Source organism: Vulpes vulpes, chromosome 9 (assembly GCF_048418805.1).
Source record: "Vulpes vulpes isolate BD-2025 chromosome 9, VulVul3, whole genome shotgun sequence".
NCBI classification, from domain to species: Eukaryota; Metazoa; Chordata; class Mammalia; order Carnivora; family Canidae; genus Vulpes; species Vulpes vulpes.
This window is the reverse complement of record NC_132788.1, coordinates 34,496,834-34,641,012: the sequence shown is the minus strand read 5'-3', so window position 1 is coordinate 34,641,012 and position 144,179 is coordinate 34,496,834. Positions and strand designations below refer to the sequence as shown.

At 36.2% G+C, this 144,179-nt stretch overlaps 1 protein-coding gene across 19 annotated transcripts; it reads right to left on the bottom strand.

The window, feature by feature from the left end:
* Positions 1-38,305: 38,305 nt before the first annotated feature.
* ZMYM2 (zinc finger MYM-type containing 2) lies at positions 38,306-143,616 on the bottom strand. Of its 19 annotated transcripts, none has more exons than XM_072719788.1 (26): positions 143,444-143,614; positions 142,267-142,332; positions 112,880-113,381; positions 112,525-112,618; positions 106,765-107,050; positions 104,639-104,804; positions 103,643-103,855; positions 92,904-92,975; positions 88,926-89,076; positions 88,330-88,445; positions 85,531-85,647; positions 83,221-83,371; positions 80,621-80,793; positions 73,226-73,391; positions 72,664-72,698; positions 65,601-65,730; positions 64,742-64,857; positions 63,639-63,810; positions 62,060-62,185; positions 61,138-61,232; positions 59,683-59,851; positions 59,288-59,439; positions 42,017-42,131; positions 40,882-41,133; positions 40,489-40,609; positions 38,306-39,175 (listed from the first exon to the last, which is right to left on the bottom strand). In XM_072719788.1, the coding sequence occupies exons 3-26, from the start codon at positions 113,369-113,371 to the stop codon at positions 38,983-38,985; spliced, it is 3,873 nt and encodes a 1,290-aa protein (XP_072575889.1). In that variant the 5' UTR covers positions 113,372-113,381; positions 142,267-142,332; positions 143,444-143,614; the 3' UTR covers positions 38,306-38,982. The 19 variants fall into 19 exon arrangements, with proteins under 19 accessions (XP_072575889.1, XP_072575888.1, XP_072575887.1 ...); XM_072719787.1 differs by having other exon boundaries at positions 143,326-143,445; XM_072719786.1 differs by lacking the exon at positions 143,444-143,614 and adding an exon at positions 143,150-143,381.
* Positions 143,617-144,179: the final 563 nt, after the last annotated feature.

Sequence of the window (144,179 nt, the reverse complement as noted above, 5' to 3'; positions counted from 1 at the left end):
GATGGCAGTGAGGCCGAGGCTCGGCATTTTGCCAGTGTTGAAAATGTCAGAACTACTGTAGACAGACCTGGAACCCAGAGAGGAAATTGGTGAAGGAACTGAGTTGTTAGGCTGAAGAGGAAAAACTATGGCTCTTGTGTGTGCAATTGTATTTGCAGGGCTGGCCTAGAAGAGAAGACTTACCTATTTGACCCCAAACCGGGGAAAACTTCAGGGAGTCAGGAGGTCTTCATAACAGGCACCACTGTCCAAAGAGAAAACCACTTCAGCCGGGTTGGCAAGGTGTCTTCCCCACGGTGGCAGGGCCGCTCCGCCGGCCGCTGAGACTGCTCCACTCACTCGGCTCCCTCCATGGCCACAGCCTTCACCCCGCGCAGCCCCCCGAACTAACCCCCGCGTCGGTCAGTGGCCCCGCTCACCTCATTCAGCGCCCGGCGGCCCACTGGGCCCCAGGCCTGCCTGTCAGCCATCTCTCGGGGCCCGGAATCGTGGGCGCCTGATACTTTTTTTTTATGTAAATGGTCATTTATTTATTTATTTATTTATTTATTTTAATTTTTTTTAATTGGAGTTCAATTTGCCAACATATAACATAACACCCAGTGCTCATCCCGTCAAGTGCCCCCCTCAGTGCCCGTCACCCAGTCACCCCAACCCCCGCCCACCTCCCTTTCTACCACCCCTTGATCGTTTCCCAGAGTAAGGAGTCTCTCATGTTCTGTCACCCTCTCTGATCTTTCCCACTCATTTCCTCTCCTTTCCCCTTTATTCCCTTTCACTATTTTTTATATTCCCCAAATGAATGAGACCATATAATGTTTGTCCTTCTCTGATTGACTTATTTCACTCAGCATGATACCCTCCAGTTCCAACCACGTCGAAGCAAATGGTGGGTATTTGTCGTTTCTAATGGCTGAGTAATATTCCATTGTGTACATAGACCACATCTTCTTTATCCATTCATCTTTTGATGGACACCGAGGCTCCTTCCACAGTTTGCTATTGTGGACATTACTGCTATAAACACCGGGGTACGGGTATCCTGGCGTTTCATTGCATCTGTATCTTTGGGGTAAATCCCCAGCAGTGCAATTGCTGGGTCATAGGGCAGATCTATTTGTAACTCTTTGAGGAACCTCCACACAGTTTTCCAGAGCAGCTGCACCAGTTCACATTCCCACCAACAGTGCAGGAGGGTTCCCCTTTTCTCCACATCCTCTCCAACATTTGTGGTTTCCTGCCTTGTTAATTGTCCCCATTCTCACTGGTGTGAGGTGGTATCTCACTGTGGTTTTGATTTGTATTTCCCTGATGGAAAGTGATGCGGAGCATTTTCTCATGTGCATGTTGGCCATGTCCATGTCTTCCTCTGTAAAATTTCTGTTCCTGTCTTTTGCCCATTTCATGATTGGATTGTTTCTTTGCTGTTGATAAGTTCTTTATAGATCTTGGAGACTAGCCCTTTATCTGATAGGTCATTTGCAAATATCGTCTCCCATTCTGTAGGTTGTCTTTTAGTTTTGTTGATTGTTTCTTTTGCTGTGCAGAAGCTTCTTATCTTGATGAAGTCTCAATAATTCATTTTTGCTTTTGTTTCTCTTGCCTTCATGGATGTATCTTGCAAGAAGTTGCTGTGGCCAAGTTCAAAAAGGGTGTTGCCTGTGTTCTCCTCTAGGATTTTGATGGAATCTTGTCTCACATTTAGATCTTTCGTCCATTTTGAGTTTATCTTTGTGTATGGTGCAAGAGAATGGTCTAGTCTCATTCTTCTGCATGTGGATGTCCAATTTTCCCAGCACCATTTATTGAAGAGACTGTCTCTTTTCCAGTGGATAAAGACTGCTTTGTCCAATATTAGTTGACCATAAAGTTGAGGGTCAACTTCTGGATTCTCTATTCTGTTCCATTGATCTATGTGTCTGTTTTTGCGCCAGTACCACACTGTCTTGATGACCACAGCTTTGTAGCACAACCTGAAATCTGGCATTGTGATGCCCCCAGCTATGGTTTTCTTTTTTAATATTCCCCTGGCTATTCGGGAGTCTTTTCTGATTCCACACAAATCTTAAGATGATTTGTTTCAACTCTCTGAAGAAAGTCCATGGTATTTTGACTTTCAAATATTGCATTAGGGATATTAGGGATTACATTAAATGTGTAAATTGCCCTGGGTAACATTGACATTTTCACAATATTAATTCTGCCAATCCATGAGCATGGAATATTTTTCCATCTCTTTGTGTCTTCCTCAATTTCTTTCAGAAGTGTTCTATAGTTTTTAGGGTATAGATCCTTTATCTCTTTGGTTAGGTTTATTCCTAGGTATCTTATGCTTTCGGGTGCAATTGTAAATGGGATTGACTCCTTAATTTCTCTTTCTTCAGTCTCATTGTTAGTGTATAGAAATGCCTGATACTTGATGCCAGACACAGAGATGCTTTACCAAGTCCGAAGCCCTGATCTCCTTATTGAGGCCTTTACAGCCCAACATCCCTTGGGTATCTGTAACTTAAAGGTGACTTCTTGGGGATCCCTGGGTGGCGCAGCGGTTTGGCGCCTGCCTTTGTCCCAGGGCGCGATCCTGGACCCGGGATCGAATCCCATGTCGGGCTCTCGGTGCTTGGAGCCTGCTTCTCCCTCTGCCTGTGTCTCTGCCTCTCTCTCTCTGTGTGTGTGACTATCATAAACAAATAAAAATTAAAAAAATAAAAATAAAAAAATAAAGGTGACTTCTTTGTATTTGTCTCTATTTTCTATTTTTTCTCAGTTTACATTGCTTTCATGATTTTTAAAAGGCTCTTTTCATTTTTTAACATGAACTTCAACTCTCAGAGAAATCTTTTTTTTTTTTTAATTTTTATTTATTTATGATAGTCACAGAGAGAGAGAGGCAGAGACACAGGCAGAGGGAGAAGCAGGCCCCATGCACCGGGAGCCCGATGTGGGATTCGATCCCGGGTCTCCAGGACCGCGCCCTGGGCCAAAGGCAGGCGCCAAACCGCTGCGCCACCCAGGGATCCCTCAGAGAAATCTATTTTGAGGTCACATGTAAAAACAGAAAAACTAAACAAGGGGTAGTGGAAGGGGAGGTGGGCAGGGGGATGGGGTGACTGGGTGATGGGCACTGAAGGGGGCACTTGACCAAATGAGCACTGGGTGTTATATGCTGGCAAATCGAACTCCAATAAAAAAAATACATACATACATACATACATACATACATACATACATACATATATAATAAAAACAGAAAAACTCCGGGTGCCCAGGTGGCTCAGTGGTTGATCAAGTTGTGATCCCAGAGTCCTGGAATTGAGTTCTGCATCAGGTTCCTCTTGGGGAATCTGCTTCACCCTCTGCCTATGTCTCTGCCTCTCTCTGTGTGTCTCTCACGAATAAATAAATAAAATATTTTTTAAAAAGGTAAATGAAATAGGGCAGCCTGGGTGGCTTAGCGGTTTAGCGCTGCCTTCAGCCCAGGGCCTGATCCTGGAAATCCAGGATCGAGTCCCATGTTGGGCTCCCTGCATGGAGCCTGCTTCTCCTTCTGCCTGTGTCTCTGCCTCTCTCAGTGTGGTGTGTCTTATGAATAAATGAATAAAATCTTTTTAAAAAAGTAAATGAAATAAATAAAAACAGAAAAACCCAAATACTAGATATACATTTTATTTTTTTTAAAGTTTTTACTGGCTTTACTGGCTTTGTGCATGTGACACTTCAATAAAAGGTTTACTTTACAAAAAGGCAGAGATCACAACCTACAGGCTGAAGGGTCAAATCCATGCTGGGAGGGCTTGCTCTGGCCATCCTGAATCAGTGGCCAGTATTAAAATTTCAGATCTGGGGCAGGACAGCGCCTGTGCTCCACTCTGTCTGTCTGAATGATTCCTGCCTGATCCTTCCAGGTTTGGGTCTGCCCTTCCCTTGCAAGAGAGAAAGTCTGTGTCCAGGCAGCAGTGCTCCCCGAGGGAATGGGCTCTCCAGTTTGCTGACACCCTCTGGGCCACCAGGCCTCATGAGCTTTGTAGTTCGATGCCCTTTCTATCAGGCATTTACCTAGCTTTCTGGTGAAGTGCCCACACTTTGGTGACCAATGCCAAGCTCTACAACTGGGCTACCTACCCAGTTCAGAAGCCCCCTCTCCCTGAAAGCCCTGTCTAGCATTCAACCCTGCAACTGTCTGCTGAGAGAAGCGCTCTTCTAGAAGTCCCCACCTCAGCTCCTGGGAGCTGTACTTCTGCCCCTCAGGTTTGTAGGGCAAATCCAAGCAAGTCTGAATGAAATAGCATGGTTTATAAATGAAATATCTTAAAGAAAGACCAGAAGAAAATAACAATGATTGTTTCTGGCATTCCAGATCAATTTTATTTTCCTTTTCTGTAGTTTCTATAATAAATTAAATACTTTTGGGGAACCTGGGAGTCTCAGCAGTTGAGCATTTGCCTTTGGCTCAGGGTGTTAACCCCTGGGTCCTGGGATCAAGTCCCACATCAGGTTCCCTGGGGGGAGCCTGCTTCTCCCTCTGCCTGTATCTCTGCCTTTCTGTGTCTATCATGAAGAAATAAATAAAATCTTAAGAAAAATAAACTAAATACTTTTAATATCAGATATAAGAGAGCAGATACTAGTATAAACATTTGTAATACAAAATTCAGTGGCCAGGAGGGAGCATCCTGTAAGGAAAGGCGTGATTTTAATGCACGAATGTTGTGATGTCAGGGACAGTAACCTCTTCAAATCTCTGGGACCATCAAGTCATTATTATTATTAATCATTACAATAAACTAGTTCATATACTTTTATATAATTATAACTAATTATGGTATCCAACTATTATTTTTCCCTTTTCATGAGAAGTAGTTAGGTTAACAGAGTGAACCTCATCCATGGTTCTTAGGCAAGCCACCTACAGGGCTCCAGGCTCATTTCAAAAGAGCTGTGCTGCATATCCACATTATCATACAACTTCTCACATTGCAAAATTCCTGCTTATATTTTATTTGTTTAGAAAACATGCTTCCTTTCATATATTCATATATGTATGTATATGTGTATATATATATATATATATATATATATATATATAAGAATTTTCTAAACTCCTCCCCAAAGTCATACACTAATTATCAATCTCCAGGGGACCCCAAGGGACTAATAGAGTCAGAGTAGCCTCTTCCCACCACCTCCCACCTCACTTCCTCCCATCTTCTGAGAGAAACATTTGCTATGAAGCTCACTGAGTATCTGCCCCCGGCCTCTCACCTGCCTGGACCATCCCCCTCCACCCCCCACCCCCCCCACCCCCGGCCCCAAGGCCTTCCAAGAAGCTGTAGCAATACATTTACATAGTCAGATGTTTTGTAAAATTTGCAAAAGTATTTTTTTAAAGATTTTATTTATTTATTCATGAGAAACACAGAGAGGAGAGAGAGAGAGGCAGAGACACAGGCAGAGGGAGAAGCAGGCTCCATGCAGGGAGCCTGACATGGGACTCGATCCTGGGTTTCCAGGATCAGGCCCTGGGCTGAAGGCAGCACTAAACGGCTGAGCCACCTAAATGGCTGAGCCACCGGGGCTGCCCCTGCAAAAGTATTTAACCACAGTTGGCTCAACCCCCATTTCTCTTCCCACTCAGACTCCAAGCACACCTCTCTTCCTGGCATACAGAGTGCTGGAGGGCATTCTAAATAGGCAGTCCTCACTGAATTTATTTCTAAATATTTATTTTTTCATACCCAACTCCCTATTTGCACCTTCACAAATGCAAGTGGGTAGTCAGGAGAACCAACTCTGAAGGAGATCCATGCTGCAGTCCTGGCTCTGTGACCTTGGACAAGTGACTTAACATCCGGTGCCTTGCTCCTACATGTGAAATAGAAGTAACAATAGAACTCACTCCATAGGACTGTTGTAAAGACTCAGGGCAGTGGTAGTATTAGAATTAATAGTTTTATGTGAGGTCTCACTTGCAGCTTCTCTCTCTGTACAATGGTGATGAAACTCGCATGGTTCCTGTGAGATGATTCACACAAAGTGCCTGCTATTTCAATAAATGAAAGTTATTTATTGGGAAGTTTATAGCTAAGTATATAATTGTAAAGATAATTAATTTGGGGTGATTCTTTTAAACCTAAAAATGATCTATTATTTCCCCATTTTCAATTTGGATGCGATCAGTTCACATATTCTCTGAGTATCAGTCTCGCCACAATCCCTTGAAGGAAGGATCCCTGTTTCACTGAAGGAAGGGAAGCTTGGGAAGTTTAAATTACTTAGGCAATATTCCTGTCATAAAATAAAAGCAAAGCAAAATTTGGGTGGTCTGAAAAATATTCTTCCCACTGTCACCTGTATGTGTTTTCTGTTGCTACTGCAAAAAATTACCAGAAATTCAGTGTTTTAATTAAAACAACCTAAATCTATTATGGGTTCCAGATGTTAGAAGTCCAAAGTGAGTCTCCTGAGCCAGTATCAAGGTGCTGGCAGGACTGGTTCCTGGGGAACCAAGGGAGAGAATTTGTACCCTTACCCTTTCCAACTTCTTCAGCTGCTCACATTCTCTGACCTGTGACCCTTCCACCATCTTGAAAGTCAGCAGTTGTTGAGTCCATCTGAGACCAGATCACTTTGACCTTCTCTCCTGCCTCCTTCTTTTGCTTTTAAGAACCCTTGTGATTATAATGGGCTCATGAGATAACTTCCCTATCTTAAAGTCAGCTTCTTAGAAACCTTAATTGCATCAGCATCCTTAATTCTCCCTCTGCAATGTCACCTAACATACCCACAAGTTCTGGGGATTAGGAACTGAATATCTTTGGGGGAACATTTTTTACCTACCCCACCATCCAAAGAACCAAAGTAAATGCAGGCTCCAAGGGCGTACAAGGGTAGCTTAATTTCTGTAGGCCAAATACCATATAACTTCTCAGAAAGTTGGCTCTCTGTTTTATTGTATTTTGTTTTGCTTTGCTTCAGTCTGATTTTCTTTTATGTTCTGGATTATTTGTCATATAAGCCATCTCCACGTGTATGAAGTGTCATCATTATTAGTATAGATGTTGAACACCTTTTTAAAAAAATTCCAGTATAATTATACAGTGTTACATTAATTTCAGGTGTACAATATAGTGACTCAACAATTCTATACATTACTCAGTGCTCATCATAAGTGTGCACTTACTCCCTTTCTCCTATTTCCCCATTTCCCACCCGCTTCCCCTCTGCTAACCATCAGTTTGTTCTCCATATTAAGAGTCTATTTCTTGGTTTATCTCTCTCTCTTTTTTCCTTTGCTTGTGTGTTTTGTTTTTTAAATTCTACATATGAGTAAAATTATATTATATTTGCCTTTCTCAGACTAATTTCATTTAGCATTATACTCTCTAGATCCATCCATGCTGATGAAAATAGCAAGATTTCATTCTTTGTTATGACTAATATTCCATTGTGTGTGCATATATATATAATATGATATATATATATAGAAAATACTATATATGTGTGTGTATATACACACACCACTTCATCTTTATCCATTCGTCTATGATGGACACTTGGGCTACTTCCATAACTTGGCTATTGTAAATGATGCTGCAATAAACATAGGGGCACATACATCCTTTCAAATTAGTATTTTTGTATTCCTTGGGTAAATATGCAGGAGTGGAATTACTGAATCATGTGGTAATTTCTACTTTTAATTTTTTGAGGAAGCTCCATGCTGTTTTCCACAGTGGCTACACCAGTTTGCCTTTCCACCAACAGTGCACAAGCATTCTTTTTTTCTCTGCCAACACTTGTTGATTATTAATACTATGATAGGTCCCTTTTAATGAGTTCCCAATTCTGGGAGGAATTTTAACATCACTGAAAGCATTGTTAAGAAACTGATTCTTTAACTACAATAGCAAGATTACTATCAAATGTTGGCTGTGAGACCATATCTCTTATTACTGTTTTTATTAGACAGAAATGTGGCTGGTTTGGGTAAGACACAAAGCAGCTGACAAGAATACTAACATTTTGGAATTTATCCATTTGGCAAATCCAGCTAAGACTGAAAACAGTTGTTTCTTATTCATTTACATGCAAAACCTTATGAAATCTGTTTTTAAATGCCCTTTAAAAACTGTCGTGGATGCAGGGCGCCTGGGTGGCTCAGTCAGTTAAGCACCGACTCTTGATCTGGGTTCAGGTCTCAATCTTACAATCATGAGTTCAGCCCTCTGTTGGGCTCCATGCTATGCATGGAGCCTACTTTAAAAACAACAAGAAAAACCTGTCTTGGGAAGCATTGTCTAATAAAAAACTGGAGGATTTGGTGGCTTTCCTAGGGACAAACCTACCTGTTCACATTGAGACAGTGACCTCCAGAGTTTATGTTAATAATGAAAAACAAGCTCAACTCAGACATCCAGACATGTGTGTAAGTATAACATCAATGGATAGAAGACCAAAAACTAAGAATATGCCAAGTTTTAATATCAGCCCAACTTCCAACTTGCCATTAACCTCTAGAATGAGTCATTTAGGAGGTTAAGAGCTTTGAGCATTATAACCTAGAAGTGGATAGAAGACCCAGTGAAGATTGCTCCTCATTGTCCCTCTGTGCTTCAGATGGACTGGGATCATATCTGCCTGGACCTTGGTTTGGCACATAGTAAGCCCTTAATAGTGACCCAATGAGTGAATGACTAAATGAACGAAAACTTGGATTCTGCTTGACCTTCTAAACTTCATCTAAGAGACTATCAAAGAATATGGTATCAGAAAAGCTTATTCCCTTACCAGGGCTGAGAAATTCTTTTTATAAATTCAACTTTACTGAGATATAATTTGTGTTTGCCACATGTATGTGTATCACCATACTCAAAAACATTTCCATCAACCCAAAAGTTTCTCCTTGTGCTCTTTCTAGTCAATTCTTCTTCACTGCCAACTTCAGGCAATCACTGATCTGCATTTGACATCATAGGATAGTCTTTTCTATAATTTAATTCCAGAAGTGGAATTATACAGTGTGAACTCCATGAGTCTTTTTACACAATGTAATGTTTTCAAAATTCATCTCTGCTGTTGTAAGTTGCAATAGTTTGTTCCTTTTTATTGCTGATAATTCCATTATTTGTTCATTCACTTGTTAATGAACTTCTGGGTAGTGTGTTAGGGTTTTCCAGGGAGAGAGGGGATATGTGTGTGTGTGTGTGTGTGTGTGTGTGTGTGTGTGTGTGTGTGTGTTTAATATGAATTGCCTCACATGATTATAAAGTCTGACAAGTCCCAATCTGCAGTTAACAAGCTGGAGATCCCAGAGGGCCAAAGAGTCTACCAATTTAAATGCTGATCTCATTAAAAAAAAAAAAACCCTCATAGAGACACCCAGAATAATGTTTGACTGATATCTGGGCACACTGTGGCCAGGCAAGTTGATGTATAAAATTAACCATTACAAATGGTTAATTTTTTAACCCAGTTTGAACCAAGTTTGGAACAAACTTTTTAACCAAGTTTGTTCCCAAGTTTGGGAACACTTGCATACAAGTCCTTATGGAGACATATTTTTGGTTCTAAGAGTGCGATATAGCTGGGCTATATGGTGAGTGTACATTTAACTTTTTAAAGAAACTGTAAAGTGTTTGTCAAAGTTGTACAATTGTATATCTCCACCAACAGGGTAGGAGGGTTTTAGTTAGAGCTGCCTAATTCTTGGCAAATTAACATGGAAGATAAATATTTTTATTGATTACAGGAATCATGAATATATACAAATAGATCTCAGATTTTTCATATGCCTTTTAAATATCATTACTTAGTTGATTACATCTTTGGCAGTTAATTCAGTGGAAAAGGAAAATCCAGAGTTACCTTTTAGGAACCTGGGTGTGTCAGTCATTTATTTCCACAATATTGCTGCTTAACAAATAGTCATATACAAAAATAAACAATTGTTTTGTTTACAAGACTTCAAGGTTCACTTTATCTGCGTGTCTGTTCTTCCAGGACTGTGATCACTTGCAGGTTAGCCAGTGGGCCAGGCAGCTTTTCTATCTTAGCTGCAGCTGCTCAGAATGTTGACAGTTGCTGGCTGTCAGCTGACATGAGACATGGTCACTGGCAGAGACTTGGGTGGCTCTGCTGTGTTCTTTGTGCCCCATCTCCCAGCAGACCAACCAAGGCACGTCTTTAAGGGCATGTAAGGAGTAAAGGTGGGAATGGAGACACACAGCACTTTTCCAAGCCTCTGCTTGTGTCCCATCTGCTAACGTCCCATGGCCAAAGCAAGTCACACAGCCAAATTCAGAATCAAGAGGCTGGAAACCACATCCTCTCTTTAGTGAGAACCGAAGACTCATATGATAAAAAAAATATAGCTGCAGACAGGGTCATTAATGCAATCAGTCTTTCACACCCCATATGTCACATTTCCTACAATGATAGTGAAGAATCAAAGCCCTTCAAGAAAACAAAGTCATCAAGAGGCCAGGTATGACGATGCAGAAGGAGGCCTTCTTCCTGGGTCATTGATTTCAGCACAGCTGGTTGCTACAGGTACTAGATCAGCAATTCTGGAGCTCTAGCCTGCACTAGCTCCCTGGAGATGCTTCTTTTATTTCCCTCAGTATATACAAATACTGACAAATACAAATATTTGACATACAGAGAAGAGTATACATAAGCTCCATCTATCCAATGTAAAGAATAATAAAAGCTGAACATCCACCCTCCAGATTAAAAAATACAATATTACTAAAACCTATGAAGCTCTCACTTGCTTCTTTGTGATCTCAATGCCCCCCTCCCCACAAGAAGTAGCTTCTATCTTAAAATTTCATGTTAGTAATGCCTTTGCTTTTCTTCATGGTGTTACAACATCTGTATGTATCCCTTAACAATAAATATTGTTTAGTTTTCCTTTTATTTTGGGCTTTATGTAAATGGAATCAGTGTATATATATTTCTTTGAAATTTGCTGTTTGTTCCTTAAAACTATGTTTCTGAGATTTATCCATATTGTCCATTAAGATAGTTTGCTCTTTTTCATGGCTAAGTATTATACTGCTCTATCCACAGTAGTTAGACAATAACTACTGTTGGTGTGCATTCAGATTGTTTTTTGCTTTAGGCTAATTTAAGCAATGATGCTATGAACCTACTTGTACATTTCTCCTGAACTCCAGTACAAGAGTATGTCTAATTTATAAAACTAAGAGTAAAACTGCTTGGCATTTACATGTTCAATTTCATTAGGCAATACCAAATTGTTCTACAAAATAACACAAGCTACAAATAAACAGCTTTAGTATAAAGATTAAAAGCTAAGGAAATATGATGAAATAGCTATATGTCAATAGATTTAAGAAATTAAGTACACTAAAAAAATTCCTAGAAAAATAGATTACTAAAACTGATTCCAGAAGAAAAAGAACACCTGAATAGTCACTCCTGTAACTGTTAAAAACATTGAGCCAGTGCTTAAATATCTTACCACAAAGAAAACACTCATTTTCCAGTTAGTTTCATAAGATAGTTTCACAGGATAATTCTACCAAATGTTTGTGGAAGAGATTATTCTAACCCTATATTAACTTTTCATATTAATCATACTTATCATTTCTTTGCTAACCATTCTTTCTTGCATCTCAGAACTTTTCCTGCTTCCCGAAGGAAACATGGAAGTTCCTTTAGTGAAGACTTAATGCCAATAAACTGAGTTTTTATTTCTCTGAAATAGCTTCATTTTCCCCTTATAATTTAAAGACAGTTTCAATATATACAGAAATATAGGCTGATATTCCTTTTGAAAATGCCACTCCACTATCTTTTGACCTCCATTATTATGGTTAAGAGCTATGTGCTCAAATGAAAAAACAAACAAACAGAAGTTACATGCTCAATGTTAAGTAAAATTGTTATTCCTGTGAAGTTCTTCTTTCTTTATAACTGCTAAGAATTGTTTTCTCTTCCCAGTGCAGTTTCACACAGTAAAAGAAGAAAAGAAAAAGAAAAAGGAAAGGCCACTTTTTTGTGCTATACAGAATTTGTAAGAAAACTTCTTAGCTAATGTCTCCAAGAATCCCCTTGAATCCCACTCTGAAGAAACTGGATACTTTGGTAGGTAAGCAAGCACAAAACCATTCTCTAGTGTTTATATAGAGAAGTCATGGAAATTTTCCCATTATATGTATCTAAGAGGATGTGAATGCCACTTGAAGCAAATTGTAGTTTGGGGCAGTTAAGCACAGTATCGTTCTCTATTTTTGTAAGGAGGCTTTTAAGAATACCTCTTACTGAATGTATTTTTTTTAAATAGAGAATTTTCTCTTTTCTTTGGTATTCAGCATTTTTATTACAATGAATGGATTTCCCTTTGGGATTTCTGCTTCCTGAGTGTGAGAATTCCTGTCCTTTGTCGACTTTGGACAATTCTTAGCCATCATATCTTCAAACATTGCGTCTTCACCTTTGGAACTCCGATACATTTACATCAGACATTTTCTTTGTAACTCCTTGTCTTACTCTCATCTCTTTGTTTCTATCAATGGCTTTCTACATAGTTTCCTCTAGTTCATTTTTAGCTGTGCCTAATCTGCTATTTAACCTATCCACTGAGTTTTAGCTTCAATCATTATGATTTTCAGTCCTAAGAGTTGTTTTTTGATTTATTCTTTAGTCTTACAAGTCCGTCTTGATTGCCATATATTAATCTTCTCTTTAATTCTTTAAAATTCATTTTATGCTTTCATCTGATATTTCCAGTATCTTCTGTTTTCATGAGTCTGCTTCTGCAATTTAATTCTGCTGACTCTCACTCATCGTGTTTTGTACATTTAATGATATGTATTTGTGAGCTTTTGCTCTTTAGAACTTTTTCTGTTGGAATTCCTTGAGATCTAGTTTTGAGTTCTGGGGTTATGATTAACTCAGAAACACTTTTTTCTTTTTTTTCTTTTTTTTTGGCTTAGGTTTTCTCAAACCACACAAATAGTGTAAATTTTGACCACACAACATGTGAATGAGGATTTGTGGTTTGTATTTCTCAGAAAAGAATTTTTCTTGCCCTCATGAAGCAGCTTCATTCTAGTGAGGTGAGATAGATAATAAAAAATAAACATAAAAAATGAGAAAATGACAATGCTTAGAATCTAATAAGTGCATGCAAAGAAAAAGAAAAAGTAGAGCAGAGTAAAGGAACTGGAAGCCCAGTGGGGTGGGAAAGTTTTCAATACTTAATAGATTCAACAGGGTAGGCCTCATTGGAAAAGTGGCATTTGAGCAAAGCCTTAACTGAGCTGAGGAGTATCTGAGTGAAGAGTGAGTTTGCATGATCAAGGAAACACTGGAGGGGTCATGTGGCTTGAAAAACATGAGTGAGGGGACAGTGGTAGTTAATGAGGTTGGAGAGGTAAGACATTTAATAACAGCATTATAAAATCTTTATTTTGCTCTCAGTGAAATGAGGAACCATTTCAGGGTTTGGGGCAGAGAAGTCAAGTGATCTGACCTATAAAAGGGTCACTCTTTCTGCTGCGTTGAGAACAGACTTCTGGAATACAAGGCAGAAGCAGGAAGATTGGGTAACCTAGGCTAGACATGACAATGGCTCAGACCAGAGGCAACAGTTGAGGTGGTGTGAAGTGGTAAGATTCTAATATTAATTAAAGATAAAACCAATGGGGCACATGAATGCTTCAGTTGGTTAAGCTTCTGTCTTCGGTTCAGGTCATAGTCTCAGGGTCCTGGGATTGAACCTCGTGTTGGGCTCCCTGCTCATGGGGAGTCAGCTTCCCCCCTGCCTCTGCCACTCCCCTGCTTTGCCCTCTCTCTCTCTCTCTCATGCTTTGTCTCAAATAAATAAAATCCTCTTATTTATTTTTTTAAATCCTTTTAAAAATTAAGAAAAAAACATTATCATATCCTGTCAGATTCACTGTGCAAAATGGTGATAAAGAAAGGGGTTGAGGACTAATTTGAGCCTCCGTTTCCATGGCCTAGTGAGGAGCACTGAGGTTAAGGCTAAAGTCCATTCAAGGAGCCTAGTAGGTACGCAAAAGTTGGCACCCTGAAAGACTACACACTCAGCCTAAAAATTAGGGGAAAACAAAGAATTAGAAATCCCTTCTGTTTCCCAAGACCACAAGAAACTTTGCCTGATTTAATCCTCGGTGCTAACTGGACAAGGGCCACTGTGCCTCAGATGGCTGACAGCCATGGTTCTCAGGCAGATTTGTAGCCTGACTCCACACTACCAGTTTGACAAAACATCTTCACACAGAGTTGGGTTTAAGGTGTCTACAAACTGGCAAAAATGCCTCCAAATCCTTTCTAGAGGAATCTAGGTCCATCCTACATCTCAAAGAAACCCACAAATGATTTTCCAGTGAGTAGCTACTGGAGAAGTAATTTCTTTCCCTTTCATCAGCAAAATAATCCATTTTTAAATTTATCCTCACACAGCACACAGATAAAACTCATTATATGCCCAAAGAAATGTGGCTTGATGAGTGACAACAAACAGACACAGTAGATGGCAGAAATAGACCTACAAAGATTTCAGATTTTAGAATTAGCAAATGCAGGATATAAAATAACTATATTCACTATTTTAAAGAACTAAAAGACAAGATAAATATATGTGCAGAGAGTAAGAACTCATAAATAAGGACCGAACAGAAATTCTAGAAATTAAAAATATAATAATAATACTAATTGAAATTTAAAACTCAGTACACAGATTTAACACAGAGGTGAAGAAAGACTTGCGATTTGAACAATATGGATATAGGTGAAGAAATTATCCAGGACGCTACCTGGTGAGTCAAAGAAATGGGAAATATGAAAAAGAAAGTTCAGAGATAGGAAGAATAGGGAAGAGTTCATATATATCTAACCAATATACTAGAAGGAAAGGAAATCAAGAAGAAGCAAAGACAATATTTCAAAAGATTATATCTAAGAATTTTCCAGGATTAATCCAATCCATAGATTGGAAGATCCAATCCATAGATTCAAAATCCCAATAAATCTCAAGTCCAAAAGAAAAAAAAATCTCTGCATTATACTAAAAGTACATACACCAACGCATTTAGAAAAATATAAAAGACATTTAAAATCTCACTACCGGGATCCCTGGGTGGCGCAGCGGTTTGGAGCCTGCCTTTGGCCCAGGGCGCGATCCTGGAGGCCCGGGATCGAATCCCACGTCGGGCTCACGGTGCATGGAGCCTGTTTCTCCCTCTGCCTGTGTCTCTGCCTCTCTCTCTCTCTCTCTCTCTCTCTCTCTGTGACTATCATAAATTAATTAATTAATTAATTAAAAATAAATAAATAAAATCTCACTACCTAGAGAAAAACTTTGCTAACAGTTTTTTCTTTGAAGTACTTTCTAAATGTATACTTGTACAAAATTAGTATCATACTATACATTCATTGATGCTGTTTTCTTAACATATTATGAATATTTCCCTATGTTAGTACATTTTCTTCAGAATCCTAATTTTAAAGGCTCCATGTTATTCTGTCATATAAATGTATGACAATTTGTTTAAGCAGAATCTTATTGTTGGACATTTAAGTTATTTCCAATTTTTGATTATTTTAAATAATGTATAGTATATGTAAATATCTTCTACATTCCTATTTCTTTAGGACAAATTCCTAGAAGTGGAATTGCTGAGTTGATAAATACAAATTCATTATTACTTTTTGATTCAAAGAACACATCCAGATGGCCAACAGATACATGAAAAAATGCTCAACATCACTCATCGTCAGGAAAATGTGAATCAAAACTACAATTAAATATCACATCATACGTGTTAGAATGGTTGAAATAAAAAACACGAGAAACAACAGGTGTTGGCAAGACATGGAGAAAAAGAAGCCCTCATGCACTTTTGGTGGAAATGTAAACTGGGCAGCCACTCTGGAAAACAGTATAGAGTCTCCTCAAAAAGACTACCGTTCATTTCCGGGTTTCGGCACCAAAAAAGACTACCCTATGATCCAGTAATCACATTACTGTGTATTTCCCCAAGAAATACAAAAACACTAATTCAAAGGGATACATGCACCCTGATGTTTATTGTAGCATTATTTACAAGAGCCAAATTATGGGAAGCAACTGAATGTCCATCAATAAATGAATAAAGAAGAGGTGGTATGTGTATATAATGGGATATTATCAGCCATAAAAAGAATGAAATCTTGCCATTTGCAATAACATGGACGAATCTAGAGAGTATAATGCTAAGAGAAATAAGTCAGAGAAAAACAACTACCATATGATTTCACTCATGTGGAATTTAAGAAACAAAACAAATAAGCAAAGGGAAAAAAGAGAAACAATCCAAGAAACAGACTCTTAACTATAGAGAACAAACCAATGCTTACCAAAGGAGAGGTGGAGGTAGAAGATGGCTGAAATAGGGGATGGGGATTAAAGAGTACACTTATCATGATGAAAAAAAAATAATGCTCATACAATAAAATGATTAAAATTATAATATGTGCTCATAAAATATTACTTGCTTAAAATATTTTTAAAAGACTTTTTTTTTTTTTAATTTATTTATGATAGTCACAGAGAGAGAGAGAGAGAGGCAGAGACACAGGCAGAGGGAGAGGCAGAGACATAGGCAGAGGGAGAAGCAGGCTCCATGCACCGGGAGCCCGACGTGGGATTCGATCCCGGGTCTCCAGGATCACGCCCTGGGCCAAAGGCAGGCGCCAAACCACTGCGCCACCCAGGGATCCCTTAAAAGACTTTTTGATTCATATTGTCAAACTGCTTCCCAAAAAGAATGTGCTGAATTATTTCCTTGTCAGCAGCCTAAGAGCACACATGTCTCACCACATGTAAGGGCCTTTCCCCTCACTTTCCTCAAGTAAATTCAAAATAGCTCTGTGAACTTACTCCCCAAATGTTAACTGGCTTTCATTTACGTATCCAAAAACAGAAGCCCCTGATACTTATAAATTAGTGAAAGTATCATTTCACATGACTGGTAAGAACTAAAGTAACCGAAGTCCCCAAGAACACAAAAATATGAACATTTGAAAACATTTTCAGCTATTTTAAAACTTTGTTTCCCTGTTTTCCAAAGTGACTATTCATTTACTTGAACAAAACATTTTAAAATGCAGTTGTCATCTATTCTATGCCTCCAAGAGCTGGGCAGTTTGTTTTATAATAAATGGTGGCCTTAGTTCATACCATGTGATTGAAGGGCATTCAGCACACGTTGGAGCCTCTAATCACAGCCTATAATCTCGTTTTCACATTTCTCTCTGGTATATCCTACTTGACCCTGCTTATTGAAGCACTTTTATTGTGCTGGTTAAAAGGACAAGGGATTGAGCAGAAACAAAAGTGAGGTCTGAGAATTGTTTTTATGCCATGTGCCCAGTCCAGCTCTACTGCTAAATGAATAGAAACTATCTGGAATTCAGCCAAAGCTACTTGATGGAAAACTCTGACTTCCAAAAAGTATTCCTGGTTCTTTTTTAAAAGCATCACAATTTTCCCAGGATGAAAGAGAAAGGTTTGTGTGCTCACAATAAGAGCACAGCTAGCTAGGTAGCTGGCCATATAATCCAGATTTCGTCAAACTTTCTGTAAAGAGCTAAATAGTAAATATTTTAGATTTTGTGAGCCAGACAGTCTGTGATGCAACTAACTCAATTCTGCTACTGTTGCAAGAAAGCACCCCTAGATAATATGTGGCCTAATGGATATGGCTGTGCACCAATAAAACTTTACCCAACAGGGCCACAGCAATATTTGGTCTCCAGTGTAGTTTACAACCTAATAGTTGTCTCTAAGGTCCCTTCCAACTTTGAAATTCTTCAAATCTGTCACAAGGCTTGGACTTCTGGGGCATGTGGTGTTTTGGATTTAGGATGTCCAATATTGGCTGGTGTTTAGGATGAGGGTGGAGAGAAAGGAAGTTCTGCTAATCTCCAGACACAAATAGATTCAGCATATTGGCCAGTAAAACTACCAGTTGGAGGAGGCTAAATTTTTGACTCAGATGTTAACATTGAATCTTTTTTAACTCAATTCCTGTGAGATTTCTCCAATCACGGGTGAATCTTCCAGTTCTACAGTTGTACGGAATCCATTCCTAGCCTGTATTGTGATGAGAGGCAGCCACAGGAACCTTCAATTCTTTAGAGAACAGACACAAGACAAAACTGTGTAGACAGCTGAGAAATGGTGGACTGAAGTCCGCACCCCACCCCCTTGGATTCTTTTACAGGAAATATGAGTTCAGATGAATGATCCTCTGATATCCGCAGTGCCTACTTCCAGGAAAGCCTAAAAAAGGGAAACGGAGCTCTTTTTCTCCTCCTGCTTTTCACAGCAAAATTCTCTGAAGGCAGCAATGTTACTTTCTCAAGTTCCTAGTCTGTGTATTTAACTCAACATCTGTATTTGCCCCAGTGCTTCTGACATCCAGGCATCCCGGTCTTTTTTTAACCCCCACGCCTGCCCCATAGTAATGTATTCACTGACCATCAAGTTGCTGGTTGTGCCTTCTAGTCTCTTCTTTCTATTATCCTAAAATGTAGTCATTCCCCACATTTCTGTCTTTTGTTCTTTTCCCTGTAAAGTCTCCCTTTTGAGATCTCATTCATTTCTAGGTCTGTATTTCTTCGTGATCAATCTCAATTTCTTCCCACCTTTCCCTTAAGCTTCAGTATTCCAGCTGGATCCCAAACTCAATATATCCAAAGCTGGATTTAGGAACTCCTCAAACTGAGTACTCCTGCCCTGGGTCCTCTTTCAGTTTATGGCATCTCTCACCATCCCAAACTCAAAACCTCAGAATAATCATTTACTTCTCCCTCTTCTTCAATCCAAATTGTATCAATTCTTCTGTCCTGGTTCCTCTCTGCCTGGCAACCCTTACTTTCTATTTCCTGGCCTTTTAATTGTAGTCTCTGCCTGCAGACTGGCCCCTGTTCAGCCCATCTTGAGCAAAACTACTTAGATTAACATTTTAAAGCTCCCGTTTGAAGTCACTCACCTATTTAAAAACAATCTGTAGCTTCCCATTTAAATAAAGCCTTGAGACCCTCCATAATCCAACTCCACACTATTGTTGGCTTTTCCAGCACCATTGCCCCACATGAACTTCACATTTCAACGAGCTCATTATTCTTCTAACGATCCTTTCTTTAGTGACTGCTTTTGTTTATGTCTGATAATAAAATGTCTTCTGTCTTTCCCTATCTACTCCTCAGCTTCAATTTAAAATCCAATCCCTCCATGGTAGTTCCCCAATCACTGTAGCCCAAAACAGCTCCTTTATCCTCTCTCTATACACCATGATACTTAATTTGTATCTTTTTTTTTTTCTGAGTGAGAGAGAGAGCAAGGGGGGGAGGGGAGGAGAGGAGTTTGAAGTAAAAATGAGAGAGAGAATGCCAAGCAGGCTCTACACCCTGTGCAGAGCTCCACACAGGCTCCATCTCACAACCTGGGCCAAGATCAGGAGTCGGACACTTAACCAACTGCACCACCCAGGCACCCTTCATCCCATGTATCCTAAGTGGCATGTGAAATGATGCTTTTTTACTAAATCATAGGCTTCTGTTTTTGGATACGTAAATGAAAGCCAGTTAACATTTGGGGAGTAAGTTCACGGAACTATTTTGAATTTACTTGAGGAAAGTGAGGGGAAAAGTCCTCACATGTGGTGAGACGTGTGCTCTTAGGCTGCTGACAAGGAAATAATTCAGCACATTCTTTTTGGGAAGCAGTTTGACAATATGAATCAAAAAGTCTTTTAAAAATATTTTAAGCAAGTAATATTTTATGAGCACATATTAATTTTATAATTTTAATCATTTTATTGTATGAGCATTATTTTTTTTTCATCATGATAAGTGTACTCTTTAATCCCCATCCCCTATTTCACCCATCTTCTACCTCCATCTCTTTCCTCTGGTAAACATCGGTTTGTTCTTTATAGTTAAGAGTCTGTTTCTTGGTTTCTCTCTCTCTCTCTCTCTCTCTTTTTCCTCTGTTCATTTGTTTTGTTGCTTAGATTCCACACATGACTGAAATCATGATATTTGAGAAACATCATTATAGGACAGTGGGATACCTCTCCTGTAGATGATGAACTTGCTGAGGGCAGAAACTGACTGTCCTATAATGATGTTTCTCACACAAGGCCTTGCCCATTGTCTGTATCCAATTAATACTGATATAATAAATACGCATAAATGAAGGAGGGATATTGTTTTTACCATTCCTGTAGAAAAGGTCCACAAAGCTTTTTTTGTTTAGGGGTTGAGTTTTTTTGTATATTTTAAGCCCTTTCAAAGAATAGCACAACCATGAATTTCATTGATGGGACTTATAAATATAAAATTAATCTTAACAATAATGAGTAAAACAAGAATGGCAGCCCCTTCCCAATGACCTTATGCTTAAAAACATTTTTAAGGTTGTCATAGTAAACTATAGAAAAATACTGTATAATTAAAAATCCTCAAAGGAACTATATAAAAACACATGACATTTTAATGAAAAGATGGAATATAAACATAATTATATTTATATACAAGTAATATGAATATATGGATAAGGACAAGATGGGGGAAGTATTAATATACTAAGAAGATGAAATTTCAGATTTGTTATGCTAAAATTTTCCCCTTATGCTTACAATTTAATAGTCTTTACTGATCTTACAAAATTATCTGAGTCCCCAAATTAAAAAATCTAAGGCAGAATATTTCACCAAAAAGAATGAAAATTAAAAAATAAAAATAAAAATAAATTTAAAAAAAAAGAATGAAAATTGTTGGGATCCTGGGGTTGCTCAGTGGTTGAGTATCTGCCTTTGGTCCAGGGCATGATCCTGGAGTCCTGGGATCGAGTCCCACATCGGGCTCCCTGCATGGAGCCTGCTTCTCCCTCTGCCTGTGCCTCTGCCTCTCTCTCTGTGTGTCTCTCATGAATAAATAAATAAAATCTTTAAAAAAAAAAAAAGAATGAGAATTGTCCAGAAAGTTGTCATTTGAAAATCCTAACTCCAAAAAGTAGTCATTTTCTACTATCTCTGATACAAAAATTCTTCACTAGGGAACCCTGGGTGGCGCAGCGGTTTAGCGCCTGCCTTGGGCCCAGGGCTCGATCCTGGAGACCGGGGATCGAATCCCACGTCGGGCTCCCGGTGCATGGAGCCTGCTTCTCCCTCTGCCTGTGTCTCTGCCTCTCTCTCTCTCTCTCTCTGACTATCACAAATAAGTAAAAATTTAAAAAAAACAAAAATTCTTCAATATTTTTTTTTTTTTGCTTCATGTCCTTGATTGCCTGCAGCTCACTAGAACGTGTTTCCATCAGCCTTTCATTGTACAGTGTCAATACATGGCTGCAGTTCTCTGTTGTGTATTAACTGAAAGCTTGACCACATGACTGTCTCAGACATTTAATTCAATAGGATGGAGAAATTTCTGGTCAACATCATCAGACTAGGGAGTGAAAACAAGAAGAATGAGAATTTAAACAATAACCTCTTATTTCAGAAGGCTTGTTCTTTTGTAGAAAAGGCTTTGAGCTAAACCCACCAGTATCTTGAGGGTTTCTGCAAAGCTACCATAAAGCTGAGATTTCAGCTATAAAACAAACCCATCTCTTTTTTTGGTGATGCTCCTCCATGTCACTAGCTGGAATATCCCTCAAATAAAGCAATCCAACACAAACTGCTAAAAAGAAAAACTCTTTCCTTCCTGTACACATTAAGGGAAAAAATAGTTATAAATGATGTCTGATAAGTACATACCAGCCATTCAAAATGTGAGGATATGAGGCTGCTTGAATTACCCACCAACTTAAGTCCACACATACTATTTCCTTAACCAAAGGAACAAATTCAAGTATACCCAGCAGGGCTTGTGTGACAACAGATAGTACTTAAATATAGATCTTTTATCTTCAGGTTCAGAAAAAAAAGACATAGTTTTACTCTTGCTTTTCAACCAAAGAATTTTGTAAGCCTAGTCAACTTCCAATAATAATAATTAACAGTAATAATAATTGCTCTAAGTACTCACCATGTGGAAGACATATGGCCTGCTGCACAGCCAGTGTCACCAGTATCCTGGAAGCAAGAGGAAGGCCAGGCAACCAGTTGTCAGGATGTCAGTCTAACAAAGAGCATTCAAACGTGACCAGAAACATAACTATTACCTAAAACTGTGTTTGCTTCTTGGTGGGTGTCAGGCCAAAAGACACAACCAAGCCAAAGAATAGGAAAAGGAAGGGTTTTACTTGCAACAGGTAAAGGAGAGCACCAGGGATGTTCCTAAATCGGTGTCTCCTCAATCAATAAAACAGGGAGTTTTAGGCTAAGGGTGCATCAATATTCATGAAGGGACTTGTGCAGCGGGAATTCAGCAAGGAAGTGGGGGCACAAGTCACCTTCAGGTGAGAAAGTACAGGTCAAAGTCAAGAGGGCCAACGAGGTCAACATCAACTAGTCTTTGGCTCCAGTTGGTCCAGTATCTGCATGCTCAAAGGGGTTTAGATCCTCCAAAGATAACCCAAGAATGTGGGTGGAACCAATCTTCACACTTGAATCAGGACTGGCAGTTTTACCACTGATTGATTGCCCCTGATATCATCAGGTTCTCTCCTGGCTCGACAGTGGCTATTCTCAGATTCTCTCACAAGGTGCTAGGGAGCTCGAAAATGGCATTTCTTATGTCAAAGAAAAAGCTACGTCTCTTTCTTTTGGGGGGACTCCTAACTCTCTCTGCTTATGCGACCACACAGAGAAAAGTGGACTTTGCAGAACCCCCCTCAGCAAGAACAGCATGTGTGATGGGAAGATGTGCTTCGGCCAGCGGCCTGGGGAGAAAGTGAGATGCCCAGGGGCATATCCAAGCTATATGGGTTGGCCTCTCGATTGCCTCCCCTGGAGGGCACATCCAGGTGACCATATTTCCTCAAGTGAGGTGTGCACATTACAGGCCAGAGCAGACTTCTGGGAGGACCTTTAGGGAGAGGCTGAATCCTCCCTCCTGGCCTCCTTTTCACCCACCACCACTCCCAGGTCAGCATCTCTTAAAGTTGAACATGTTTAAAGAATAGTATTTTAAAGGGGGGCCAAATAATGAAGCCAACCAGCCACCAGCAAGACTGGAGCCAGCCCTGCTCCCTCTATTTCTTCAAGGGCTCCATTTCCCGTTTCCCAGGGCCAGGGAGCCCCACTCGCCAGGGCCATAGCCTGCTGTGCTGGTTATGTTGCGGGCAGAGGCCTGGCTGGGCTGCCTCCATCTCTTCCTCGGCTACAACTGCTGTCATCCATGGGAGCTCGAGCCTGAAACTGCCCACAGCCATGACTCCCTTTTCTTTTTTCTTTTTTTTTTTTTAATTTTTTTTTTAATTTTTATTTATTTATGATAGTCACAGAGAGAGAGAGAGAGAGAGAGAGAGGCAGAGACATAGGCAGAGGGAGAAGCAGGCTCCATGCACCGGGAGCCTGATGTGGGATTCAATCCCGGGTTTCCAGGATCGCGCCCTGGGCCAAAGGCAAGCGCCAAACCACTGCGCCACCCAGGGATCCCATGACTCCCTTTTCTTCACCCCCTGACACACATGCCCTCCAGCACCCATGTGACACTTCACTCCTCGTGGCGGAGTCTCTGCTGATAGGTTCAGTCTCCTCGGTGACACTGTGACTGTTTTAAAAACTTCCCGAGACATATTTGTCAGGTACCTCCAACAAGCCTCTAGCACGGTAATGAGCTTCAGAATAAGCATTTCACACAGAAATGCAATTTAGAGATCAGCTAATCCATGGTCATGACAGATATGGAAGCAGGAGTAAAGGAGAGCTCCTCAAAAGCTGCTGGGCAGTGTCAGGCATGATGTGCCCACTAGGCTACGTCACCCTTGTTGCCGTGACCCCAGGACAAAATCTCATTTGCCCTGGAAGACCCATTTTTAGCTCTCTGAAATGCTTTGCCTGGCCTCCTCTCACATCATGTCACAGGCTCTTTTTTCTCTTTATCTGTTCTTCTACATTGTGAGGAATATTTTGAGGAAATACTATTCATCTTTGTTTACCCAGTGCCTCTCAGGCCTGATACCATAGTAGGTCCATGAATACTTCTCGAATGAGGTAGGAACATCCCTTCAACAAGTCATGGAATGCCAAGTTGAAAGCTGCTTTTTTATATATATGCATGTTTTCCTTTGGAATGAAATAATGACTGAGATAAAAGCAGCAAGGTAATGGCCACTTAATGCATAAGACAAAGACAAGATAGATAACTTTGGCATGGTAAATAACAAAATTCCCCAAATATCTCCTTCCCAAGCGGATGTGTAATTATCTTCACGGAGATGTTTATATTTCAAGTCAACAGGCATGAATTAATGTTCTTTCTATCAGAGACTCATATCTTGAATGCATCAACTTTATTAAATTTAAATTTTCTTAATGTGATAAAATAGACATTACATAAAGTTTACTGTTTTAACCTTTTTTTATGTACAGTTCAATGGCATTAAGTACATTCACATAGATGTGGAACCATCACCACTATCCACTTCTAGAACTTTTTCATTTTTCCAAACTGAATCTCTGTACCCATTAGACAATAATCTCCTATTCCCCTCTCCTCCCAGCCCCTGCAACCACCATTCTACTGTCTCTATGAATTTGCCTATTCTAGGGACTCCATACAAGTGGAATCATATAATTGTCATCCTTCTGTGTCTGGCTTATTTCACTATAATGTTTTCAAGGTGCATCCATGTTATAGTGTCAGTTTTTTTTCTTTTCAGATTCTACATTTTGTTTATCTATTCATCTGTTGATAGACATTTGGGGAGGTTCCACCTTTTAACTACTGTGAATAAATTTAAAATGTTTAAGCAATATATTTAAATAATTTAAAAATAAAGCAGTACTAAAAGGCACATAATGAAAACTAGCAGTCTCCTGCTTGCTGACCTATTGCTCCCCAAAGGAAATAACTTTCATGTCACTTAGCTATTCTGGTCATTTCAACCATCTTTCTTTCTTTTTTTTTTTTAAGAGTTTATTTATTCATTCATGAGAGAGAGAGAGAGAGAGAGAGAGAGGCAGAGACACAGGCAGAGGGAGAAGCAGGCTCCATGCAGGGAGCCAATGTGGGACTCTATCTCAGGTATACAGGACTATGTCCTGGGCTGAAGGCGGCGCTAAATCGCTGAGCCAACCGGACTGCCCAGCCATCTTTCTAAATGTAGTGTATTTTCTTGAGTTTTTTTTTTTTTCTTGAGTTTTTAACGCTTTAATGTAATCTGCTGATTCCCCACCAAGGAGCTAGCTCTCCTACTACACATACCCTTCATGTATCCACAGAGCTATCTCCCCTCTACCAGAGTCCCAATACAACTACATCACACATTTTGATAAAATACATTTCAGTGTTTATTGTATTATGTGTGCAAATCAGGGTCCAGCCAGGAGACAGAAGCCATACCAGTAATATGAACAGAGAAAATTTAGCAGGAAGAATTATTAACTTAGCAATTAGGAAAATGCTTGAAAGAGAACCCTAAAGAATAAAGATATATCAGGTGCACAGAGAAACTAGTATCTCTAGGATGGACGAGAGTGCCCACAGAAGGGCCAGTTCAGAAGAGCCCTCTCCCTAAGGTGGAGAGGGTGTGGCTGTGCACAGAAGTGCGACCATGTGCCGAGGCTGGGCTGATACCCAGGTACCCACCACTAAGGTGTCAGGGAATCTCACTGGGAAGCTGCCCACTGAGAATCTGTTGGCAGCCTTAGCGTGAAAATGAGGAAACCAAAATTCAAGAAATGCCCCTTCCTCTTACAAGGTCCACCAGTGCCCTTTATTGGACAAGGTTTGATGTTGCAACATCGCCAAAGGAAATATTTATATAGAGTCCAGCTCCAATATCACAAAGTAGGGCAAAGAGGGGTGAATGTGGAGCAGACAGGTAATACCATGTTAATGAAACAGTGACCCTGAAACCCTCTTCACTACCCTTCATTGCCTCACATCTGGGTTGGTTCTCCTATTTCCTGGATCCATATCTTCCTCTCCATTTACAATCTCATTTTGGTGGAAGTGTCACTTCTTGACAAAGTTACCTAAGAGAGGTAAGCTTCCTGAGAATATGCATCCTGAAAATGTCCTTAATCTACCTGATAGTTTAGCCAGCTATAGAATTCTAAACTCATTTTTCCTCAGAATTTTAAAGGCATTGCACCATTATTTTTTAACTTCTAGCACTGCTGTTAAAAATCCTGATGACATTGATTCCTTATCTTTTGCATGTAATCTGTTTCTTGAATTTTTTTCTTCCTCCGTGGAAGCCTTTGGGATCTTTTCTTCCTATCCAGATTTTTGAAATTTCACAATGATGAGTCTTGGTCTGAGCCTGAATTATTCTGGGCACGCTGTGCCCTTTCAATCTGGGTAATCCTGTTCTCTGGATCTGGGAAATTTTCCCATATTACATCTCTGCCATTTACCACCCTGTACTTTCTCTGTTCTCTTTCTGGAACTTATAGTTGTTTGATGTTAGATCCCCTAGGCTGAATCTTTGGGAAGCTGCCCACTGAAGATGTGCTGACAGTCTTGCCCTAAAAACAAGAAAACCAAAGCCTGAAATCCAAGGGCAGCCCTCTTGCAATGTCCTCCAGCGCCCTCTACTGACAAGATTTGACGTTGTGACATTGGCAAAAGAAGTGTTTATGGAGTGGGGCTCCGGGATCACATAGCAGGACAAAGAGGGGTGGATATAGAACTGAGAGGCAATACATTTTCCTCTCTCATACTTTGCCCCTTTTCATCTTTTTTTCTCGGCTTTATGCAATTTTTCTCAACCTTGTTATCCAGTTTTTCTACTGAATTTTTTGTTTCTGCTATTGTATTTTTTTTTAATTTTCCAGTCTTTAATATTCCTTTTTCATAGCCTGATTGCTTCCTGTGTTTGTGTATTACTTCTTAAGTTTTTTGCCTTTTTTTTTTTTTTTTGGTTGGTTTGGTTTTGAGGGGTTTTTTTGCCTCTTACACTGTGGCTTTTTCTTCCACCTCCTTTTTTATTTTATTTTTATCTCCATCTTCCACTGAAGCTTACCTCAAATGTCTAGTCCATTTTTCTTAAAAGTACAAAACACCCGAAAGGGAGCTCTGTGGGTGTGGGTAAGTTTCCTGCCTGTTGGAGTTCACCCTAAGTTCACTGTGCAGATTGTGATGTCAGCAGCTGTAGGTATCTCTGTCTTTTGTCTTGGGCTAGTTGTTTCCCAAGAGGAATCCTCAGATCTTCTGCCAAATGGGCTAGAAGCCTGGCCTCAAGCATCCTGGGCACCAAGGGCCAGGACTTGTTCTTTTAATCCTCCTGTTTCCAGAAAAGCCTTTCACTCCTGCCTCAGTTGTGTCTGGTTCCTGAGTCCCCGGTCTTTCTGTCCCCTCTCCTCTAAACCTCCAGACTTCTACAGGTAGAGGAAAAGGCTGCATAGAATGGGGAGAGGGCTAAATGGCTTTTTAGACTTTTATTTATATTTTTAGTAATTTCTACACCCAACATGGGCTCAAACCCACAACCCCGAGATCAAGAGTTGCATGCTCTTCTGATGGACCCAGCCAAGCACCCCTCTTTTGCAGACTTTAAAACAATCTTCCATATCCTATCTTCAGAGCATCTGGTGCCCCCAATTCCTGAGACTTTTGGAGGTTCTGGAAATCACCAGCTTTTTGTTAACTTATCCTTCTGAAGACATATTCACTCACTCTCTAGACACTATAGTGTAGTGAATAAACTCACAGTGTCTGGAGCCATGATTGCTTATTGGTACCCTAGTTTCACCACTTACAAGCTGGTGAGCTTGGACAAGTTATTTAGCCTCTTTGTGCCTTAGTTTCTCCAACTGTAAAATGGGAATGATACAAGTACCATATTATAGCTTACAGCAAGGGTTAACACACTATAATCCACAAATGAAATCTGGCCCACAGCCTGTATTTGTATGGCCTGTGAGCTAAGATTGGTTTTACATTTTTAAAGGGTTACAAAAACCCCAACTCACAGAACATATGACAAACCTTGAGAGGAGCACAAAGCCCTTAGTTAACTATTTAAAAGTTTTCTGTCCTTACAGGATAGTTGTATTAACTGAACTAAAGCAGTTAAAGCACTAGAACGAAATAAAGTCATTCACTTATTCTCCAGATTGGAGGTATATATTTTATACATGTACTGGAATTTTCAGCTTATCAATGGCATTTAAAGCCATTGAGACCACAGAAGAACCCCAAAGGATTAAGTTAAAGAGGCCCAAGAACTGACCTCTGGTACCCAACTTTAAGAGACCAGAGAATAAGGAGGATAGTAGCAAAAAACACCAAGGACTATATGAAGTCAGAGAAAAATCAGGACAGTGTAGAATATTGGAAACTAAGTTGTAAAAGCATTTCAAAAAGGATGTGATCTATAGTTTTAAATACTTCTGATAGACTAAGTAGTATGATGGCTAAGAATTAGCCATTGGATTTAACAACAGAGGGTCACGGGTGACATTAGTGAGCACAATTAGTGAAATGATGGGGACAAAAACCTTAAATAAGAGGAAACCGGAGACGAGAAATTAAAGACCATGAGGACAGAAATTATGAGGAATTCTGCTACAAAGAGAAGCGGAGAAATGAGGTGGAGGGAAGTAAAATTAGGACATTTCTTTCGTTTTTTTTTTTTTTTTTTTTTCCTAGATGGGAGCAACAAGAAATTGCATTCTAATGGAAACAATCCATATACATTAGGTGGGTAAAGGTGATGGTGGGAGGGATGGAAGTCTCTTGATTACTTTAACATTGCATTAATTATTTTCATTGAATTAGGAATCAAGGTAAGCAATTTAAGCAAGGGTTGACAAATTTGCAGACTTTTCTTCCTATCCAGACATGCAGGCAAAGCCTTACCCACAGTCTGTTTTTGCATGACATACTAAGAATGGGTTTTGTATTTTTAAATGGTTGGAACGTTAATTTTAAAATATTCAGTGACACATGAAAACTATATGAAATTAAAATGTCAGTGTCCACAAATAAAGTTTTATTGGAATGCAGTCATGCCTTTTCATCTACATATTTTTATGGCTGCTTCTGCATTATCAGGGCACAGTTTATTTGCAACAGAGTAGTATGTGGTGCTCTACTAGATTCGGGCTGCTACTCAGTGACTTAGTCATGACACTGTCTCAAGTGCCATGTGTATTGCCATACACCATCATTTAATTTTTTTTTTACCATTGCAAATCCATGTCAAAATAAAATGTCTCTTGAATGTCACACTCCCAAAGCACAGTGGCATGTACATTCTTCTTATCAAACTAGGTAGCATTGTCTTTTTATTCAATGACACTATAGCTATGCTAAAAGAACAGCATTACCAGACTGAGAATTTATCACAATATTTCCAATTCAGAGGAAAGCAATGGTCAGAAAAATAAGAAAAGTTGCAATGGAATAGCTCAGTCCAGCAGAATTTCCTCACAAAAATGAAAACATTCACATGAGGCTGCAACCAAGTAAGTTCCAAGTGGCTCGTTTGTTAGCCAAGCAAGTCATTTACCAATAGCTAACTAAATCTTATCTGATTGCAGCAACCAAAGAAATGTATCCAGATAAAATAAGCTTAGCCTTTTAAGTCATTTAAAACTTTAAAAAGAAGGTAAAGGATTTTAAGTGGTTTTCTTAGCTCTTGATGAGTCAAAAGATTTTTAACCAGTATTGCATAGCTGTCTTCAAGGAGTCAATGTCATTAGAAGGGACTGAAGAATTAGTCTCAACAGTTTGTTAACTACAGGCAAGAATATTTTCAAAGTTGAGAAAACACTAATTCAGTAAAAATGAAAAAGTAATCTAAGATGTGTGCAAGAAATGGTGGCAAAAATATGTATGTGGTATAAAAAGTCTTGGTTGAAATGTAAATATTTAAAGCCCATGGTTGTTCATGGTATTGTTCCTCAGCAGGTACTTTTTAGTTGAATCTATCATGTGTTAATTAAGCCGTAGTATCAAGGGTTAATTTCATTCATTCTTGTGGACATGAGTAGGTCAGGTTAAGAAGCTGAATATCCTGACATGCCATATCACACAGCAGTCCCAGTGGCTTAGCAGTACTAAGGTAGCATTGTAAGGTTCTGAGTTCAGGGCCATTGACACTGAATGAAAAGAACCGTACTCAACCACTATTATTGAACAGAGTAACTTTAGAAATTGGTTTTTGTTGCTGGCTTCATAATGGGTTCATAATAAATTCAACCTAAAATTACAAGGCAAAACAGTGCTTAGTAAAAAAAAAAAAAAAACATATTGCAGTCATTCCCAACAACTAATGTTGCTTGAATCACTAGTAACATCAAACTGCTTACAATTCTCATGCTGTTGGTAGTTAAAAGAAGCATCTCCAAAAAAATAAAACATAAAAATATAAAGCAGCATCTCCATTCCCACACCTATTTACAGCAGATAGATACATCTTCCATGTTCAAACTATAGTTCTACCAGTATGTTTCAAAGATCAACGCAAGTGTAATGGAAATTTCCTTATATCAAAATTCATTTATAACTGTGCAACTGAAGAGATCCCATCAAATTGTCAGAAGTAATTAACCTGCAACATAATAACATGCTAAAAGGCAAGTATCAAAAGAACCTAACTGTATAAATGCCTTCTATGTGATGAACATGCTTGATCAAAATCATATAGTCATGGATTGGTACCAGTATTTGGCAACACTTATATTTAAAAATATACTTTCAAAGATGAAATGTGCAAAATCTAACAGATGAACATTTGCAATTGATCTTGATGTTAACTTGAAATACCAATTAAGCAAAAGGATACTCCCCAAAAAGGCATTCCATCCTTCTCAATAGATGTGTTAGAAGTTGTACTCAATTATTACATTTTGAATTGTCAATAAATTTGTGAAAATTTAAGTATCTACATAACTTCCATGTTGCCCAAAATATGGACTCTCTGGTACTTTCCAGAAAGTTTGTTGACTCCTAAGCTTAAGGATGGGGAAGTGTTAGAGTTTTGAGACGAGAGGAAAAGGTACGAAATAGTAATCGAGGAGAGTGAGACAACGAATGGACTAGAGCAGCATTGGTCATGGTTGTGTCTGTCTCGGTCTCTCTCTCTTTGGTACATCCTGCTGCAAATATGCAGATGAGGGCTGGCAGAGTTAAGTGCTCTAGTTGTGGCTATTATTGGCTCTGCTAAGCCCATCTCCATTTAGCTATCTGCCTCCTGTCTTCCAAAATTTCGCTGCATACTCACCTATTAATGTTTGTCTTGGTGTATGCTTACTAATAAACATGTTTTATCATTGAAAAGCAATTCATGGATGATGGGGATTGACTGAAAGGATTACCTACTTTCATGTCTGTTAACAGTAAATGGACAGCAAAAAAGTTAAGCAGCACACATGAACTTTCCCATATAGATCTTAATTTGGATCACAGTTCCAGCATTGTGTGGCCCTAGGCTTTATTGATCTTTGGAGATAATACCAACAAATCTTATGGGTTATCACACAAAAAGGACTCCAATAACTATTGATCTTATTCCCCTTTACACACACACAAAAAGCCTCAAATTTATAGAAAACAGAGAAATAAGTCTATCTCAGATAATCCACATTAAATTTACCTAGCTACTTATTTATGGCAAAATAAAAAGCATGTGCCTCCATAGCTCACGACTCTGAAACTGTGTGGATAAAATTAAGTGACATTTGAAAACAAAATGGAAGGCTCCAGTTATCAGTAAATCCTTCCATAGATGCAGTTTCCTAGAGGAGGGCTTTCAAACATTTGACTAAAAAACATAAGAAACATATTTTATATTTGTCATCCAATACCCAAATATAAAACAACTTTCATGAGGGAAACACCTTTATTGTGTTCTATCCTACTCAATTCCATTTTTTAAAATTTGGAGGGGCCAACTTTTTTATTGTAGATCTTTGGGTTTTTAACCCAGGCATTAAAAAATGCAGCTCTGTAACCCACTGTCAATCTTACTAAATCAATCTCCAGGGGACAGGTCAGAAATCTGCATTTCAACAATAAACTTCGTGATTTTTAAGTGTCTATATTTTGAACACTACTACAAATCTAGCCCTATATACCAATCCCATTGGCCCTCTTAACTGGGAAGGTTATAGAAATTCATTGTATATGCTGAGTAAACTGAAGACACAGCCATAGAAACACAAGTGTTCAAAGGCACACCAAAAATTGTGACTTCACGAATCATAGTTCCTATTTGAACGGCTCCTTTATTTTAAAAGTTATTGAATTTCTAAGTACTTATAGTCATAAATTCATTCAACAGTAACTAGCAAATGCCACAAACTTTGCTGGGAGCTAGGGATATAGCGGGGGGCGGGGGAGGGAACCTCCCTACTTCATGAGCTTACATTCTAATCTTTTTTTTTATGAGATTACATTCTAATGAGATATATTGTTGTAGCATAGTGATTAAAAACTGAATTGATGGGAAACTTGGGTGGCTCAGTTGTTGAGCGTCTGCCTTCAGCTTTGGCTTAGGACATGTCCCAGAGTTTGGGAATCGAGTCCCACGTCAGGCTCCCTGCATGGAGCCTGCTACTCTCTGCCTCTCTCTGTGTCTCTCATGAATAAATAAAATTATTAAAAATAAATAAAAACAATTAAAAAGCACTAATAACCTTTGAGAGCTTTCAATGTGGTAGATGTTCACTGCTATTTTTCAATTTGAATCTATTTCTGCACCCTAAAAGTAACTGGCACCTCTCCCTTTCCAGAGTGAAAAATAGAATAATACAGAAATCTGGAACCGCAGTCAGGAATTAAAGAGATGAGCTAAAAGTAGGATATTGATTAAAAAAAAAAAAAAAAAAAAAACCTTGACAATATTAGTTTGCTTTCTAATACAAGTGATTGTTCTCAATAAGGCCTGAGACCCGAACTTACTCTGACATTCCATCACATGATATTTCTCCCCAACTAGATCAAGTCTTTGAGAGGAGGGGCTGGGTCTTACATTCTATTGTGTTCTCAGTACCTGGCTTAATGTGCCTGAAAGAATAATCACCCAAATATCTGTTGAATGAATAAATGACTGGATTCAATGACTGCAGCTATTCATATGTGTACCTCTACAGAATTATGCTACAAATACAGATGCAAATGGAAAGTAAAAGTAGTTATTTTTAAGTTTCACAATTCAAAAATGATTTTAAGAAGTGCCATTTATATTTATGCCTAAGCACTCCTTGCATTTTTTTCTTTAAATATACATTTTATTAAAAAATCTTCAGTTACCTCTATCACAACTAAGCAAAAAGAGAAAAAATAATAGATATTTTATTAGAAGGAAAATACTAGATAGGACATTACTTTTATTTACAGGTCTGCAGTTCCTTGTTAGAAATTCTAAGATCCAAGTCTGAAAATCTAGTTTTTCCTGTTTGTGACAAAAACTGAGCTTAACTATGTAAAGCTTTCTATAGCTGTACAGTTCATTCCAGTTACTGTGGATATCTGACTTACTGCTGCGTAAGGACTGCCCCAAGCCCCAATGCGAAGGTATTATGTAAACTACAGGCACATTATGTATGTATGTATGTATGTATGTATGTATGTATGTATGTATAGATAGATAGATTTTATTTATTTATTCATGAGAGACATAGAGAAAAGCAGAGACAGGTAGAGGGAGAAGCAGGTTTCCCGCAGGGAGCTCGACACAGGACTCGATCCCAGGACCCCCAGATCACAACCTGAGCCAAAGGCAGATGCTTAACCACTAAGCCACCCAGGCATCCCTCAAGCATATATTTTTTTGAAAATTCTGAATTCTAAATCTCCCAAGGGTTTCTGATCACGATCATACTCATAGTAGCACCCTGTGCTGTAGACTATTGCCATCTGCTGACATCAATTTAGAACTACAAATACATAATCCAAATGGAAAGGTTTAATCTTTCTTATAGTGTTAAGAAGAGTACAACCATGATTTAGAAAATATTTGAGAGGTTCTATCTTCAAAAGCATTTACTACGAAAAAAATTCTTAGTGTATAAAGTCTTTAAAAATATTTTTAATATATTGCACCTTGTATGTTCCATCCATACTATATAACCCAGAAGTTGAATTACTCACCTTGATTCAATGTTAGTTTAATGCCTTTTAGAATCCTCTGGGATGCATGATGAGGGTACTCTAAGCTATCTACCTCTTTGGCTGGGTTTTTTTTTTTTTTTTACTTATTTGAGAGAGAGAGAGAGAGAAGCAGGCTCCCTGCTCCCGGCTAACATGGGGCTCTACCCCAGGACCTGAGCCAAAGGCAGACACTTAACTGACTGAGCCACCTAGGTGCCCCCCTTTGGGTGCTATTTTTAACTACTCTTGTAATGGGTCAGTCTGAAAGCCAGAGATGAATCTGATGCCATCAAAAGGGAGCCATCAAGAGTCAGAAATTGTGCCACTGACCATTTTTAATGGAGCTAAAAGCATTATCAACCAGGTTATGGGAATCTAATATTTTATATAATCAACAGGCGGTGGCAATTCTATGAAACTTACTCTAGACCAAAAAGCCTCTTAGGGTATTTCTGAATATACACCATCTTCTCTGTTGTAAACTATCATGAATATATCCAATGTTCTCTAGTAGTTAAATGTACGTATAACAGTATATCTTGTTTACAGCCCGTAACTGCAACACTTTTGTCTTCTTAATCTTTTTCTCTTCCTTCTTAACTACCATGGTTAGCAACAGTTCTTTGGCACAGAGAAAATATGTAACAAAGATAGGCTGTTAAGTTTTATAATAATAAATTTTCATGTGCTGAATTTACTTCTGAGGAGTTATCTGAATAGGACTTATAAAAAACCAGGACTAATACTTTCTGTGTTAAGGCTATTTTAGGAAAGATCTTTCCCCTTTCCAAGGAAATGTGTCTAAATAAATCATAAGGCTTCACACATAAATCTGTAGGATTTACTACTAAGCCTCTTAAGCCTAGTATCAACTGTGCTTAATTTGAAATTCCAGAATCAGAAATCAATTCACTTTACAGATCTAGAAATCAAGGCCCAAAGAGAATAAAGTACGTGGTTGGAAGTCCCAGAAAGAGCTGTAATTTTTCTTTCCACTGTATTACAACAGAAAATAAAATATACTCAATTAGGATTTACACCTGCCTTCCTTCAATGATAGAAAGATCTCCAATGGTAGACACAAATGGTCTGTGACCCTCTCTTTGGTTCTATTTCTAATTCTGTATTTACAGATTAAACCTTAGTTTCTCTTTGGTTCTTTTTTCTCAAAAGGCCTAAATTCGTGAGCTTAATTCAATAATTACTTAAGACACTATCTGCCCAGATTTTAAGAAACAACTTTCTTTTGTCCAGTTCCTTATAAGGCAAGGAATCACAGTAACTTATTTTGGGAGTTCCTCTATCATCTAGCTTCTAAGAAAAAAAAAATAATACAAATGGAGACACCACACTTTAGATGTTTCTATTCTCAGACCCAGACTGATGCAGTTAACCTGTTCTGGACATCAACTTCTAAATGTATCAGATTTTTGTATCACTTTCAAGTATGATAAACCCAAAAACAACAAAAAAAACTTAACACTGGAAAACAACATTACAAAGGGTCCACTCCTAAAAACACACTAAAATGGACTAACTGAATCAAAGAACTTCTCTAAAAATGAGCAAGGGGCTTATTAAGGGGGGAAATCCAAAAGTATTATAATTTAGTTAAAGAAATTTATTCTTTAAAAATATTTTCATGTACACTTTCATGACTATTTTGTATGAGGGGAACAAGGACATTATCCTACAGTCAGTGTTAACTTAGAACATTAAGTGACATATGTATAACAGTACATTTTGGAAATAACTGGCAAAATAAGTGTAAATTTTTATAGTGATTTAAGACTGCAAAATATTTAAGATCTCGGATTCAATGAACCCACATAAGAGTAGTACAAACCAAATATTCGCAGTTTTAGGACTTCTCCATTACTGTAATCCTTAATACTATGCATAAGCACGTTATCCCATTTTCAAATTGTCCCAAAAATGAGTTATCCCACTCCAAATTGGCCAGGACATAGGGAAAGTCCATGAGAAAAACAGTGACAAATGTTTGAATGCACAGTGCAATATGCATCTTCTCCCTATCTCAATTATGTTTAACACACTGGTAACAACTTATGTAATAGAAGTATTTTTTTTTTGTTATTTTTTAATAGAAGTATTTTTATGGCCAAAAAAGAAAAAAAAAAGTTGAACTTCTTGCCTAGAAAAATCCTTTAATGTCTTATATTACCTAATACAGTTTAAAACCCAAAAATTGTGTTAATGAAGATTCAATTTGCACGGGAAAATCACCCTTCTCAGTATGAATAAAAACTCTGATTCATTTTAAATGGCAAAATCTTCAGAACAAAAAATATAGCATCTCCAATAGACATCTAAAGACAATAAAGTTATATTTACAGGATGCTATCATCAGAAATCACTTGGAAGCAAAAAGAAACTGCTACCATTTAACTGTCCTCTTTGTCAGCAGTCAGCTACGACCACACAAATTAAGGACATTCAGGAACCAATGAAATAAATGTATTCTAGGTGAAATAAGTTTCACAGAACAGACAATTCTTATAAAGTTTTTTTTTCTTTTCCCCCTGAGAGTCAAGTTAATCAATCCTTGGATTGCATTCAAGACAAAAACAAGAGCTCTAAATCCTCAATCATGTTAAGATCAAAATTATGTAGACATTTGTTTAGAAAAGCTAAAATGTACAATAAAGGAAATGTAAATAGCAAGACAAGGTGCTTAATAGTAGTACCATGGCAGAATGTATGGTATTTGGTAGAATAAACATTAAGTGACATTTGGGGCAAACATTATTGCTTGATGGAATATAGCACCACTTTGAAGAATAAAAGATGGTTAGGATTAACCGCCTTTTAATCAATAATATGCATTTATCGGAAAAGTGCTTGAAGTACTTCCGGAAAAAGGTTAAGTATGAGGAAAATTTTTGTAGTATATATTTTAAATACGTTACCCACTTTTCTTCATTAAACAGACAATGAGCAATCTATTTTAGTAAACTAATATCAGATTTGCTACTGTCAGTCTGATTATCAAATCAACAAATATAAAATTAAGGGACAGAAATGTTATTCAAACTTATAAAACAAGTTAGAACATTATAAAGTAATTTTATGTCAAAAACATTTCTGATAATTATTGCTTAAATATACAGTGATTACACTTGTGAAATTTTCCATATCATGATTGAGAAAATTTCTTCTGAATGCTAACATTTATCCTAAGCAAGAGAGAAATATCTAAGGGACATGTAGACATTGCCTAACCACTGTGGAAAATAGCCCAAATTCCCCCCAACAATTTTAAAAAACTAATGTCACCATGATGAGTCAGGAATCAGAAACAAGACAATATGATTACACACATGCTCTAGGAATTCAGCCAAATGACTTCTTTATAATAATTTGCAGCTAGCATTTTGCTTAGTCTTTATAAAGTAGGATTTTAAGTAAACTTCCTTGTTCTAAAAGAAAAGGTCTGCAACGGATAAATTGCTATGCAGAAGCACAAAGTTTTTTAATGCAATCTTCTATAAGAAGTAATTAAATTTTAAAAGCCAAACAATCTAACATCAAATGTGACTTCCTTCGAGATAGACTTTATCTTATCCATCAGTTTCTTTTTCTTCTTCAATCATCTGAAATATCAGAATTACTACACTGGTAACCTTCATAGTAAAATGTGATACTATCTTATTTAAACTAGCTTGACTTTCTATAACAACTATTTTGGGAGTGGCATTTCTAAAAATAATTTTATCCAACATATGCATCAGTCATATTTGAAGGCAATACAAAATTTCTAATAAAATTGGTAAAGTTTTTAGAGTACTACTCAGATACTGCAACATGATCTCTATTTTTAAGGGGAGGGGGGAAAAGAAAAAATCAAACTTCTATAAATGAATGGGATTTTGGATACTTATGGTTGGCATAGAAAACAGAATTCTGTAGTTTCATTGGACATTTTTACAAAGAAAATGTCTCAATGATCATGTTTTCAACATCATTCTTCATATATATATATATACACACACATATATACATACATATATATACATACATATATATATATATATATATATATATTTTTTTTTTATTGTTGACTGGGGTGATGCAGAAAGCCACAAATGAGAAAAGGACACTAAGGTTTTAATAAGGGGAACAAAAAGTTGTTTTCACCAGTATAGATTCACATTACAGTACACCAATATTGACAGCATTCTCTTGTCTATTTTTGGTACAGAAGATGGTATCTCTCTACACAACCTTGTAAGGCTTCAGTAACTGAAACATAAAACAAAACAAACAAAACCCCCAAAAAACAAAACAAAAAACCCAGCCTATTAGTTTACAGTTTATTTTAAAAATTCTGAAAGACACTGCAAGTTCTAAACTTTTAGTAGTGCTACCCATACACAACCATCTGGTCAAGAACCCAGTAAAAGAGCCTCCTTTCAGGGAAGCTTTGCAACAGTAGAGTTGTGCAATATGGATGTTTCTTACTACAAGAAAAAAATTATACATGGCACATTCTCATTCGTATTTTGTAATGTAAAAAGTTACAAACATACCTAATCAAATAAATAATAAAAAAAGAATTTGAATGTATTTGTTAAGTATCCTAAAACCACTACATAGAATAATGGCAACTTTCACTCACAGATTATTTACATGGTAATACCCAGTGTGGGTACACTGCTACAAAACTTAAAACAGAAGGAGTAAACTTGAAATGTTTTCCATAATAAAGATCTAGCAGCATGACTATCTAATGCTGTTTTATCCCGATTGCTTCTGAAATGTTCCTTTTTAGTCTGTGTCTTCATCCAGTTCATAATTGTCTTTATCATAAATATCTTTTACTAAAAGAACCCGTACAAGCATATTTTCCAAGGTGTTTCGGTCCAGTGAAGTAGATGTGTACCAGACAGGACTATCTGTAGAACTAGAGCATTCTGGTTGCAAATAAAAAACATCCATTCTCTGATTAAGATTCTGTGGACTTTGGGAGAAAGGAAAAAGTCAATTTCACAGTATATACACAAAACTCCCCCAAACTTTCTTTTTTTCTTCCAAGAATAATTCCATTACTATTAACCGTATCATGTGGTCAGACCACGTCTCATTACTTACATTAAATATTCTATCATTAAGATATATTGGAAGTTAATTTCTGTGATGAAAGATTATTTTCCCACCATAATTTAAATTCTGTATTTCACTGAATCCAAAACAATAGAAACAATATTTTTAATCATTACTTTAAAACTGCCACTCAACCAGTAAAATGCTGCCAATTACAATTTTAAAATGTAAACATAACATGCATCCCAGTTTCAGAAATAGTAAAATCTGAAAAATGTGTCTTAAAATTGATGAAATACAGTCGCTCATAAAATAAAATTACCCAATAGCATTTTACAAAAGAAATTTTAACTTTTAAAATACCAACAAGATAATAGTAAGATAAGAGTTTCTAATCTATAGATGACACCATTACTTTTATGAGTTCTTAAGAACTAACCTGGGGACCTCATCATAACTTATAAAACTTTACATAAGAAAATATACTTAATTCATAAGTATATTGAAATATACTTTCAACTCTTTGAAAATCAAAGAGTACATATATAAAGCAACGGACAAGCATAAAATAATTTATGATCTGTAAACATTTCACTGGTTTAAAATTTTCAAAAATGTCTGTTCTTATTAGATTGGGGGGCGGGCAGTGGTAGTAGTAAAACTACTATATTTTTCAACCCTGTATCCTTAAGTACTTTTCTCTTAAATGTAAAGTACTTCATTTTCATCTCCATTTTACCTTTGAACATACCTTTCATCAGGGGAGTGGGCAAATTATAGCCTATCACTTATTTGTGTTAAATTTTATAACACAATAAAACTATTTACTATAAATAAATTTAAAATATATAGTATTATTGACATATAGTATATGGCTGCTTTCTGGCTATAATAACAGAAGAGCTGCAGCAGAGACTCTATAACCCAAAAAAGCTGAAAACATTTACTATCTGATCCTTTACAAAAACAGTTTGTGCCCTATGCATTTATATATAATATAATCATTGGGATTACTGTAGTTTAAAAGATGACTTCTTAACATAAGCTCTAATCCTAAAGTATAAAGTATAAGCTGGGTATTTTATAATAATGAGACAACAAATATTAGGCATGAAGAGAGAGAGAAAAATCTAAAAAAAGATCAGTGAAAAAAAAGTCACTTTGTAATGTTAAATTCAAGGCAACTAACCCATACTACCATTTGAAAAATTAAATATCATTAACACTTACCTTTTAGACAAGTAGCATTCAAACATTTTCACAGGACATCTAGACGGATTGGCTGTATTTTCAATTTGTTCAAATACTGGCTCATCATCTTCATGTTTTCTTTTTCCAGTAGTAATTTTATCTTAAAAAATAAAAATAACATAAACTCCTAAGACCAATCTTGAAGACAGGATATACTATTCACTTCTAGTATCTACTATACCAAATATGTGGCTTCTGGTAACTCACAATTTTTCTAACAGAATGAACTAAGATGTTTTAAGAAGTTGTCTTACTTCATGAAAATAGCAGTCCTTAGATTCCTGACAAGTGACCTAAGGTAGTCTTTATTAAGTAAGGCTAAGTTTGGTTATCCTTGCCACAGACGACCTGAAAATAAAAATGTTACACTACCTTCATTATCTGTTCCACATAAGGAAGACACTTGGTATCGAAGACATGCTTTGTTTTCCATTGTTAAAGGATTTTTTTTCCAGTGCCTAAATACAGTGCCAAAGGAAAGTCTTAAGTGTTGTTCCACTGTTTTCAGGCCAAAATACTTAGTGTTAAAGTAGAACAGGGTATTCAGAAGAGCTACAGGAGAGTGTGATCCTAGCTGTTTTATCCTCCAGAGATAATCTTCTTCAACTCGAGAAAAAATTGACCCTTAAATAAAGAGAAATATTTTTAAAGAATTACAATAAATAAAACAATTTTAATTTAATCATCTAAAAAATAAAGTTAATTCAAGAACAAACCTATTCCAATCCTCCATTCACACCAGGTCAAAACTGGAATGAATTTCAGAATTCCCTATGCAGCTCTTTAAAAAAAGAGGCCAGGGGAGACACACTAGACTATGGAATTAGCATCTCTGGAGTAAGGGGCTAGATGTTTGCTTCTGTTCTTCTGTAGGACAAGCACAGAAGGTCAGAAAGGAATTTAAACCTGTAGAATTCCTGAAAAAAGATCGTTGATTTCCATTCACAAACATATTTTCTTCACACACCTAAAACAGATTTCTTAGAGAAATTTACATTACAATATTATCCCCTAGAAGCCTTATGAAATAAACATCCAGTGTCTTACTCCAGAGAAAGAGGGTCACATTTATTACAAAATTCTTCATAAACAGTAGTTATCAACTACATTCATTTCTAACTCAACAAAAGATGAACAGTAAGTTCATGAATAGGTATACTGAAAAATATGCCATCTAATTTAAATTATTCCCTAATTATTTCTAATATGCTTCCTGTAAAAATAAAAATCCCAGCAGCAAGTCAGCAATGGAATGCCTTATTTAAAAGGCATTACAGGGACACCTGGGTGGCTCAGTTGGTTAAGCATTCGACTCTTGACTTCAGCTCATGTCATGATCTCAGGGTCATAAAACGGAGTACTGCATGGGGCTCCACACTCAGCAGAGAATCTACCGGAGATTCTCTTTCCTTCACCCTCTCCCTTTGACCCCTCCTCCAACTCGCATGCATGTGTGCTCTCTAAAATAAATTACCAAATCTTTTTAAAAAAATAAAAAGAGTATTACCATCTGGAAGTATGCTGGGTTGCCAACTTCGGAGTATTTTATTCAATTCTTGCTCAAATGTTTGGTATCCTGGATCAATAAATATGTTGTCTTTTCGATTACTACCACACAAGTACTACAAAAAAAAAAAGTTTCTTGAAGGAAAAACCAACTAATTTTAAGTAGTGAATACATTACTTATATTCTCTATGTCTTAAGAAAGAAAGAAATCTTATGTCTATGAAAAAGAGGCACAGTAATGCAACATGAGAGATTACTGGCTTTATCTATATATGTAAAAATCATAAAGTTACCAATTACTCTGATGCCTAAAAAACTCAAAGCTGAAATACACATCTAAGAATCCAGAATGTAAGAACTGGGAGAAATCTTCAGTCTGTCAGATAAAAGCAGAATATCTGGCTCTAATGCTCATTATATAGCACATGGAGAAAAAACAAAATTAGACTTTCCAGTAAGAGTAATTAAAAGAAAAATTGTGAATGGTACAGATGGGATAAAATGTTACTCTGTAGCTGTCTGAGGATCTCTTCTAGCAATCTTTGTCAGGCTAAGGCTTTTTTACTTACTGCCTCTGTTTAACTCCTGTGAGTCACACAAATTAATGACTCTAACAACTTACTATGACAAACCTTAACAGCGAGGGTTGTTAAAGAATAATTTAAACACTAAAGTTTGCAAAGTCTCTCTCCAATGTAATCTAAAAATAAAATAATGTAAAAGTAAAATGTATGACAATAGCACAGAGAACAGGAGGCAAGAGTTGGAAAACTTACACTATTTTAAGGTTCATACATTATACATAAGAGATAAAATAATTTGGAGGGTAAATAACTGGAGATGCATATTAAATTCTAGGGCAATCACTACAAAAAGGCATAAATAAACCAGTAGTGGAGATAAAATACAATCATAGAAAAATAACTAATTCAAAAGAGAGCAGGGAAAGAAAAACAAAATACCCCACAAAGAACAGATAGAACAAATACAAAACAACCAGGGGGACAGATTTTCATCCAATGAAAATGTGATTACACTGAGTATAAAAGGTAAACCAGGTAGCAAACTAGAGTCCTTGAGCCAAATCTGGCCCACTGCCTATTTCTGTCAATAAAGGTTTCTTGAAATACAGACAAGATTGACATTTGCATACTGCCCAAGTCTGCTTTCATACTACAATGGCAAAATTGAATGGGTGCATGACACAGACCAGTGGGACCACAAAGACCAAATAAAATGTTTACTCTCTGGTCCTTTATTAAAAAAGGGAAAAAACTTGTTGGTCTAAACACAGCAAAACAAGATTGGTCGACTGGATTTAAAAAAAAAAAAAAAAAAAAAAGGTGAAGCCTAACAATATGCTACTTACAAGACACCTATTTTTTTTTAAAGTAATCTCTACACCCGACATGGTACTCAAACGCATAACCCCAAGATCAAGAGTTGCATACTCTTTCAACTGAGGCAGGGAGATGCCTCAAGACACCTATTTTAAACATGAGGACACAGATAAGTGAAAAATTAAAGGATGAAAAGATATATACATATACTAATCAAAAATCAGACTAGCAGGGCACCTGGGTGGCTCAGTGGTTGAGCGTCTGCCTTTGGCTCCAGGTATGATCCCAGGGTCCTGGGATAGAGTCTCACATCAAGCTCCCTGTGGGGAGCTTGCTCCTCCTTCTATGTCTCTGACTCTGTGTGTCTCTCATGAATACATAAATAAAATCTTTTAAAAAAAAATCAGACTAGCATATCATCATCTGATCTAATATTAGTACTACTAATCAGACGGAAGATTGGCCATCATAATTTCAAAATAGCAGAACAAAAATTCCTAACTAATGCCTTTCAAATAGGATGCAAACCAAGTGCCTGGCAATCAATGAAGTAACAACGTCAGAGCTTCCTCTGCTTTTAGGTTAGTCAGAGGACTGGAATTAAACTATTTTCTAAGCTATCTGGAAATTCTCAACGTTATTATTGTAGCATTAATTGGTTAAAATGCAGTATCACAATTTGATCTATTTAATGAGACTACAAATATTTTTTTAAAGTTTTATTGTTGTTTTTTAAGTAGGCTCCACAACTAGCAGGGAGCCGAAGTTGAGGCCTAAACTCACCAGCCTGAGATCAAGACCTGAGCTAAAATCACGAGTTGTACACTTAACCAATGAGGCACCCCTATAAATATTTTTTTTAAGTAGGGTCCCTAGACATTTTTAAAATGCAAATTTAGGGCACATTATAGAAAACAATCACAAAAGTGAAATCCTAATGTTTGGAATAGCAATTTATATTTTTTGTTCCTAACATAGAGCAGCATACATAATAATAAAATAAAAAAAAGAGGGAAGGGATTCTGAAATAATCTTCAACTATATTAAGTCAAGCAACAAAGGTAAAGTACTTTTTATGTACATTCAGAACTTATATTCAGAACTTATATTCAGAACATTCAGAACAATAACTAGCCAAAAACTATTAGGCTCTCGGCTATACTACAAGTAGCTCCTAAATGATATGTCAACACTCAGTCCTTCTGAAGAGGCTTCTCTGGCAATCCTTGATAAGTTAAAATATCTGCTGCTTTTACTGTTACAGAAGAAATGACAATTTATGTTATGAGTCACTGCTGTAGTATATGAAGTAATACTATATTATGGTATTGTTATTTTCCTTTAAAAGTAGTCTCAATTTACAAATAACTAATCTACAAAATTTACAAACACCTAATCTTCCCTATCACCAAAGCCCAGTAACTTCTGCTTTTCAGAAACAAATGAGAAGCCAAAGACAGCAGCACCTAGAAAGTAATCCTGGAGAAAATGCCCTGATGGGCCAGGCCTGTCTGAAGAGCAACAATCTCAATCAAAAATTATATTCATAGAGGATGCCTGGGAGGCTGTGGGTTAAGCATTTGACTCTGGATTTCAGCTCAGGTCAGATCTCAGAGTCCTGGGATAGGCCCAGCATGGACTCCACCCTCAGTGGTGAGTCTGCTTCAGATTCTCTCTCTACCTCTCCCTTTGCCTGTCCCCCTACACTCACACACATTTATTTAAAGATAAATAAATATTTAAAAACAAAAAAGCAATGTAAACACAACCCACCATTAATTTAGCTACAAATCAGCAGCTCTGGCATTTCAATAATATTATTCCAACCATCAGCTACCAGAAAAAATACCTCCAAGAAAAAAATGTTGAATGTTGAATGTGATCATTAAAAATGCTTAATATCTTTCATGTTTCACCATGGATAAAAGATGAAGTCTAAACATTTTATCAATGAATACAGGCCCTTTGCTATATGATTCTTACCTACTTCATACCCCACCCCCAAACTCTCTACACTTCACATTCTACATTCTAGCCATGCCAAGTAGTTCCTGGAAAACTGTGACCTGATATGTATTTTTCTCTCTTCTTGGAGTGTCATTGTTCTTCCTTGATTCTTCTTGCCTAGAATTTCTATATATATCTCAAAGCTCAATTTAAAGGTCTTTACCACTGTTCTATTTCTTCAGATTACATCCTTAGAATCAATTAGTCCTATTTCTGTGCCACCACCATACCATTCATGAGAACGATGCTGTTTAAATATCATTTTTATATGTATTTCAAATCCCTGAGCAGAGTGAGCTACTTAACTTCCCTTCATCACCAAAAAATGGTAATAGTAAGGTTGTTGAGAGGATTAAATGATATGTCAAGCAATTAGCACAGCAAGCAGTAAACAATTTAAAAAAAAAAAATCTCTGATATCTACTCCAATGTTCAGTGTTCAGCATACAATAAGCATTTAACTAATATTTCCTGAAAAAAACCAATGAAATAAGGATTAGTATATAGTAAAACTCTGACTGTTTTACACCACTGCTATGAAAAATAAGGCAAATTATTAAGGCCTTTCTGAATCAAAAAAATATTAAATGTTTTAAAATGCTGGATGTATTTTAATAGAATTTAACTATCAAAAAAAAAAAAAACAATTATACAGAACTCAAACAAGATATACAATTAAGCCTGTTCATCTGACTTAGCGACTGCCACAATGTATTGGGAAACAGAGGGAAGGAAGCTATAGTACAAAAGTGATTAATATGGTTCCATGTTCTTAGTTGACAAACTATTATACCTTTTACATGTTCATAACAAAAACAGAGAAGCATACATATCTAGCTAACCATGATGAGGTGGGAGGATTCAGGAAAAGGGTATCCACAGTTCCACTGACAATGGCACTTGGTTTGGGGGCATGCATGTGTTCACCTGTGTAAGATAGTGGGATTTCATGTAATTTTCTTTTTTTAACAATAATCATTATTCCTTATTAAGCCAAGGGGAAAATCAACTATTTCGTTTGTGAGGGAAAAAAAAAAAATGCTGTGCTCCCCTTTCATATAACACCCAGTTAAACATCCATTTAATTACATTTAACATCTCAATATACAATACAGAAGCAGCTACCTGTTTACCTACCTATATTCACAAGACTTAGTCCTCACAACTAAAGATGTTATTTCTTCTAAACACAAATCTAAGAAAATCATACTTCAACATTATCTTATTTTTATTGTCATATGTGAACAAAACCAGTAAATACAACGGATAAATATGCACACCCTTACAAAAATAGCTGCTATTTCTGTACACATCCTTGAAGTAACATTAAACAGCAATGATTTCCAGAAAGTATATTTTAGATACCTTATTTTTACACTGAATTTTAGGATTATTTTTAAAGCTGCTTAGAAATACCAAACAGTCTTTTACAAAATTAAATCAAGTCTGTGAAAATATGTCCAATGATGAAAAAAGTAAAAGAAAATTTTCAAGTGTATTAAAAAAAAAACCCACAAAATTTATCATCTTTACTATTTTAAAGTAGAGTTCAGCAGTTAACAACTTTTTTGAGGAAACATTGTTTAGTACATAAAGAACCTGTAAAAATAGAAGAGGTAATTCTGACATATGCTATAGAATAGATAAAATTTGAGGACATTATGCTAAGTGCAATAAACCAGTCACAAAAAGAGTAATACTGTATGATTTCACTTATACAAGATACCTAGAGTAATCAAAAATATGGAGACAAAAAACAGAATGGGATTGCCAGGGGGAGAGGGAGGAGAGAATGAGGAGTTACTGCCTACTGGGTAAAGCATTTCAGTTGTGCAAGAAGAAGAATTATCAGTATGGATGGTGTGAATGTGCACAGGATTACCAAGGTACTTAATACCACTGACTTCTACACTTTAAATTAAATTAAATTAATATGGTTAAGTTTTATATTTATTTTACCACAATAAAAAAAATTTCGAAAGAAGAACTTAAAGACTTCATTTATAATCATTCATTACATAATCCATTTAGCTCTAAAACCTCTAACAGTAATTGGAATTCTAATATTTACATAATCCATTCAGAAAAAAGCAACCCAGAGATTCAACCTCCTGTAACAGGGTTATAAGGAAGCCAGCCAATTCTTTTTACTTAAAGAAAATGAAAATATAACAAAAATTTGTGGAATGGAGGTAAACTAGTTCATAGAAGAAAATTTATAGCTTTAAATGTTTTACCAGAAAAGAAAAAAAGGTCTATAATCAATGATCTTAAGCTAGAAAGAAAGAACAAATTAAGAAAAGAACTAGAGACCAGAGATTCAAAAAAAGAAAAATCAATGAAACCAAAAGCTCTGAAAAGATCAACAGAAGAAAACTGAAAAACCTTAGCTTCATCAGCAATACAGGCAGACTAGAAAGAACCCTAGCCCAATTAGGCCCAATCCCACTAGCCATCTGTTTTTCACAACCTATAAACTAGTAAGGACTGTTCTGTTTTGTTTTACATCTATAAACAGTTACATTTTTAATGTGTTCTCTAAGTAGCTACAGAACATTGTAGATTTTTGCCCTTTGGCCAGCAAAGCCTATATTATTTACTATCTTACCCTTTAAGAAAGTCTGATTCTAAAAAAAAAAAAAAAGTCTGTTTTCTCAGTTAGATTGCCCAAAACAAAAAGACACAAATTATCAGTATCGGGGATGAAAGAAGGATAAGCACATCCTACAGACATTAAAAGGATAAGGGAATATTACCAACCTATACTAACAAAAATTTGACAGCTTTGATGAAATGCATAAATTTCTTTAAAGATAAAACTGCCAAAATGTACTCAAAAGAAAGAGAAACTAAATAACTCTATAGCAATTACATGAATTGACTTAGAAATTTAAAACCACCTCAAACAAAAATACAAAAATACAAAAAAACAAAACAAAACAAAACAAAAAACCCAGACCCATAAGGATTTAAGGAAGGAATAATACCAATTCTCACAAATTCTTTCAGCAAATTGGAGGAAGGGACACTTCCCAATTCATTTAATGAAGCCAGTGGTATTATTCCAATATCAAAGCCAGGGAAAGACTATGGACATTTGCCAAGTCACTAATTAATGGTAAATTAGCAAGTTTAATCAGCAATATATAAAAAGGATGATATATCATTATCAAACAGAGTCTCTCTCAGAAATTCAAGGTTGATTTAACATCTGAAAATTGATATGCCATTATTCACAGAAAAAGGGAGAAAAACCATATGATTGTTTCATAGATGCAGAAAAGGCAACTGACAAAATTCAATAACCTTTAACCATAAAAATAGCAATATTAACTAACTGGAACTTAATAAAAATTTGGAAGGATAAAAAGGGGAAAAAGGGATCCCTGGGTGGCGCAGCGGTTTGGCGCCTGCCTTTGGCCCAGGGCGCGATCCTGGAGACCCGGGATCGAATCCCACATCAGGCTCCTGGTGCATGGAGCCTGCTTCTCCCTCCGCCTGTGTCTCTGCCTCTCTCTCTCTCTCTCTGTGACTATCATAAATAAATAAAAAATTAAAAAAAAAAAAAAAGGGGGGGGAAAAATCCTCTCAGCAACAAAATAAAAACCTATAAAAATTTTCAGCCAGTTAGGAAATAGAAGAAAATTTCCTGGTAATAGGAAATTACAAAAAACATACGGGCAACATCATACATAATGGTGAAGGATCTCCCCCAAGAATTAGAAACAATCTAAGGGTTTTACTCTCATCACTTGCATTAAATGTTAGGAGGTGGGAGGAGGCCTGAGATCTCTAACTGATGTAATAAGACAGGAAAAAGAAGACATGCAGGTACACGAGAAAGAAGTAAAACTGTCTTTATTCAGACATGATTATATATGTAGAAATATCTAAGAAAAAGAAACATGTACTTGAACTAACCATGAATTGGTATATACAGAATATAAAATGAATTTTACAAAAATCAATTATATTTCTACATACAATTAATTGTCAGAGGAAACAACTAAGAGAACAAAGAATATTTGACTTTACAGGAAGTAAACTAGGTGGAATAGAGATGGGTAGGACAGAGATCCCCATTTTTTTAAATTTTTTATTTTATTTTATCGTTTATTACACTGTAATTTAATGTTACCTAGATACTAGTTTGTAAGCTGAATTTCTAGCAGAAGCCATTTTTAACTGAAATTTTATACAGAACCCAAAACATACAAAAAAAGTACACCTGGATTAAAACAACACAAAGAGCTGGAGTTTAGATGGCAGAGAAGTAAGGGGACCCTGGGTTTTCCTCATTCCTCAAACAGAGCTGTGCTGAGGTCAGATCACTTGGAGGAAATCAATCTGAGGACTGGAAGAAGGACCTCCATGATTGGGAGTGAGACCTCATGGAAGGTACAAGGTACATGGAAGTAAACTGAGGGAGAGAAAAGTATCCATACTCCGGAGGGAAAGGAATGCTTTCCTCGGGCAGAGAGAAAGGAGAGAGGAAGAGAGCGGTTGAAATGAATGGGGTGGTGCCATTTTAGCCTCCTTACCAACATGTTCAGACCTGAGAGAGCAACACGGCAGCCCCCAGGGGAAGTGGGAGTCGTTTACATCAAACCCAGCCCCCAAGTGCCTGGCAAATACTTTAATGGGGCAGGGCAGACACCAAGCTAGCACAGCAGGGAACTCCCCCAAAAGAGCAACACAGGCAGCATACTACCTGCACCAAGTCTACTGATCATATAGGCGCTTCAAAGTATCCTCTTCAGTTCTGGTGGAAATAGGACCAGGCTGTACTACTTCTTTCCACTGGAATCAGGCTTATAGTTTTTTGCTTGTAACTTTGGTGTTTTTTTTTTTTTTTTCATTTCCTTTTCTGTTAGGATCAGGCATCTTTTTTCTTCTTTGAAATCAGGCTTATAGTAATTTTTTAAATTGTCTTGTTTTTTTTTCATTCCTTTTCCTTTTCTCTTCCTTGTGGAACAGGCTTTCCTGTTTTTCTTCCTTTTTTTTCTTTCTTTCCTTTTTCCCATGCTTTTTTTCAACAAACAAATCAAAGCGTACCTAGATAAATGTCCAAACACTCCCCACTGCAAGAAAAGAGGAATCCTGCACAGGACTGACCAGTGAGAAAGAACAGGCAAAATCCAACAGTAGAGTGTTCACAACATACACCAGAAACACTTCCTTAAGTACCAGGCCCGGGTCAGTGTATGACCTCTTTTTAATACAGCATTACTCTCAGGTGGAGAAAATATAACAAACTTTCGTAACACGCAAAAGAAGACAGAAACTTAGCCAAAATGACAAGATGGAGGAATACTCCACAAAAGAAAGATCAGGAAGATATTACAGCCAGAGACCTACTCAAAATAGATATAAGCAATGTATCTGAACAAGAATTTAGATCAATAGTCATAAGACTACTAGCTGGATTTGAAAAAAGCATAGAAGACACCAGAGAAACCCTGCCTGCAGAGATAAAAGACCTAAAAACTAGTCAGGCCAAAATAAAAAATGCTGTAACTGAGATGCAAACCTACTGGATATAATCACAACAAGGACTAGAGAACGAGAAGAGAGAACAGGACAGAAAAACACTATAGAAGATAAAATTATGGAAAAATAATGAAGCTGAAAAGAAGAGGGAAAGAAAGCTATTAGATCAGGAAGGCAGGTTTAGGGAACTCAGCAACTCCATAAAGCAAAATAATGCCCATCATCACAGAAGTCCCAGGAGAACAGTGGGATAAAGGGGCAGAAGGTTTATTTGAACAAATTATATCTGAGAACTTCCCTAGTCTGGGGAAGAAAACAGGCATTCAACTTCAAGAGGCACAGAGAATGCTCCTCAAAATCAATAAAAATAGGTCAACATCAGGGCATACCATAGTGAAACTCACAAAATACAAAGATAATGACAGAAGTCTGAAAGCAGCTAGGGAAAAAAGATCCTAACCTATAAAGGTAGACACATAAGGCTGGCAGCAGGCCTGTCCACAGAGACCTGGTAGGCCAGAAAGTAGTGGCAGGATATATTCAACGTGTAAAATGGGAAAAATATGCAGCCAAAAATATTTTATCCAGCAAGGCTATCATTCAGAATAGGAGAGAGAGTTTCTGAGACAAAAACTAAAGGAGTTTGTGACCACTAAACCATCTCTGCAAGAAATATTAAAGGGGAACTTTTGAGCAGAAAGAGAGACCAAAAGTAACAAAGTATAGAAAGGAACAGAGACAATCTACAAACACAGTGACTTTACAGGTAATACAATGGCACTAAATTAATATCTATCAATAATTACTCTGAATGTAAATGGACTAAATGCTTCAATCAAAAGACATAGGGTATCAGAATGGATTAAAAATAAAGACATCAATATGCTGTTTACAAGAGACTCATTTTAGACAAAGACACCTCTACATAGAAAGTGAGAGAACCATTTATCATGCTAATGGACGTCAAAAGAGAGCTGGAGTAGCCATCCTTACATCAGACAAACTAGATTTTTTTTTTTTTAAGATTTTACTTATTTATTCATGAGAGACACACAGAGAGAGGCAGAGACAGGAGAAGCAGGTTCCATGCAGGGAGCCCGATATGGGACTCAATCCCAGGACTCTGGGATCACGCCGTGAGCCGAAGGCAGGCATCCCCAGACAAATTAGATTTTATTTTATTTTTTTAAGATTTTATTTATTTATTCATGAGACACACACACACACACACACACACACACACACACACAGAGAGAGAGAGAAAGAGGCATAGACATAGGCAGAGGGAGAAGCAGGCTCCATGCAAGGAGCCCATCATGGGACTCAATGCCGGGCCTCCAGGATCATACCCTGGGCTGAAGGCTTTAAATCAAAGACTGTAATAAGAGATGAAAAGGATATTATAGCATAATAAAGGAATTCATCCAACAAGAAGCTCTAACAATTGTAAATATTCATGCTCCAAACTAGGAGCAGCTGAATATATAAACCAATTAATAACAAAGAAATTCATTGATAATAATAACAGTACGAGACTGTAATACCCCACTCACAGCAAAAGACAGATCATCTAAGCAACGGATCAACAGGGAAACAAGGACTTTAAATGACTAAAAATGACTAACTGGACCAGATGGACTTAACAGGTAAATTCAAAACATTTCAAACCTAAAGCAGCAGAAAAACATTCTTTTTGGGTGCACATGGAACATTCTTCAGAATCGATGACATAGTGGGTCACAAATCAGGTCTCAACTGGTACAAAAAGACTGAGATCATACCACGCATATTTTCAGATCACAATGCAATGAAACTTGAAATCAATCATAAGAAAAAAAACTGGAAAGACCAAAAATACATGGAGTTTAGCTTAAAGAACTTCCTCCTAAGAAATGAATGGGTCAATCAGGAAATTTGCTCAGGAAATGCCAGGGTAGCCCGGGTGGCTCAGCGGTGTAGTGCCACCTTCAGCCCAGGGTGTGATCCTGGAGACCTGGGATCAAGTCCCACATCAGGCTCCATGCAGGCTTCTCCCTCTGCCTGTGTCTGTGCCCGCCCCATCCCCTCATAAATAAATAGATGAATGAATGAATGAATGAATGAATGAATGAATGAATAAATAAATAAATAAATAAATAAATAAATAAATAAATAAAATCTTAAAAAAAAAAAAAAAAAAAAGACGGAGACACCTGCCTTCAGCCCAGGGCATGATCCTGGAGTGCTGGGATGGAGTCCCTTGTCAGGCTCCCAGCGTGGAGCCTGCATGTCCCTCTGCCCTATGTCTTTGCCTCTGCCTCTGCCTCTCTCTCTCTCTCTCTCTCTCTCTTTGTTTCTCATGAATAAATAAAATCTTTAAAAAAAAAAAAAAGGAAATTAAAGACGAATTAAAAAAACAAAACGGAAGAAAAAGAAAATGGAAACACCACAATCCAAACCTTTGGGATACAGCCTTTGCTGAAGTATACTGCAATACAGGCCTTGCTAAAGAAGCAAGAAAAGTCTCAAATATATAACCTAACCTTATACCAAAAAGAGCTAGAAAAAGAACAGTAAATAACACCTAAATCCAGCAGAAGGGAGATAATAAAGATTAGAGCAGAAATGAACAATAATCAAAAGAACAGATTAATGAAACTAGGAATTAGTTCTTTGAATTAACAAAACTGATAAATCCCTAGCCAGACTTAGCAAAAAGAAAAAAAACCCAAATAAATAACGAATGAAAAAGAAGAGCTCACAACCAATACCACTAAAATACATAAACTTGTTTGTGAATACTGTGAGAAATCATTTGCCAACAAATTAGGCAATTAGAAATGGACAAATTCCTAAAAACATATAAACTACCAAAACTGAAACAGGAAGAAATAGGAAACCTGATCAGACCCATAACCAGAAAACAATGAGATCAATAATCAAGTCTACCAATCAAAAAGATAAGTTCCTTAGGGATTCTGGATATTAGCCATCTCAGGGGTGGATGGCTTCCCAGGGGAATTCTACCAAACATTTAAAGAAGCACTAACATCTATTTCTCTGAAACTGTTTCAGAAAAATAGAAATGGGGGACGCCTGGGTGGCTCAGCGGTTGAGCACCTCTGGCTCAGAGCGTGATCCCAGTTTGGGGATTGAGTCCCACATCGGGCTCCCTGTGAGGGGCCTATTTTCCCTCTGCCTTCGTTTCTGCCTCTCCTCTCTCTCTCTCATGAATAAATAGATAAAATCTTAAAAAAAAAAAAAAATGGAAATGGAAGGAAAACTTCCAAACTCATTCTATGAAGCCAGCATTACCTTATTCCCAAAACCAGATAAAGACCCCACTAAAAAAGATAACTACAGACCAATATCCTCTGATGAACAAGGATGGAAAATTCTAAGATACTAGCTAATCGGATCCAACAGTACATTAAAAGGATTATTCACCACAACTAAGTGGGATTTATTCCTGGGTTACAGGGGTGATTCAACATACGCAAATCAATCAACATGATACACCACACTAATAAAAGAAAGGGTAAGAACCATATGATTCTCTCAACTGACACAGAAAAAGCATTTGACAAAATACAGCATCTTTTCTTCATAAAAACCCTCAAGAAAGTAGGGATAGAAGGAAAATACCTCTACATCATAAAGACCACACACGAGAAAGATTCACAGCTAATATCATCGTCAATGAGGAAAAATGGAGAGCTTTTACCCTAAGTTCAGGAACACAAGAGGGATATCTACTCTCACCACTGTTGTTCAACATAATACTAGGAGTCCTAGCCTCAGCAATTGGACAACAAAATGAAATAAAATGCAACCCAATCAGCAAGGAAGAAGTCAAACTTTCACTCTTCACATATGACATGATACTCCGTAAAAAACCTGCAAGACTCTACCCTAGGGGAACCCTGGGTGGCTCAGCGGTTCAGCGCCTAACTGACTCAGGGCGTAATCCTGGAGTCCCGGGATCGAGTCCCGCTTCAGACTCCCAGCATGGAGCCTGCTTCTCCCTTCTGCCTGTGTCTCTGCCTCTCTCTCTCTCTCTCCGGCTATCATGAAGAAATAATAAATAAAATCTTAAAAAAAAAAAAAAAAGACTCCACCCCAAAATTCCTAGAAGTGATACAGGAATTCAGCAAAGTGGCAAGATGTAACATCAACACACAGAAGCCTGTAACATTTCTAGGTACCAACAATGAAGCAGAAGAAAGGGAAATCAGAATCCGATCCCATTTACAATTGCACCAAAAAAATATAAAATACCTAGGAATAAACCTAACCACAGAGGTAAAGGATCTGTACTCTGAAAACTATAGAACACTTATCAAAGAAATTAAGGAAGACATAAAGAAACATTCCATGCTCACAGACTGGAAGAACAAATATTGTTAAAATGTCTTGTGCTACCCATAGCAATCTACAAATTCAATACAATCTCTATCAAAATAACAGCATTTTTCACAGAGCTGGAACAAACAATTCTAAAATTTATGGAACCAGAGAAGACCCCAAATAACCAAAGTAATGTTGAAAAAGAAAACTAAAGCTGCAGGCATCAAAATTCGGAGTTTAAGCTGTATTACTAAAGTTGTAATCCGGGTGCCTCCATGGCTCAGTCAGTTAAGTTTCTGCCTTCAAGTCAGGTCACGATCCTAGGGTCATAGGATAGAGCCCCGCATGGGGCTCTCTGCTCAGTAGGAAGTCTGATTCTCCCTCTCGTTAAGCCCCCTCCCTCTACTCATTCTCTCTCAAATAAATAAATATCTTTTTTAAAAAAATAAAATAAAATAAATAAAGCTGTAATCATCAAGACAGTATGGTACTAGCACAAAAATCAATTCATATATCAGTGGAACAGAATAGCGAACCCAGAAATGGACCTTCAACTATTTGGTCAACTAATCTTCAGCAAAGCAGAAAAGAATATCCAATGGAAAAAAGTTTCTTCAACAAATGTTGTAGGAAAATTGGACAGCCATATGTAGAAGAATGAAAGTGGACCATTTTCTTATACCATACACAAAAATAGACTCAAAATGGATAAAAGACCTACATGTGAGACAGGAATCCGTCAAAATCCTAAAGGAGAACACAGGCGGCAACCTCTGTGACCTTGGCCACAGCAACTTCTTGCTAGACATGTCTCCAAAGGGAAGGGAAACAAAAGCAAAAATGAACTATTGGGACTTCATCAAGATAAAATGTTCTGCACAGCAAAAGAAACAATCAACAAAACTAAAAGGCAGCCCACAGAGGGGGAGAAGATATTTGCAAATGACATATCAGATAAAGAGCTAGCATTCAATATCTATAAGAACTTATCAAACTCAATATCCAAAGAACAAATAAATAATCCAATCAAGAAGGAAAGGGAAGGGAAAGGAAAATAAAATAAAAATAGGGTGCAAACTATTAAGAGACTATTAAATATAGAAACAAACACAGTTGCTAGAGGGGAGGTGCATGGGAATATGGGGATGTGCATTAAGGAGGAGGAGCCTATCTGGGCAGCCCGGATGGCTCAGCGTTTTAGTGCCACCTTCAGCCCAGGGTCTGATCCTGGAGACCTGGGATCGAGTCTCATGTCGGGCTCCCTGCATGGAGCCTGTTTCTCCCTCTGCCTGTGTCTCTGCCATGCTCGCTCTCTCTCTCTCTGTCTCATTAATAAATAAATAAAATCTTTAAAAAAAAAAAAAAAGGAGGAGACTATCTTTTTTGATGCACTGAGCACTGGATGTTACATGCAACTGATGAATCACTAAATTCTACCCCTGAAACTAGTAATACACTATATGTTAACTAACTTGATTTTTAAAAAGTCTTAAAAAAAAAAAAAAAAGAAACCACTAGTAAGAGTCTAGGACTCAATTTCTTCCCTTCCTGATGAGTTATGTTGGCAGAATCCTAGAGTGCTCTTCAACATTTTTACAAATGATTGATCTAGGGGCGCCTGGGTGGCTCAGCAGTTGAGCATCTGTCTTTGGCTCAGGGCGTGATCCTGGGGTTCCAGATCAAGTTCCACATCAAGCTCCCTGTGGAGTCGTCTGCTTCTCCCTCTGCCTATGTCTCTGCCTCTCTGTCTCTCAAGAATAAATAAATTAAAATCTTTAAAAAACAAAAAAAAAATGATTGATCTAGAAAACAAAACTATTTCTATGATGATATAAACATCTTTTCAAAAAGATTGTTCCAAAAAAAAAGAGGGATCCCTGGGTGGCTCAGTGGTTTGGTGCCTGCTTTCAGCCCAGGGAATGATCCTGGAGTCCCGGGATCGAATCCCACATCGGGCTTCCTGCATGGGGCCTGCTTCCCCCTCTGCCTGTGTCTCTGCCTCTCTCTCTTTCTCTCTCTCTCATGAATAAAATCTTTAAAAAAAAAAAAAAAAAAAAAAAGATTGTTCCATCATCTTAAATAAATACACACAATAAAAAGCAGTGGAAAACTGAAGATAGGTTTATTGTGTACAAGTCAATAAGTGCCTACTATATGGACAGCATGGAACAAGATACAAAGAGTAAAAGCCAGCTCCTATTTGCTCTGAAGAGGATTTATACGTAATAAATAACTGATTCTGATGCTTACTGAGATGTTTTCACCTACACCTGGGACCTGCTATTTCTACTCTTTTTTACTACTCGGTATAATAAAACGGGAAAAACATACATGGGTCCACAATGAGTCAGAACCACTGAGGACAGGTATGTTTAGGGATTCTTAATGTTTTGGATTTTACATGGTATGTATATACTTATATAATATTCCTAGAGTGGTCTAGGGAAGTACCCTATATTTGTTTAGAAACATTAACAATTGGGATCCCTGGGTGGCACAGCAGTTTGGCGCCTGCCTTTGGCTCAGGGCGCGATCCTGGAGACCCGGGATCGAATCCCACATCGGGCTCCCGGTGCAAGGAGCCTGCTTCTCCCTCTGCCTATGTCTCTGCCTCTCTCTCTCTCTCTCTCTCTCTATGACTATCATAAATAAATTTTTTTATAAAATTAAAAAAAAAGAAACATTAACAATTGTTTAGTGACTTATATAGTTCATATTTTATGGATAATCAAACAGAAAGTATAATAAATAGTAACCTGAAAACTTTCAAGTCAGGTTTTACTATCAAATGAGTCTGTGAAAACATAAAGGGTAAAATCTCTAGTTTTCAAGGGTTTTGGGATTTGGAATGGTGGACCTATTTACCAAGTAAACATGAGGTTCATAAAACCTTCTATATATTTTAGATTGTTATTGTAAAGTTTATGATGGCCTTTTTCAATAATTTAATTTATACCCCTGTGGTATTTCCCCACTGCCACTTGTATAATCTCAGGCAAATCTCTATCCTGAAGAATATATAACTAAAATATAAATTAAAACAATTCGAATTTTCTGAGTAATTTACTTCAGTATCTACCACCTGTTAGCAGCATTAACATTTAATTTTGGGCCTGGGGCACATGAGTGCACATGCTCAGTTGGTTAAGCATCTGTATTCTTCTAAGGTCATGATCCCAGGGTTCTGGGATGGAGCTCTACATTGGGCTCCCTGCTCAGCAGGGAGTCTGCTTCTCCCTTTGCCCCTACCCCCCTTCTCATATTCACTTGCACTCTCTCTCTCTTTCATTTACTCTCTAATAAATAAATAAAATCTTTAAAAAAAAAAAAAAAAAGTCTATCTTTTACCACAGCTAAAAATACACAAAATGTCAACAAGATCCTTTCTAACATCTGGGCTCCAACTTGAACAATTTGTTCAGAATTACAAGTTGATCCTTATGTTTATTATGGAAAACAGACTCCCAGACATGTGGTTTGTTTATCTAAAACCCCTAAAGAATCATCTTTTATAAGATGATTCCGAAGAACTAATGAGTAAATATCCTATTTCACAACTTAGAAACATGAGAAGTGTACAACTGAAACAGATCCACTATTTGCAAAGGAACTCATTTTCTGTTAACCTGTATACATATATAGGCAATACATATACATATATATACAGATCACGCCTCAGAATGTTAATTCATTTATTTCTAATTGTAAGGAGGAAATGAACTCATCCTGATTACCATATATCCTAACGAATATACAGCTTTGTGAGGTCTGTTAGAAAAGATACAGGAGTTTCAAGTGGCCTGACCCAACCTCCATTTTTCACATAAACTCTTTTGGTTATGGTACAACAGTTTCGGAGAACTTGAGGATTTTTAGGAACATATCTCATTATAACAGAAAGACCTATATACGAAATAGCTAAGAAAATCCTTTTTAATATCCTAGTATTTTCAAATAAATTCTTTTTTATCTTGGTAAACTAAGAAATCATTATGTTCCATAAAGCTACCCTTAATTTTCTTGAAACATAACATTTTTCTTTTCCAAAACAACTACAACAACCTTTCTTATTAACATTAGATTCAAAAGTAGCCATCATATTACTAACCTCCTGTATTCCAAGGCAAAGATAATAGATGCTGTCAGGTGCATAACTCTCTCCATTTGGACGTCGGATCTCATTGACAAAATGGGCTAACCCATAGTTAAGCTCAGCTGTGGTATGAGAGAGCAGATCCTCTTTTAACTTTACTGATTTAGCTAAAAAGAAAGAAAAAATTAGTAACTGTTATTATTTACTCTAAAGATTGAGAAACTTTAAGAATAAGAAACTTTCTGAAATTGATTTATACTCTAAGAATTTAAGAGTAAAATGCGATCTATATTTGAATGTACTTAAAATACTGTGAACTATACTTATGGTTTTTTTAAAGTAAATGTAGTTTAATAACCAAAATCTTGATTTGAAGTAAGACATAGAGGAAACAAAATCAGAACACTTACGAGATTTTAGCTCATCTAATACCAGAAGATCTTCATCAAGTTGCCTAGTTTTGACCCAGTGTTTCCATGCGTTTACACCATACGTATATTTGAAAGGAAAGGTACATTCTGAATTGTCAGAACTATCATCATGAGACTGGTATCCTGATACAGCTTTTCTCTTGGCTCCCTATTAGTAAAACACCATTGTAAGATGTTTTTTTTAAAAAAACCTGTATTATTTCATGACTTTATGTAAAAAATCTCTCAACAAATGCAAATTAAGAAAAACATATACACTTAGAATTGATTGGTATTCCAGAATCTGAGAATAGTTACTTGAAATATATCTCCAGGAGTGCCATATTTCTACATAAACCACTTTATATATCAAAATCATTTTAACTTCTGTGAGAGTCACTGATAAAATAATTAAGTATAAGATATAATAAATAATCTGAAAAGGATTCTACATATTAATGGGAGAGAGAAATGGAATTTTTCTGTGATCCCAACTTATGGGGAATGACCACTCAGCTCCTTTCACTGTCATGATGGCATTATTTGCTGTATTAAAAGTTTTAAATTTTGATGTAGTACACCTAATTCACCAATTTTTCCTGTTATTCCTAGTACTTTTGGTATATCAAAGTACACCTACATAACCCAAGGTAATCAAGATTTAAACCTATGTTATTTTATAATTTTAGTCCTTACATTTAGGCCTATGACCTATTTTGAGTTCATTTTTGTGTGTGGTATCAAAGAGGAATCCAACTTCATTCTATTGTAGGTACTCACTACTTTTTCGGTTTTTTCTTTTTCTTTGTGGGGAAATTTGTGAAAGTCATCATTTTCTTTTTCTTTTAATCTCGCTTTGTGTTATTTTTTTATCTTGCTTTATGTTAAATAAATATATAAAGTTGTTGATAAAGTATTCTTAAAAAATCACACCTGTTAATACACGTAGATTTGACCTACCTGAACAATTAAACTATCCAGCACGTCTTTCCATATGCTGACATGCTTAAAAAGACCAGATATTATAAACTGTGTACATCAATCTCACAGATTAGTCTCATCAGAAAAAATAATGGAAAAAACAGATCTCTAGAAAACAGTCTCAATTCTTGCTAAATAATTGAGTTTATTCTTTAGCTACATCAATCTTTTGTCAGGATAAAAGGAAAATTAAATGGCAATAATATTCACTGTTCTATAAAGTTATAAGTAAATCTGAGACATTTTTATTACTTAGAAATGAAGTAATAAAGACTAACTCTTAAAGCCTTTTAACACCAATAAAAATTAATTTAAAAAAATAAATAAATAAAATAAAGCCTTTTAAATCTAGGGGAAACAAGTCTTCCCATAGTCTCAGACACAACTGTGGATCACTATACCCTTGCTCCATACCTAAAGAGGTATCACTACATAGAGATAGTGGTTAAATGCAAGAATACTATTACTTTATACCTTTTTTTTAGATCGAGGTCTAGGCTGTTCCTCATATTCTTCTCCAAAAACAGGTGGCAATAAAAATTCATTTTCCATATCAAGCTCCTCAGCAGCTGGCAATCAGATCAGAAGAACTTTTATTTCCAAATATAACAGCACAAGCTTACGTTACATAAAACAGCCAACAAAGAACTAATCACAGAATATAAACAAGCACCTATATATGGGGATAACTTATGCTGGGGGGCGGGGGGGGGGGGGGGGATATCATCTATGAGTTCTGGTAAACCCTATTCAGACTTTTAAATAACAACATGAAATTTTCATGGAAATGTCTAAGATCAGAAAAACTATTACAACCTGAAATTCAATTCTAAGATTTAAACGGTCTTAAGTACAAATCCAATTCAACATATCAAACTTTTAAAATAAAATGCTTTACATTCTATTGGATGTGATTAGTCATCAATAAATTTAGGAAAATAATGAAAAACAGAACATCTCTTTCACAACAAAAGACCTGAAAATACTTTTTTTCCCCTTGAAGTGAAACTTAATTTTTAAAAAAGCTTATGAAAAATACTATCAACATTTTATTTAATTTTTTAAAAAGAAACAACCACTTCTTTATCCTTTTCTCTATCTACAAAGTTTTCTATAATGAATTACAGTAGGAAAGTATCCTTTTAGGCTCTAAAAATTTAGAGAATTTCTAAAGAAATTCTCTTCAAGTTTCTTCAATTCAATCCTATAGCCCATTTCAGAAATTAACTGTTGAATTTTGTTTGGGTAAAAAAAGAAAAGAAAAAAAGACAAATATAAACAGTAAAGGTAATAGCACAAACATTAAATGATAATGATCATAACCACAGTTATGATTCCGTAACTAAATTCCACAACCATAGTTTACACTTAAAGAATAAAATAGCATTTTGAGTACCTCTGGGGAAATCTATTTCAATATCCAAATCTGGTTCATATGGTACATCAGGCATATTCGACTGTGTCTCCGGGTCAGAGTTCTTCAAGAGATCTGAACCAATTATGTCAGTTTCAATAATTACACCTGTAATCAAGTCATAATATAAAAAAATCAAAACAGAAGAACTTAAAAGTACCTTTATTTAACCTAGCAAAAGAAGTCATTTAATTTTAAATATAAAACAAGAATTAACACATTAATGTCACAAAAGGAAAAGGTATATATAGCTATCTTGAAATGTAACTACCATAAATTTTGTTATTGTTAGATAAGCAAGCATTAGCACATGGAAACTTTTAATCCTTTAACTGCCCCTTTTCAAAAGTTAACAGGTATGCTTTGATAAACAACTCTGGTATGCAGAGTATTTCTAAAAGCAATCTCTCATGAAAAATAAAATAAGGGTGGATAATGCCATTTTCAACAGTTTTTGAATTATGACCTAAGTTTTTCATTACAACTGCTTTCCAATGTTTTGATCAGTTGTTTTCAGTTTTATATTACAACCCACAGAAAGATATGCATTTTATCCATTTGAAGGTGGTGATGGGAGACAGAAAGACAAATATAGACACACATACAGGAAACAAAAGTTTCACAAAACAATATCCTTTCGATGAGATTCACACTAACATTTTCCCATTTCACTTCATTAAAAAACAAACAAAACCACTGGTTGCAACCCCCTAAATTAATCTGTAACAAAGTCCTCAACAAACACTGTCACATTATGAAACACACAGAATTTATACTGCTTCTATTGTATTCTAGGGCAAAAAAGATTAGGCAGTTTTGTGGTTGAAATAAGACTGTGGGTAATACCAAAAGAGTAAGGGTAGGAATAAATATTCTAAGAGAATCATCTATAACATACTTATGTTACATTTGGCAAACACTGCCCTAAGAGAAATTAGGATAAACCCCGGTTTAGATAATACAAATTATTTTATTAAGTATAGCCAACAAAACAAAATTGGGGATAACCATTACAAAATAAGAGTTTGGATCATTATTAAAGTCTACTACAGGGATCCCTGGGTGGCGCAGCGGTTTGGCGCCTGCCTTTGGCCCGGGGCGCGATCCTGGAGACCCGGGATCGAATCCCACGTCGGGCTCCCGGTGCATGGAGCCTGCTTCTCCCTCTGCCTATGTCTCTGCTTCTCTCTCTCTCACTGTGTGCCTATCATAAATAAATAAAATTAAAAAAAAAAAAAAAAGTCTACTACAAGTTTTTTTTTGTCTGAGCTAGTACATTAAAACAGGAATTCTGAGTTGATTTTACAAGTCAAATTCTGTTCCAATTAAAACAGGGACCTTAAAAATTCCTGCTTGAAACTGGGCATGGCATAAGAGACAGCATGTGCCTAGAAAAGAGTATGGATCTCTTAATACAAAAATACGTTTTTGTTGCAATACTTCCCCCACTCCTATATCAAGTTGAAACATAATGATATGTCCTGCAACATACTATAATAATTACAACACTTATTGAAAACCAATGATACACATTCACAAGGTGAAATATAGTGCAGCTCACTGTTAATGTTGGCAGCTTCTGTTTTCCCCTCATCTTCAGTCATCATATCTGTCATTGTAAGCAGCTCTGTATCAAGAGGATCTGAAGAAACTTTGCTTTTTAGATCTTCAATGGCTGCAGGGATCTTCTCATTGCTATCCAATGAGGCAGGCAGAAAAACAGGAACCGGCACCTAATTAACCAAAGTATTTACTGTTAGGTTCACTCAACATTAGAAGGTAATTTTCCTGGGAGGGCAGGGGAAGCCAGTCTGGTATAGTCAGTGGAGGGTGTGGAGATTACTTAAAATTAAAATCTTTAGGGGCACCTGGATGGCTCAGTCAGTTAAGAGTCTGCGTTTGGCTCAGGTCATGATCTCTGGGTCCTGAGACTAAGCCCTCACATAGGCTGCTTAGCAGGGAGCCTGCTTCTCCTTCTCCCTCTCCGCTTTTCCCTTTTCTCCCTGCTCTTGCTCCTGCTTTCTCTCTCTCATTCTCTAACAAATAAATAATTTCCCAAATTAAAAATTATTCTAACACATGATCTTCATAATACCACAGTGGATAAAAGTTTTGGAAAAAACACATACCAAAACTAAGATGTCAACTGTAACACAGCCCAGAAAACAAGCAGCCTTTTTTTTTAAATAAAAATTAAAGAAAAATAGTATTTGAGGTACTTCAGTCTCCCAGGAGACTATGGCAGCCAAGTCCTGGCATAATGTCTTTACTGCAAGTGACTTAGGACAAAATAATGTAATGATAATTTATATGAAATTTTATTCCATGTTTCAGTTTTAAACCTTACAACTTCACAAATATTTTTCTCTAAAATGAACTCAAATAGAAAACACTACATATATGCATAAAGCACACAAAGGCATTTGCTAAACTTCACCTTTAAAGATGAACATATAAAAAAAATAAAAAAATAAAGACGAACATATACTTGATTAAACACAAAGCAAACATTGACAGAGATTCAACCAAACCTTATTTAAATGGTAAAGGCAAAGACTCAACCCTCTGTTCTACTGGCTTCACTAATGTAGGAATTACAACATTGTTCTCCTATCTAATGCCTGATAAACCTCAAAATGAAAAAAAACTTAAAATCTGACTTACAGGAACAGGAACTGTAGTAGGAACAGGAATATTCTGACTGTACATGTGCATAGGTACTGGGATATACACAGGTACAGGAATAGGCACTGGAACATACTCTGTTTTCCAATTATCATCTAAAAATACAAAATGTGTTTAAGAAGCAATATTAAATAACACTTAATACATAGTTACTCCATGTTAAAATAATTTGGTAACAAAGAAAAATTTAAGTTAAGCCTCAATTCCCTTTTAAAAGAAATTAGGTACAGTTTCACAAATTTAGGTACAGTAAAAACAGTAAAACTAAATACAGTAATTTTTAATAAAGAGAGCAAAAACAGAATTTAGCCCCCTTTTTAATACAAAGAAAACATCCTTTAAAAACATTATATAGTTTGAGATATACTATCAGATTCCCCTCATATCCCCTGCAAAAAGATTTATCTAGTTAAACAATTAGAATACATTTAAATCTTATAAAAATATACAATTGAATTATTTCATCTCATTCTGACAAGGAAATAGAATTGTTAACATTACAGGTCACACTTACAGAGATGACTTTCTCAGTGGGATTACTGTAATTTTAGTGAATTTAGCCCCAAGGAAATTTTTGATACAGCATTTTTTTCACTTGTGACATAATTTATATTCTGGGCCTTTAAGGGATTGATTTTTCACTAATTATTTTAAATAATTAGACCTTGAAACCTGTATTCTCAATGTCATGTCTAAACTCAGATAAGCAAAATAAACAGAAAATTACAAAGTGACCAAACAAATACATTCCATAGCCTATTATTTGAGGAAAGCATGAATTTCAGGAAGAGAAGTATTAAGTATAAGAAAGTATATAAGGCAATCTTTCCTAAGTTACCTGTCTGACAAGATTTGGTCTGCATATGAGGTTTACAATAAGTAGCTTTCGTCATTGTTAAAGGTTTGCAAAGAACAGCTTTGTTCTTCATTTCCTTATTAGGTGTTGGAGAAGGGGGTGGTGCTGAACCCTACAGAGAAGCAAAGAGAAACATTTTATTTTTGCCTCTAATTTTTATTACTTCCCAGTGTTAATGAATATCTGGTTTCTAGGTGATGTGAGGGAACAGACAAGAGTTTAAGAGTATAACCAAATTATGTTACTATTACTATGTTTACAATAGTCTTAATGTGAAAGGATCACTGTGAATCTGTCCTAAGTACTGACAAAGCAGGAGAAATCATTCCACAGAACCGTAGAATGGCTACCACCAGCATATTATTTTAAAAACATAAAAAGACCATTTTCACTTTTAAATAAAAAATACAATATTGTTAACCTGAATATTGAAAATAATTAGGCTCTTTTAAATTTATTTGAGAAAGAAAAAAGTTCTTGTATGTTGCAGCAATTATAATTTCAGAAACGTGTCCTAGGTAATAGTCTCTCAGCTGTTTTCACCATGTTCACTGTAGCATTATTTGCAATTGAGAAGCTCCCCTGCCCACAACATCCCCTGTAACACACACACACACACACACACACACACACACAAACACACTTTAAAATAAGCTAAAGATCTGTCTATAAGGGACTAAACATAGGTGCTCGCCATACCACCTATTAATATAGGAAAAAAGGTACAACAATAGCCAAACTGTGGAAGGAGCCTCGGTGTCCATCGAAAAATGAATGGATAAAGAAGATGTGGTCTATGTATACAATGGAATATTACTCAGCCATTAAGAAATGACAAATACCCACCATCTGCTTCAACGTGGATGGAACTGGAGGGTATTATGCTGAGTGAAGTAAGTCAATCGAAGAAGGACAAACATTATATGTTCTCATTCATTTGGGGAATATAAATAATAGTGAAAGGGAATAGAAGGGAAGGGAGAAGAAATGTGTGGGAAATATCAGAAAGGGAGACAGAACATAAAGACTCCTAACTCTGGGAAACGAACTAGGGGTGGTGGAAGGGGAGGAGGGTGGGGGGTGGGAGTGAATGGGTGACGGGCACTGAGGGGGGCACTTGACGGGATGAGCACTGGGTGTTATTCTGTATGTTGGTAAATTAAACACCAATAAAAAATAAATTTATTTTAAAAAAAGGAAAAAAGGTACAGAATACAGAATATCTGAGGTACTTCTATACAGTCACCATGAATACTTAAGTAGTAAATACTGAATCATTACTCCAATAGTAAATATAAAGTTAGGTTCCTACAAGTCTCTGGTCACATCATTTTCATCAACAGATCAATACATAACAGTGTTTCTCTTAAAACACATTTGTTTTCATATACATTTCTTACAAATCATTATATGCCATGTTTTTTTTATAACACATGATTATAGCATTTACATGTGCTATACTGTACTAGGATTATTGACTCACTCAGCTGTGTACACATTTGCACAGTATACAGATACAGTACATACATACTGTATGGTACTCATAATCAGTCCTGTTAACACATACTGTATATTGTGCATTAATGCAAATAAAATCCTGGGGGAAAAAAGAGTAAATATTTAAAGTTTTATAAAAACATTAACATCTTACTCTTAGTGGACTTGCAGAATGTACAATGGGGCAGTGCACTGTGTGGTTAAACCTCTCAACCTTTGGTATGCCCATAAAAACCAAGGGAAAGGTTGATGGCAATTATTCTGTAGAAGAGGAAGAAGTTAAAGAAGGTGACATGGTGACATCTGGCAGTTCTATCTCAAGAGTTGGCTCTTCATTGTCTTGTTGACAATGTCAGCACTTTTCCCTCCCAAACGGGCTTCAAAAAATGAAAGCAGCCTTGTCTGCTTGGCTTTTAGGCATCTTGATATAAACGATAAACACAGTGGTACTTAAATTTGGGGCTTTGTTCAAGCATAGGGTCATATTTTTTCAGGTCACTGACAATTTTTCCCAAGGCAGAATTCCATTCCAGTATTTTGGCCATTCTTGGGAGTCTTAGGCTGACTTTCATCACTGAACTGATGCCTTGTTTTGTCATCTTGTCAAGGTCTTCATCGGTGGGCTCTACTGCCCTCTCTACCAAACTTTCTCAAACACATGCATGTCCCCAAAGTGTTCTTCACTTATTTGGTACAATACACATTATGTTTTTAACACTGTTCTTTTTATTTTCTGTTACACCTTCAAAGACTCTGAAACTTTTCACACTGTCTGGTCAAACATTTTCCCAACAATTACTCATAGTAGCCTGCTTGATCCTGTCCTAAGCTGTGCCAACATAATAAATAATGTTGCGTACAGTGACTAATTTCCAATAACCTATCAAGGTGGTTTCCTTGTTGGTACGGAGGCTCGAAAGCTTTCTCATGAAGTAGGTCTTGAAAGCTTTAATTATGCACTGATTGAGAGTCTGGATGAGAGAGAGTGTGTTTGAGGGCATAAAAGGAAATATAACCGAAATAGGCATTTTTCTTCAAGGCAATGGAATTACCTGGTAATAAAACCTCAAAGCAAGGTTTTCATTCTGGAGACAGTGTTCGACTTCTAGGATGAAACAGTTGGGAGAACCAATCCCAGAATATTTTAGATACCATTCATGCTTTTTTGTTCCACCTCCAATGTACAGTTCAGTTTTTTCCCTGGGTTTTTCATGGATTTTGGGCTCTATGTACCAAGAGGGGTTTGAAGTTACCCTTGGCTTTGGCACACAATAGCAAGGTTGTATGGTCTCTAAATGATTTAAAGTCAGGGGCTTTGAAGACCACTTGTATTATTTAGGTTCATTTGCCACTGACCTTGTGAAAGCAAGTCACAGTCCCACTAGTGTTGAGATCTTCCTGAATGCATATCCCTGTTTCCTATGTTAACATTTCGCTAATATTCTTCCACAGCATCCTGGTCCTAACCTGCAGAAACTATCTCACATGCAAGTCTAATATTTTTCATACCATTTTGCTTGAAATGTGTGAGCCAGCCAGCTGTAGGCAAGAAGAGTAACTTTTTCTTGATCCTGGGTAACACATTATAAGCTGAAAGCCTGACAACAATGCTGTTTCACTATGGTTTGTTTGTTTGTTTGTTTGTTTGTTTTTTAATTAGTCCTAAGTCCATGAATCCATAAATATAATCAATCTTACTTCTTTTCCATTGCTTCACCATGTACTATAGATTTTACTTCAACACTTGGAGTTGCCTCATCTTTTGTGAATTTCTTACTCCTTTTTCTCATTGTACCATATGGCTGACTTGCGAACATTAAACTCACTGCCAAACTGAATGAAGCTCACCTAATACACATTATTTCCTCCATAAGGCATAGAGCAGCCTTTTGGTGTTTAGGAACATAGGTAGCATGTTAATACTATGCTTGGGGGATCTTTTATAAAGTAAAAATCATCAACAAAAAGGACAAAAAACGAAAAAGACAATACTAATTAGACTACGAAAAGGACACCTGCTTATAGGGTGAGGCGTGACAAGAAGGGAAAGCTTTGCTTTGTTCTAACTCAGGAGAAGATATGCCTCAGGAGATTCACGTTTTTTACCACTCTGCACATGTCTGCAAATTTCTTTGAAAATACCATGGGTATTGATTTAGGGTTTACAAATATATTTTAGGGAAATGGCAAATTTGCAAATGATGATCAATTGTACTTAAAGCATTTACTGTGTAATAAATTTACCTGTGCATATTTAAAGAGATAGAAATTTTTTCAAGAATTTTTTTAAAAGCTGTTTATATGGTACATATCTCTCAAGTTACAAATAATGCATATGGCCAAGGGACTGGTACTATTCTAGATTCATCAGGATTTCAAACCACATTATTAATCAGCTAAGAAAAAGAGCTATGAACAAAGAGCTAGGGAACCTAGTCCTAATACTACTGCTGTGCAACATCAGGAAAGTGACTCAATCTCTTGTGTTTCAACTTCCTCAACTGTAAAATGGGAAGAATAATTTAACAAATAGGCACCGAGTATCTACAACATACCAAAATTAGGTAACCTGGTTCAAGCAGGAAAATCCCCTAGAACTCTCACATAAGAACCAGGGGTCCAAAATCATAGATATCCTAGATCATGCAATGTTTTCCCTCCTGTCATTTAGAAACATCACATCATATCAATCAAAGTATGCCACCTAGTAAAGACCTACACTTGATGCTTGTTACTTTTCTGTCAGTAAGCAAGATATACGTCTATTTATACTGAATATTGGAGGAGAACCCAAAATAATTAAAATTATAATGACAAAAGCTACCATCTGTTCAGTATTTACTTCGTGCCAGAGACTATGTGCTATAGACAATGTAAGTTGAAATCTAATACCCAATGTGATGGTATCTGAAGGTGTGGCCATAATATGGGGATTATATCACGACAACAGAGGCCTCATAAATGGGAGTAATGCCATCATAAAAGAAATCCTAGAGATCTCTCGCCCCTTTTTACAATGTGAAGACACCGTGAAAAGATGGCTGATTTATAAAGCTAGAAGCAGACTCGCTCCAGATATTGTTATCTGCTAGCATCTTGATTTTAGACTTCCCAGCCTCCAGAACTGTGAAAAATAATTCTTGTTTGTTAACCACCCCATCTATATGGTATTGCTATAGTAGCTCAAATTGACTAAGACATTACATAAAACACCAAATCTACGCAACTCATAGAAGGAGTTATTTAATTCTCTTAACACTATAAGAGGAAGGCCTTTTAATCAATCCCACTTTACAGTAAAGATGAAAAAACTAAAGTGCAGAAATTACACAACCTGGGAAAGATGACAGAGCTAAAGTTCTCAAGTCAGGATTCAAGTAAATTCACTGAACACCAAAGCTTATGTTCTTTACTATACACAGTACCTTTATGAGGTCTGGAACATAAAAACTACCATGTGTTTAATACCTACTATGTGATAATCCTGAAAGAGTTACTATCTTCATCCCCATTTTACAAACAAGAAATTCACACAAAGAACTTGTGTAAAGAGACTTGTTCAAAATTACACAGCTAAGGGACACCTGGGTAGCTCAGCGGTTGAGCATCTGCCTTTGGCTCAGGGCGTGATCCCGGGATCTGGGATCAAGTCCCACACTGGGCTCCTTGTGGTAAGCCTGCTTCTTCCTCTACCTGTGTCTCTGCCTCTCTGTGTGTGTGTGTCTCTCGCGAATAAATAAATAAATAAATTATACAGCTAAGTTCTCACCCTTTAGTTTATGGGTGGGGAATTAAAAGATTTCAAAAGCTTACAAGGAAAAGATGGGAGACAGCTTTTATAAGACAAAAGACAATAGTTGCTGTCGCACACTGATATCCTTCCCTAGACCCTTCCATCTGTCATATAATGTGGTTCAAGTGCTATGAGAGAAAAAAAGCATTTCATATTGTGCTGGTAAAAAGTGGGCCTTAAAGCCTTAGTCTACAACTTACATATTTGAAACAGGGTTGCAAGTTGCCTATGGCTACACAAAGTTAACAAAACACATCCTCATCATGGATAAAAATTGCCTGTTACTAAAATGACATGATTCAACTGAATACTTAAATGTATTTCTGAACTCTCTGATTTTAAATACATTTCCACAAGGCGGGGGAATGACATATAGGGGAGGAAGCAAAGGAGAAAGCATTCTTACTTTTCTAGGATTCTAATTATTAACATCAAAAGCAAAAACTGAACAGAATAAGGTAGAATTACCAATATTTCATCCAGGTCAGTGATCTAAAGTGGTGGTTACATACTAAAATCACCCAAAGAACTTTTTAAAACACAGAATTTCTGAGTTGGTGCCTAGGCACTAGAAAGTTCCAAAAACTCTTCAGGTGATTCTAATGTGTAGCCAGACCTAAGAAGCATTGATTTATACTTTCTTATCAGGACAAAAACTAGCCCAGAGATTCAATATAATGCCAATAAATGACTCCTGTAGAGCTTCCTTTAGATAAGGATGCCAGAAATACCAGTATTCAGACACTGGTAATTATTGTTACTCAGCCTATGAGAGGGCAGGCTTACAGGGCTTCAAAGTATAGCAAAACATTGATTCTTCTCTTTATTCATTACACATAAATGGATACTTTCAACCCACAATAGCCTTAAAATGCTAACATAAAAACAGAATTTGATGTATTAAACCAAAGTCTAAAGAAAAAAGAAAAAAATCCACAGGACACATTATGGAAATAATTCTCATACTTAAAAACTTGTAAGTCCTGGCCTCCAACACAGACCTTCAGATATCTGTTTGAGAAATAAAAGCTCAAAGCCATTAATAATCTGGCCCAATCTATCCTTCTACCACATTCCCATGATTCCACCACAAGTCCCCCTGAAGTTTTGTCCTAATGAATAGTGCATGCCCTTAACACATTCCTACTACATTTCATCACTATCTGGCAACCTTCTACTCAACTGCTCTGAAGTTTTTGACAGCTACCAAGAACAGATACAATCAGTCAGTCAATCATTTGAAACATAGTATTGCTCTGCCTTTAAGAATATGGGTACTTTGAAGCACCTGAGTGGCTCAGTCAGTCAACTATCTGATTTCAGCTCATGTCATCATGATCTCAGGGTCCTGGAATAGAGCCTCATGCTGGGTTCCCCGCTCAGCGGGCAAGCCTCCCTGTCCTTCTGCCCCTCCTCACACTCACTCAATCTCTCTCTCAAATGAATAAAAACTAAAAAATAAATAATAAAAATTAAAAATTTTTCAAACAATTATGGGTACTTCACCTCTAATACCATTTATATGTCTACTCCCTCAATGTGGGTAGAGGCCATAATTAATTTACCTTTATATTCCTAAGCATGTATGAAAGTATCTGTTTCTTAATATTAGGTAATAATTCAGCTGAATACTTCAACTGACCCAACAGAGGAAAGTAAAGACCTTTTATTATGATGATCAAATTAAATTGGACTATTTATTTATTCCCACATTATAAAATTCAATATTTAGCACTTTACTTAAGCAATACTTACTGTCATTTTGGTTCGGGACGTCTGACAACCCTGATCTAAAAACAAACAAATTTAAAATAAGACAAATATCACAAATCTCTATTTCTCATTAAATGTTACTGATTTTTTTAAATTGTTAAGAAAATATTTTAAGTAGAGAGTACCAAATTTGAGAGCTGAAATACAAAGCTAAATAAGTGGAATTTCTAAGTCCTCTTAGAAAGTATTCATTATTTTGGCATCAATACCATTCTTATGCTTAACTTGTAAATAAGTCACAACTTCTAAAGGGTCTTCATTGTTCCTCCCAACCTAACACCCAGCACATACAATTTGCTAAAATTGGTTTTCACTTAAAATTGCCTTTTTTTTTAACTAGCACTAAGTTTTCAAAATAAAATAAAATAAAAAAACAATGTATCTACAGAAATTTCATACAGGCACCTCTATCCAGACAAACGATGGAAGTTGGTCTTAAACTATGTCCAAAATCAACTATTCATTATCATTAGTTTGAACTGGGAGCTAAGAAACTAAAAACTACTATACAGATTTTTCAGTTACTATCTAAACTATTACATACCATAATGTAAGTTTTCAGGTCCTTTCTGAGTCGTCATGTTGGGCTCGTTTTGCTGACAGTAGAAACGTAGTAAGCAGTGTTGATCACAGAAATGTTTCATTTCTCCACGCCACTGCACTCTCTCTTTAAGCGTTCCTTGAGATTTACAGCAGTCACACCTTGCAGCCTTAATAAAAAAAAGGAAGGTATCAGACATTTCAAATTAGAAAATTTAAAAACTCAGACATGCAATTTAAAAGATTTCTAAAAGTTAATCAGTGATTTTTGCCAAATGTGATAAAACAATTTGATAAATAAAAAATAATATGAATCATTAACATACAGGAAAAATCCACAATAAAAGTGAAAAAAAATGTAGCAATTTACCTAGTGTCAAAATTCCTTTTTATACTTACCAGTAGTTAAAGACCAGCATTAAAAGATAGGATAACCAAAAAAAACAAAAACAAAAACAAAAAAAAATAGATAGGATAACCAAAAAAAGTGAACAGCAGTAGACCAAATGGATACAATGTATTTTAATATTTTAAAATAATTTTGAGGACTTTAATGATATACTGGTAGAAGTTTCCTACAATCAGATTACACTGAAAATCTCTGATTAATAAACAGATTTCCTGTGTTCTTGACAGCTCAAGAGAAATCAATTTAAAGATGTTTAAGACCAGGAAAAATTTTAAGCAAGCTCTTATGAGAAAATCATGGATGTTAATTTGAAGTATTTTCAACAGTTTAATAAAAGAGCTTTATTAAATATATTGATTTAACTATAAACAAAAACTTTAAGTTCATATTTTAAAACACTCAAATACTTAATTAAAAAAGAATCCTATTTGAAGACAATCAGCCCCAACTAGTAAAATTCATACATAAAAAAATTAAACCTTATGATGGTGAATCCATAATCCAGGAACAGATTTTCATTTTTTAGTGAACCCATTTTCCCCTAGATTTTGCCATTTTCACTATTTTTTAACAACTTCATCAATGCATGGACCAAAAGATATGAATAATTCCAAATACAGTTCTTTTCATAATTGTTTGATCCAGTTAAGAGTAGAAATAAATTACCATATTTTAATTACCCTTTGGTGTAACTACCAACTTTAGAAGTTTTGATAAAACAATGCATATTAAGTTCATTATAATCATGTATCTTTTCCTTACTACCTAAATAATCTATAGTTCTATACTGTGGGTTCTGAAATCTCTCACTTTATTTCTCAATAGGAGTTCTATGAATAAATACTATGTCAAAATTCCTAGTCAGGAATATTAATAAATGATTGTGTTGATAAACAGGTCTTATATAACAAACATACCCCAAGGTTAGAACACAGGCTCTTTTTTTTCTCCAGGTCAGGTATTTCTCCTGCTGAATAAATGTTAAATGAATGAAGATTTGTAGTATAAATTATGACTATTAAGTGATGCCAATATCACATCTCTTGTCCAAAAACTGTGAGCTCAAATTTTATATTGCTGGTAATATCATGTGGTAACTTCAGTAACATTAGCACTTACAATCAACCAGATCATATTTTACTCAATAATGGAAAAGGTCTCTGGTCACCACTGAAAAACTGTTCTTTAAAATAACCTTTAAGTATTCAAAGTTTCAAGGTTTGGCTCCCTTTTTATACTTTACACTCAAAGACAAAGCACAAAGGAAGAAATTTAAAGTTTAACATTCTAAAGAAAATTAAAAAATAAAATTTAACATTCTAATTATTGAATCTAAACAATACAAGGACATAGCAAAAGTGAAGTTGTAGCCCAACTACCTCTCATTCACTGAGAACCTGAAAAATAAAAGCCCAGTATGTTGTTATATCTACTGTCTATAGTCCTAATCACAGTACTGGAAATGAGGTGACTTGTTTAAGGCCAAACATTAAAAATGCAGAGACAGGATTCCAAGCAGACAATCCAAATCAAAAACTGGGCTTTATTTAGTAAATCAAGTTATAAAGACAATGGAAAGACAAAATGAATTAATATGAATAACTAGAGAATAAAAATCTTGAGAAGTAAAATGCTGCAAGAAGGTTCTCAATGTAACATCTAAAACCTAAAACAATTTGTATAAAACTCAAGTTACTATATGTACTATGCTGATTAAAATATTTCCATTTACACATTAATTTAGAAGGTAAAGGACATAAAGCCAAGTACATTCGACTCAAAGAATCTGAACAATGAAATCACTTCATTATTTTATAATTATAGACATTTGGATTTTATAGTAACAAGACTCGAAGCTCCTTTCTTCCAAAGGGTTCAAAACAAATTTAGATGACTTCTCTATATCCGAGGAGCAAAATTAATGCCAATTCAAATTTAGATGACTTCTCTATATCCGAGGAGCAAAATTAATGCCAATTCACAAATGGATATAAAACATGTATGTTTTTTCAGAATGGAAGGATAACAACAATACTCAATACTAATTCCAAGTTCAATCAAATTTTAGAAGTGTGAACTTCATTTTCATTTTGTTTTTTCTTTCTAAGACACTCATTCAAATTCTGGGTAAAGTGTTCAGAGTTGAGTTTAAAATACAATGGCTAGAGCAGCCCAGGTGGCTCAGCAGTTTAGCGCTGCCTTCAGCCCAGGGCGTGATCCTGGAGACCCAGGATTGAGTCCCACATCAGACTCCCTGCATGGAGCCTGCTTCTCCCTCTGCGTGTGTCTCTGCCTCTCTCTCTCTCTCTCTCTCTCTCTCTCTCTGTGTCTCTCATGAATAAATAAAATCTTTAAAATAAATAATAAAATGAAATGAAATGAAATGAATAAAATAAAATAAAATAAAATAAAATAAAATAAAATAAAATAAAATAAAATAAATAAAATAAAATAGCTAATTGTATTAAAAATGACCAAGATTCCTTACCAAAACCACTTCCCCCCCAACCACAGGAGAGAACTCTTAGAAAACCTTAGTATTTCTACAGCATAACAACCGAAGAATGGGGCACCTGGGTGCCTCAGTCAATTGAGTGTCTCTTGGTTTTAACTCAGGTGGTGATCTTGTCTCAGGGTGATCTCATGAGTTGTGGTATCTCCTGATGGACTCTGCAGTTGGGGTGGAGTCGAGCTGGAGATTCTATCCCTCTGCCCCCCCCCCCCCCCCAGCATGTGCATACTCTCTCATAAATAAATAAATCTTTATAAAACAAAAGAACTGGAGTATGACTTAAGTTGCTAGCTTAAAAATTATCACTTCATCATCTACTAGTGGTAGATCAGGGGAATGTCTGTTATTGGGGGTAGGGAGGAGTGGGTAACAGTAACCAGTTCAAAAACCTAAATAAAATAAGTTCTTAATTCAAAAATCTTAATCTAACATCTCAGCTAATACCTGAATCTCTCCTTCAATAATCAACAATAGGTCACTGAGCCTATACTGATGCAGTCCCTTATTATTTGGCAGTTTCAAATACTCATTTTTGGTTGATATATATATATATACACTACGTTTAACTTTAACTTGCTCATCTACTTGTTTCTCATTTGACTAATCAGACCTAATTTTGAGGCGGAGGAATCCATGAATATGAATGAAATAGGGGATTTTACAGCCATTTAAAAAAATCATTACTTATGACTTCCTAATATCTAAGTACACCACAGTTATATAAAGAAAAAAATGCAGTGATAAAAGAGGTGATTGTTGGCAAAGCAGTCCAGTGACAAGAATTCTCCACTTACCCAAAAAGCACATTTAAAGCAAGAATATTAGATATTTCCTTTCTAAAATTATTTCAAAAACAAAGTATTTTTTTAAATCAGTATTTCCAGCAATTTATCAAAAAAGGCAGAACTTAAAACCCCAATATTTTGTACCCAGATATCCTTTTATAACTAAGATTTACTAAAACATAAGTATTAATTTGATTAAAGCCCATAAAACATAATACTTTTATAGTATTGCAGGGCACTCATATTAAAGAAGGCTGCCATTCACTATTGGTTTGTACAACAAATCAAAATCCTCATTAAAGAACTGTAATTTCAAGTAATAACACTTAACACTTAAAAGATTATTAGTTTTACTAAGTACAGTGAAGGAGTCTGGAGAAACATTAGGTCTTCTGAATTAACTTCACATTATCAAACACCTCACTATTATTCCATTACAATAATAAGCCCTTTTTCTCCTAAAATTTCAAACTTATAGAGATCAAAAGAACTATTATCCCACCTGGTTTCACATTATACCTGGAAACATTTATTTTGAGGAATAGTAAAATCTACCTCCTTCTAAAAAACTATCTGGGAGAAGAAAAAAACATTAACCTTATTCTCAACATTTTTTGGTTGCATGATTTCAACATATTTTGTATTCCAATTTAGAAGACAGTATTTAATAAACCTCTATTTAAATCCAAATGCAAACCATTACATAAACCAAAAAACAGACCATTCAAAACATCTTGTCAAGAAACAAAAGCCAAAAATTTAAAGTATAATTATAAATATTTAAATTTAATTTAAATAATTAAAAAATGTAAAGTTATTTATACTCTAGATAGTCTCTGAAATTGAGGCACAAAGATAAGAAAGTGGAAAATACAATTTATGCACTCCTCTGGTGAGGAAGCAAATGCTCATGACTAAAGGTGAAGTTAACAACTGGACTGGCTAGCTTCTGGTTTTAAAGTTTCCTTGATGAGGCATTTTTTTTATAAATTATTTTTCTAATCAAAGTTGGACAGTTAAGGGTCACATTTTTTTTTAATGAACTAAAACCTAAAACTTGAGTTTTAAATTTAAAAAGTGGAAGAGGAAAGGTCAAAGAAATCATAATTCGGTTTGAGACTCAACTTACTACGTTTTCAAGTTGATGACAGGATGTAGCAGTGAATAGAAGAGACTCATGAAAGGTCTAAGAAAATACATTTTGACTCAAGTAGAAAGCATACAGAACAAAGTTTTTCCTTGATTATAGTGTTGGCTGCTGCCACAAAGAAGCCAATGATGAATAAGGAGAGTTAACTCTTCTTCATCTGAAAGCTGGTATTCCTATTGATTGTACAGAAAAATCATTACTTGCTTTACAAATCCCTACCATATCACAAAAATGCTCTTACCTTAATTCCTCAGATTAGTATAGTATGTAATAATGCCACTGTGCATATTATACATTTGTTAAGTTTAAAATAAGATAAGGAATAATAATAAAAATGTGTTTAATGTACAGAATATTGACTTTATGCCAACAGACAATTACAACTGGTTATTTAACTAACATGTTATTATATATTCTGGAATGCACTGCCTCGCCAAAATTTCATCACTAACCATTACGTAAATAAAAACATTAGACACAATTATCCTTTAAACAGAAAAATGGAAAAATGGCAACATCTAGAATAATGTGGTCTTTTGCCAAAGAACATTTCTTTGCTTCCCCAAAAAAGAAAAACAAAATAACCAAGACTTCTCTATTTTAAATAATATAAAAGAAGGCAAGAAGAATTTATTCAAAGAAAGAAGACAGAGACATACATTCAGTGTTCTGTGATCAAAAAACAAAATCCTCCAAAAAGGATTTTAAAATATTAAAGGTTTGGATTCACAATTACACAATTAGGCAGAAATTTGTAAAGCAACAGAGAATCATCATTATCACATGGTAACAATTTTTGTCTCTAAAATTATAAAATAAACAAAGGATGACAGGAAATAAGAATAAAATGGAATTTTCCCATCTGTAGTCACTAAATAACTTTACTATTTTGAGTACAAAACAAATTTTCATTAATAAAACCTCCTGAACAGTGGACAGTATTTGTAGGTATTATACAAAATTGAGCTTTTAAAGCTACTAAAGTAACATTTTGAATCATTTCTCAAAATTGCTAGTGTCTATAATAAAACAAAAGGTTGGTTTAGACTAAAAGAAATGAATGTTAGAGAGTGTCAGTACGTTTATCCTGTGTTTCTAAAATTTGAACCTTAATTGAAAGATTTTTTTTTTAAGTTTTTTAAAATTTATTTTAGAGACAGAGCTTGAGCAGGGAAGGGACACAAGAAGAGGAAAGAGAGAATCTCAAACACCATGTTGAGCATAGAGCCAGACATGGGGCTCCATCTCATGACCCTGAGATCTTGACTCAAGCTGAAATCAAGACTTGGACACTTAATCTACTGAGCCACCCAGGTGCCCCTAGTGGTAAGAAAATTAGAAGCAACAGTAAAATTATGAAGTAATTTTAAAACTACACCAAAACTCTTAGCCTCCACAACCTCTTTCAACTTGGAAAGAAAATATTTAAAAAATGTTACTTGATATGTTGAGCTGTAGACAGTCAAGAACTACACCAAGAATGTTTGTAATTCTACTATATAGTATTAACACTAATCACGTTCATTAAATAAACTAAATAATATTCTATATATTTCAACCATTTTAACCCTTTGTTCTTTTAGCAATATTTCACAGCTTTAAAGTTATGATGTCTGTCTTCACATGCTTTAGGAGTGCCACCATAATGAAGTTTTTTTTTTTTAAATTTTTTTTATTTATTTATGATAGTCATACAGAGAGAGAGAGAGAGAGAGGCAGAGATACAGGCAGAGGGAGAAGCAGGCTCCATGCACCGGGAGCCCGACGTGGGATTCGATCCCGGGTCTCCAGGATCGCGCCCTGGGCCAAAGGCAGGCACCAAACCGCTGCGCCACCCAGGGATCCCCCATAATGAAGTTTTAATAATGAGATGGTTTTCCATGTTATGGACATATGAACTAATTACTTTTTCTTGGGTAGTATCTGACCAAACAAAGCCCAAATTTACACTAATTTTTCTCACCTAGGGGAAAAAAAAAAAAAAAACAATCTAATGGACAAAAAGTCCATTATCTTTTCTAGAAGTAGATTATAATACTACACACACACACACACACACACACACACACACTTATAGTTTCAAATTAAATATTTTTGGCCTCTATCCATATAGTGTCTTTTCACTTTGAAACTCTCCAAAGATCCACAACTAAAAAGGTGAAAAGGAACAAAGTGTTTTAAAATACATCCTAAGTATCTAAAACAATGTTCAACACTGATAAAGTAGTCTGTTTATATTTGGTGAAATAAAGACAATAAATTTTAGAGAAATAATCCATTTGGTTAAACTGTATTGCTGAAAATAAAGATATATTCTAGTTTTGGGAATAGGTAAGTTATAAGACAAGTAAAAATGCTACCTCAAGTTACACAGAAAAACTTTCTGAAATGACAAAAATTTTAATCAATTCTATTATCTGGGCTGGGCTTAGTATGTGTACGTTTTTTAAGTAAATAAGCTACCATATTTGTAATGGTAACTGTAATATTTTATTAAAGATTGGATAAAGCAGCTGCTATAATAAAAAATTTTAGTTACTTGCCTTGTAGTACCAATCCTGAAATTTCTTACAGCAGTCTTCACTACAGAAATCTCTCACGACACCATCAAGTTCTTTAGTTGCTCCCTTCTTACACAGTTGAGAGCAATAGTTGCAAGTAACACATCTCAATCCTAAACGTCGTGCAAAATCCTGTTTATACAATAGTTTGCAGCCTGAAAAATACAAGGTTTTAATATTAAAACAAAAAAAAATCAAAAACTATTCTCTGAGGTGAGAAAAAGCTTATAAATCAAATAGATCATTGGCTTTACAAAGTGTCTATAAGTTCACATATAAAGTCCTTTTATTCTGAGCAAAACCGAAATCTACTATGATCAACAACAACCTGTAAATACTGGAACAGAACATGGAATATTATATTAGATCTCATGTGTATTCAAATAATTAATGTTCTAAGACTTTCAAATCTAGTAACATCTGGTAACTATTTTGTTTGTTCTATTTAAATACATTCCTGCTAAGCTATCATGTTTATATAGTATGTAGTAAACATCATAAATAGGCATTAGAGAAACAATGTAGATTGTTGAGAAGCACTGAGTAAACTTAAAGATATACTCAGCTAAGTAGACATTTAAAGCCAAATTTTCTAGCCTTACCTTTCTGTCACCCTACAAGGACCTTAAGAAAAGTAAAACTGAAACCAGTTTGTCCAGGGAAAATGTTTCATATTCTTTTAATAAAGTATTTATTTTATTTATTTATTCATATATTGACTTGTCCAGGGAAAATGTTTCATATTCTTTTAATAAAGTATTTATTTTATCTGCTATATGAATGCATTAAATTTAAGTCTTTTTACATATCAACCTTAATCTCTACAATAGCTCTATAAAAAATAAATAATTTCCATACTTTTTACTAATACTGTGCCACATAAAAATGACCTTGCATTGCTATCTACTGAAATCCTACTCACCCATTACTAAGGACCTCAAATTACACCTCCTCTGCAAAATCTTTATTAAACCTAGTTTTAAATACTCTTTCTTATCTGTGAACTCAAACTGCAATTGTTTTCTATCATTTTATTTGGCAATTATGTACTATCCTATGATTTCTGTTAATATGAACTATATTTAAAAGTCTTAATATTATACCTTTATTAAAGCTTTGTCTAGTTTCTAATTAGATTTTGATGGTAGTACCAGGTATTACACATGTTTTGTTATTTCTGCCAAGTTCCAGGAGAGAACTAGGTGCAGTTAGAAAAAGCACAAAATACATTACTAAACAGGAAGAAGACATACGTCCTTTTTTACCTTGTATTGCCTAGAGATATTAAGTCCCTCCAATTGCATATTAGACTCTTATATGCCAATTCTTTATTTGCTGCTACTTGTCTATTCATTTTAGTAATAAAATCCATGTTATCTAAATGGTACAAGATCGTGGATAGGTATGTTAGCCATCAACACCAATATATTCAGACTTAAGAATCACTAAGACTCTCACTGCAGAAAAATTCAGGTGTAGAATTAAATTAATTCAGCATCAATCTTTTCAATGAAACACTGTCACTTTTCATCACAGCTATGATCTTAACAGTAAACATGGTTACCTTTCTCATTCCAGATGAAATGTACTCAAACCTATAAAAACAGGAATGCCTTGTTTTATAAGCAGTACCCTCTTACATATATAACCTTATATGTGAAATGTATAATGTATTAGACAAAGGCACTAACTGAAGGGACTAATAGATCTTTTGAATTTTTGGCCATTCAATATTGCTGGCATTTAGGATTTTCCAACCTTTTTCTTGCCCCTAACTAGCAGTAGAAATTCATATAAAAAGTGGATCCAGTGGAGAAAAAAAAAAAAAAAAACAACTGGAAAACAACAGATGAGGATAGCTGATAGAAAAGCTGGGAAAGTTTAGTGCCTGGGGCCAAAGAAAGAATAGAAACCGAAAGCCAGCTTAGAGAGAATGTGACATTTAGGGAAAGGTAATAACAAGAGCCCAAAACCCAGTTACAATCCTGGTTCCTATCTCTGGAGAATTAGAATGAGAACAGTTCATTTCTATAATCAGCTGCCTGGTACCAGAGCAGCAAAGTATAAATGAGACGAGAAAAGGAATTATTGAGTATACAATAACAAGAGGCAGTGTTGCCTGGTATTCCAAATTAAAAACCTAAAAGTATTTTCCCATTGTAGTAATGCCACATATGATTTTTTTTCTGATATACTGAAAACCTTTGTAGACTAGGCAGGAAGCTGGGCAGGGAAATGAACCCAATGGAAAGTAATTCTAATCCACTTGGAAAATCAATTTTCAGATCACAATTTCTATGTTGAGAAATGACATATAATATTTTTATTTTTAAAACTTCCTTTTAATGGGAAAAACGGTTATCAACTTTTTAGGGATAAAATACCTTGAGGCCTAGAATCTACAAATTAAAATAACAAAACAAGTCAGTAGAAAATCAAATTCAATTTTTTTTTTGGTTCAGCTACACTAAAATTGTACAGCTACTCTGGACATATGTAGTTATATATTTTGAAAATATTTTGGCAAAAAATTAACATTAAATATCAATAAAAGTTATGAACAACACTGTATATACACTTGCCTTCACTACAGAAAGGTCTCTTAACGCCAGAGAAATTTACTGTTTCATGAAGAGTCTTCTCCTCTTGACAGTATTCGCAATATGTAACTATGCAATGCAACTTCTTATAGTCATCTGAACAAGTTTTGCTGCAGAATTGATGCACTTTGTTCTAAATGCACAATGGGAACCTTTGGTAAGTATTTGACAACCACCTCAAGAACAAGTTTAAGAAATAAACAAGCCACTTTTACAGAAACAAAGTTAAATCATTTACCTAGTTAACGTGATTGGTAATCCTTGGGATACATTTCCTATAGGCCACAGACAACTATTTAACTAATTCACTGCTTTATTTAAAAAGAACTCCACAAAATTCAATACCATTAACTATCCAAAAATTACTCAGTGAAATAGTAAAAGTATCACTAGAACAAGATGGCAGTCTGGTGTTGCTAAGGGAACTGAAGAAATGGGGGAAAAACAATAGAAGATACAACATGGGTAAACTACAAAAAGATGAGAAATATGACATTAACACCAATTTGACTCAAAAAGAAATATTCTTTGTTGAGTACAGTCAAGTAGACTCAATCACATTCCTATCGCAGCTTAATAGTAACAGACCTATCATGGACAAAATATTCAATTTGGGGCCATCACACAGTGTACTGCTAAACTTTAGCCTGAGTTGGTTCCCCTGAATGGAGTAAGGATAGTATTATCTAGTTATTTCTCCTGGCCCCAAAACTACAATAGCCAAAGGTACTTTCCAAAAACCAGCCAAACATAAACAAGTTACAATTCCCAGGGCAGCAATTTTTCCCCTCTGTTATTATGGAGGATACAGACTAGGTCTAATCCATCTACCTAACAGTTGGCAAAGATAGCTGAAGACCAAGACAAGGAAGGTGCAAGAGTCTAGGAAGCAACTCAAATAGTAAGGCAATCATCAGCGGAAAGTTGCCCCATCATGGACATACAAATTACAAGAGGAAAAACAGCAACAAGGAAACTGCAAATGCCAACCATGGAATGAGAAGAAGAGACCCCTGAATTCTCAATCGCCTGAGTGACAGGCTCAACTCTCATTCAGTTTGAATGTGTTTCTTAATTCCTTCCAACACTTAACCTCCATGTTCATAAAAGCAACACCAAGACTACAAAAGCCAGGTAGCACTAACATGGAGATGGTAGAAAGGACCTCAATTTCATCTAGTATTATCAAAATTCAATTTAGGCAGGGTCTTTATTCCCTATGTAACATTATTCATTGCGCTTGTTTATGGATTTTTTTCCTCATTCCCTACCATTCCTTTATTCTTACTAGGCCTTCAACATTTTTCCTGCCATATGATTTAAAGAGGGTGTTATTCACTAAAAACCATCTCTGGGTGCCAACAACAGTCTGCAAAAATAACTGGTTTAAATGCTCTTGAGAAAGCACCAAACAAAATAGCAAGCTAAACAATTTTCTAGAGACTAAAGTATTAAAATAATGAAATTTCAGACTTCCAAAGTACTTTACTAATCATGTAGTCAGGTTCTGGTAATCTTTCTCCTAAGACTCAGCTACTGAGTGACTTGCCAATAACTACTAGCAAGTTGTAGCTCAAAATCAATCTATTATTGGTACTTATATCTTGTACACTATTTTATTACATATTCCATGCCCTCGAAAAAGGTGAAAAAAAAGAATGGCCAAAGATGAAAACTGATCAAGAAAGCAATGTTCAGCAGGTCTGTCCACTGCCCATCCATCCACACATCCATCCATTACTGTTCCCTTATTTAAACAAAAATAATTATCAGGTTTTGCTAATGGCAAAATGTATGGCAAAGGAAATTAATAAACTGGTGAAGGCAAGAGTGATGAGAAAGGTTAAATAACTTTCTATTAGGATTCTTTTATAAAATTATAAATTTTAAAAATTTAAATGAAAACATGGTGACAAATTCTAATTTGTACAGGTAGCAGGCAATATAAAATATTATAGTTCACAGACAATATTTATAAGGATGGGGGAAAATGGAAAAATACAGTATAAACAGATGCTCCAAGTATGCAGCTAAACTAAACAAAATAACTTTCTATACACTACTACAAATATAACGTATAGTGAATAGGACTTCAATAATTTTTGTTTGACCAAATAATCAGATCCTTTGTTGATTTTATTCCCACAAAAGAAAGTAAATAATTCAATCATCACAATATCTGAAGAACTAATCCTTATCCATTAAGAAATAGGTCATCAAATGGAAACACCATTATTATTTTACTAGACTCTCATTTAAGCAAGACAATATTCATAACAAAATAGAACTTGCCTCCCATTCCAGGATTTCTGGCTTTGAACAAAAGGAATTTTTACAATAGTTGCATTTCAACTGAATATCACTTGGAGCTACAAACTGGCCATTTGAAGATGACTGCATACTTAGAGCCTAAAACAAAGAACAAAAGATACTGAGTCTGATACAGATTTTAGAATTTTTATTTGCCACTACTATTATATATTGACTATGTCCAAAAAAATAGTATGTATCTTCCTTAAATATTTCCTCAATACATAAAATTACATTTCTGAGCTTTGTCTTTAAAAATTATATTAGTACACTAAATTTTATGAAATTGAGATTCATTTTTTACTACAGAATTACTACTATTAACTTTAAAATAACATGAAAAGGGAAAAAAAATCACACAGCTCAGGTATGATTTTTTAACTGTAAGAAAATATAAGCAAATAATAGTTAAAGGTGAACAAGTTCTGAACTAGTATTTAAACATTTTAAAAAGCCTGGCTCCTAGTTCTTTCTAATAGCTATCTTAAGTAATAGTTTGTCTCACATGCAATATTGCTATCATTTTAATTCCAAGTCTATCAGTGAAAACAGCCTATAATACTTTTTTTAAACTGATCATTTCTTTTATAAAGTTAGGGGCAAAAAGATTTAGAAACTGGAATTGATGCCAATAATTTTAGTTTTATTACATCTTAAGAAGCTAAAACAATTTATAGAATAGGAAAAGATATAAGCATACATGGGTTAAAAAGTTTTGTGCCAGGCGCACCTGGGTGACTCAGTCAGTTGAACAAATGACTCTTGGTTTCAGCTCAGGTCATGATCTCAGGGTTGTGAGACAGAGTCCTGCACAAGGCTCCCCACTCAGCAGAGAGTCTGCTTGAGATTCTCTTTCCATCTCCCTCTGCCCTCCACCTCCACCGCTGGTGAATGCACACACACACATCCACTCTCCCACGCTCCCTAATAAATAATTCTATTAAGTTTTGTTCTAATTTGTAACCTGAGTGGTGAGTACACTGATATTTCATTATCATTCTCTAATATATATCGCATATTACATATAATCTTCTGAATATATTAAAATTAAAAATTTTTTCAGGGTGACAGTGAAGAGAAGGAAAAAACATCTTTATAAAAAAAGAAAACCTTATCATTTTTTAAAACTTCTCCATGCATCATACAACACAATTAAAATCCGTTAAAAACTAAAACATGCAGATTTTAAGATAGCAGGTGAATAAGTTTTTTAAATAAAAACCAGCAACAGGGCCCTTAATGTTTCAAAAAAAAATTGTTCATTAAAGTCAACTATACTTTCAAAATAAATGAATACTATCCTGTTACCTATATACCTTATTCTGAAATGGAAAAACATCTAATGAAAACAAAAGTTCAAAATCTATGGTTTGCTTTAAGATAAAGGAAAAAAATGTTGTTTTCTATTCTTTATATCACTTTTATGCAGAGTTACAGCAATGAGGCTGCCTACAGACTTATCAGGATGCACTCCCCAGAAATAAGGGTCTACATTAAGTGCTTTCCTTAAAATATACAATGTGCATATACCAATGGTCTCATCAAATCATGGGCAATATAAGTTTTACTTAAATGAAAAAAGTAGCTAAAACATTTTCTATTAACATTTCATTTTACCAACACCAAAAAGTAATAAAGAAAATTAAAATCTGAGAAACAGCATGCCAAAGATACTGTTGTTCTCTCATCTAATTAATCCTCACTCCTTAATTTCTGGTTTAAAAAAAGCCAACAAGTCAGAAGCAACGTTTACCACTCTAAGTATGTATCAATGGCCATGATCCCAACTTCCAAAATAAAAGTTTAGTCTTGAGAATGGTTTATTACCTAAACACAGTCAAGGTTAGAACTATTAATAAAAACAACATTCACCTGGCTGAATTAATAACCACCTGAATTTAAATGCTAATAATGGTTATAAATACTATAGATCTACTATAACTAGATCTCAAGCTGATCTCTTAAGAGACTGCATTTTCAGTTTAACTTACACAGAACACAGTGTCTGCAACACTGTAGAACTGCTGGAAGATTAACTGGAATCACTTTATATACTGATTTGAACCTCTGAATAAATACTTTGAAATTTTTATCTACAGCAAGGTAAACTTACCTACTCATTCTACTTAACTAATGCTGAATCCCCTTTTCAACTCTTCCTGCCCAGTGGTCAGTAAGTTTATGTTTTCACACTTCCAGTAATACTTCTGAGATTACTTCCAGTTACCTTCTGAGATTATCCATAATCAACTTTGAAGAACTATGTCAGAAAGTTCTTTATATTTACGAAAATGAAAAATGTCTCCCTAAACTCATCTAAAATTAAATTAGGGTCCACTATAACAAGTCCAATCCCCTTTCTACAAGGCATATTTCTAATATATGAAGCAGACATTTATGCTCACTTCCAGGCTAAATACACCTATGTCCTTCACCATTTATCACAAAACAATTTCCCGTAAAGTTACATATTATTGAAATTATCAACTAAGAAAATAGTAGACATCAGGCACTGAGCTCAATTATACTAAAATTTATTTTCCTTAAAGTCTCCATCATAAATAACAATTTAAAAGGCAATTAGATTATTCATTCTAAGTGGTAAGCTGCTGCAGCTATGTCTACTACTGTGACTCTACCTATAATTTCCACCCTGCAGTTTGACACTCAACAAACTATATACAAAACTTAGCACATTAAATAAAGATAAAGCACAGTACACTGTTTGTTTTTTATGTGTATTTTACTGGGAGTGAGAGTTATCTAAAATAAATAACAAACCTGAAATTTAGCAACACAACTGGAATTGCAAAAGTTATACAGTTTCCCATCAGGCATTGTGGCTTGATACTGAGGTAAAGAGTTTCGCTTACAAAAATGGCAAATAATTCCCAAACCTAGGAGAGAAAAGGTACATATCTGATTTCTCTATAAAGTGATAAAAGTCTACAACAAAATCTTAATTGACCTCTGAGAGTAATTTTTTTAGTGGAAGCTCCTGTAAACTACTCTTTTATTAATTTCAAGATTATCTGCACCTTAAAAAATACTGTCATAAAGAGTCTGACATCATGTCTCTAAAATATACATGGATATATGAAACAATCTGTCTTAGATCTTTGGAAGGAAAAACAATTTTAGCTACTGGAGACATGGACAGAACTCCACCAATAACTTATAATTAAAGAAAATAAAAGAAATATGGAATGGTCAAAGCCATTGAAGAAGTCTACAGTAATAAAGTTTAACGTGGTAAAATAAAAAATAGTGTATAGAGTTAAAAACAAGTATAAAAACAAAGTTATGGGGAAAGAGTAGTTAAGAAATCAGTCATGTTATTAAGGTTTTTTTTAATTTTCCAAATATCTGAAACTTACTTTGTGATTTTGCATATTTTGTCTTGTGACTGTTCATGCAAGCAGTTGAACAATATGGCTCCATATATCCATTAGGACCTATACATTGAGTCATATCAAAAAACCTGCACTGTGTTCGGCAACCAGTACAAGTGGTCAGTTTTCCATATTTCTAAAATTTGAAACATAAAAAGATAATTAAGAGAACTATAATTTAATTAGAAAAAATTATCATTTTTTTTAGTACACCTTTTCTCTCTGAAAAACAATTCTGTTAATCTCTAATTAGGTTTGGTGGGTCAGAAATCTTCATCTGGATGCAAACTTAACTACAATGCAACTAAATTAGGTTCAAACAAAAGTAATGATCTCAGCTAAGTCTCCTTCAAAAAATAGGGCTTTTCTCTATTATAATTAAATAGAATTCCCACATATAGGTAAAGTAAAAACTGAAAAACAAAGGCACAGAGTCTTCTGTTTACCATGACACCACCTCTTTGTCATTTGATGGAATAAATTAAATGGACGTACAACATATAAACCTTGTATCAAAGGACTAGGGTCCTTCAGAAGGATAATTTGATGTTAAATACTTTTTCCATTGAGCTGTGCTATTGTCTCAAGAACTTCTGAACTTCTCTTAAAACCAATTATCATCTATGTATATCACATTTAAAACCTCATTCAACCACAATAAAACATTATTTTAAATGTTTTTAAACTAAAAAAAATGTCATTTAACAGGATTTGGGGCTGTTAAGTCAAGAGATAAGAACAGTCAATACTTCTGGCAAGAGTATTTGCCAACATGTAACTCAAAGAAACAAGGTAAAATATATAATGGTAAGACCAAAGAAGATACATTTGAAACTTATTAGATAAAAGTAATATAACTGAAATATACACAGTTTAACAAAAATACAAATACAGCAGATGAACTGTTGTATTTGTATTAAAAACATGATAGTCACAATTAGAAATCAAGCATAAAGAAAAACAAGTCTTTAAGGTACAACTTGTGTTTGATCTCTCTTCTGAGAGGCTGGCTACACAACCATCATAAACTGTTAAATCAAATACTACATATATTACAAAATAATTGTATCCATCTTTCCACCTGATATTGAGATTTTATTCATTGTCATACCAAACAGTGTCTAGATACAATATGATAATATGAAAAGGCCTCAAAGTGTTCCATGGATGGATGACTATTAGATGTCAGGGAAGATGACAATCAGGCCAAAAATAACAAAATGGGTAAATTGCATGGAGAAATTTCATGAACGCCACAAGATTTTAGAAAATAAAGGTAATAAATTGAAGGTAAAATAATCAAAAACAAGTAACTAACATTAACATCAAAAAAAGAAAAAGAAAAAAATACAACTTTCTCAGCATACAACAAATAGAAGAATTGATAAAAAACCAAAACCAAAACCAAAACCAAACAAACAAAAACTCTAGCTACTTATGTGCCAGGCATGTATGTTATATTCATTCTGGTATCATAAAAAATAACCAATACCACCTAGTCCTCATTTACTTAAATATCACTTCAAGGAAGTCCTAAGTTTTACTTTTCAAAGTGGAAATCAACTCATTCTTCAATCTCTGATAGACTGCAAAAAGAAACACTCATCAACAGTAAAAGAATGGTAACAAAGAAGAGAGAAGAGTAGCCGCAAACTTATTAAGTCTAATTACGATTCTCCCAAAATTACAAAGACAACAGAAGAAAATGCTGGTTTTTTGTTTTGAAATGACAAAATATTTTCCTGAGGCCTATATGATAACTCAAACTTTTATAATAGGAAAAGGGTCAAAGAAAACACATCAATAAAACAATGAAAGAAAAAAGAATGTTTAAAATCTGGCACCACAGTATAAATTAGGAATGCTAAAAATATCAGGACACTTGCCATTAGATCACAGGATTAGAGAGAGAAAAAGCAAGCAGCTCTTAGTAGATGTTTGTATAAGACCTGCATGTAGCAGCACCCATCAAGAACTCTTTTATCAATATAAATGTCCAACCATGTAATCTAATCTTAGATTAGATTTTTTTTTAACTTATTAGAAACATCTTTCAAGTTGACAATAATTTTATTGGCAGAATGGTTAAGTAATTAGTAAGTTTTAAGACGTACCAATAAAAAGTAGACCAGTTGAATTGGGTCAAGTAAACAAGGAGCTAAGCAACTGGTCCACACTGACAAATACTTTTATCTGAAGAGAATGAGAAAGTACTATCAGAAAGATAGAATCATTAATATTGAAAATATTTTAACACAGCCACTTTCATAGCCACCACTACTTCAAAAATAAAAGGACCCATTTAACAAAAGAACATTAGTTAAAAAAAAAAAAAATCCGTTCATGCCATGTTTTCTGTTTTATGTGTAAACAATCAAAATAATAATATCTAAATCTCATTCATCCTATACATATACATTGAGTAAGGTAAAAAAATGAAATTAATTGGAACAAATTCACAATTATTATATTTCCCATGTAGGCACGGGAGAAAATAAACCTACTTACAAACTTAGTGAAAAAGAATAAGGTAGAACTAATTATAACAAGATACTGGTAAGGTAATGGTGCCTTGCATTTAAATTTCACCCAATTCCATATGAATATCAAATTAATCATCACATGATTTTAAAACTTTCCCCTAATTTTTTTTACATTGTAGATAATACATACTATAACATTTTGACCAAGTAAGTAAACCACAGGGGAAGGTACTCAAGAGATAAAAGCTTGATGTACTTGAAACTGAGGGGCACTCTATTAAACGTCCTATAGTATTCAAAAATGTTAAGGTCATGAAAGACAAAGATTAGGGAACTATTTCAGATTAAAGCAGATAGGACTTCCAATCTCTGCCATGATAGAGTATAGAAACTAGACTCAACCTCCCACTTTTAAAAACCAGAAAACTATACAAAAGATAGGAAACAATGGCTTTTAAACATTCCACAAAACATAATATGACTCATTATATACAAATTTTTTTTAAAAAATCAAGCTGTAGAAACAGATCTAGAAATGACAGCTATGAAAATAGGCAAAAATGTTAAAAGAGCTATGATAAATATGCTGATATATTCAAGAAAGCAGAAGAAAACATGAACATAATGAGGCAAAGAATAAAAGGTATAAAAAAGATCCAGATGGAACTTCTAGAGATGAGAAATGCAAGATCTGAGACACAAAATATACCACATGGGACTAATATTAGAAAAGATTAATAAAATTAAAGATAACAACAATAGACAGTCTCCAAAATGAAGAAGAAAAAAAAGACCAAAAAAAGAAAACAAATAATAGAGCCACAAGGACCATGGGACAGTAGCAGGATCTAATATATCTGGAATTGGAGTTTCAAAAGAAGGGGGAAAGGGGAGGAGATAAACATTTTTAAAGAAATAATGGCCTATGATCTGGGATTGGATCCTAAACAAGAAACAATTTTTTTTCCATTTACTGCAAGAAACATTAATGTTTTAAGATTTGAATAAGATCAATAGATGAATTATATAGCAGTATTATGTCAATATTAAATTCCCTGTACTACAGTTATGATAATTAATTGTATACATTTATTATTCACATATTTAGGTACTAATCTATTCATCTGGATTAAGGAATGTAATTTTGAAATTTTTTATAAAATAAAGGGTTTTTATTATCTTTGAGGTAGGCACAAAGGAGAGAGCCTTTGTATCCTAGTTAAATGTCTATTATAGACAAGTTCTAAGCATAAATTTATCTGAAAATAATTTTTAACAAATACCTAAAAGCAAACAAGCATACCACAATAAATGTAAAATTTAGTGAAAAAAAGATTGCCTATAATAACATAAGAACACATTCATCACCTGACATATTTTAAGTTCATAAATCTTAATACACTTCAAAATGCATATGATTTTTCACATAATAAAGACATGAAATTGTCAAGGGCTTAACCACAGCTAGATTCCTGCTTACCTCAGGCTGCATTAAGAAAGAGTCCTGCATATGGTCTCGAACCTCTTTCAGAAAGCTTGGATGGCTACCTACCTAAAAAAATATTTTAAAAGACTTTAAAATATATACATATGAAAACACTGCTTAACTGAAAGACAAGTAATCTGTAAAAGTTGATTCTTAATGGTCTGTGTCTTACGAACTCAATTCCAACTTTTAAAAATGCCTATCTGTCCTATCCCTATTGCCATAATTAAATAATTTTAATTATTTTATAGGAAAAAATCATTTCATGATAAAACAATAATTATAAACAAATTATAAACAGACCCTTAAACTTACTTGCCTCTATGTAGACCTAGCCAAAAAAAAAAAAATTTTTTTTTTTACTTCTTTCTCTTAGATGACAGTATATTCTAAGATCTCATTATACCCTATGGTATCTCAAAACATTCTAAATTAAGTGATTTGTAGATTGTGCAGGTAGTTTTCATTATTGGCAAAAGGGCTGTTTTTGAAACTCTTTTTACAGCACATGACAGCTTACAGCACAGTATGAATTTACATCTTTACTCTGCAGAAACCCTCTTGCTTTCCATTAAAAATACTATGCAACAAAATGGAAAATAAAATATTGAAAAAAGAAGTGTAAAGTATTATACAGTCTCCACTGCCAAGGTCTAAATTATTAAGTACCCGCATCAGTATGCTCCAGAAACTAATTCAGCAATGGAGACATGAAGAACAATGGCAGCCAAGTTAAATGTTAGAGACAAAAGTCAAAAGGGGAGGGTAGGGGTAAGAATAAGAAAAGATCACCATACAGTTTTAGTTCTCCCAGACTACAGTGTCTTATGTAGTGATTTGTGTAGTGATTTGAATATGTCCCCTTATCAAGTAACAATGTATTCATGGATTTCCATATATTTACTGGAAAATTATGAACACGCAATATATGAAATTAGACATAAAATAATATTTCACAGAATGAAAGATAAAAAAAACTTTTAATATAATTTTTACTTTATTTAATGATAGTACAAAGAATATTTCCTATATCCACTAGATTGGAATCATTTGGGGTTAGTGGAGGCTATGTGGGGAGCAGTAAGGTGGTACTCCTACTCCTCCCAGTTAGTGTGAGTCATCCAAAGCCCAGAGGGGAGCCAGAACTCTTACCCTCATCCAGCAATAACAAGGAGCTCCTCCCACCTCAATGGGTGTCAACAGAGGCCAAATGGAGAGCCTGGATTTTGAAACTACACCTGGCAATACTGAGGTTAGGCCTTCCTAGCCCTGCCAGAGCAGTGTCAAATAAAGCTAGCTAAAGAAGGTTTAAAGAAATCCAGAATATAATAACATTATACCCAAAATTTCCAGGTTTCACTTAAAAAAAAAAAAATCATGTATCCTAAATCAAAACCCAGAAAAACAATTTATTTTTTTTTTCAGAAAAACAATTTAAATGGAAAGACAATCAGTAGATACAACAACAAAGTAGAGATTTTAGAATTACATGACAAAGATTCTAAAGCAGCCATGATAAAAATGCTTCAACAAAGAATAAAAATACACTTAACAATGAAAAAAATAGAAATTCACATCAAAAAAATAAAGATATATAAAGAACTAAATGGAAGTCCTAAGACTGAAAAAAAGGGTTCTAGGATCAAGCAAGCCCCTCTCCAGCTCCCCCTGGCTTGTGCACTCTATCAAATAAACAAAATCTTAAAAAAAAAAGTAACAAATATTTTTTAAAAATCAATGGATAGAGTATGTCAAAAGACAGAGGAACCAAGTGAAAGTGCTTGCAATAGCCAAAGCAAGAAAATGTTGACCAAGAAAATAAAACTGTATTTTATTATAGCCCCAAATTAATCTTTTATTTAAGATTTTATTCATTTATTCCTGAGAGAAAGAGAGAGAGAATCAGAGACATAGGCAGAGGAAGAAGCAGGCTCCATGCAGAGAGACCAACATGGGACTCAATCCCAGGTCTCCAGGATCAGGCCCTGAAGGCAGCGCTAAACCGCTGAGCCACCCGTATAGCCCCAGATTATAAAATATCCATGAGTACCTACTAATGGATAGTCATTAATTAAATGACTAAATAAATTAATAAATGTATGAGGAAAGACAAATTTCTTATGCAGAAAATGTCCAAGTATCTGTATACTCCACTCTAAAGGTGACAGTAACTTCATTCTCAAGAATACAAGTGGGGGGAGGGCACCTGGGTCACTCAATTTTAAGAGCTGACCCTTGATTTTGGCTCATGTTGCAATCTCAGGACCCTGCCTCAGGCTCCAGGTGCAAGGTTTGAAGCCTACTTAAGATTTCTCTCTCTTCCTCTCCCTGTGCCCCTCACCCTCTCTTGCTGGGCACATGCTCTCTCACTTTCCGAAAAAAAAAAAAAGGAGCACAACATGGAAATGAGGTAGAGACTTTACAATGGAAAATCCTGACAAATGCTACTGCAGCAAAATGATCAACATCAACTTCAACAGTCATTTTAAATCATGTTGATAGATATACTCTTGTGACATGATGAAAATGGCAAAAGCATAAAAAGTAAACACCTCTGTAATATTCCTCAACACCCATAGCTCCAATCTACCTAATGATCATTAAAAAAATCAGGAAAATTCCAATAGAGGGGCATCTTACAATATACCTAAATCCTAAAAACCGTCAAGGTCATCAAAAACAAACAAAGTCAAAAAAAAAAAAGTCTGAGAAATATCACAACCAAGACTAGCCTAAGGTGACATGATTACTGAATATAATGTGGTATTCTAGATGGGATCCTGGAACAGAAAATGGACATTATAAAAGATAAGGAAATCTGAATAAAGTATGGACTTCACATAACAAATCTATTAAATGCCAGTTCATTAACTGCAACAAATGTTATCTTACTGATAACATCAAGTACAAAGAATCCTCAATTAGATTTTCCACCAATTTCTCATCAGAGGCCATGGAAGCCAAAAGGTAGTAAGATGGCATATATAAAATGATAAAAGAAAAAATCTTTCAAACAAAAATACTCCGTCTGGCAAAACTATTATCCAACATGAAAAAGAAATAAAGACATATACAAAAAACTGACAGAAGTTCTTACTACTAGAACTACTCTACAAGAAATGCTAAAGAGAGTCAAAGATTTATGCTGAAGTGGAAACTAGACAGTAATTCACACAGAATAAAATAAGGATCTTTAGTAAAAGTAACTACATGGACAAATATAAAATGCAGTGTTGCTGTATTTTTGGTTTGTAAGTCCACTTTATGTTTCCTACATGATTTTAAGGATAAATGCACAAAACATAATTGTAAATCTGTTATTTATGCTAACAATGTTTACAATGTCATTTATTACAACATAAATGGGGGCAGGATATATAGGAGCAGAGTTCTTAAATGCTAATTAAGTTATAAACTCAAATGAGATATCAACTAGAATGTTAACCACATTCAGCAGCATATTGAAAGTATTATATACCACAACCAAGTGGGATTTATCCCAGTAATGCAAAGAGTTGTTCAATAGAAGATAACGAATGTAATAAAATACATGAACTAAGTAAAAACCACATGATAACGTCAAATGGTAAAGAAAGTTTGACAAGATCCAACACTTTTATGATTAAAAATAAAACTCAACAAGAATAGAATACTATCTCAACATAGTTAATGCCATATATGAACAACCCACAGCTAACATCAGAATGAACAAAGACACAAGGCTTTCCCTCCAAGATCAGAAACAAAAAATGGCTGCACAATTTCATCACTTCTAGTCTACAAAATATTTAAAGTTCTAGCCAGAACACTTAAGAAAAAGAAATAAAAGGCTATTTGCAGATGATATAACTCTATATGGAGAAAATCCCAAGGGATCCACAATAAAGCTACTAGAAATAATAAATTTAACAAAGTTGCAGGTACAAGATCAACACTTAAATACCAGCTGTATTTCTAAACACTAGGAATGTACAATCTGAAAAGGAAATTAATAAAGTAATTACATCAACAATAGTGTTCCAAAGAATAAATTATCTAAATATAAATAAATATACCCAAGGAGGTGAAGACTTGTATGCTGAAAACTACAAACTGCTGAGAGAAATTAAGAAAGGTCTAAATGAATGGGGAAGACATCCCATATTTACAAACAGGAAGATTTAACACAGCTGAAGTGTCAATACTACTCAAAGCAATCTACAAGATCAATGCAATCACTATCAAAATTTTAATAGCCTTTTCTGGAGAAATGGAAAAGCTGAGATCTTCAAATTCATATAACATTGGAATACTCAATCTTTAAAAAAAGTTGGAAGAATCACTTCCTAATTTCAAAACTTACTAAGACACAGTTATCATAACAGTTTGGTACTTGCATTAGAACAGACATGTAGACCAATGGAATACACAATAAGTTCAGAAATAAAACTACCCATCTACAGCCAATTAATATTTGACAAGTATACAAGTCCATTCCATGGGTAAAAAATACTCTCTTCAACAGATAGATGATGCTGGGACAACTTAGATTTCCATATACAAATGAATTAAGCTGGATGCCTGTCTCATCATAAGCACAAGTTAATTCAAAATGGACCATACACCTAAATATAATAATAAAACCATAAAGCTGCTAAAAGAAAACACCGGGATAAGCCATCTTAATTTGGCAACAAATTCTTAGATAGGGTACCAAAGACATAATCAATAGAGGAAAAAAAGAGGGTAACTGGACGTTCTTAACATTCATATTTTTTTATATCAAATGACATTATCAAGAAAGTAAAAAGGCAACCAATATATGGGAGATATTATCTGCAGCCATGTATCAAATAAGGGATCAAGGGCACCTGGGTGGTGCAGTCAGTGAAGTGGCTGACACTCTTAGTTTTGGCTTGGGTGGTGAACTCCAGGTTCTCAGATCCAGCCCTGTGAGGGCCTTTGTGCTCTGTACTGGACGTGGAGTTTGCTCAGAACATTCTTTCCCTCTCCCTGAATCCCTGTGCCCCACATTCAGGTTTGGCACTCTTTCTCTCTCTTTTGCTCTCTTTCAAATGAATAAATAAATCTTAAAAAAAAAAAAAAAACTTAAATGAGGGATTAATATTCAGAATATATATATATTTTAAAAAACCCTCCTGGGGCACCTGTGTGGTTCAGCTGGTTGAATGTCTCCCTTCAGCTCATGTCATGATCCCAGGGTCCTGGGATCAAGACCCACATCAGGCTCCCTGCTCAGTACAAAGTCTGCTTCTCCTCCCCTTCCTTCTGCCCCTCACCAGCTTGTGTTTTCTCTCTCAAATAAATAAAATCTTAAAAAAAAAAAAGAAAAGAAAGAAACATTTGAGTCTGTTTCTACTTCTCTTTGTGGGGTAGTTCATTGCTAACTATCTCTATTTCGCCTATGGAAATTTTTCTGCCTTATATCTGCTTTGAGTCAATTTAAGTAAATTATGCTTTCACGGAAAATCAGGGTTGGTTTTCAACATTTTTATATAAAGTTGTATACAAAGTACTCCCTTTTAAAAGATTTTCTTCAATTTCCTCTGTTTTGATGATAAATACACCTTGTCATTTCTTATTTTTGTAATCTGGGAATTTCTAAACCTCTTACCCTAATCTCTTGGTCTAGTTTTTCATGGGCCTGACTTATATACAAGCATTCTGGATTATTTTGGTAGTTTTAATTTCCTAACTCCTTAATTTCTACTTTTATCTTTATTTCTTTTCTTCTCGTTTTAGTTTGTTTTCTTTTTACAACTTTTTGAGTTAAATATTTAATTCAGTTTTTTTATTGTTTTAAGATGTAAAGGTATTAATTTTGCTCTTGAGCATTTTTTTAAGCAAATATAACACTAAATGGGGTACGTTTTTGGGTACCTAAATGTATCCCAAAAAAGGGTAATTAAGGACCAATGTCACTTAATAAATACCATTGGGAAAGTACTAAATGTAAACAATGACAACTAAATATTTAAAATAATGACCTGGTATGGTTTAAAATTCTAGCAATGCAAGACTGGTTGGATCGACTACAAAATTCATTAAGATAACTCACATATTAACAGAATAAAAGCAGAGAGAAAAATAATCAATCACTTCCATAGAAATGGAAGACCTTTAAAACACACTCATTTTTGATAAAATACTTAATAAAACAAAATTCAATCAGTAATTCTTTAATATGGTAATATATTCAGCTCAACCCTAAAGCCAGCATCTAATTTAATAAGGAAACATCAAAGGCATTCCCACTGGAAAAACAAAGATATTTACTATTTCCATTATTTAAAACCGTACTTGAGTTTTTGGAAAAACCATCAGGCAAGACAAAATAATAATAGGGATGAGAAATGTAAAGAAAGACCTAAACATTCTTTATTTGCAGGTGGTATGATGGTTTAGTTACAAATTCAAGAAAATTAACCAATCATTATTTAGATAGCAGGTATTTGAATTCAATTTAAAAAAATACATGCATACATATATGTATACACACACATAAAATAATGGAAAACCTCATTTAAAATAGCAACAGAGAGGATCCCTGGGTGGCGCAGCGGTTTAGCGCCTGCCTTTGGCCCAGGGCGCGATCCTGGAGACCTGGGATCGAATCCCACGTGGGGCTCCCGGTGCATGGAACCTGCTTCTCCCTCTGCCTGTGTCTCTGCCTCTCTCTCTCTCTCTCTCTCTCTCTCTGTGACTATCATAAATAAATAAAAATTAAAAATAAAATAGCAACAGAGGGAGGGGATCCCTGGGTGGCTCAGCAGTTTGGCGCCTGCCTTCGGTCCAGGGCCTGATCCTGAAGTCCCAAGATCAAGTCCTGCGTCAGGCTCCCTGGGAGGAGCCTGCTTCTCCCTCTGCCTGTATCTCTGTCTGTCTCTGTCTCTGTCTCTCTCTCTCGTGTCTCTCAAGAATAAATGAATGAAACATTTTTTAAAGGCGGGGGGGGTGCGTCTTGATGGCTCAGTTGGTTAAAGTAGCTGCCTTTGGTTCAGGTTATAATCTTAGGGTTCTGGGACTGGGCCCCTATTCTGGCTCCCTGCTCAGGGAAAAGTCTGCTTCTCCCTTTCCCTCTGAACCAGTCCCGGCTTGGGCACTAGCTCACAATCTCTCAAATAAATAAAATAAAATCTTTAAATATAAATGAACTGAAATAAAATAAAATTAAAATAAAATAAAATAGCAACAGGTGTGGCCTGGGTGGCTCAGTCAATTAAGCATCCAACTCTTGGTTTCTTTTTTTTTTTTTTTTTTTTTTTTTTATGATAGTCAGAGAGAGAGAGAGGCAGAGACATAGGCAGAGGGAGAAGCAGGCTGCATGCACCAGGAGCCCGATGTGGGATTCGATCCCGGGTCTCCAGGATCGCGCCCCGAGCCAAAGGCAGGCACCAAACCACTGCGCCACCCAGGGATCCCCCGACTCTTGGTTTCTACTCAGGTCATGATTCTCAGAGTTGTGAGATGAAGCCAGTGGAGTTTGCTTAGGATTCTCTCCCTTTCCCTCTCCCTCCCCTCTACCTTTCCCCCTCCTGGTGGGCACATGCATATGAGTGCACACCCACAGTCTCTCTCAAATAAATAAATAATATCTTTAAAATAGCAACAAAAAGGGACACCTGGGTGGCTCAGCAGTTGATTGAGCATCTGCCTTTGGCTCAGGGTGTGATCCTGGAGTCCCACATTGGACCTCCTGCATGGAGCCTGCTTCTCCTTCTGCCTATGTCTCTGACTGTGTGTGTGTGTGTGTGTGTGTGTGTGTGTGTCTAATGAATAAATAAATAAAATATTTTAAAAAAATAAAATAGCAACAAAAAGATAAAATATTTATGAATAAGCTTAAGAACACTGATATAAAAATAAAATGAAATCCCTTGTTCTATGATACTTTGACATCGTTAAGGATGCGGATTCTTAAGGACAGTCATGTGAACACTGATAATATTTGCCCATAATTCAGCAATATGCCAGAATAAATTCCATTAAATGTATTAAAGATTTAAATATTAAAACGAAGCCTTGCAAACATTAAAAGGAAAATATGAAAAATATTCCTTTATACTCTGAGAGTAAGGAAAGTGTATAAAACAAAATCCAGAAGTAATAAAACTGTTAAATTCGACAAAAAGGGACACCTGGGTGGCTCAGTGGTTGAGTGCCTGCCTTCGGCCCAGGGCATGATCCTGGAGTCCTAGGATTGAGCCCCACATCGACTCCCTTCATGGAGCCCACTTCTCTCTCTGCCTATGTCTCTGCCTCTCTCTGCATGTCTCCCATGAATAAATAAATAAAATCTTCAAAAAAAAAGTTTTTTGACAATAAAATTTACAACTTTACATAACAAAAATTTATATAAGCATCCAATCACAGTTATATATAACATGGCAGGGTATCATTACATATTAATGCCACATAAACTTTATAAAAAGTCGAACCATGTTAGAAGTCAAAGACAGTGGTTTTCTTTTTTTTTTTAAGATTTTATTTATTTATTTGAGAAAGATACAGAGATAGAGAGCATGAGCAGTAAGGAAGGGAAAGTTCAGCAGGGAGCCTGTCTCAGTCTTGATCCCAGGACTCATGACCTGAGCTGAATGTAGGCACTTTTTTTTTTCTTTTTTTAAGATTTCATTTATTTACTCATGAAAGACACAGGGAAAGAGAGAGAGACATAGGCAGAGAGAGAAGCAGGCCCCATGCAGGGAGCCCGATGCGGGACTCGATCCTGGGTCTCCAGGATCAGGCCCTGGGCCGAAGGCAGGCGCCAAACCGCCGACCACCCAGGCTGCCCCTGAATGTCAGCACTTAATTGAGCCACCCAGACATCCTAACAGTGTATCTGAGGAGGTAGAAGGAGATTAGTAATTGGGAGAGAACACAAAGGGGCTGAACTGGTAATGTTACGTTTCTTGAAGTAGATCTTAAAAATCAAGAAGAAAGGCTTATATTTCATTTTTTTAAATAACACTATGAGACAGGGATTGCTATTTCTACAACTTTACACAGGGGAAACAAGGCAAGGCATGAAAGAGGTTAAATAATTTGCTCAGGACACAGATGGATGATTGGTGGGGCCAGAATTTTAACCCACACCAACTTACTAAAGCCAGCATTCTTAAACCAAACTTTCCATATATCAGAAGATAATAAATGCAACCTAATCATCAAACACAGGTAATATTAAAATACAATAAAATGATTAGGAAGTAATAGGTTTATTTTTCTTGTTTTGTTTTTTTATTATTATTTATGAGAGACATAGAGAGAGAGAGAGAGAGAGAGAGAGAGGCAGAGACACAGGAGGAGGGAGAAGCAGGCTCCATGCCAGGAGTCCGATGCGGGACTCGATCCCGGGACTCCAGGATCGCGCCCTGGGCCAAAGGCAGGCACTTAACCACTGAGCCACCCAGGGATCCCCAGAAGTAATAGGTTTTGAGTATTTATTTTGTTTCCAATAATGTTAAGGTCTGAATTTTGTTCCCCCAAAATTCCTATGTTGAAGCCCTACTCCTAATGAGATTATATTTGGAATTGAGCCTATACAAAGGCAGTTAATGTCAGTAAGTCCTAAAAGTGAGGTCCTATCAGACAGGACTAATGTCCATCCTTATAAAAGGAAGAGATCAGATATTCCCTTCTCCCCTCCCTTCACCAACCACCCTTTTGCAAAGAGGAAAGACCATGTGAGGACACTACAAGAAGCAAGGCTATCTACAAGGCTAAAAGAGCAGCCTCACGAGAATCCAATCCAGAAAGGTACTGGGATCTTAGACTTGTAGCCTCCAGAACTGAGAATATAAACTTGTTATTTGAGCCCTCTAGTCTGGTATTTTGTTATGGCAGCCCCAGCAGACTAATACAAATTTATCTATCTATATTTTTTAAAGTGTGTTTTTAATAATGTACAAATTTCCTAAAAATTTAACTTGGGCAGTCATAAAAAAGGAGGAAAGTCCATATATCACTGATAATGATTTCCAAGATATTAGACTCTTTTAAACATTAACAGATATTAGACTCTACTAGATATTAATAGTGTTTTTTAATAACTCACAAATTTCCTGAAAATTTAACTTGATCAGCCATAAAAAAAAGAGGAAAGTCCTTGATAGACAATGATTTCCAAGATATACTATGAAGTGAAAAACGGAAGATGCAGCATAGTACATACAATATGCTCTTTTCTATAGACAAAAGAGAAACTAAGAAACAATTACATATTTTCTTAATTTTTCATAAGGAACAGAACACATAAAATATTAAGAACTGAAAAGCTAATACCTATAAAAGATGAGAAGAAATCAAAAGAAACAGGAGCTACTTTTCTCTGAATGTATGTTTTTATGTACACTTTACTTCTGAACCACATGTATATATTCAAAAACAAACTAAATCAAAAGACCTTAACATTGAAATATAAGTAAGATAATCATTCCTAAGCTAAGCTTTAAAAAATTGTACTTGGAACTCTTCTCCTTTACCCATAAACAATATTTCAAAAGAGGAATCATTCTGCCAGCATTTACCATTATATGTAAAATCACAATGTCTGAAAATCTACATACATCAGTATTCATTTGGGTTAGGTCAACTCTAAGAGTTGAAGAAAATAATGGAATTAAATGAGATTCCAGAATAAACCTAGTTAATAAACACTGCTAAAGTAAAACTATTACGGCAACTTAAAAATATTCAAAAGAATGGCCAATTCTGATTAGATCATGAATTACCTGTTTGTATTCACTGACACAACTTTGACAGCAAAATCTTTTCTGCTGACCATCGATCACCAGGACATTGTTTCCAGCACCTTTGCTCGGCAGGTACTCTCCACACTGCTCGCAGCAATTCATTATTAAACCATTAGCCATTCTGTATCTATTAAAGCAGTGGTCACTGCACAGCTTATGAGTCATATTTTTAAAGCTAACTTCATGGCGAATCTAAAAACAAGCAAACAAAATTTTAAAGACCAGTGAGTATCACACATAGCTAAATAATAAGGTGCTCCAACAGAAAGAAAACAACTCAATGATTTTTCTGTGGAAGGCTTATTTAGGCAAAGAGAAAGAAAACAGCTTTCATTATTCTTTGAACTATTTTTATACACACAAGAAATACATGTATGGCAGAGGGGGAACCACTAGTGAATTATTACAAACTTCTCTAGAGTTATCTAAAAATGATAGGAAACAACTCAGGTTGGATACTGTTAATATAAAATTCTAAAACAGATTGAAAAATCTTTAACCAATCCAAAAGGAACTAAAATTAAGTACATTGCTCTAGAAAGGGAGGAGAGCACCAATATTATAAAAAATTCAAATGATATGTAGAGTACACAGGTTTTTCTTCAAACAAATGCAGACATGTTAATATATCAGTAATGTGAAGTTATCAAAAAATAGTCTCTCCACTTCTTCTTCTTCTTAAGCATGCTAGTCTGTTGTCTTTTGGTAATCAGCCTATGTGTTTAAACACTATGGTTTTGGCTCTCTCTACATGTTCCAAACCTCAAGAAAAAGTCAACTAATATTAAATTTTAGTATTTCCTAAATCATGCTCCCCATGTGACAATGGGATTACATAATGGGATATTATTATAAGATAAATTTTATATATCCTCTGTTTTAAGGAAATATATACTGATCAGTTTATCCTATTAAATAATGTTAAGAATATTTCCATTATTTAGAACTAAAGAGAGAAGGCACAAAAATACAAACCTCTGTTAGTTTACCACAAATTGTACATCTTGATTTATTTAGAGCTCCTTTAGTAGGATTCTGTTTGTCCTCATAGAGAGACAAACAAGATGTACTACAGAATTCCTGGAAGGATTCACTTGAATCCACTTGAGCAACAATGGTTCCTTTCATTGTAGTTATATCTCTGAAAAATAAGCAGGACAACTTAAAGCAAAATTCTATTTTAAAAAAAATCAAATATAAGAGTAATAACTAACATTTCTAATTTCTATAAATTGAACCATGTGAATCAAATACCATTTAGATCCATGAAATCACTTTTACTATTTAAAACTCTTGGCAATAAAATTTTAATACAAAAGATTAAAAAGCAAAAGTATTTTATACTATTAAATCTTTGCCAGTACTCCATTTATCTTCAAACTCCTTAACAAGGCTTCAAGATATTGGAAACACTTTTTTAAAAAGCTATTACTTACAAGGAGTTTAATGTCCAGGTCTAATCCCCTGAGGTATGAATTTGTAATACCTAGTCAATTCCTTTCCCATGCGTAAGTATAAAGTCTGAAAGATCTAGGTCACAGAGATGACAGATATTCTAGAGAAGATAACTGAACTTAAGTACACCCCCATATCCATAACCCAAAACAACCCTACCTACCATTCTACACAGCTCTCCAAATGCAATTAGAAATCAAAAAAACAATACTGATGACATGTGACGATTCCCTTCAATAAAATTCTGAATTTTGAGGTCCTATGTTACAGTATGCAAAAGGCTACTACTATAAAGCAATCTAAAAACTGTATGATTGTTCCAATATTTGAATTCAATTTATACAGAACACTAAGGCTTTTTCAAAGTTCTAATATCTAAAAAATATCGTCACAAACATAGGCTGCTCCAAAATATGGTAGGCTCCAGGCTCAGCATGGATCTCAGTGCAGGGCTTGAACTCACAACCCTGAGACCAAGACCAAAGCTGAAAGTGAGTTGGATGCTTAACTGACTAAGCCACCCAGATGCTCCAATATTCCATTTATTTTTAACTAGTGGAAGCCAGACCTAAAAATTGTCAGAAGAGAGAACTGTCTCTCTCCAAGGCTATCAAAAAACTGGTACCTGAGTCTTAAAACCATGAGCAGGAGCACCTAGATGGCTCAGTTGGTTACGCATCTGCCTTAGGCTCAGGTCATGACCCCAGGGGTCCTGGGACAGAGCCAGAATCCGCTCCCTGTTCAGCAGAGGGACAAGCTTCTCCCTCTCTCTCTGCCACTTCCCCTGCTTGTACTTGCTTGCTCCCTCTGTCAAATAAATAAATAAAATCTTTAAAAATAAATAAATAAAATCTAAAGACATGCCAATTTAAAATGATCTTAAAATGAAGGTAGTGCAAAATCTGACCTATTTTTATATAGTACTAGTTATATATAAACTGCAAAACAATATTATCTTGCCAAAATTAAATTATAATAATTAGTAATGTGAATAAGCTGTATGCATTTTGACAAATGTCAAGGAGTCCAATGGAGGTTACAGACAAAATTACAAGGGCCTTAAATCAACCTCAGAGCACCTGGCTGGCTCAGTCATTTGGGTATCTGACTCTTGACTTTGGCTAGGGTCATGGTCTCATGGAGTGAGCCTCAAATCCAGCTCCACACTCAGCATGAAGTCTGCTTAGGATGCTCTCTCTCCCTCTCCCTCTGCACAACCCCCCTCCACCCCGCATGCTCACGTGCTTTCTCTCTCTCAAATCAATAAATCTTTTATAAATAAAGAAATAAACAAACCCCAAAGTCTGCCCAATAGGAAGTCTTTTACCATAAGCCACCTGGTGTGGTAGAAAAGCCTCCAAAGCCATTACACATTTGAGTTTGGCTTTAAGATTTAAACAACTAGCTTACTAATTTTTCAAACACCATAATTCACCTCTTAGACTCATGATTTCCCTAAAATTATATACCACCAATATCTAATCATATGGAATGATGTTGAAAGGTAAACCTTACCTACATTTGTGATGAGCAAAGCATAACCTACAGACTTGTTGGACCACTCCTCTGTTGTACACCTGAAACTAACGTAATACCATGTGTCAACTATACTTCAATTTAATAAAAAAAAGAAAAGAAAACCTTACTTTTTACACATAACACAAAGTTTCTTTGGAGCAGGCTTGTGAGAGAAGGAGGAAAGGCAGGTGGTAGAACAAAAGAGGTGAGCTGATCCTTTTCGTTGATAAGCTGTCTGTCCCTTCTGTAAAGGTTTTTTGCAGTTTGCACAAGTGACTTTAACTGGTTTAGTGGGTTGTTGCTGTGCAGAAGGCTGGAAAATTTGTTTAGGAAGTGAGGCCACTGGTGATAAAGAATCCACCCCTGGTTGTTTCTGATTACGAGGAAATGAAGCTGACTGGGAAATCCAGGAATCTTAAAAACAAAATGCACAAGGAAAAGTAATGAAACAGGTATTTATATACACTGAAAATGCTATCAAACAGTTTTAACCTCCCATCTAATACTAGTACACATTTTAGATATTAATAAGGCAATAGTACAGTAGAGAGGTATAAACCAAGGTTTTGGCATAAGAATGCCTGGTTGACATTTAGACTTCACCTACTAGAATCAAAAGTAATTTAAACTCTGTGCCTGGGACGCCTGGGTGGCTCGGTGGTTGAGCATCTGCCTTTGGCCTAGGGCATGATCCTGGAGTCCCAGGATGGAGTCCCACATCAGGCTTCCTGCATGGAGCCTGCTCTTCCCTCCATGTCTCTGCCTTTCTCTCTGTGTCTCTCATGAATAAATAAAATCTTTAAATAAATAAATAAACTGTGCCTAACTCTTTTCTAAACTGGAAATTATAACAACTTCATACAAATGGTAACATTAAAGATAATATATGCAATAAATACATGCAATGAATCAGAGTGACTAGAACAGAGGAAGCAATAAAAGATATTAGCCATTATTTATTAAACTGAAATATTAAGTAAGGAAAACTTACATCAACGTAATAAAATCTTGACCAGTTAGAACCTTTGACAAATATAGTACAGGTCTGATAAAGTTTATATAAGGTTATATTCAAAATATTTTAAGTGTGGAGCCCAACATGGTGCTTGAATTCACAACCCAGAGATCAGTCCTTAGCTGAGATCAAGAGTTCCATACTTAACCGTCTGAGCCAACCAGGCACCCTTCAAAACATCTTTTTTTTTTTTAAGATTTTATTTATTTATTCATGAGAGGCACAGAGCAAGAGAGAGAGAGAGAGAGAGAGAGAGGCAGAGACACAGGCAGAGGGAGAAACAGGCTCTATGCAGGGAGCCCAACGTGAGACTCCATCCCGGGTCTCCAGGATCACTCCCTGGGCTGAAGGCAGCGCCAAAACACTGAGCCACCAGGGCTGCCCCAAAACATCTTTTTAAATACAACTTTTCCATGTTTACTTCCATGGCCTCTAGACCACATAATTTCAAACAAATACAAGTGTAGCACAGAAATGATAACCCACCATATAGTGACCAATCTAACATCATATTATTCTCTCACTGCAAAGTTTCATCATAGCACAGAATTGAAAGATATGTGTAACAGTAACATTAGATTGCAAAGTAATTTAACTTTTCTCTCTTTAATAGTAAGCTTTTTAGGTATACTGCAGGAAATCTTCAGCTTCTTCACTAGTTACTACTGCATAAACATCTCACTACACTACCAATACCAAAACCTTTTTCCCTTCTGGAACTTTACAGACCACCATTTCTAGTATCTACTTACTGTCTCTAGTAATTTATTTCCTTTCTAAGTTCTTCCAAATTTTGAGCTTTCATACATAAAAAGTTGCCCTTTATAGGAAAAACATTTTTTTTTTCCTTCCACAGGAAGTACAAATATATCTGAAGCTCAGGAAAACTTCTATACTATCAAAATCTTGAGGAGAGTGATTTCCTGGCACCAACCCAGTCTATCAACCTAATGATTTCCAGGGGCTACATTAACACTGCTACTGAAATTTTACCTTGCTCCACCATATCCCTCCCCACAAAAACTGTACTTTATACATAGAGTAAATTGAGTGCATTCTGGAATCTTGTTATTCTGCTATCATCAAGGTAATGGACCAGTTTTAATAAATAGGTAAAAATACTAATAAATACAAAGAAAATACAATTGGCCTTTGAACAACATGGGTTTGAACTACACGAGTCTACTTATATGCAGATTTTTTTCATAGTACAGTATTATAAAGGTATTTTCTTTTCCTTATGATTTTCATAATAATATTTCTTTCCTCCAACTTACTTTACAGTAAGAATTCAGCATATAATACATGTCATACAAAATATATGTTGAGGGACGCCTGGGTGGATCAGCGGTACAGTGTCTGTCTTTGGCTCAGGGCGTGATCCCGGGATCCCAGGATCAAGTCCCACATCGGGCTCCCTGCATGGAGCCTGCTTCTCCCTCTGCCTGTGTCTCTGCCTCTCTGTGTCTCTCGTGAATAAGTAAATAAAATCTATATATATATAGATAGATAGACAATTATACATGTATATATATACATATATATGTATAGATAGATATATATGTGTGTATATACACATGTATGGTTATATACACATACATGTATATATGTATATATATGTATATATATTATATGTATGTTGACTTTATTATTAAGGCTTCCGGTCAACAGTAGGCTACTAGTAAAACAAAACAAAAAAACAGCAGGCTACTAGTAGTTAAGTTTTGGGGGAGTCAAAAGTTATACATGGATTTTCAAGTGCATGGTAAGCAGGGGTAAGTAGCTGGCACCTCTAAGCCCTGCAATGCTTAAAAGTCAACTATAGTCACTAACTGAAAATTTCACATTATGAAGGGCCTCCAATCAAAAATTTTATTTGAACATATGCTAGAAGAAATAGTTTCTTGTTAAACAAATACTGGGTCCTTAGGATTTTCTATTTTAAAGGTTTATCATCTGAATACATACTTAAAGAAACTACTTAAACTTAAGGGCATCTAGTAACTTGATTTTGAAAAACTGGCATGCTTTATTTCCAATTTAGTTTTAGACCCTTTATAAATAATATGATGTCTCCCTTTATCTATTTTTCAGCTCTTATATTTCTGCCACTTTCAAATTTTCACACCCTCCGACATCAAAATACTTTTAGGAAGAGAGGTTTTGTCTAAATCCTCTATTTTATACAAAGGATATCAGGGAATAACAGTTTAATTTGCCCAAGTCACAATTAGTCTGAGAGCCATATAAATAGCCAAGATTTTATAACTCCCTATTACAAATAAAAACAGCAAATAAAAACAAGAGTTAATTCAAAAACAAAAGAGCAAATGGTGTATCTATTGAGTTTTTCTGATAATATACATTCCCTTGTATGACAGTTAGAATAAACACAATTCATTTTTTGATTTTTAAATTTTTAAAAAATAATCTCTATACCCATGGGCTCGAACCCACAACCCCAAGATCAAGAGTCACATTCTCCACCAACTGAGTCAGCCAAGTATCCCCAGCAACACAATTCTTAACAATGATATACTCCTTTGACTCAGCAATATTCCTAAAGAAATAAGATCCTAAGATACACACATAAGAATATTCTTAAGAGTTATTTAAATAGTAAAAACTGGAATCAGGGCAAAAAGAGAATAAAATCAAACATACAGACTTCATATGGTCAAAAAATTCAAGACTTACTGTTAGGTATTTAAAGGGGTGGTTGGAGAAAAGAGTTTACAAAACTATACCTAAACCATGATCTCAGGTTAGATTTTTTTTCTTTTCTTTCTTTTTTTTTTTTTTTTGTTTGTTTTTATGAGAGACAAGGAGACAGAGAGCGAGCGCAGAGACACAGGCAGAAAGAGGCAGGCTCCATGCAGGAGCCCGACGTGGGACTCGATCCTGGAACCCCAGGATCACGCCCTGGGCCAAAGGCAGGTGCTCAACTGCTGAGCCACCCAGGCGTCCCTCAGGTTAGAATTAAATGTACTACTCTCAATAGTGAGATTATTTTCCTCTTCATATTCTTATGTTTTTAATATATTTATAATTACATAAAGACAAAACGGCTATTTTGAAATTGATTTGAGCATTATATTTCTTTTTTTTTCATTATCATATTTCTTAAACTTTTACATGAACCCGAAGGTTACAACATATATACAGCTGGTAGTATAAATTGGTAAGATGTTTCTGGAAGGCAGTACAACAATATAATTTCTAAACCTTTAAAACGCTCATACAAACTCAGTAGATACATCCTCCCCAACCCAGACCTATCTACACATATAAGTTAAACACATAAGGGAAAGGGTCTTGGAAGGCAGGAGAAATTTCCCAAATTAAATAATAAGGAACCTATTTCTTTCAAAATCACTATAAACCAGATAAATTTTTTCAACAAAAAAATCTTTGGAAGGATAGGGACAATGATATCCTTTGGCCTAGTAACTTCACTACTAGGAATATACTCTAAAGAAATAATGAAAAGTTTGAACAAAGATGTTCATCATAAACCTATAACAGCAAAATATGGGAAACAGTATGAAGACCAAATATGAGAATGGTATATCCTCATCCACTGTGCAGCCATTAAAACTTTTGTGTTAAAAAAAAAAAAAAAAACTTTTGTGTATAAAATGTTAATGGTATGAGAAAATACAATGTAATGTTAAATGGGAAACAAACAGAAAGCAAAATTATTCAGAGCTGTATTTCAATCAAGTTAAAATACAATGGAAAAAGACTGACAGATAGCCACTCAAAAAGCACTGACAATTGTAATCTTCTGTTTATAATACTATCCAGGAATTTCTTTCCCTCATTTTTAATTACAGATTTTCCAAACATTCTTCAAAAAACCTTACTCTCATAATCAAAAAAATAAGAGAAAAGGAAAAATAACTAACATTTTATAGCATTCTACACTACTTAAAATTTAGTCATTCCTTATTATTTTCCACCACTTCTAGGCTGATAAAATTGCTAATGAGCCTAAAATGATGAAAAAATGAGAGAGAAACAGAGAGAGAAGGATATATATATAGAGAGAAAGACAAAGGTTGAGGGGCAGAGGTGAAAGAGAAAGGGACAAACACAGACATGGTCATCAAAAACCCTGAGTTGTTATAACTTTCTTTTTTAATGTGTTCACAGAGCAAAGCTGCCTGAAGAAAAAATTTTTAAATAGTCCAGAAATTTACCAACATTCAAATATTAAAAACTAATAAAATGCTATTACAAAAAAATTAAAATCAGATAAGCCATCAAAATTAGCACAAATAAAGTAAAAACATATCTAATGCACCTATTATACAATACTGTATTGCTCCTTAACTGTGCTATTTATCTTTTTTCACGATTTACACATTACTACTAAATACTAAAAACATATCAGCAAAAACTAAGCATGTGACAAATAAGATGCCAAACTGTTAGAAACCAGTGGTACTGAATGTAAAGTTTATTCCAATTCTTTAAACAAAAATTCCTGCGATTAGTTTTCTTATAATCTGCAGAGACATAATACATGGTTTTACATCTCATTAGCCAAAATTTCAAACTTTTTTTTTTTTAAGATTTTATTTATTTATTCATGAGAGACACAGAGAGAGAGAGGCAGAGACATAGGCAGAGGGAGAAGCTAGCTCCATACAGGGAGCCTGACATGGGACTCAATCCTGGGACTCCAGGATCATGCCCTGGGCTGAAGGCGGGTGCTAAATCACTGAACCACCCAGGCGTCCCGCCAAAATTTCAAACTTAAAAGTCAATGGAATTAATTTCTCTTACATGAATAAACTGACCAAGTACCAATTAATACAATGAAAAAGTATCAGGGAAGTTTACATGGGGTACATCACTTACTACTTACCAGGATTATGATGAGTTGCAGATTCTCCATTCTGAAAAACGTCTCCTGCCACATTCATTCTACCAGGATTAAAAGGTCCTACTCCAGTCTTGGTCTGTGAAGTTAAAGATGGGGTGTATGTTTGTATATTAACACCAAAATTACTTGACTGCAGTCCGTTAGAGACATCTCCCAAGTTGGTATTCTGCAGTGATGTTACATGTGTAATCATTAAGTTCATATCTCGCCCGTCAGTATTTTCTAATTGGCCATCATTCACAGAGCTTACACCTGTTTCTAAGGTTGTAACATTAGCAATCTGAATTTCAGAGTCTGGTTCTGTGGTGATACCACTATTACCCATTCCTGCATTTACCTTACTTCTTGAAAAACTGGAAGTGGAGAAATCCACATCATTGGTTCTGTTTTTAGTCTCAGGTGGTCTCCGTTCAATAAAATTGGAGGAATTTTTCTCTTGCCCTTGATTTGTTTCCATGTCCTCTTCATCATCAATGACAATTGTCTCACTTACACTTCCCTTCTGAGAAGCCAACTCTTTTGAGGAAGGAAGAATTTTGGAATCATTTCCTTGTAGTTCTTCATTTTTGGATGATGTAAATGTTATGGTTCTTTGATCAGCTACCACTGGTGCAGAAGGTGGGGGAGGTTGTACAGGTTCAATAAAAACAACATCATCATCATCTTCCACTGATGAGTTTTGAAACTTATTAGATCTAGCAACTAAAGAATTGGGTGGACCACTAAATGAATTTCCTACATTGGTGAGACTGGTTGCCATGGCCGTACTCCCTAATAAAACAGGAGTTTGCTCAGTCAATTCTAATCCTCCCACTGAACCTGTGTCCATGCCAAAAAACCTGTGAAGAAAATGGAAAAAAGAAAAATAAAACAAATGTCAGTATAATCTTTTGCTCTTCTAACTGAATTTTTTAAGTACTTTTTTTATTCTAAATGACAATAATTCTTATCTAATAAAGGGAAAATTTGGTATCCATTCTATACTCTCATTCACTAATCATTTCATATAGTTTACATGTGAACCTCTTGACTATAAAAAGAAACCCAATTAACCAATTTTCAGTAATGATATGCAGTGCATTATTTCCACCTCCAACCCCTCCTTTCTACCATACTACTTAAGCTATAAACTTTAACACTGAAAACACAGATAAATCCTTTGATATGTATTTAACAAGAAAATAACCAAAATACGACAACAAAAATCCCTTCACTATACTTTTATCCCATTTATCCACTGTATTAAATAAAGTGATACAATTTAATCCCTAATTTCACCTACCTCATCTTTTTTCATCCTTTGTTCTCATATTCCCTGGCTCCCCTATAACCATATAATTAAATCCTTCTGAGAATCTGAAATCTCTCTTGACCCTATCCTGAAAGCTTAAATCTTTATTTGCCAGGCACTATGCTGTGTGCTTTATATCCATGTATCAGGCTGAAGAATGGCTCCCAAAGATATCAGATCCTAATCCCTAGAACCTGTAAATGTTATTTTATATGAGAAAGGGGTCTTTGCAGATATGATTAAGATTGAGAATTTAAAAACAGATTAGCCCTAATGCACAAGTTTACAATGGGAAGTGGAAGGAGATTATAGGCATAAGAGAAAGTAATGTGACCTTTGAGGCAGGTCAGATTAGAGACTGAAGTGATGCAGCCCAGGAATATTGGACCAGAATGTAAAAACAAAAAGGAATGGATTCTTTCCTAAAGCCTCCAGAGGAAGCCTCACCCTGCTGACACCTTGATTTGAGCTCTATGACACTAATTTCTGACTTTTGACCTCCAGGATTATGAGACAAAAAATAAGTTGTTTTAAGCCACCAAACTATGCTCATTTGTTAAAATGACCACAAGATGTCAAAAAAAAAAAAAAAAAAAGACCACAAGAAATTTATACAATCCATTTCTTAGTTACATTTCTTTTAATTTTATTTATTTATGAGAGATATAGAAAGAGTGGCAGAGACAAAGACAGAGGAAGGAGAAGCAGGCTCCATGCAAGGAACCCAATGTGGGAGTGGATCTTGGGAATCCAGGATCACACTGAGCCAAAGGCAGACGCTCAACCGCTGGGCCTCTTAGTTACATTTTCAAAACAACCATTGATATAATCTTTGTCATTTTTGTCTCATTTTATGAATAAGAAATTAAGGCTGAGAGATGCTAACTAACCTGCCCAAGTCACATAGCTAGAACGCATATCTGAGTCTTTATAATCCAATACTCCAAACTCTTCATTACTCTGCTATAACCAGTAATTTCTGAGCACCTAATATATATGTAGGGCCATGTTGAAGCCAAAGAGACAGCAGAGACTTGATTGATAGTCAAGAGCCAGAAAAGAAAGTTCTTGAGCAGATGGAGAGGATGAGGTCATGGACATAGGTGGTGTAGAACTAATCCTGAACATGAATCAGAGAATTTCAGAGAATAAATAGGGAAAATATGAAAGAAAAGAAAAAAAATAGAGGGGTGGAGGTGGGAGGGTCGTTATAGATTGTAGGTTACTTTGTGGATAAAGCAGATGGGAATTTGAAGTGGTTTATACATGGTAACCTAATTTTCACAAAGTTATCTGAGAAGGTGAGGAAACAGTGGTTGTACAAGTCTTAAACACTGGTCTAAGAGCCCCAAGGCCAACTCTTAAATCCTGTATAATCCCTTTTCTCTAATAAAGCCACTTAGCCCCATTTGAAAATAAAAAATAAAAAAAAAAAGGCTGGTTTAAGAACATTTACTACTTCATATATATTGCCATTTGCTTATTTTGCTGTAAGGAGCATCTGGGACAATGAAGAAGATACTAAGATACATAGATACCACTTTGGCAGACAGGTGACAGGGATGGAGAAATTGTGTATTTTGTTGTGCTTTGATTTCTAAATATAATTTATTTGTTTTTAAAGCAAAATTTAAAGTTTTAAAAACAAAGTGGTAATAGAATGATCAGAGAAGACCTCTTTGAGCAGGTCACACTTACACAGAAATCTGGAATGACAAGAAAGATAAAATTGTGGGAAAATTGTAGGAAGGGAATTCCAGATCCTGCAAAGCCAGAGGGAATAGTTGGTGAATTCAAACAAAAGAATAAAGACCAAATGTGGCTAAACAAGGTAGGTAGGAAAGAACTGTAGGAGATATAAAAACATGCACAGAACAACCCACCAAAGCCAACAAGCTAATTGATTAACTGCATTTAACAAAGATTTAAGAATCACCTAACCTAGTATGTATAAAACACTGATTTGGACACCTGAAGAGAGAAAGGAAAAAAAAGAACAAGTAGGCCTTCCTGAAACTAGCAATCATAAATTCTTTTTTTTTTTTTTCTAAGATTTTACTTATTTATTAGAGACACAGAGAGAGAGAGGCAGAGACACAAGCAGGGAGCCGGACGTGGGACTCACTCCCGGGTCTCCAGGATCATGCCCTGGGCTGAAGGCAGCGCTAAACCGCTAAGTCACGGGGGGCTGCCCAACAATCATAAAATCTAAACGCAAGTTTGGATGTTACTGTAACAGGAAAAATTGTAGTGTTTTCACCAAAAGGTTACATGTCACTTACATTTTTGATACTTCGCTTGGGCTGCTATTTGGGAAATGGATTATAAAAGAAGGCATGACTAGAAGGAAAGAAACCAACTAGATGGCCATTGATCCAAGTGAGAGATGATGGTACTTGAAACAAAGGTGATGACAGGAGATGGAAAAAAGTGGACAGATTAGAGATTTTTAAAAAGTAGATCTTACTAACATGAAAAGATCAGTTAAGATTACCGTTGACTGGAAAAGTCACAGATCACAGGGCATTATTACCAGAATGTTATGCATTTTCCCAAAACCCAATATATACACAATACACACACTACGCTTTCCCTCAATACATCTATTTTTATGTAAAATCACGGAAAATAAAAAAAAAACTCTGAAAGTTCCCCATTATACTGATAGACACTGTTTACGAGGAGGGGCAGAGAGTCTGAGCAGGAGAGGTGATCAACAAATTGCACATTAAATTCAACATTAATCTAAAAAAATTTTCAGGCAGCTAGGCACCTGAAAGAACACTGGGAAAATGAGGAGTCAGTAACAGAAGACAATATAAAGTTGATAAAGCATTAAAGGGATTATCAATCTCCAGAAACCAAAGTGATACAGAATAAGCACTTTTCAGACATTAAATAGGAGTATACCGACCATATTATGAAAACACTGGCTAGACCATAACTGAAAACCAGTCTCAAGTCATTACTCTAAGAGCAAGAGCTGTGTCTGTGTCAGTATGGAAGACATGTTAATACTGGAAAATGGCAGAATATACATTTATATCTGCTTTAAAGAAAATGGGATAGATAATTCTATTTAAAACTTTAAGTGGTGAGGTGACTATTTGCTTTACTCAAAGACCTACACATTACCATTCCATATTCAGATATTTTAAATATTTTCAAAACTTAAAATATAGAGGGGCACCTGGGTGGCTCAGTGGTTGAGTGTGTGCCTTTTGGCTTGGATCGTGATCCCAAGATCCTGGGATCAAGTCCCACACATTAGGCTCCCTTAAGCAGGGAGCCTCCTGCTCCCTCTGCCTGTGTCTCTGTCTCTCTCTCTGTGTCTCTCATGAATAAATAAAATCTTAAAAAACAAAACTTAAAATATATACACCAGAGGCACTGGGTGGCTCAGTTGGTTAGCACCCAGCTTTTTGATTTCTGCTCAGGTCATGATCTCAGGATTGTGGGATGGAGCTTCCAATCAGGCTCCGCACTCAGCAGGGAGTCTGCATCTCTCCCTATCTCTCTCCCTTTGCCCCTTCACCTGCTCATGAGTGCTCTCTCTCTCCCTCTTTTTCAAATAAGTAAATCCTTAAAAAAAGTAAAATAAAAAATACACATCTACTATTACTCTGAAAGAGCTTCTCACTAAGTAAATTTCTTCATGGTAAATCAGTAACATATACTACAGAAAACCCTCCTATAAGGCCTTCATATAATTTTAAGTAAACATAAAAAATTTTTTAACATTACCACTACAGAAAGTATTAAAAGTTGAAATACGCTGAATACTATTGGTTCAAAATTTTCATAACTAAATCAATTAAATTTGTCTTAAAAAATACAAGTGCATACATCCAGTAATATTTTAACATTTATTTGATGCTTCTTAAGAGTCGAAAATTCATGTGAGTTAAAGATTAAAGCAAATCCATGAAGGAAATCACTATTGCCTTCTCTACACAGTTTTAAAAACAAGAAGTGCCTGGTTGGCTCAATCAGTGCATGCAACTCTTTATCTCAGGGTCCTGAGTTCAAGGCCCACACATTGATGGGGTCTAGAGCTTACGTTAAAAATATATATTAATAATCTTCAAAGCTAAGCTGTCCACAATGACAGCCACTAAGTTGGATATTAGAATTTGAATATTCATATTGTTAGGTAATATGTAATTAAATACTGAACAATAAAATAATATAGCACAGCTCTTACTTAATAAAAAATTCAATAGAACAATAACCCAAATCAATATTCAAACTACACAAGTATCAAAAGGAAGAAATCAAGTTGAACTTGAAGTTAGCATTCATGTCCACAAGGCAGAAAGTATCCTCATCAAGGTTAATAAATTTTCACAGGAATAAGGGAAGCAGAAATGTACAAATGTTATGATATGCATAGGCTTTTAATGCATGAATTCTCTAGATCCTTTCTATAGTTTTAGCATAACTAAAACAGAAGACAACAATTTCTAAGACAGAAAAGCTAGAACTGACTTCACAATACCCTTAGAAAGCAGACTGCTAGGTACCAATTCATTCTTCTCAGAAGAAAACAGTGAAGCAAGGAATAGGACTTTCTTTACCAAAGTTCGTCCTCTGCATTAATCCACATCTCAAACAGAATAACTACTGAGCTAGAACTGTTTTCAAATCCTAGACTGCAAAAAAATTTAGCCACTTCTGTATCTCACTGAGAATATGTTTCAACCACCAAACACTCAATTAACTCCTTTCAAGTGATTAAAAGTTGACCCCAAGTCTGAATTACATCTAATTAAAAGTTGACCACTTCTACATTATGTATATAAAATCTATTCCATTTAACCACTTTTCTGCATCAAGTCCATTCTAATTAGCTATTTTACACGGAGAAAATTCCTTTACTTCTCTGAGCTTCAATTTTCCCTAAAGAAAATGGTATAAAAATAGTTCTCAGGGTTTCTCTTAGAATTCAAGAAGATAACCAGATGTGAAAATCAATTAGCAAACTGTTAACTTCTGAATGATTATCAGGCAATTTTTGCTTAAGCCCCAAGATTTCAGTAAATTTCTAATATTGGTATTCCACTGATATGTCACTAACTGAATTGAATGTTTGCGTCCCCTCAAATTTGTATGTTAAGGTAGTATTAGGAGGTAGGGCCTTTGTGAGGTGATTAAGTCACAAAGGTGGAGCCCTCATGAATGAGATTAATGCCCTTTTTATAAAACACCGCAGAGAACTCCCTTCCCCCTTCTACCATATGAGGACACAATAAGAAGACAGCACTCCCATCTATGAACCGGTAAACTATCCCACACCAAATCTGCCAGAGCCTTGATCTTAGACTTCCCAGCCTCCAGAACTATGAGAAATAAATGTTTGCTGTCTTTGGAAATTCTGTGATGGTCATCATAAATTATGACTAAGATGGTCATCATAAATTATGAATGTTTTACAGTATTATTTGGTCTTTATTTTGATTCAACAAGACTCAATTAATACAATACTTAATGTTTTCATGGAAAAAAAAAAACAAAGAAAATGTGGTAGTTAAAATGTGTTGATAAAAGTATCCCTACCAATAAAAGTATCAGTACTTGCTGAAAAAAGCTTAAGAACATTGAGAGAAAATCACAAAGAAAACACTTCAAAGTGATTCAAGAAGAACGGTTATCATTTTCTCACTGATAAGCCTATCTAAGAGCTTTCTAGGTAACATAAATGTTCAAAAGAAAGCTAAGTTGTATTCTTCTCTATAGCACAGGTTACTACTCAATATGTGATCATGGATACTTTTAATAGTTCTGAGTCAACGTGACAAATTTTAAATTTTAAGAATAAAAATTCCTAATCAAAGAGGAGTAAGGGCACCTGGGTGGCTTAGTCAGTTAAGCGCCCAACTCTTAATTTCAGCTTAGGTCATGATCTCAGGGTCGTGAGATTGAAACACGTGTCAAAATCCACTCAACACAGAGTGTAGGCTTGAGATTCTTTCTTTCCCCCTGCCCCTTCCCCTGCTTACACAGACGAATGTATACACACACTCTCTCCCAAATAAATAAATAAAATCTTAAAGGAATAAATGGATTTATAAATACCTATATAAAATACCCATCAAAAGATAGACCAAACTTAATGTGAAATATTAAAATATATTATTAAAGTCAAGAATAAGATAAAGATATTATTTATTATTACCATATAGCAATGTTCTGAAGTACCACCAATGCAATTACATGAAAAAGAAAAGGAGGTATAAAAATTTAAATGGTGAGGAGCCTGGGTGGCACAGTCAGTTAAGTGGTTAAGTGTCCAACTCTTGATTTTGGTTCAACTCTCAAGTCATGATCTCAGGGTCGAGATTGAGCCCCACACTCATCTCCATGCTCAGCGGGGAGTTTGCTTGAGATTCTCTCTCCCTATCTCCCTCTGCTCCTCCCACCTGTGCATATTCTCTCTCTCTCAAATAAAAAAAATATATCTTTAAAAAAAATTTTTTCAAAGGAAAATTATCATTACATGCTAATTAGGTCTTTACCCCAAAGACCCAAAAATTTTACCTGAAAAACTACCACAGTGAGAAAATTTAATCAAGCACTGGATAAAAATTTATAGGTAGATTACATTAACTGGATGGAGAGGTATCTGGGTGGCTCAGTTGGTTGAGCTCCTAACTCTTGATTTTGGCTCAGGTTATGATCTCAGGGTCAGTCATGAGATCAAGCTATGGGTTGGGCTCTGGACTCAGTGGGGAGTCCGCTGCTCTCCTTCTGCCCTTTCCCCCTCTCATTTACTCTCTCCCCCCACCTCGAAAATAAATAAATAAATCTCTAAAAAAAAAATTAATTGGATGACCAACTGGAGACAGATATAAAACTTCGCTTCCATCCAAAGACCAAGTAAATATAGAGATTAAGAAAAAAAGACAAAAAAAAAAGAAAGAAAGAAAAAAAAGACAAACCTACAAAGGCAAGGAGAACACGGGAGAATTCAACAGCATCAGATATGTTAGAAGAGGGAAAACAGGGCAGCCCAGGTGGCTCAACAGTTTGGCGCCACCTTCAGTCCAGGGCCTGATCCTAGAGACCCAGGATCGAGTCCCACATTGGGCTCCCTGCATAGAGCCTGCTTCTCCCTCTGCCTGTCTCTCTCTCTCTCTCTCTCTCTCTCTGGGTCTCTCATGAATAAATAAATAAAATTAAATTTAAAAAAAGAGGAAGAGGGAAAACAGAAAAGCATGGATTCACTGTGACTGGCTTAGAAGTTCTCAAAAGGGTAAAACTCTGAATAACTCATAAAGAAAGTCTTTCAAGGACTCGATTACAAATGAAGTTAAACTTGTAGTTAAGATTCACTTCTCATAAGGCAAAAAGTATCCTGACCAGCACAAAATTTTCAGAAGAACAAGGCAATTGGTCCTTTTAAGAATAACATGAAAAATAAATCAAGACAAGATAGCCGAGGTGGAAGTTCTAGGTATGGGTCCCTACACACAAGTAACCACTGAGCTAGACAGTGATGGGAACCAACTACTTTAGACCCCTGGAGCCCCCACTGAACACTCATAACCAGAGGAGTGCTTCAGGAAGAAGTTGCTGATCATTCATAAGTGATCAGAATGCATGACCTAGCAATCATCCCCCATTCCTCACCCCAACTAGACTATGGGGATAGCATTCCTGCATATCTGGAAAGTCTGGCTGGTCAGAGGATTGGCAGTGAAGAACTTCTAAAAACTTTGGAATTGTGTCTGAGACGGTTTTAAGCAGATGCTTCTCCTGGTTTCAGCCCTCTGGACAGCAACAGCTTTCCCAGCAGCATCTATCAGATTCAATGAGACATGACCCTTTCTTTTTCTTTTCTTTTCTTTTTCTTAACTCAGACATTTAAGGAAATTTTCGTCAGGTCACTAGTTCACCATAGGAATAATGAAACAGAACTTCAAAACATACAAAGAAAAAGAAAAGTAGGTCATATTCACAGAAATAAAAGAATTTGACAGAACCATCCCTGAGAAATCCCATATATTGAAATAACTAGTCAAGACATTAAATCGACTATCTTATATATGCTCAGTGAGCTAATGGAAAGCTCTGACAGAACTAAAGGAAATCAGGGATGCCTAGGTGGCTCAGTGGTTGAGCATCTGCTTTTGGCTCAGGGCATGATCCTGGGGTCCTGGGATTGAGTTCCACATCAGGCCTCCCCACAGGGAGCCTGCTTCTCCCTCTGTCTATGTCTCTGCCTTTCCATGTCTCTCATGAATAAATAGATAAAATCTTAAAAAATAAAAAAAGAACTAAAGGAAATCAGAAAACAATACATAATCAAAATTAAAATATCAAGATACAAGATACAAATTATTAAAAAGTAAACAAAATTCTGGAGATGAAAAATACAGTACCAAATGAAAAATTCACTACAGAAGATCAACAACAGATTTGGACCAGCAGAAGAATCAGTAAACTAAAGACAGAATAATTGAAATTATCCAATCTGATGAGCAGGGAAAAAAGGGAAGAAAAATGAAGAGCCTCGGGGATCTACAAAACATTATCAAGTATACCAACATATATGTATCATAAAGAGAACAAAGGGACAGGAATAAACATTTGAAGAAGCAATGGCCAAAACACTTCCCAAATATACACATCCAACAAGCTCAACCAACTCCATATCACAAGACACGTAATGGCCACCAAAGATAGAGAAATTTGAAAGAAAAGTAATTCATCATGTACAATGAATGCTCAACAATATATTTAGATTATCAGCTTATTTCTAATTAGAAACCATGGAAGCCAGAAGCTAGTGGGATGACATTTAAAGTGATCAACAGCAAAAAAATGTCAACTAACAATTCTATATCCAGCAAAAAATCCCTCCAAAATTAAGGAGAAATTAAGACATTTCTAGGTCAACAAAAGCAGAGGGAGTTCATACCTGCATGAAATGCTATGAGGCAATAATAAAAACACACTACAAAGTAAACTGAAGCCATAAGAAAAAAAGAACATAAGTGAAATTACCTACATAAATCAACAGAAAGCCAGTATTACTGTTCTTTTAGTTTACAATTACTTTTTTCCTATGACTTACAAGACAAATAGATAAAACAACTATCAGTATGCTAATAAATACACATATAAAAATCTGAGAAAAATAAGGAAGGTGACAAAGATACGTATCAGGAGAATGCATGCCACTGAAACTAAGTTGGTATCATGTGCAATAAGTTGTAAATTTAAGATGGTCATTTTAATCCTCAAGGTAACCACTGGAAAAAACATTTTAAACTATACTGTAGGGAAGCCAGGGTGGCTCAGTGGTTAAGCACCTGCCTTCAGCTCAGGGCATGATCCTGAGGTCCTTGGATCAAGTCCCACATCAGACTCCCTGTGAGGAGGCTGCTTCTCCCTCTGCCTATATTTCTGCCCCTCTTTCTATGTGTCTCTTATGAATAAATAAATAAAATCTTAAAAATAAATAAATAAAAATAAACTATACTGCAAAGGATATCAAAATGATACACTAAAATAAACACAAAGGAAGGCAGTAAAGAAATGGCAGTTGAGTGGATGGACATACAAGACATACAAAAAACAAAGAGCAAGATGAGGTGAATCCTTCCTTATTCATAATTATCTTAAATGTAAATTTATATTAAAGGACAAAGGCAGGTTAGATTAAAAAAACTCACAATCTATGTATCTGCTGTGTAAAAGAGATTCACTTTGGATACAAAGACACAAAGAGACTGAAAGCAGATGAAAAGACACACCATGCAAATAGTGATGAGAAGAGAATGGAGTAGATATACTAATATTAGACATAATAAACATTAAGTCAAAAAAGGCTATAAAAGACAAAGGAAGCCACTGTATACTGATAAAAGATTCAACCCACCAAGAAGATATAAATATGTATACATACACACAACTAACAAAAGCGTGCCCAAAATATATGAAGTAAAACTGTCACAATTAGAGAAAAATAATAGAAGCAAAAATGTAAAACCAGAAATAGTTAGAAATTAAACAACACATTTCAACAACCAATGGGTCCCTTGTGATTTCACAAGGGATGAAAAAACAATTTGAGACCAAAGAAAACACAAACACAACATATTAAGACATGGGATGCAGTAATAGCCGAGCTCAGCAGGAAACTTACAGCTATTTAATACTTACATTTAATACTATCTAAAATCAATAAACTTTATACCTTAAGAAATCAGAGAAAGAAAAGTAATCGAAACCCAAGCCTACCAGAAAGAATGAAATAAAGATTAGTGCAGAGAGGAACCAACAAAATGAAAAGGCAATTCTTTGAAAAAACAAATCTTTAGCTAGATTAACTAAGAAGCAAAAGAAAATCTCAAATTATTAAAATCAGAAATGAAAACAGGGCAGCACTACTGATTTTATAGAAAGAGAATTATGAGAGCACAATGAACAACTGTATGCCAACAAATCAAATAATCAAGTTAAATGGACAAATTCCTGGATATACACAAACTACCAAAACTGACTCAAGAAGAAATATAAAATCTAGGGGTGGCTGGCAGGCTTAGTCAGTACAGCATGTAACTCTTGGTCTTGAAGTTGTCAGTTCAAGCCCCAAATCAGACGTAGAGATTGCATTAAATAAATAAAATAAAATCTAAATAGAAATACAACAAACAAGAAGATTAAATCAGCCATCAAAAATCTCCCAAAAAAGAAATGCCCAGGAACAGATGGCTTCACTGATAACTTCTACCTAACATTTGAAGAAAACTTAACATTGATCTTTCTAAAAGTGATCCCCAAAACACTGAAGGGAAGAACACTCACTTCCAAATTCATTCTATGAGGCCTGCACTACTCTAATACCAAATCCAGACAAAGACATTACAAGAAAACTACAGGCCAACACTACTTATGAATATAGATGTAAAAATCCTGAACTAAAACAGTAGCAAATCAAAACCAGGAGCATATTAAAAAGATTCTATATCAAGACTATGTGGGATTTATCCCAAAATGCAGTTGGTTAACTTAAGAAAATCAAAATAAGGGATGCCTGGGTGGCTCAGCAGTTGCATGCCTTTGGCTCAGAGCGTGATCCCAGATTCCCAGGATCAGGTCCCACTAGGGGCTACTTCCACTGAGTCTGCTTCTCCTCCCTCTGCCTGTGTCTCTGCCTCTCTTTCTGTCTCTTATGAATAAGTAAAATCTTTAAAAAAAAATAATCAAAATAATATACCATATTAATAGAAGGGGGGGAAACACATGATCATCTCAACTGAGGCAAAAAAGCTTTTGGATAAAATACAACCTGCTTCCTTGACAAAAATAATAAACTAGGTAGTGAAGGAAACTTCAGCATGATAAAGGCCTTAGATGGAAAAAAACATGGCTAGTATCACATTCAATGGTAAAACATGGAATGCTTTTCCTCTAAGATTAGAACAATGAACAAATACCTATTTTCACTATTTTAATTCAAAACAGTATGGAAAGTTCTGGCCAGACCAATTAGGCAAGAAATAAAAAGCATCCTAATAGGAAAAGGAAAAAGTAAAATCATTTCTGCAGATGGAAAAAACAAAATTTTTTGACAATTTTGTTTTCTTAAAGGAGGGGTGGGGCAAGAGATAGGAGAAAGAGAATCTTACCTAACATTTGAAGAAATGTTCTACCTAACATTTGAGGAATTGTTCTACCTAACATCTGAAGAAAAATTAGCCAGCTCTGTGCTGGGTGTGAAGCCTGACCTGGGGCTCAGTCTCACAACCATGAGATGAGGACCTGAACCAAAATCAACTTGTATGAATTCTTAATATTTCCTGGATATAAATCCCTTCTCAGATGTGATTTGCAAATATTTTCTCCCATTCTGAGTTGTGCTTTTATTCTCTAGTGTTTTTTGCACAAAAGTTCTTTTTTTTTTCAGCTTTATCGGTGAATTTTATACTTTCATGTTCTCCTGTTATAATTAGTATCCTTCTGTTTTTGCTTGAAAAGTCTCTTTATCATTTCCTTAAGGTCAAACTAGTGATGATGAACTCCAATTTTTGTTTGGAAAATTCTTTATCTCCTTCAATCCTGATGGAAAACTTTGCTGGGTAGAGTATTCTTGGTTGTACTTTTTCTTGCAGCACAGTTTTAATTTTGATGAAGCCCACTTTATCTAGTTTTTCTTTTATTGCCTGTGTTTTTAATGTCTTATATCTAGGCAATCATTGGCAAATCCAAAGTCATGAAGCTCTTCCTCTGTTTTAAGAGTTCTATAGTATTACTTCTTTAAATATAGGTATTTGATCCATTGTGAGTTAATTTTTATATACAGTGTAAGGTGTGGTTTGTTTGTTTGTTTGTTTTTTTAAACAACTGTCCTTTATCATCAAATGGTCTTGACATCCTTGTCTAGTCATTAGACCAAATATCTGGAGATTGTTTTCTGAACTCTCTCTTCTAAGTCATTGGTCTATATAATCTGTCTTATTGTCTGTACCAAGTTGTTTTAATATACTGTAGCTTTATAGTAAGTTTTGAAATCATGTAGTATGAGACCCCTCTAGTTTTGTTCTTCCTTCACAAGATTAATGTCCCTTGAGATCCATGTCCACATGGATCCTAAAGTCCACTTTAGGATGATACTCTGCAAAACCATTTGGGTTCTGATGGAGATTGCATTAAATCTGTAGACTGCTTCAGGTGTAGTATTCTCATCTTAATCTTCCAATCCATGAACATGGGATATCTTTCCACTTATTTGTGTCTTTAATTTTCTTTCAGCAACATTTCGTAGTTTTCATAATATTAAGTCTTTCAATTTCCTTGGTGAAATTTATTTCTATCTATTTTATTACTTTTGATGTTATTGTAAGTGGGACTGTTTTCTCAATTTCCTTTTTGGATTATTCATTGTTAGCATGTAGAAATGCCACTGATTTTTCACATTGATTTTGTATTCTGAAACTTTGCTTATGTTTCCTACTGTAAGATCATGTAGGGTCGCCTGGGTGGCTCAATTGATTAGGCATCTGAATCTTGATTTGGTTCAGGTCATGATCTTGGGGTTGTGAGATGGAGCCCCAAGTCAGGCTCCGTGTTCAGCAGGGAATATGCTTGGGATTCTTTCCCCTTCCTCTGGCCCTTTCTGCCACCCCCCACCCCATAAACATACTCTTTCTCTCTCTAAAATAAAGTCTTTATTAAAAAATATAAATAGACAAAAACTTAACTATTTGATAATACCCAAGAATGTGGAAAAACTAGTGGAAATTCACTCAGTATAGCGGGTCCAGTGGAAGACAATTTGACAGTTATCTATCAGAACATATATGTGTATATTCTGACTCAGCAAGTCTTATTCTCATGCCTATTCTCAGAATTTCCCCTAGCAAAAACACGTATAAACCCAGAGAAACTACTACATATTCTGTGCAGCATTATAACGTTGCAAAAAGGCTAAATGTCCATCAATAAAATGTCTAAACTATATTAAATCTATCACATGAAATAATCACACAACAGTCAAAAAAGAGGTAGATCTTTATGAACTAACTCAAAGATATCTAAGGCATATCACTAAGTAAAAAGAAAAGCAAGGTGCAGAAAGATATGTATAGTATACATGATTTTTAAATGCACATATGAAATTACTATATAATTCTCTGTTAGTTTGTGCACAGAAAAGAATCTGAAGTAATAAGCACTAAATTGATAGTACTACTACGAATCTCCAGGGAAGTGAAGGACAGGGCCAGGAGACCAGTGGCTGATGGCTTAACAGACAACGTCCTCACAATGCTTACAATCTAACCACAAAAGTTTTTAACATATCTTTATCAGATACCTGAAATGATGCTACTCAAGCTTTAGAAACTGATAAAAATCATTTCATTAATATACTAAAAATCCACTCAAGGGCAAAAATCCCTTTGATCTAATAAAGAATAAATCAATTAACTCATTCAGGTTATCTCTAGGGCATAGAATTTCTAGGCATATGGATAATTTCTTTCCCATTGGACCATATTTTAACTGCCAGGTACTTTCAGATGATTTTAACTTTTATTGGGGATCTCATCCATTCCCCTGATTTTAAAAATTACCAATACTCTAGTCTCCTTTATCTCAATCAAGATGTTTCAAAGCCCTAAACTGCCAACTTCATACATCTAGTACTTTCAACTTGCTCTTCCACTCTTATAGCCACACATTCTCCAGTCTGCCATTTAGGGAAGTTATATATCTAGCTACTCATACCAGAAATCTGCAGGAATTCTTAATTTCTTCTTTCTTACTAACAGCCATGTCATCCCCAAGTCCTATCCTACTTCTAAAATAAATATTGAGGGATCCCTGGGTGGCTCAGCAGTTTAGAGCCTTCCTTTGGCCCAGGGCATGATCCTGGCCCAGGGCATGATCCTGGAGTCCCGGGATCAAGTCCTGCATCGGGCTCCCTGCATGGAGCCTGCTTCTCCCTCTGCCTGTGTCTCTGCCTCTCTCTCTCTCTCTCTCTCTCTCTCTCATGAATAAATAAAATAAAATAAATTATAAATTATAAATTATAAATAAAATCTTTAAAAAAAAATAAATATTGAAACTGCCCACTTTGATCCATCTCTTCTGATATTCCTCTAAGCCTAAAAATTCACCATCATTTTTCTGTTGGATTACTAACATTACCTACCCTAATCCCCAGAATACCCAAAGATCCTTTCGAAAATTAAATGAGACTACACCAATCACTTTTTAAATGGTTTTCCAGTGTACTTAAGAGAAAACCTAAGATTATCCCCCTAACCTGTAAGTTTCCTGCCTGATTTGATCACTACCAACATGCAAGGCTCAATTTCAGCACTATTCATTCCCACTTTGCTCTTAGGCTTCTGCTAAACTAAGCCTTTTAGTTCATGGAAGGGTCCAAGACCCTCCTTGTCCCAAGAGGTCCTTTGTACACAATCTTCCTCTGAAACAATCTCTTCTGAACTTCTTTCCAGTCTCAATATAAATGTCACTCCCTCGTCTCCTGAGGCAAGGAAAGCAAGATCAAAAATAAACTACTGAGGGGCACCTGGCTGACTCAGTTGGTAGAGAACAGAACTCTTGATCTCAGGGTCATGAGTTCAAGCCCCATGCTGGGCTTACAGCTTACTTAAAAATAAAATTAATTAACTACTGGGACTATATCAAAATAAAAACCTGCTACACAGAGCATCCCTGGTGGCTCAGCGGTTTAGCGCCACCTTCAGCCCAGGGCCTGATCCTGGAGATCCGGGATCGAGTCCCACGTCAGGCTCCCTGCATGGAGCCTGCTTCTCCCTCTGCCTGTGTCTCTGCCTCTCTCTCTCTGTGTCTCTCATGAATAAATAAATAAAATATTTTTCTAAAAATCTGCACAGCAAAGGAAATAACCAACAAAACTAAAAGGAAACCTCTGGAATGGGAGAGGATATTTGCAAATGACATATCTGATAAAAGGTTAGTATCCAAAATATAGTAAAAACTTATAAAACTCAACACCCCAAAAATGAATAATCTAATTAAAAATGGGCAGAAGACATGAAAGACATTTAAAGACATATAGATAACCAACAGACATGTAAAAATGCTCCCACCACTTATCATTAGGAAAATACAAATCAAAACTATAATGAGATTATCACCTTACACCTGACAGAACGGCTATCAATAACACAAGAAACAGGTGTTAGTAAGGATGTGGAAAAGGGGGAACCCTCTTGCAGTGTTGGTGGGAATGCAAAGTGATGTAGCCACTCTGGAAAAGTGTGAAGGTTCCTCAAAAAGTTAAAAATGGAACTACCCTGGGGTGCCTGGGTGGCTGAATCGGTTAAGCATCTGAGTCTTGGTTTCAGCTCCGGTCAGGATCTCAGGGTTGTGGGATCAAGTCAAGCTCTGTGTCTCCTAGAGATTATCTCCCCCTCTCTCTCCCTTTGCTCCTCCCTCTGCTTGCATGTACTCAAACATGCTCTCCCTAAAACAAATAAAACCAGCAATTACACTACTAGGTAAATACCCAAAAAATATAAAAACACTAATTCAAAAGCATACATGCATCCCAATGTTTATAATAACATTATCTACAATAGCCAAATTATGAAAAAAGCCCAAGTGACCACTGATTGACAAAATGATAAAGATGTGGTATATACATATATATACACACACACATATATATAGAGAGAGAGTATTACCCAGCCATAAAAGAGAATGAAATCTTGCCATATGCAACATGGATGGAGCTAATGAATACTATGCTAAGGGAAATAAGTCAAAGAAAGACAAATATCATATGATTTCAACTCATGTGGAACTTAAGAAACAAAACCAGGGTGCCTGGGTGGCTCAGTTGGTTAAGCATCTGCCTTCAGCTCAGTTCATGATGCAAGGGTCCTGGGATCAGTTCAGCATCAGGCTCCCTGCTCCATAAGGAGCCTGCTTCTCCCTCTCCCTCTGCCCCTACTTGTGCTCGCTCTAACAAATAAATAAAAATAAGGGGATCCCTGGGTGGCTCAGCGGTCTGACGCTTGCCTTTGGCCCAGGGTGTGATCCTGGAGTCTCGGGATCAAGTCCCACATCAGGCTCCTTGTGTGGAGCCTGCTTCTCCCTCTGACTGTGTGTCTCTGCCTCTCTCTGTATCTCTCATGAATAAATAAAATCTTTTAAAAATAAAAAATAAAATAAAATCTTTAAAAACAAACAAACAAACAAATAAATAAATAAATAAATAATCTTTTAAAATAATAATGATAGGTAATGGGGATTAAGGAGTGCACTTACTGTGATGAGCACTGGGTGATGTATGGAAGCGCTGAATAACTGAACTATACAACTGAAACTAATATTACACTGTATGGTAACTGGAATTTACATATAAACTTTAAAAGAAAAAGTCACTCTCTCAAGACCTTCCCTATTAAACACTTCATTAACCCATCTCTGGTCTGAAGTTCTCCCTTATTATACTCTCATCATCACATGTTTCCTCAGATGCAGTTACCCAGTTTGAAATTCTGTTTACTTGTAATCTTATACCCCCATTAGGCTGTATGTTCCATGAGGGCAAAGACCTATGTTTTTATTATCTATCACTGTATCCTCTATAGTTAACATAATTCCTGGCTAATAATTTACTGAATGAATATTTTTCTCTAATGAAAAGAGGTAACAACTTCTCTGGGTTCTTCTTTGGTTTTTACTACTCTCCCCAATTATCTCCCCACAAATGAATTCTTTTTTTTTTTTTTAAGATTTTATTTATTCATGAGAGACACAAAGAGAGGAGAGACAGAGAAGCAGAGACATAGGCAGAGGGAGAAGCAGGCTCCATGCAGAGAGCACAATGTGGGACTTGATCCTGGGACTCCAGGATCATACCCTGAGCCAAAGGCAGACACCCAAACGCTGAGCCACCGAGGTGCCCCCCCCGCCCCGCCACAACTGAATTCGAGCTCTATCTTTCCCTCCCTTCCTGTGGTCCAAAGAATAATCATCATCTCACCCTTGAGCTTCAGTGTACCCATTATAAAACAGAAAGTTAAAATAATGTCCTCAAAAGATGAACAATAAAAATATCTGCCCTGTGTCTTTGGTCATGACTTTTTATTACTTCCATATTCAATCTACGTAATTAGTAACATGGCTTAATCTTAGACCCCAATAACAGGTCATCATGCTCTACCCCTTTTTTAAAAAGATTTTTATTTGAGAAACAGTGAGAAAGCATGAGTAGAGGAAGAAGGAGCAGACTCCCAGCTGAGCGGATCCAGGATCATGACTTGAGCCAAAGGCAGATACTTAACCAATTGAGTCCCAAGCACCCCTGCATGATCTCTTTTTAACCCTTAACCAAAGAAGCTAAATAAACCCACACTTCCTTCTCCATATATAGTTTAAAATCTACAATACAACAACTTCAGTGACATATGTTAATGTGGAAACATTTATTCTTAAAACACTTGGCATTCTAAATCTAGGACAGTAATATGACTGTCTCTGAAAACAAATTTTCCCAGTGTTTTTAACATGATGAAGTAACGAGCTTTAAAAAGAATATACTTTTGTTTCCAGGAGTTCAAAAGTTCCATAATTAACAGCCTTCTAACTTAATCAACAAAAATATTTGCATCAGTAAGCAAATGAGATCACAGATTCAAAAAGGCTTCAGGGTGCAGCCCGGGCGGCTTAGTGCCGCCTTCAGTCCAGGGCCTGATCTGGAGCCCCAGGACTGAGTCCTGATTGGGCTCCCTGCATGGAGCCTGTTTCCCCTCTGCCTATGTCTCTTCCTCTCTCTCTCGCTCTCTGTCTCTCGTGAATAAATAAAATCTTTAAAAAAAAAAAAAAAAAGCTTCAGGTACTAAGAATCTATTTCTCCAATACAGATTATTACTAAAGAAAAAAATCTATTTTCTGTTTTTTAAGACTCAAAACTAATGACAATTTCTTTTTTTTTTTTTTAAGATTTTTTATTTATTCGTTTGAAACAGAGTGCATGAGAGCACAAGCAAGAGGAGTTGCAAAGGCAGAGGGAGAAGCAGACTCTCCACTCAGCAGGGAGAGGGACATGCGGCTTGATCCCTGGTCCCCAGGACCTGAGAGACCACGACCTGAACCAAAGGCAGAGGTTTAACCAAATGAGCCACCCAGGCGCCCTGAAATGCATGACAATTTTTACCAGCATTCTCTCCCAGAGGTACATTCTTACATTCACTGACTGGTCATAAAATGAAAGGAATTCAAAGAAAACATGGAGTATTCCAAAGAAAACCTGTGTTTTCTTTGGTAGACAAATTACAGGAAGTAAATAGATAATCCTACCCATCATTTACAATTCAACGTAATTTAAAAAACTATCTAGTAAATATGTAAAATTCTGAAGCTAAGGCACTCAGCCTTATTTCAGTTTATCCCTTTTTTTCAACCCCTTCATGACTTGAGTTCTACTTTTTTGTCTCTGAATTTTATCACATATCTAATAAAATGATAACTACCATTTAATAGAGATATCCTTAGTACCATTACTCATCACAACTACTTTATTTTTTTTTAAGATTTTATTTATTTATTCATGAGAAACAGAGAGAGGCAGAGACATAAGCAGAGGGAGAAGCAGGCTCCCTGCAAGGAGCCCAGTGCGGGACTTGATCCCAGACCCCAGGATCATGCCCTGAGCCAAAGGCAGACACTCAACCACTGAGCCACCCAGGAGTTCCCATCACAACTACTGTAAAATGTACCTTATAACAGACCTCTTAAATATATTATTATTATCCCAATTTGCAGATGAGTAAACGGTTTTGTGTAAGCAGGTAACTTTTCTACATTATAGCTGTGAGGTGCAAAACCACCATCTGTGCCTCAAGTCCCCATACCTTTCATTATACCACTTTACCCCTCAATCAAAGAACTGAGACTTATGAACTATTCTAATCATCAACCACTAGAATTCAAAAGTTAATCAACTGAAGACTTTTCCAACAGAAGGATAGGGAAAGAATTACAAGATTGTCAGTCCTGTGTAGAAAATGCCAATTATTAATAATAGTATACATACAAAATATTAGTATGACAGAGAAAAATTATAATACACTTAAAAACATAAACATCTCATATAAAATGGGATTTTCTATGTCACATTTCTCTTAGTACTTGAAGATTTTAAGGGTGTGTTTTATTTTTATAACCAAAATATTAAGAACTGTCCTTTCAGACACACATATAACTACTTATGTCTGTGTATCACCTGTTATGCTTCATTGCTTATACTCATTCATTTACATGATTGTCTCTTCAAAATGAACACTGAGAACCTACCAAAAATCATATATATATATGGCACATTTCCTAACATTTCTTTTTAAAGGTTTCTAAGCTTAGTTCCTATTTTGTTTCACATGCCAACAAGAATCTCTCAAGTTTTTACAAAATGAGCGATGTGATCAGACTGGGCTTTATGAAAAATTAATCTAGCTGTAGACTGGAATAGGGAATAGGATGAAAAGTACCTTTTAGGGACGCCTGGGTGGCTCAGAGGTTCAGTTCAGGGCGTAATCCTGGAGTTCCAGGATTGAGTCCCACATTAGGCTCCCTGTATAGAGCTTGCTTCTCCCTCTGCCTAAGTCTCTGCCTCTCTCTTTTTGTGTATCTCATGAATAAATTTGGGAAGCCTGGGTGGCTCAGCGGTTGAGCACCTGCCTTCAGCTTAGGGTATGATCCCAGAGTCCGGGATGGAGTCCCATATAGCGCTCCTTGTGGGGAGCCTGCTTCTCGCTCTGCCTGTATCTCTGCCTCTCTCTCTCTCTCAATCTGTCTCTCATGAATAAGTAAATAAAATCCTTTAAAAAAATCTTAATTAAAAAAAGGTGTCTTTTATATATAAAAATTAAAATATCTAACACAGGGATCCCTGGCTGGCGCAGTGGTTTGGCGCATGCCTTTGGCCCAGGGCGTGATCCTGGAGACCCGGGATCGAATCCCACATCGGGCTCCCGGTGCATGGAGCCTGCTTCTTCCTCCGCCTGTGTCTCTGCCTCTCTCTCTCTCTCTCTCTCTCTCTGTGACTATCATAAATAAAAAAAATAAAAAAAATAAATATCTAACACAATGGACTACAGTCAATGTACAAAACAAAACTAGAGAGAGCCAAGTGCATTAGGACATAAGAACATTTAAAGGTCTCAACATTTCAGTCTAATGTGGGGAAATGAAGAAGATAGAGAAGCATAAGACAACATTAAGTTTGCAGTCCCAGAAATCAAGAGGTTCAGGGAATATAAACTTTAAATGCTAGAAGATGAAGACAAAAAAGAAGCACTTAAGGATTTGACAATTAAATCACTAGGGACCTCAAAAAAATATTTGGTATAGTGTTGCGAGTCCAAATCAGTGAAATTTCTTTAACAAAGGAGCAGGCAGAGAAAAATCAGTAAAGAGAAAGATATAATTGCCTCCCTCTACAACCTGATGAGCATTCAGTGAGGTTATCGTACCAGTAGTGGCAAGAAATTCATGATGTTTGGTCCATTGAGACAGATTTAGAATCTTAGCAGCTATTAACTGAGCACCTACTAACCTGAGGTGAACAGCTTATACATCTATTTTTTTTAACATTTTATTTATTTATTCATGAGAGATAGAGAGAGAGAGGGGGGCAGAGACATAGGCAGTGGGAGAAGCAGGCTCCATGCAGGGAGCCCGATATGGGACTCGACCCCGGGACTCCAGGATCATGCCCTGGGCCGAAGGCAGGTGCTAAACCGCTGAGCCTCCCAGGCTGCTCAGTGGTTTAGCAGCTATTAACTGAGCACCAGTCACATACTCTGCATGATTTTTAATTTTTATATCATAGCAATCACAGAAAAGCAGGCATTATTACGCTCATTTGTCAGATGAGTAAACTAAGTCTCAGAGGTTAAATAACTTATGAGAGATCACAAGCTGGTAAATAAATGGTAGAGCAAAACTGGTTTTAAAAGTTTTATAGGGGCGGTATTTCCATACAATAAAAGTTTACTTATTTTAGGGTCGCATGAGTGGTTCAGTTGGTTAGGCATCAGACTCTAGATTTTGCTCAAGTCATGATCTCAGGTCCTGAGATCAAGCCCTTGTGTCTGGCTCCGCATTCAGCAAGGAGTCTGCTTGGGATTCTCTCTCTTTCCCTCTGCCCCTCCCCTCCAGTACTGTGCTCTATCGAAAATAACTAAGTAAATCTTTAAATTTACTCATTTTAAGTGAAAAGTTTGACAATTCTTTGTAAATTTATACACTTACGCAGTCATCATCACAACCTAGTTTAAGAAAACTTTCATCAGCCCAAAAGTTCCCTCATAAGCAAGGGCAGACTTGAACCCCAATCTCTCTGGCTCCAAACTCATGTCACACTGCAAATCCCCTAGCAACATCAAGTAGCAAAAATAAATTTTTTAGACAGAAAAAAACAAATTAAGTCTCACTAGTTCCCCTTCCATGTGAGGCACCAACATAACACTAGAACCACGCCCACATTCCATGATCTCAGCAAATTCAAACATTTACTAAAATTTGGATATGCCTAGTATAAGTAGAGCAAAAAGAGTAGATACTGTGTGCTGTTTTGGGTTGTTTTTTTTTTTTTCCTCCCTAAAAGTAAAAGCAGTTAGAAATGGGAAAGATAAATGAACACTAAAGTCCAGGAGAAAGGTAGGATGAAAACAGCTGGGCAGGGACATAAGGATGGAAAATGTAACATACAAATAAAGTAAGGAATAAAAAGTAGTCAAGAGTTTGGGTCATGGAAAACAAAGACTAACTTGAACATAAGCTGCTCTTTGCTATGCAACATAAAACTGTTCAGATAATCGAATTAAATGACTTACTAATAAGCAGGAGTTAAAATATCTGATTAAGAAACAGAACTATACAATCTATACAATTTAAGATAGTCAAAGAAAAATAAAAATACACAGTGAGACAATATTCATAGTAATTAAAGTTGAAAAGTTAAGGGGTAACTGAGTGGCTCAGTCAGTTAAGTGTCTGACTCTGGGGCACCTGTCTGGCTCAACTGGTTAACTGTCTGCCTTCAGCTCGAGTCATGATCTTAAAGTCAGAGGTTCAAGCCCCAAGTCAGCATGGAGTTGGCTTCTCCCTCTCCCTCTGCCCCTACCCCCTGCTCCTGCTCTCTCTCAAATAAATAAAATTTTAAAAGTGTCTTGATTTAAAAGAGTCTTGATTTCAGCTTGGGTCATGATCTCAGGGTTCTGGGATGGAGTCCATCAAGCTATGCACTGGGCATGGGGTCTGTGTGGGAGTCTCTCTCTCTCTCTCTCTCTCTCTCTCTCTCTCTCTCCCCCCCCTCTCCCTCTGTCCCTTCCCTACTTCCAAGCACATGGAAAGAAAGAAGAAAAGAAAAGAAAGAAAAAAGAAAAGAAAAGAAAAGAAAAGAAAAGAAAAGAAAAGAAAAGAAAAGAAAAGAAAAAGAATTAAGTTAAAAACAACTTAATCTTATAACGATTTTACATAACTATATTAAAACAAAAACAGGGATGCCTTCGTGGCTCAAAGGTTGAACATCTGCCTTTGGCTCAGGGCATGATCCCAGGTCCAGGGATCGAATCCCACATCCCTGCAAGGAGCCAGCCTCTCTCTCTCTCTCTCTCACATGAATGAATAATCTTTAAAAATAAATAAATAAATAAAACAAAATTGTCATTACTTCAAAAACATAAGAATTTAAATACCACATTAGGACCAGAAATACTTAAAATAAACTGAAATAATTAAAATATGACAAGCCTTGAAGAAAAAAATACAAATAGAGATAGGATAAAAGAATAAAAATTTTATTTAAACTAAATTTTTACTTATACTCTAACATTTCTTTACTTCTACAGAACCGGATTAACAATTCATTAATCTGATCATTACTGGCCTAACCACTTACAAATTCCAAATTATGGTCCTAGAGTGTAGCATTAGGTGTAGCACCAGAAGTCTAGATGAAATGCTCTTCTAAGCACTGGGCCAAAGCAAGTGCTGGCTAACTACTAATAGAACATATTTGTTATAATTACTTGATATATGATAAATGTTACAATATACAATTTGTCAAATAAATTATTTCTGCAGTGCGCTGATTACCCTGGACTATTCTCAGTCTGGTCCAGCCAGCTCAACAGTCCAAGAAATACTACTCTTTCTAATCAAAAGACATGCCTCTTAGAAATGATTATAAAATTGTTCCAGTTTTACAATTTATTGTTATTACACAAAAGTCACTTTAATGCCTTTAGGTTACAAAACCATGAATTCAGTCCCACATTCTTATAATAATAAATCCAGATAATGTAACTATCTAGGTGGCTATAGCAAAAGTACATACAGCATTCCCTAAAGTAAAAAAAACTAAAGGATTTGTCTCATTGTGGGTCATATCTTGTGAACTTTCTTCTGTCTGATATCTGTAACTAAGCACCACAATCTCACTTGAAATCAGCATTTAAGTATTTTTCTTATCCAACTTAAATGTAGTCACAAAGAAATGTTTATTCTAAGAACTGTAACATATTTCCCAATTTTAATGAGGTTGCAACAATTAATTCCACTCATAATAGATTATACTCTTAAATTATAATTTAATTTTAAATATGAGAACTATATTAAAATATTTAAGAATAAAATATTCTTAAAATTTTTTTAATAAAGGTATAATTGGCACATAACATTGTATTGTTTTAGGTGCATTATTTTTAACCTTTAAATTTTTAATTCACAAAATAAATTAAACCTTCAAATTCACTAAGAACACCAGAGAAAAGAAATCTAGAACCACTCTGGAGAAATAAGACAAACCTGAATCTTGGCAGCGTACTGATATTAAAAAGAAGGGTTAAGGAGTGCCTGGGTGGCTCAGTCAGTTAAGCATCTGCCTTCCATTCATGATCCCAGGGTCCTGGTATGGTGCCCCAGGTCCAGCTCCCTGCTCAGTGCATGAATCTGTTTCTCCCAATCACCCCTGCTAATGCTCTCTCTTGCTGTCTCTCTCTCTCAAATAAATAAAATCTTTAAACAAACAAAAACAGGGACGCCTGGGTGGTTCAGCGGTTTAGCGCATGCCTTCAGCCCAGGGCGGGATCCTGGAGACCCGGACCCGGGATCAAGTCCCACATCGGGCTCCCTGCATGGAGCCTGCTTCTCCCTCTGCCTGTGTCTCTGCCTCTCTCTCTCTCTTGTGTCTCTCATGAATAAATAAATAAAATCTTTAAAAAAAAAAAAAAAGAATGGTTAAAATTCTCTAACAGTAATGTAACTCTTCAAGAAAGAAAAAACTTTTGAATATTTGTTTATTACATGTATCTAGTTTTTGTAATGTAATAATGAAACAAACAAGTATTCAAAAGTTTTTTCTTAAACCAGATCTATTAAATATTCATTACCTACTTACACTAATATCCAAAGTTTACTCTCAAATCATTTCTTGTATTAGTAAATATTAATACTTACAGGACACTAATCAAATCAGTAAAAATAAAACCCCAGTCATATACTGCTTTCAATTTAAGGACCAGGAATTTTTCTTAAATTTTATTATTTCTAACTTTCAATGTACTGCTATTAAGTTAAAAATAAAATAGAACAAAGAACAAATCCCAAACTAGTCATATGACCAACTGATTTTGTAAACTTCTACACATCCTTTTTAAACTCTAAAATAGATTTTCCCATTGGTTTACAAAAACTTTCTCCGTGGTTCCAAAGTGTTATATAAAGCTTAATGCAAAAAATTAATGGATTTTAAAATATGCAATAAAACAACAGATATGCTCACAATCCAAATTTTAACATTTTAAGATAACCAATTTATCTTGTTACTAAGTTTGTTTTTGGTGCTGGCCCTCATAATTCCTTACCCATTTCTACCTTAATAATAGAAACCTAAGATTCCAAAGTGACTTGTTTAAAAACCAGGTTGCAAATAAAAAAATTTGCAACTCCAACTATGTAAAACAATTTTCTTGCTGGTATACAACCAAAATAAAAAATAAAATACAATTGTTACCTAGAGTTGCATAGTTAAAAATCATGGATTTATCCAACAGTACTTTTTCTCACTGACAACTTCATAGGTCTTACATATTAGAGTAGTGTGTAAGAACTTTTAGATTTGAATAGTTCAAAAGTCCTGTTCAAATCTAAAACTTCAATTTTACTCTCTAACAAGAAATAGAAGAAAATTAGCCAACTGAAATTAAAAAACGGAAAATGGATGGAGTCAAACTTAAAATGCCCTACCCAAATACTATTTGAAAATTCAGAGGGAGAAAAGACTTGCATTTGGGCTCCCCTAAAAATACACATGCAAATTGAATATGCCAGAGTCTTCTTAGACGCTATTCGATATAGTAATATATAAATTAATAATATTGTTAATGGAGCAGAGACAGATATTAATGCCTAGATGACAGAAAATGTAAAATTTCTTACTATCCACACCTTTTGAAACACAGAGCTCCAGCATTTCATATATATTCTTTCCACCACAATAATACCGCAGCATCTGATCATAGGACTCACTTTGTCTCAAAAGTACAAAGTTTATGCACTTTTTTACCTCAAACAAGAGCAAAATAGAATAATCTTTAAGAAAATATTATTGGGGTGCCTGGGTGGCTCAGTTTGTTAATTAAGCCCTGGACTCTTGATTTCGATTCAATTGTGATCTTAGGGTTGTGAGATCCAGCTCTGCAAGGAGGCTCCACGCCAGAGTAGAATCTGCTTAAGATTCTCTTTTAACGAAACTCTCCCTCTTCCTCTGTCTATCCTTCTCCCTCTTGGTATTTTTAAACAAAGGAATTTTAAAATCTGAGCCAAATGATTAAGTGTAAAAAGGACCACTTTTTGGTATTATCAGAAAAAACCATGGCCTTCATTAGTATATATATATATGTTGATATTAGAGATTCTCCTGGTTATATATTTTGTTATGTCACATCTCCAAATGTCTATTAAATATAACCAATTTACCAACCTTCCTATCAACATAATTAAGAACAAAGAAAAAAATCTGAGAAAGTTAAATCTTTTGTGAAAATATGTGTTGATAAAATAAGCATTGACCATCTATGCAAAAGATCTGATCCTTGATCCATTATATCAATGATTTAATACCTGAAAAGAGCTATAAACTCATCATACAAGTTATATTCATTCAAGCTGCAGTATTTATGAAACAATTATCAACTCTGAATTGTACACAGATATACTGAAAAAGAACTTATTACTCCTGATTCAAGCAGTTTGTAAATAAGGCAGTAAAATAATCTAAGGGTAACTACAGTGGCCATTATCTTTTTAAAAGGTACTCAGTAAGATTCAAACATTTGCTATTTTCTCTAGGAAAAGAACGTAAGTTGAGAGTATTCTAACCTTGGCTTTTTCACTGTTTCAATTCCCAAATGTGTAAAACAAATATATTATGTACTTTAAAACAGGACAGCAGAGTTGCTGAACGTAGGCACTGTACAACAGAGTTGCTGAACGTAGGCACTGTAATCATGCTGCTTATTTGATACTACTACTACTACTACCTGGTACCTTCCTATGCCTGTTTCCTCCTCTACAAATTAGGAATAAAAACAGTAGGTATATCACTGGTCTCTCACAATATCACACTATTACACAGTACCTCATTTTGTGAGGATTGTATTACTTATCACTTTAGTTACGTGTTGAGAATTATAGAATGTAAATGACAGGTACACAAAGGTTCAGCATTACTACCTTCACTCATAAAGTTGTTTCCATAATAAACATTTTTTTAAAAACTTAGAATTATGCTGGCATATAAGGACTCAACATATACTGCTTTCATTACTCTGCAGGCCACTTGCTAAAATTAAAGGAAATAATAATACATGAAAGTGCCTTGCATTGTGCCTACAATGTTGTGTATTAAAATATAAGTTGCCATCCTCATATTATCCTACAGATCAGTATTCAGTAAAGACTGATCTCTATTAACTATCTTTTGATCCATTTGAGACTTAATATTTAAGCATAAGCTACTATATGACTCACCTCTGACAGAGAGCTACAACTTACAGCATCAACTGTCAATGAGATACAGTGTGTCCAGAGTTTAGGAAATATACTGTGTCCAGAGTGCTAGCTTCACTGATATTTTGTAACTAATTTCAATTGACAGAAATTTTGACTGGTTATGTTTATTTTACTGTCTAGCATATTAGAAGATTGTTTCTTAAAACCAACAAATTACAAGCATTAAACAATAATTGAGGTGACACATTCAAGAATGACTCAAGTGAAGACTAGTCGACACAGAAGACAGAAGACAGACGACTACAAGATCATTTGGAGCCCTGGACTAGTGTCAACACGGTAGCAACACAGGTTACCCAGTTGGATAAATTAGGATGGTCTTCATGCTCTTTCCAAAGCAGAGTCATGAAAGAGTTCTACTAACTCATGAGCCCTAAGAGTCTTTTAAATCAGGCAGAAACAAAAAGTTAAATGATTCTATTTTTTCCAATCCCTGCAATCAATTATTCAATGGAAAGGAAGAAAAAGTGTTAAAGACGTTTGCATGCATAGCATTTGAAACGAAGTAACTACAATTCCCACTTTGGAACTCTAGAGGGCACCAGAAATATGCCCTCCTTTGCACCACCCCTCCTCCCGGGTAACGTGAGCAGCTGCAGGAGCCCGTCGTCTGGTTGCTGAGGTTGGTATTGCAGCAGCAGGAGAGATGTCTGCAGCGGTGCAAACAGCAGCGCCCACTCCCAGCTGCCTCACCAGCCATTACCCAGGCTTCACCCCGAGGGCAGCTGCCACCCAAGGGAAAGCTCCTCCCCCTCAAAACAACGGGGATGGACAAGTCCCACGGCTGTACCCCTACAACCTGACAACGTCCTTTAAGATCAACAAATTAGGGGCGAAGGACTCACAATGGGGGTGCTTTCCTCACTTTCTGCCAAAGACGCACCAGATGGGGTTGAACGCGATTCCTGGTCCTGGGGTAAGAGGAAAAATGAAAAATGGATCAAGAACATCTAACCAGGTGGTAGAACCAAGCCCTTTCCACCAGGAGGAAGCCGAGACGAGAATAAGAGGTCAAGGAGGTTTGGCCCTTCTATTATTACTCCCCAGCCAACAATCCCCTCCTACGTAAAGTAGAGCAAAACCGCGCAAAATATATATCTGGGACCAAAACCCACGTGAAAGGCAAAATCTGGAGGGAGGAGGCTGGAGGGCACCAAGCCTGCTACTGAAAGGGGGGGGGGAAGGGCAGACGTTGCCTCGACGCCAGCAAGGATCCGTATTCCCTCCTAAATTTGCCCACCCAGCGTCATCCCCGTCACTCCGGGCACCAATTCGGAGGTAAGGGGTGGCTCACGTCACCGCCGGGCTGCTATCTCCCATATTTGCCCCAAGCAGTTGCCCTGGGCCCGAGACTTGCCCCCCCCCCCCTTGCAGTCGGCGACCGGCAGCGCTGCCTCCCCGTCCGCCATTAGAGACCCAGCCAAACAATACGTGAGGAGCGAGAGCCGCGCAGCGCAGCCCGGGGAAGGGAAGAGCGACGGAGGGGACCCGGCGGGGGAAGAGGCAGCACCCTCGCCCCGAAAAACTTGGGGACCTCGGGCTACCGCGGAGACGGTGCGAGCGCAGCCCCGAGAGCGGGAGAACCAACTGAGGCGCCCCTCCCCCCACCGCCCCACCACCACCACCCCCCGCAAGAAAGAAAGGAAAAATACCCCGCGACCTCCCGCCGCCCCGGCCCGGGCCGCCCCCCGGCCCTCGAGCGACCCCCGCCTCTGGCGTCCGCCTCACCCAGCCCTCCCGGCCTCTCCCTCACTCTCGCAGCCCTTCGGGCCGCACGCGAAGACGCCTGTGACATGAGCGGAGCCCGGAGCAGCCCCCGAGGCCCCGACGCGGCAGCGGCGACGGCGGCCGCGCCGCGGGGTATTAATCCCGGGTCGGTGGGAGGCTCCGGAGGCTGCCCTCACCCATCTCCGCCTCCCCAGCCGCCTCCGCCTCCGCCTCCTCCTCCCGAGGCTGCGCTGCTCCCAGCCACCCCCACTATCGGCGGACCCGGACTGGAAAGACAGCGGGGATAAGCCTCACCCGGTTCTGGCTGCGGCTCCGCGGAACGAACCTCCCCTCCCCCGGCCCACCCCCCTTCGGCAACACGCACAACTCCGCTCGGTCCAGTCCCGGGTTTAGCGCTGGTGAGGAGGAGGAGGCGGAGGAGGCGGTGGCGCGGCCGAGCCCGGGGAGGCTCCGCCCTCCGCGCCCTCATTGGCCGGCGGGGAGGGCGGGCCGGGGCGCCTCGGGCACGCCCATTGGCCGCCTCTGCTGTCCTTCAGCACCCCCCTCGGGGGGGTGGTCCGAAGGGCTGTCCGTCAGGCGCGGGCCACGCCCCCCGGCGTTGCCGTTCCACTCCCCCCTCCGCCGGCGCTCGGCCCTCGGCCGCGTCCCCTCCCCTCCTTACCCCCGCCTCCCTCCCCGCCCCCACCCCCGGGTCCGTCAGGGTCAGGCAGCCCGAGTTACGCTGCCCGCTGCCCGCTGCCCCAGCCGCCGGCTCGCTCCCTGGGGGTCCGGGGTGCCCTCCAGGGCCCGGGACGGCCCGAGACACCGGGGCCGTGGCCGCCTACCCTGACTCGGGCCTGGGCGCCCGGGCCCCTGGAGCCGCTCCCAGCGACCCTGCCTGAGGAGAGACGCGGCCTCGATGTCCTCGGCGCCCTCCCTGTCCAGTGCGTGACGCCCCCCGGGAGGGCCGCGCCCGGGCAGGGGCCGCAGCGAGGCACGGCGGGAGGTCGGGGCAGCGCGCGCAGGGGGTTCCCGCGTGCGCTGAGGGGGT

Coding starts and splice junctions, on each gene's coding strand:
- ZMYM2 (XM_072719780.1), bottom strand. CDS start 113,371: ATGGACACAGGTTCAGTGGGAGGATTAGAATTGACTGAGCAAACTCCT. Junction 104,805..106,764: donor CTTTGTGTTATGTGTAAAAA/GTAAGGTTTTCT, acceptor CTTATTTTTCAG/AGATATAACTACAATGAAAG. Junction 42,132..59,287: donor TTTGCCTTGGAATACAGGAG/GTTAGTAATATG, acceptor TTTTTTTTGTAG/TACTTGTGTGGTAGTAATCG.